This window comes from Ranitomeya variabilis, chromosome 4 (assembly GCF_051348905.1).
Source record: "Ranitomeya variabilis isolate aRanVar5 chromosome 4, aRanVar5.hap1, whole genome shotgun sequence".
Taxonomy (NCBI): Eukaryota; Metazoa; Chordata; class Amphibia; order Anura; family Dendrobatidae; genus Ranitomeya; species Ranitomeya variabilis.
In genome coordinates this window covers 336,879,557-337,023,735 of record NC_135235.1, presented here as the reverse complement: position 1 = coordinate 337,023,735, position 144,179 = coordinate 336,879,557, and the positions used below count along the sequence as shown (strand labels likewise).

Genomic DNA, 144,179 nt, shown 5'->3' with positions numbered 1-144,179 from the left:
CTGTGTGCCGGGGGACTGTGCAGTGCTGGGGCGGTCCTATCCTGTGTGCCGGGGGGGACTGTGCAGTGCTGGGGCGGTCCTATCCTGTGTGCCGGGGGGGACTGTGCAGTGCTGGGGCGGTCCTATCCTGTATGCCGGGGGGGACTGTGCAGTGCTGGGGCGGTCCTATCCTGTGTGCCGGGGGGGACTGTGCAGTGCTGGGGCGGTCCTATCCTGTGTGCCGGGGGGGACTGTGCAGTGCTGGGGCGGTCCTATCCTGTGTGCCGGGGGGGACTGTGCAGTGCTGGGGCGGTCCTATCCTGTGGGAACTGTGCGGTGGTGGGGCGGTCCTGTGTGCCGCGGGGGACTGCGGTGCTGGGGCGGTCCTGTCCTGTGTGCCGGGGGGGACTGTGCGGTGCTGGGGCTGTCCTATCCTGTGTGCCGGGGGACTGTGCAGTACTGGGGCGGTCCTGTCCTGTGTGCCGGGGGGGACTGTGCGGTGCTGGGGCTGTCCTATCCTGTGTGCCGGGGGACTGTGCAGTACTGGGGCGGTCCTATCCTGTGTGCCGGGGGGGACTGTGCGGTGCTGGGGCGGTCCTATCCTGTGTGCCGGGGGGGACTGTGCGGTGCTGGGGCGGTCCTATCCTGTGTGCCGGGGGACTGTGCGTTGCTGGGGCTGTCCTATCCTGTGTGCCGGGGGACTGTGCGGTGCCGGGGCTGTCCTATCCTGTGTGCCGGGGACTGTGCGGTGCTGGGGCTGTCCTATCCTGTGTGCTGGGGGGGGGACTGTGCGGTGCTGGGGCTGTCCTATCCTGTGTGCCGGGGGGACTGCGGTGCTGGGGCGGTCCTATCCTGTGTGCCGGGGGGGACTGTGCGGTGCTGGGGCTGTCCTATCCTGTGTGCTGGGGGGACTGTGCGGTGCTGGGGCGGTCCTATCCTGTGTGCCGGGGGGGACTGTGCGGTGCTGGGGCTGTCCTATCCTGTGTGCTGGGGGGACTGTGCGGTTCTGGGGCTGTCCTATCCTGTGTGCCGGGGGGGACTGTGCGGTTCTGGGGCTGTCCTGTCCTGTGTGCCGGGGGGGACTGTGCGGTGCTGGGGCTGTCCTATCCTGTGTGCCGGGGGACTGTGCAGTACTGGGGCGGTCCTATCCTGTGTGCCGGGGGGGACTGTGCGGTGCTGGGGCGGTCCTATCCTGTGTGCCGGGGGGGACTGTGCGGTGCTGGGGCGGTCCTATCCTGTGTGCCGGGGGACTGTGCGGTGCTGGGGCTGTCCTATCCTGTGTGCCGGGGGACTGTGCGGTGCCGGGGCTGTCCTATCCTGTGTGCCGGGGACTGTGCGGTGCTGGGGCTGTCCTATCCTGTGTGCTGGGGGGGGGACTGTGCGGTGCTGGGGCTGTCCTATCCTGTGTGCCGGGGGGACTGTGCGGTGCTGGGGCGGTCCTATCCTGTGTGCCGGGGGGGGACTGTGCGGTGCTGGGGCTGTCCTATCCTGTGTGCTGGGGGGACTGTGCGGTGCTGGGGCGGTCCTATCCTGTGTGCCGGGGGGGACTGTGCGGTGCTGGGGCTGTCCTATCCTGTGTGCTGGGGGGACTGTGCGGTTCTGGGGCTGTCCTATCCTGTGTGCCGGGGGGGACTGTGCGGTTCTGGGGCTGTCCTATCCTGTGTGCCGGGGGGGACTGTGCGGTTCTGGGGCTGTCCTATCCTGTGTGCTGGGGGGACTGTGCGGTTCTGGGGCTGTCCTATCCTGTGTGCCGGGGGGGACTGTGCGGTTCTGGGGCTGTCCTGTCCTGTGTGCCGGGGGGGACTGTGCGGTGCTGGGGCTGTCCTATCCTGTGTGCCGGGGGACTGTGCGGTGCTGGGCTGTCCTATCCTGTGTGCCGGGGGACTGTGCGGTTCTGGGGCTGTCCTATCCTGTGTGCCGGGGGGGACTGTGCGGTGCTGGGGCGGTCCTATCCTGTGTGCCGGGGGGGACTGTGCGGTGCTGGGGCGGTCCTATCCTGTGTGCCGGGGGGGACTGTGCGGTGCTGGGGCGGTCCTATCCTGTGTGCCGGGGGACTGTGCGGTGCTGGGGCTGTCCTATCCTGTGTGCCGGGGGACTGTGCGGTGCCGGGGCTGTCCTATCCTGTGTGCCGGGGACTGTGCGGTGCTGGGGCTGTCCTATCCTGTGTGCTGGGGGGGGGGACTGTGCGGTGCTGGGGCTGTCCTATCCTGTGTGCCGGGGGGACTGTGCGGTGCTGGGGCGGTCCTATCCTGTGTGCCGGGGGGGACTGTGCGGTGCTGGGGCTGTCCTATCCTGTGTGCTGGGGGGACTGTGCGGTGCTGGGGCGGTCCTATCCTGTGTGCCGGGGGGACTGTGCGGTGCTGGGGCTGTCCTATCCTGTGTGCTGGGGGGACTGTGCGGTTCTGGGGCTGTCCTATCCTGTGTGCCGGGGGGGACTGTGCGGTTCTGGGGCTGTCCTATCCTGTGTGCCGGGGGGGACTGTGCGGTTCTGGGGCTGTCCTATCCTGTGTGCTGGGGGGACTGTGCGGTTCTGGGGCTGTCCTATCCTGTGTGCCGGGGGGGACTGTGCGGTTCTGGGGCTGTCCTGTCCTGTGTGCCGGGGGGGACTGTGCGGTGCTGGGGCTGTCCTATCCTGTGTGCCGGGGGACTGTGCGGTGCTGGGCTGTCCTATCCTGTGTGCCGGGGGACTGTGCGGTGCTGGGGCTGGGGACTGATCACGTATTCTCAGTTCATGGGTAAAAATGTGTTTTCAGTGAAGACAAACTGTCCCATTACTGAGATAGGAGATGGAGGAGCAGGAGGCAGACACAGACATTCTGCTGCAAGTTCTTTATAGAACTTTATGAGCACCAGCTGTAATCTCCTGTCTCTATAGTGGGAAAGTCTTGTATTCACTGAAGACAGATTTACTTGTGAATTGAGAAATTTGAGAACTAAAGAAGTGGATTTCTTTGATCAGAACTTTTCTTTTTCTTGTGTACTATTTACTGATTTAGGGAAAAAAAGGTAAAATGATGTCACTTTCATATATCTTTTTTTTTAGTCTGACTACCATGCTACTGACGGATGTAACAAACTATTGCAGATTGTGATGTTCTTCACTTCTTGTTTCCACAGCCCAGAGTCACAAGGAGTGATCAGCGGAGCTGTGTTCCTGCTCATCCTGTTTTTCTTCATCCCAGTGCCATTTTTGAGTTGTTTCATTGAAGAGAAGTGTAAAGAGTTTCCCCATCATGAGGTGAGATTATTTTACCATTTTATAAGCACATACAGTCATGGCCAAAAGTATTGACACCCCTGCAATTCTGTCAGATAATACTCAGTGTCTTCCTGAAAATGATTGCAAACACAAATTCTTTGGTATTATTATCTTCATTTAATTTGTCTTAAATGAAAAACCACAAAAGAGAATGAAGCAAAAAGCAAAACATTGATCATTTCACACAAAACTCCAAAAATGGGCCAGACAAAAGTATTGGCACCCTCAGCCTAATACTTGGTTGCACAACCTTTAGCCAAAATAACTGCGACCAACCGCTTCCGGTAACCATCATTGAGTTTCTTACAATGCTCTGCTGGAATTTTAGACCATTCTTCTTTGGCAAACTGCTCCAGGTCCCTGATATTTGAAGGGTGCCTTCTCCAAACTGCCATTTTAAGATCTCTCCACAGGTGTTCTATGGGATTCAGGTCTGGACTCATTGCTGGCCACCTTAGAAGTCTCCAGTGCTTTCTCTCAAACCATTTTCTAGTGCTTTTTGAAGTGTGTTTTGGGTCATTGTCCTGCTGGAAGACCCATGATCTCTGAGGGAGACCCAGCTGTAGGGACCGTGTTCTTTTCTTTGAATGCCTCTTTTTTTTCTCCTGTAAACTCTATGTTGATGCCTTTGCCCAAAAAGCTCTACTTTTGTCTCATCTGACCAGAGAACATTCTTCCAAAACGTTTTAGGCTTTTTCAGGTAAGTTTTGGCAAACTCCAGCCTGGCTTTTTTATGTCTCGGGGTAAGAAGTGGGGTCTTCCTAGGTCTCCTACCATACAGTCCCTTTTCATTCAGACGCCGACGGGTAGTACGGGCTGACACTGTTGTACCCTCGAACTGCAGGGCAGCTTGAACTTGTTTGGATGTTAGTCAAGGTTCTTTATCCAACATTCGCACAATCTTGCGTTGAAATCTGTTGTCAATTTTTCTTTTCCGTCCACATCTAGGGAGGTTAGCCACAGTGCCATGAGCTTTAAACTTCTTGACACTGCGCAGGGTAGACACAGGAACATTCAGGTCTTTGGAGATGGACTTGTAGCCTTGAGATTGCTCATGCTTCCTCACAATTTGGTTTCTCAAGTCCTCAGACAGTTCTTTGGTCTTCTTTCTTTTCTCCATGCTCAATGTGGTACACACAAGGACACAGGACAGAGGTTGAGTCAACTTTAACCCCTTCACCCCCAAGGGTGGTTTGCACGTTATGGACCGGGCCAATTTTTACAATTCTGACCACTGTCCCTTTATGAGGTTATAACTCTGGAACGCTTCAACGGATCCTGGTAATTCTGACATTGTTTTCTCGTGACATATTGTACTTCATGATAGTGGTAAAATTTCTTTGATATTACCTGCGTTTATTTGTGAAAAAAATTGAAATTTGGTGAAAAATTTGAAAATTTCGCAATTTTCCAAATTTTAATTTTTATGCAATTAAATCACAGTGATATGTCACACAAAATACTTAATAAGTAACATTTCCCACATGTCTACTTTACATCAGCACCATTTTGGAACCAACATTTTTTTTTGTTAGGGAGTTATAAGGGTTAAAAGTTGACCAGCAATTTCTCATTTTTACAACACCATTTTTTTTTAGGGACCACATCTCATTTGAAGTCATTTTGAGGGGTCTATATGATAGAAAATACCCAAGTGTGACACCATTCTAAAAACTGCACCCCTCAAGGTGCTCAAAACCACATTCAAAAAGTTTATTAACCCTTCAGGTGTTTCACAGGAATTTTTGGAATGTTTAAATAAAAATGAACATTTAACTTTTTTTCACACAAAATTTACTTCAGCTCCAATTTGTTTTATTTTACCAAGGGTAACAGGAGAAAATGGACCCCAAAAGATGTTATACAATTTGTCCTGAGTACGCTGATACCCCATATGTGGGGGTAAACCACTGTTTGGGCGCATGGGAGAGCTCGGAAGGGAAGGAGCGCCGTTTGACTTTTCACTGCAAAATTGACAGGAATTGAGATGGGACGCCATGTTGCGTTTGGAGAGCCACTGATGTGCCTAAACATTGAAACCCCCCCACAAGTGACACCATTTTGGAAAGTAGACCCCCTAAGGAACTTATCTAGAGGTGTGTTGAGCACTTTGACCCACCAAGTGCTTCACAGAAGTTTATAATGCAGAGCCGTAAAAATAAAACAAAAATTTTTTTCCCACAAAAATTATATTTTAGCCCCCAGTTTTGTATTTTCCCGAGGGTAACAGGAGAAATTGGACCCCAAAAGTTGTTGTCCAATTTGTCCTGAGTACGCTGATACCCCATATGTGGGGGGGAACCACCGTTTGGGCGCATGGGAGGGCTCGGAAGGGATGGAGTGCCATTTGGAATGCAGACTTAGATGGAATGGTCTGCAGGCGTCACATTGCGTTTGCAGATCCCCTAATGTACCTAAACAGTAAAAACCCCCCCACAAGTGACACCATTTTGGAAAGTAGACCCCCTAAGGAACTCATCTAGATGTGTTGTGAGAGATTTGAACCCCCAAGTGATTCACTACAGTTTATAACGCAGAGCCGTGCAAATAAAAAATATTTATTTTTCCACAAAAATTATTTTTTAGCCCCCAGTTTTGTATTTTTCCAAGGGTAACAGGAGAAATTAGACCCTATATATTGTTGTCCAATTTGTCCTGAGTACGCTGATACCTGATATCTGGGGGGGAACCACCGTTTGAGCGCATGGCAGAGCTCGGAAGGGAAGGAGCATCATTTGCAATGCAGACTTAGATGGATTGGTCTGCAGGCGTCACATTACGTTTGCAGAGCCCCTAATGTACCTAAACAGTAGAAACCCCCCACAAGTGACCCAATATTGGAAACTAGACCCCCCAAGGAACTTATCTAGTTGTGTTGTGAGAACTTTGAACCCCCAAGTGTTTCACTACAGTTTATAACGCAGAGCCGTGAAAATAAAAAAATAAAAAATTTCCCCCAAAAATTATTTTTTAGCCCCCAGTTTTGTATTTTCCCAATGGTAACAGGAGAAATTGGACCCCAAAAGTTGTTGTCCAATTTGTCTTGAATACGCTGATACCCCATATGTGGGGGGGAACCACCGTTTGGGCGCATGGGAGGGCTCGGAAGGGAAGGGGCGCCATTTGGAATGCAGACTTAGATGGAATGGTCTGCAGGCGTCACATTGCGTTTGCAGAGCCCCTAATGTACCTAAACAGTAGAAACCCCCCCCACAAGTGACACCATTTTGGAAAGTAGACCCCCTAAGGAACTCATCTAGATGTGTTGTGAGAGCTTTGAACCCCCAAGTGTTTCACTACAGTTTATAACGCAGAGCCATGCAAATAAATTTTTTTTTTTTTTTCCACAAAAATTATTTTTTAGCCCCTAGTTTTGTATTTTCCCAAGGGTAACAGGAGAAATTGGACCCCAAAAGTTGTTCTCCAATGTGTTCTGAGTACGCTGATACCCCATATGTTGGGGTAAACCCCTGTTTGGGCGCACGGGAGAGCTTGGAAGGGAAGGAGCACTGTTTTACTTTTTCAACGCAGAATTGGCTGGAATTGAAATCGGACGCCATGTCACGTTTGGAGAGCCCCTGATGTGCCTAAACAGTGGAAACCCCCCAATTATAACTGAAACCCTAATCCACACACACCCCTAACCCTAATCCCAACGGTAACCCTAACCACACCTCTAACCCAGACACACCCCTAACCCTAATCCCAACCCTATTCCCAACCGTAAATGTAATCCAAACCCTAACTTTAGCCCCAACCCTAACCCTAACTTTAGCCCCAACCCTAAATGTAGCCCCAACCCTAGCCCCAACCCTAGCCCCAACCCTAGCCCCAACCCTAGCCCCAACCCTAACCCTAGCCCTAACCCTAATGGGAAAATGGAAATAAATACATTTTTTAAAATTTTTTTTATTTTTCCCTAACTAAGGCTACGTTCACATTAGCGTTCTGCGCCGCAGCGTCGCCATATTTAACATGGGGGCGCATGGACATGCGTTGCACTTGCGTTTTGCGACGCATGCGTCACTGCGGCGCACGCGTCATGGCGCAGAGGACGCAGCAAGTTGCATTTTTTGTGCGTCCAAAATCAAGCAAACAAAGGACGCATGCGTCGCAAAACGCAGCGTTGTGCATGCGTTGTTCCTGCGTTGCGTCGCCGACGCTGCGGCGCACAACGCAAATGTGAACGTAGCCTAAGCGGGTAATGAAGGGGGGTTTGATTTACTTTTATAGCGGGTTATTTAGCGGATTTTTATGATTGGCAGCCGTCACACACTGAAAGACGCTTTTTATTGCAAAAAATATTTTTTGCGTTACCACATTTTGAGAGCTATAATTTTTCCATATTTGAGTCCACAGAGTCATGTGAGGTCTTGTTTTTTGCGGGACGAGTTGACGTTTTTATTGGTAACATGTTCGGGCACGGGAGATTTTTTTGATCGCTTTTTATTCCGATTTTTGTGAGGCAGAATGACCAAAAACCAGCTATTCATTAATTTCTTTTGGGGGAGGCGTTTATACCGTTCCGCGTTTGGTAAAATTGATAAAGCAGTTTTATTCTTCGGGTCAGTACGATTACAGCGATATCTCATTTATATCATTTTTTTATGTTTTGGCGCTTTTATACGATAAAAGCTATTTTATAGAAAAAATAATTATTTTGGCATCGCTTTATTCTGAGGACTATAACTTTTTTTTATTTTTTCGCTGATGATGGTGTATGGCGGCTCGTTTTTTGCGGGACAAGATGACGTTTTCAGCGGTACCATGGTTATTTATATCCGTCTTTTTGATCGCGTGTTATTCCACTTTTTGTTTGGCGGTATGAGAATAAAGCGTTGTTTTTTGCCTCGTTTTTTTTTTTTTTTTTTTTTTTTTACGGTGTTCACTGAAGGGGTTAACTAGTTATGTAGTTTTATAGGTGGGGTCGTTACGGACGCGGCGATACTAAATATGTGTACTTTTATTGTTTGATTATTTTTTTTTTTATTTAGATAAAGAAATGTATTTATGGGAATAATTTTTATTTTATTTATTTTGGAATTTTTTTTAATTTTTTTTTTACACATGTTGACATTTTTTTTTTTACTTTTTTACTTTGTCCCAGGGGGGGGACATTACAGATCGGTGATCTGACAGTGTGCATAGCATTCTGTTAGATCTGCGATCTGCTGTGCAGGGCTGCAGGTAAGCCACCTCCCTCCCTGCAGGACCCGGATGCTGCGGCCATCTTGGATCCGGGACCTGCAGCGAGGAAGGAGGTAGGAGACCCTCGGAGCAACGCGATCACATCGCGTTGCTACGGGGGTCTCAGGGAAGCACGCAGGGAGCCCCCTCCCTGCGCGATGCTTCCCAATACCGCTGGTACACCGCGATCATATTTGATCGCGGTGTGCCGGGGGTTAATGTGCCTGGGGCGGTCCGTGACCGCTCCTGGCACATAGTGCCAGATGTCAGCTGCGATAGTCAGCTGACACCCGGCCGCGCTCCCCCCGTGAGCGCGGCCGATCGTGCTGGACGTACTATTCCGTCCTTGGGAAGTAGGGCCCACCCCACATGGACGGAATAGTACGTCCAATGACAGAAAGGGGTTAATCCATGTCAACTGGCTGCAAGTGTGATTTAGTTATTGCCAACTCCTGTTAGGTGCCACAGGTAAGTTACAGGTGCTGTTAATTACACAAATTAGAGAAGTATCACATGATTTTTCGAACAGTGCCAATACTTTTGTCCACCCCCTTTTTTATGTTTGGTGTGGAATTATATCCAATTTGGCTTTAGGACAATTCTTTTTGTGTTTTTTTCATTTAAGGCAAATTAAATGAAGATAATAATACCAGAGAATTTGTGTTAGCAATCATTTTCAGGAAGAAACTGAGTATTATCTGACAGAATTGCAGGGGTGTGAATACTTTTGGCCATGACTGTATATGAATTCTGACTCCTTGGCATGTCCCCACAGGATGTAAATTATGGATAAAATCGAGAAATGAGCCCCCCAAAAGTCCAGAATCAAAGCAATTGCTATAAATATAGTTTATTCCAAAACTGGGGAAGTAACAAAACATACAAGAAGGAAGGGTGCACGTGCAATGTGTATAAAGAGTATTAAAATATTTTCAACGTTAAATGGAATATAGTAAAAAAGGTTTATCCGAAACGCACGTCGGGGTGGGCGCCAAGCTCCCTTAACTAACTCAGAAAAAAAGATAAATTCAGCTCACCCCTTTAGGTGAATTTCCTTATGAGTCCAGGAAATCTTGAGCAGGGATTTACGTGTCTGCCAGACGTCTAGAGATGCACATGTGGGAAAGTAGGGAATCCAGATCCAAGAGATAAAATCACTTAGCTTTAATAGTATTCATTTAAAATAAAAGTAGGCTATTAGACATACAAAACCGGGTATACCTCATAGATCCTACCAGAACGGAACATGCGCTGCAAGTGTTTCGTTCTGCAGGGAAAGGTGCAGATACTCCCCCAGACTTGTTACAAACTATACATGAAGTGGAGAAACTTTCTCTTAATGACACACGCATCTGGTGGGATCAAACCACATTGGAACATTACCCTGCTCAGAATATGAACCCTCACTAGATGTTATTCATTTATCCTCTAAAATTTTGTCTGATGTTGAAATTAAACTTCTTTCAAAAGGACTCCATATTGTTCCCACTAACTCTTAAACTTGGATGTTTTTTTCTACTCAAGGGATACTAAAAGATATCAATAAGTTTGTAAGAGATCTTACTGTAAAAAAAGAAAGAAAAAATTTTTCTGAAGGACTAAACCAATAAGCTAACATCTTCAGCTGTTATTAATGAATTCAGAGGGAAGAATTTCTTGGAACATAACACTCTTATGTCTCCTAGATCTTGACACTTTGAATAATTCACCAAATGAAACTAATATTGTTTCTGGATTTAAAACTAGGAATCCTACTTTTTATCCAATTCAAACCTGGACTGTGGAAAAATTCCAAGACAATGTGGACCGAGACATACGTAATCTCCTTTGTGACACTACATCAAAATTTTGTAAAAACAATTTGTCCAAAGCTAAATCAATCGCATTTACGGGAATTGTATACCTGAATCACATGCAATGTCATAGATACATAATGCAGTATACATGTGTGTTTCTCTCATTACGTCTGTTATTTCTCGGTCCCCCATGACAGCACTACGGAGAGAGGGGATCCGCCCTTCAGGGACAGGAAACCTACAGATAAAAGGGCGGTACCTCTCCCTCGCATCAGTTGGTTTCCTGTCCCTGACGGGGAACCTCTTTTCGGCAGTACCTGACACGAAGATGCCGTTTCCAAAGGAACGGGACCGGACAGTCGGGTTCCGGCAGCGAGGAGGCTCCTGCCGCGGCTCGTCCGGCACCCGAAGCCGCCACCGCTGGAACCGACGGGTTCTTCAGGGTGTGCGGGGGAGAGGCCGCCGCCAGCCTCCGAGGGAAGAAGGGGCGCTGGTCACCCGGAGCTCCGGTGCCGGCTGCTGCACGCTCCGGGTGAAGAAAGATGGCCGCCGCTCCGGAAATGCGGCGTTAACTTCCGGGTCATCTCCGCGCGCATGCGCAGTAATCTCTCCTCTCCCTGGGATGTGCGCAGGACCGGAAATGAGGCAGAACGCCGGGGATGGCGCCGAATTCAAAAAGGGAGATGGTGCACACATAGTTGTCGCACTATCTCCCTGTAACCATGGAGGACAGCGATCCACAGCAGCTGCAGCCCAGAAGGACGGGTCACCCAGAAGTAAATTGCTGGACTCAATCCCTGCAATTAGGGCAGCAGCAGCATTCCTAGCGGACTCCTCAGCGGACTCAGTATGTTTAACGTCCAAGGCCGCTGCCCTCTCCAACGCAGCCAGAAGGACCCTTTGGCTTAAGAGCTGGCCAGGGGATCTCCAAACAAAGTTAAAATTGTGTTCTATCCCATGTGAGGGAAACTTCTTGTTTGGGGAAACCCTGGATGACATCCTCCAGAAAGCAGGAGACAAAAAGAAGGGGTTTCCAAACCTGGGGCCAGCCCCATTTAAACAGTCCTTTCGGAACCAAAATTTTTTTCGTCGGAGACCTCCCAGAGAACAGAATAAATGGGAAGAAGGGAGAAGACGAGATAGAGGTTACCTCTTTGGCAACACCTCCCGTGATAAAAAACCTTCCAAATGACATTTTCCCCTACGGTGGGGGGAAGGCTCACCTCATTTCTTCCTGCCTGGGAAAAAATATCCAACAACACCTGGATTTTAAGACTAATACAATCTGGTCTAAAAATAGACTTCTTTTCTCTTCCCCCCCCGAAATTATGTAGTGACAAAGACGAGGTCTTCGGCAGCAGAACAAGCGGCATTAGAGAAATAAATTATTTCCCTACTGCAGAAAGCCGTAATTCAGGAGATCCCTCCTCAAGAAATAGAGGAAGGGTTCTTTTCCCCTCTCTTTCTAGTACCGAAACCCGACGGGTCTTTTCGGACGATTATAAACTTGAAAAATCTAAACAACTATGTAAAAAATCACAAGTTCAAAATGGAAACAATAAAATCTACAATAAAAATTCTCTTCCCAAATTGCTACATGGTTGTGATAGACCTAACCGACGCATATTACCATGTGCCCATCCACGAACATTCTCAAAAATTTCTCAGGATGGCGGTGTCCATAAAGGGAAAAATAAGAAACTTCCAGTACAGGGCCCTCCCGTTCGGGATTTCTATTGCTCCGCGAATATTCACAAAAATAATAGCGGAGATGATGGCCCACATAAGGGAACAAAACATTATCATAGTCCCTTACTTGGACGATTTTCTTATTGCCAGCGACTCGGCTCAAAGTTGCAGAGAACAGAGAGACCGAGTTATGACTATTCTAACGGACTTGGGTTGGCTCATAAATATAAAAAAATCAAAATTGGAACCCTCTCAAGTGCAGGAGTTCCTAGGGCTGACGTTAGACTCCCAGGTTCAAGAATGCCGACTCCCGGGCCCCAAAAAAGACAAAATATTAACCATGAGAGCACAAACACTGCAAAACCCCTCCATGACTCTAAGGAGGGCAATGTCACTGCTGGGGTCTCTATCTTCATGCTTGCCGGCGATACCCTTTGCACAATTCCACACAAGGGAGCTTCAGTGGCACATACTAGAATGGCAGTTAATATTAAAAAATAATTTGGAAAGCAGGGTCACTCTAAATTCCTCCATTATTCATTCCCTTCTCTGGTGGGGAAAGAACCAGAATATCTCAAAAGGGATTCCTTGGGTACCAAAAATATCTCGGGTGATAACAACCGATGCAAGTCCCAAGGGGTGGGGGGCCCACATGGCAGACAAAGTGGCTCAGGGCAACTGGTCAATTCAGGAACTGTCGGCATCCTCAAATCAAAAAGAACTCTGGGCGGTACATCATGCGCTTCTATCATTCCTTACCTACATTCGGGGACATCATGTCCGAATTCTCTCGGACAATATAGTGACAGTAGCCTTCATAAATCACCAGGGAGGAACAAGGTCTCGGTCACTGATGAGTTCCTCCGCCAAAATTTTCAGCCTTGCAGAAACAAATCTACTATCCCTTTCTGCACTGCATATTCAAGGTTCAAAAAACGAGAAAGCAGATTATTTGAGTCGAACCCAGTTGAAACAAGGCGAATGGTCCCTGAATCAGTCTGTCTACAACCAGATCACGAGGATGTGGGGAACCCCAACAATAGATTTGTTCGCCAATCACAAAAACAAAAAAGTAAGCAAATTTTGTTCTCTAAGCCCGGAAGGGAATCCTCAGGCTCTGGATGCCTTTCTGATTCCATGGACACACAAACTGACATACGCTTTTCCACCAACCATTCTGATTCCGGCAGTCATTTGGAAAGTCAGAGAGGACAAAACAAAAATGATCCTTATTGCCCCATTCTGGCCCAAAAGGACATGGTTTTCCTGGCTAAGGATGCTATCGGTCTCAGACCCATGGGTTCTACCGAATTTGCCAGACCTACTACAGCAAGGACCGATCTTCCACCCACAGGAGACGAACTTGCATTTGACAGCCTGGTTTTTGAACGGGAACTATTAAAAAAAAGAGGCTTCTCAGACAACTTGGTCACAACATTACTAAAATGTAGAAAACCTATTACTACTAAGATATATGGGAAAACATGGAAAAAATTCTTGTCTGTATCCAAAGCTAATATCCAGGAGGGACCCTCAATTAATAAAATACTTGAGTTCCTACAAAAAGGTCTGGAACAGGGGTTAGCGGTTAGTACTCTTAAAGTACAGATAGCAGCCCTGGGTGCACTCTATAACCAGAATATTGCAGCCAACCCATGGATAATAAGATTCATTAAAGCGGTAACGAGCAAAACCTGTAGTTACCCAAAAAATGGCCCCATGGGACTTAAATCTAGTACTCTCGGCATTATCTGGTCCTCCGTTTGAACCAATAGACATGATTCCCATTAAAATACTATCTCTTAAGACCATTCTTCTAGTAGCCTTAACATCTGCGCGCAGGATAAGCGACATTCAAGCCCTGTCCTCTAACCCCCCCTTTACAAAAATCATGGATGATAGAGTCACTCTAAGACCTGACCCGGCCTATTTGCCGAAAGTGGCGACAAAATTCCATAGGTCACAGGAAATATCCCTGCCGTCCTTCTGCCCGAACCCTAAAAATGAGAGAGAGCAGAACTTCCATAATCTAGACGTCAGAAGATGCCTAGTCCAATACCTAGATTCCACCAGGGAGTATAGGAAGGAAGGCTCTCTGTTTGTCTGTTTTCAGGGTCCCAGAAAAGGATTCCGGGCATCTAAAGGTACCTTGGCAAGGTGGATAAAAGAAGCAATAGCGTTGGCATATTCATCCACGGGGAATGCGATCCCGGACGGTATAAGAGCGCATTCCACAAGAGCAGTAGCTACCTCATGGGCTGAGAGGTCAGAGGTATCAATAGAACAGATCTGTAAGGCGGCCACCTGGTCATCACCGTCAACCTTTTTTAGGCACTATAGATTAAATCTAGCCTCTGTGTCTGACCTGACCTTCGGTCGTAGGGTTCTTGAGGCGGTGGTCCCTCCCTAAGCTTAGTCTCTGCAATTCTCTCCGTAGTGCTGTCATGGGGGACCGAGAAAGTCATAGTTACTCACCGATAACGGTGTTTCTCGGAGCCCATGACAGCACTCGCTTATTCCCTCCCATCATGAGTGCGGTGAGCACCTTTAATTACATATGATTTATATAGTTATATATTATAATTTAGGCACGGGGTTCCTTTTTTTTAAAGAAATGTTATAATATGGTATTTTCTCTGTTGTAAACTAACCTGGAGGTCCTCCGATGCTCTGTAAACCAACTGATGCGAGGGAGAGGTACCGCCCTTTTATCTGTAGGTTTCCTGTCCCTGAAGGGCGGATCCCCTCTCTCCGTAGTGCTGTCATGGGCTCCGAGAAACACCGTTATCGGTGAGTAACTATGACTTTTCCATCTAATTTCTAAGCATTGTACTTATTTGCCATATGTAAACTGCTATATGAATTATATACAATGTCATAGATGTACAGTGCAGTATATATACATGTCTCTGTATCAGGTTCATATGATGTGTGACCCCCTATTTTTTTTAATTGATAATATTTTAATACTCCTTTTACACATTGCACGTGCGCCCCTTCCTTCTTGCACGTTTTCTTACCTCCCTGATTTTGGCATAAACTATATAGCTATTACTTTGATTCTGGACTTTTTGGTCAGTTCATTTCTCTTTTTTTCCAGTGTTCTTACTGCCTGTCTAGATTGCCATTACCATCCTACATAGGTTGTAGCTTGCCACCTTTAGGGTAGTTTGCACAATTGTTCTATGCTGATTACTGCCTTTGTGTCATACCCTTACGTGCTCCCTTCGTCTTCATTTATCAGGAGGCAAATTGTGCAGTAAAATGAAACCGAAAATATGGCCCTGTGGAGACAAGGGGGTCAGTGGGTGCACTCGTCCGCTGGCCTGGCTGTCTTTAGAAAGACTGCATGGACCAGGGCTCATACCACTGAACGTCCGCGCTCTCTCCCTGTGGCAGAACACTACTCGGACAACACAGGGTGAGGGTAAAAGTGTGGCAATAATTTATTGACTCACCAACACACAATTGTATACAGAATACTCCCAGCAAATACCCAAGATGGTGCAAATTACAGAGTCTCACCCTTCCGCTGATTCACTGCGATTAGAGCTACTTCCAGTGTCCCATACCTCCACCAGTGGCTTCCCACCTTTTGGCAGACCCCCACAGTGAGGAGGTAACGACAAGCTTAGGAAGCTAACCGGCAGCAGTGAGGTATGCGCCAAGGTGACCCAGTTGTCCCAACATGGATTCTTTAAAGGGAAGGTGCCGCAATTTTGTTTTTGTATTAAAAATGATTGTTTATATAAACAATTATTTTTAACCCCTTCCCGACCTTTGACGCACCGTATGCGTCATGAAAACCTGTGCCAATCCGACCTGTGACGCAGCATATGCGTCATGGCCGGATCGCGTCCCTGCAGGCCGGGTGAAAGGGTTAACTCCAATTTCACCCAACATGCAGGGACAGGGGGAGTGGTGCTACAGCCCAGGGGGGGTGGCTTCGCCCCCCCCCGTGGCTACGATCGCTCTGATTGGCTGTTTCACTTTCAACAGCCAATCAGAGCAATCTGTAATATTTCACCTATGAAAATTGGTGAAATATTACAATCCAGCCATGGCCGATGCTGCAATAGCATCTGCCATGGCTGGAGACCCCGATCTGGCCCCCCCACCGACTGGCGGCGGCGATCTGCAGGCGCCGTCAGTGTTCCCTACCCCTCCGTCCTGTTCTAAACGCCTTCCTCTCACCTCCGCCCCTCCCCCGTCCTCCCCTCCGTCCCCCCCCGCTGTCCGATCGCACCCCCCCATACTTACCTAGTCCCGGTGTCCTCCGTCTTCTCGCATGGGCGCCGCCATCTTGGAAAATGCCGGCCGGCAGATTCGTTACCTGTACATTTTGATCGCTGTGATAAGTTCTATCACAGCGATCAAAATAAAAAAAATAGCAAATAAACCCCCCCCTTTATCACCCCCATAGGTAAGGACAATAATAAAGTACAGAAAATATATTTATTTTTGTTTTTCCATTAGGGTTAGGGTTAGGGGTAGGGTTAGGGGTAGGGATAGGGTTGCACTTAGGGATAGGGTTGCACTTAGGGATAGGGTTGCACTTAGGGATAGGGTTGTACTTAGGGTTGCACTTAGGGATAGGGTTGCACTTAGGGTTGCACTTAGGGATAGGGCTGCACTTAGGGATAGGGTTGCACTTAGGGATAGGGTTGCACTTAGGGATAGGGTTGCACTTAGGGATAGGGTTGCACTTAGGGATAGGGTTAGAATTAGGGTTAGAATTAGGCTATGTGCACACGGTGCGGATTTGGCTGCGGATCCGCAGCGAATTGGTCGCTGCGGATTCGTAGCAGTTTTCCATCACGTTTACAGTACCACGTAAACCTATGGAAAACCAAATCCGCTGTGCCCATGGTGCGGAAAATACAGCGCGGAAACGCTGCGTTGTATTTTCCGCAGCATGTCAATTCTTTATGCGGATTCCGCAGTGTTTTACACCTGCTCCATAATAGGAATCCGCAGGTGAAATCCGCACAAAAAACACTGGAAATCCGCGGTAAATCCGTAGGTAAAGCGCAGTGCGTTTTACCTGCAGATTTTTCAAAAACGGTGCCGAAAAATCCGCCCACAAATCCGCAACGTGGGCACATAGCCTTAGGGTTAGGGTTGGAATTAGGGTTAGGGGTGTGTTGCGGTTAGGGTTGTGGTTAGGGGTGTGTTGGGGTTAGTGTTTGAGTTAGAATTGAGGGGTTTCCACAGTTTAGGCACATCAGTGGGTCTCCAAACGCGACATGGTGCCACCATTGATTCCAGCCAATCTTGCATTGAAAAAGTCAAATGGTGCTATCTCCCTTCCGAGCCCAGACGTGTGCCCAAACAGTGGTTTAACCCCACATATGGGGTACCAGCGTACTCAGGAGAAACTGGACAACAACTTTTGGGGTCCAATTTCTGCTGTAACTCTTGGGAAAATAAAAAATTGCGGGCTAAAAAATTATTTTTGAAGAAAGAAAAATGATTTTTTATTTTCACGGCTCTGCGTTATAAACTTCTGTGAAGCACTTGGGGGTTCAAAGTGCTCACCACACATCTAGATAAGTTCCTTTGGGGGTCTAGTTTCCAAAATGGGGTCACTTGTGGAGGGTTTCTACTGATTAGGCACATCAGGGGCTCTGCAAACGCAACGTGATGCCCGCAGAGCATTCCATCAAAGTCTGCATTTCAAAACGTCACTACTTCGCTTCCGAACCCCGTCGTGTGCCCAAACAGTGGTTTACCCCCACATATGGGGTATCAGCGTACTCAGGAGAAACTGGACAACAACGTTTGGGGTCAAATTTCTCCTGTTACCCTTGGGAAAATAAAAATTTGCGGGCTAAAAAATCATTTTTGAGAAAAGAAAAATTATTTTTTATTTTCATGGCTCTGCGTTATAAACTTCTGTGAAGCACTTGGGGGTTCAAAGTGCTCACCACACATCTAGATTAGTTCCTTGGGAGGTCTAGTTTCCAAAATGGGGTCACTTGTGGGGTAGCTCCAATCTTTAGGCACACAGGGGCTCTCCAAACGCGACATGGCGTCCGCTAATGATTGGAGCTAATTTTCCATTCAAAAAGCCAAATGGCGTGCCTTCCCTTCCGAGCCCTGCCGTGCACCCAAACAGTGGTTTACCCCAACATATGGGATATCAGCGTACTCAGGACAAACTTGACACCAAGATTTGGGGTCCAATTTCTCCTGTTACCCTTGGGAAAATAAAAAAATTCCGGGCTAAAAAATCATTTTTGAGGAAAGAAGAATTCTTTTTTAGTTTCACGGCTTTGCGTTATAAACTTCTGTGAAGCACCTGGGTGTTTAAAGTGTTCATTATGCATCTAGGTAAGTTCCTTGGGGCGTCTAGTTTCCAAAATGGGGTCCCTTGTGGGGGAGCTCCAATGTTTAGGCACACAGGGGCTCTCCAAACGCGACATGGTGTCCGCTAACGATTGGAGCTAATTTTTCATTCAAAAAGTCAAATGGTGCGCCTTCCCTTCCGAGCCTTACCATGTGCCCAAACAGTGGTTTACCCCCACATGAGAGGTATCGGTGTACTCAGGAGAAATTGCCCAACAAATTTTAGGATCCATTTTATCCTGTTGCCCATGTGAAAATCAAAAAATTGAGGCTAAAAGAATTTTTTTGTGAAAAAAAAAGTACTTTTTCATTTTTACGGATCAATTTGTGAAGCACCTGGGGGTTTAAAGTGCTCACTATGCATCTAGATAAGTTCCTTGGGGCGCCTAGTTTCCAAAATGGGGTCACTTGTGGGGGAGCTCCAATGTTTAGGCACACGGGGGCTCTCCAAATGCGACATGGTGTCCGCTAAAGATTGGAGCCAATTTTTCATTCAAAAAGTCAAATGGCGCTCCTTCCCTTCCGAGCCCTGCCGTGCTCCCAATCAGTGGTTTACCCCCACATATGAGGTATCAGCGTACTCAGGACAAATTGGACAACAACTTTCGTGGTCAAGTTTCTCCTTTTACCCTTGGGAAAATAACAAAATTGTTGCTAAAAGATCATTTTTGTGACTAAAAAGTTAAATGTTCATTTTTTCCTTCCGTGTTGCTTCTGCTGCTGTGAAGCACCTGAAGGGTTAATAAACTTCTTGAATGTGGTTTTGAGCACCTTGAGGGGTGCAGTTTTTAGAATGGTGTCACTTTTGGGCATTTTCAGCCATATAGAACCCTGAAACTGACTTCAAATGTGAGGTGGTCTCTAAAAAAACGGTTTTGTAAATTTTGTTGTAAAAATGAGAAATCACTGGTCAAATTTTAACCCTTATAACTTCCTAGCAAAAAAAAATTTTGTTTCCAAAATTGTGCTGATGTAAAGTAGACATGTGGGAAATGTTATTTATTAACTATTTTGTGTCACATAACTCTCTGGTTTAACAGAATAAAAATTAAAAATGTGAAAATTGCGAAATTTTCAAAATTTTCGCCAAATTTCCGTTTTTTTTTCACAAATAAACGCAGAAATTATCGACCTAAATTTACCACTAACATGAAGCCCAGTATGTCACGAAAAAACAATCTCAGAATCGCTAGGATCCGTTGAAGCGTTGCTGAGTTATTACCTCATAAAGGGACACTGGTCAGAATTGCAAAAAATGGCCAGGTCATTAAGGTCAAAATAGGCTGGGTCATGAAGGGGTTAATACAAAATTATTTTTTTTAACTTTATCTTTTTTATTATTAATTATTTTTGCAGCCACTGGGTGCCGCCATTTTCCTTTGCAGGAGTGTAAGAGTCCCAGCACCACACTTACACTCTGCAAATACGGCAGCCCTGGGCATAGGAGGCGCTATCATTGTGCTGCTCCCTGCTGTGATCTAGCCACGCTCCCTGGGCTGTCTCCACATCACATCACAGCAGAGGCAGGAGGTCGGCACCATCTTTCTTCAGCCCACATTGTATCCGTGAGCTCCACTGTGACTTGAGAGCCGTGCTGTTATAGGAGGGGCAGCTCGATTTGTCTCCCCTTTCACACTGTCAGCAGCGGCCGTTCCCTGTCCTCTGCTATGCTGCCTGGTGCCCTGGCTCTAATCTCTAGAATTGCTAGAGAGGATGAAGTGCTGCGTCTGATGTCCTCTTATCAGGAGCTGCAGAGGGGGATGGGGGAGGCTCTGTGCTGCTCCGACCCTGCCTCTCACTGTAGCTCCTCATCAGGACATCAGACCATGTATCTATTACTATCCTGTGTGATACAGTCTGCTGAGCCATGTATCTAATCCTCTCCTGTGTGATACTGTCTGCTGAGCCGTGTATCTAATCCTCTCCTGTGTGATACTGTCTGCTGAGCCGTGTATTTAATCCTATCCTGTGTGATACCGTCTGCTGAGCTGTGCATCTAATCCTCTCCTGTGTGATACTGTCTGCTGAGCCGTGTATCTAATCCTCTCGTGTGATACTGTCTGCTGAGCCGTGTATCTAATCCTCTCCTGTGTGATACTGACTGCTGAGCCGTGTATCTAATCCTATCCTGTGTGATACTGACTGCTGAGCCGTGTATCTAATCCTATCCTGTGTGATACTGACTGCTGAGCCGTGTATCTAATCCTCTCCTGTGTGATACTGCTGAGCTGTGTATCTAATCCTCTCCTGTGTGATACTGACTGCTGAGCCGTGTATCTAATCCTATCCTGTGTGATACTGACTGCTGAGCCATGTATCTAATCCTATCCTGTGTGATACTGACTGCTGAGCCGTGTATCTAATCCTCTCTTGTGTGATACTGACTGCTGAGCCGTGTATCTAATCCTATCTGTGTGATACTGACTGCTGAGCCGTGTATCTAATCCTATCCTGTGTGATACGTTCTGAGCCATGTATCTAATCCTCTCTTGTGTGATACAGTCTGTTGAGCCGTGTATCTAATCCTATCCTGTGATACGTTCTGAGCCATGTATCTAATCCTCTCTTGTGTGATAGTCTGTTGAGCCGTGTATCTAATCCTCTCCTGTGATACTGCTGAGCCGTGTATCTAATCCTATCCTGTGTGATACGTTCTGAGCCATGTATCTAATCCTCTCCTGTGTGATACTGCTGAGCTGTGTATCTAATCCTCTCCTGTGTGATACTGACTGCTGAGCCGTGTATCTAATCCTATCCTGTGTGATACTGACTGCTGAGCTGTGTATCTAATCCTATCCTGTGTGATACGTTCTGAGCCATGTATCTAATCCTCTCTTGTGTGATAGTCTGTTGAGCCGTGTATCTAATCCTATCCTATTTGATATGTTCTGAGCCATGTATCTAATCCTCTCTTGTGTGATAGTCTGTTGAGCCGTGTATCTAATCCTCTCCTGTGTGATACTGCTGAGCCGTGTATCTAATCCTATCCTGTGTGATTCGTGCTGAGCCGTGTATCTAATCCTCTCCTGTGTGATACTGCTGAGCTGTGTATCTAATCCTCTCCTGTGTGATACTGACTGCTGAGCCGTGTATCTAATCCTCTCCTGTGTGATACTGACTGCTGAGCCGTGTATCTAATCCTATCCTGTGTGATACTGACTGCTGAGCCGTGTATCTAATCCTATCCTGTGATAGACTGCTGAGCCGTGTATCTAATCCTATCCTGTGTGATACTGACTGCTGAGCCGTGTATCTAATCCTATCCTGTGTGATACTGACTGCTGAGCCGTGTATCTAATCCTCTCTTGTGTGATAGTCTGTTGAGCCGTGTATCTAATCCTCTCGTGTGATACTGACTGCTGAGCCGTGTATCTAATCTTATCCTGTGTGATACTGACTGCTGAGCCGTGTATCTAATCCTAGCCTGTGTTACAGTTTGAGCCGTGTATCTAATCCTATCCTGTGTGATACTGACTGCTGAGCCGTGTATCTAATCCTATCCTGTGATAGACTGCTGAGCCGTGTATCTAATCCTATCCTGTGTGATACTGACTGCTGAGCCGTGTATCTAATCCTATCCTGTGTGATACTGACTGCTGAGCCGTGTATCTAATCCTCTCTTGTGTGATAGTCTGTTGAGCCGTGTATCTAATCCTCTCGTGTGATACTGACTGCTGAGCCGTGTATCTAATCCTAGCCTGTGTTACAGTTTGAGCCGTGTATCTAATCCTATCCTGTGTTACTGTTTGAGCCGTGTATTTAATCCTATCCTATGCACTCCTCTCCCCCCTGCATGTCTTTCCCCATTGCACACACAACTCAATACGTGCGATAACAGGAGCTGCAGGGGTCATGCTGTATTATGGCATTATGTGTGATCTATATGACGGTATTATGTGATCTGTATGGTGGTATTATGCTTGATCAGTATTGTGAGAATTATACGGTGGTATTGTGTGTGATCTATATGCCGGTATTATGTGAGATCTATGTGGCGGCATTGTGAGAAGTATGTGGCAGTATTGTGTGATTTATATGGCAGTATTATGTGAGAACACTGGCAGCATTATGTGTGATCTATATGGCGGTATTATGTGAGAACACTGGCGGTATTATGTGTAATCTATATGGTGGTATTATGTGAGAACTGTATGACCGTACTGTGTGATCTATTTGATAGTATTGTGTGTGATCTATATGGCGGTATTATGTGAGAACACTATGGCAGTATTATCTGCAGAAAGGTGACCCATTCTAGGGTGGTCCTGGCTGAGCACCTGCACACAGATCTGGGGTATTAGAGGGGACAGCATGACCTCCAGTTAGGTGCAGTCAGGGGAGGGCCGGTGAGGCAGCTAAAGAGAGGGGTCTCATTTTTATCGTTACTATATGGCTACATTTCCTTCCCAGCGTCACCCCCGACTGTGCCTGTCGCCTCGCTTTCACACATCACCAGGACAGGATGGAGAAGACAGGAGCTGAGGAGGGGAGTGGGGTCTTTGCATGCAAAGTCTGGGTCAGAGCAGGCCATCAGTCAGCAGAAATGTTTCCTGGATTTCTGTGGAGCAGACGGCCCATCCATGTGCATAAAACACAGTTCTCTATGTACAATCCCTGGCTGCTCCGCGCACCAAACAGGGTGCCCCCATAGACCAGCACACTGCTCTCCTGAAATACTCTGCGCTGCTGTCACCCTGCTCCCTCCACAATATATCTCCCAGAATCCTTGATGCATGCCATCCTCTGTGACTGTCTACTTGTCAGTATAACTCTGCAGTCACCAACAAAATGGCTGCTCACTGGGTTCCTGAATATCATCCTCTCTTATCTCTTAGGCTGCTTTCACACTAGCGTCGTGTGACGCACGTCGCAATGCGTCGTTTTGGAGAAAAAACGCATCCTGCAAAATTGCTTGCAGGATGCGTTTTTTCTCCATAGACTAGCATTAGCGACGCTTTGCAACGGATTGCCACACGTCGCAACCGTCGTGAGACAGATGCGTCGGACCGTCGGCACAAAAAACGTTACATGTAACTCCGCCCCCGCCTCCCCGGACATCACAATGGGGCAGCGGATGCATTGTAAAACTGCATCCGCTGCCCCCGTTGTGTTTTTCTTTCACAGTTTACGTCGGTACGTCGCATGACGCTAGTGTGAAAGTAGCCTTAGCAAGCACCCAGAAGGGGAGGAGACGAGTGACATCACACATGTCAGCAGACTCCGCCCATAATTACTGCAGTGCTGTAATGTGAGCTAGTTGTACACTAGGTTTTTGTGAAATTTCAGCAGCTGCTCCCCCCTAGTGTTTAAAATTGGAAATTCCAAAACTTTTCAAATTATTTTTCATATTTTACTAAATTATAAACAAATGATAATATTTTTTAAGAAAATGTTAACATTAATTCTTTACATTTTTTCAATTGCTGTAAAAAAAAAAAAAAAAAAAAAAATTTTCATGGCACCTTCCCTTTAAAATGTCTCTGGGGTTTCAGTGATGGTTAATGAAGCAGATGTGTGTTCTTCCAGCCTGGCTCATAGCCCTCTAAGCTCATGTCTTGTAGAGTCACAGGGACTAGAAGAAAAAGTCTGTTTATACAGTTCACAATTGGCCATCAACCAGCATCCAGAGGTCAGAGAGAGATGTGAATGCGGCCAACCTGCATTGTTTGAATATGTAATTTATTTGCATAGTTTTTCCTCCTCTGTTTCGGAATGCTAACAGACTGTCTAGCATAGACAATGTATGTAATCAACATATCAGCACACATCATTAAGAAGAAATATTTGTCCTACAAGACGTCAATGCTTCAGACAACCGTTTATGATTCTGGGCCTACTCAATTTGCGTCTGGCATAATTAAGAAGAAGAGCTGTGTCGTCACCTTAGGCAGCTGTCAGCCGAACCATTGCTGGCTCTTCCTCTTCTGACTCCCCCATGCACAGAAACACTCAGATCTCGTGTTCTCTAGGATTATCTCTGCATGGAGCAACAACAGTGGCTGTAGAAATTCCACTGACCTCATCTGTTGAGGGAGATTCGAGAGGTCCCATACACATTAGATTGTTGGGTGACACCCCCAATATAGGTGGGCTTGGCTGACTTTAATGCATAGGTGGACAATCCTTTGTATTACAAGGGGTGAAAATCCCCTCTATTACTTCACAAAATGAGCTAAGGTAGAGATCTGGATTCATAAATTGTTCATCGATGGTTCATTGATGGCTTTAAAGTTATAGAGAAAACGGTGGGAGGGGGATGTTTGTACCTACGTACACGTATAGATGTGGCACATGAGACCAATCTATTCTCCTGCGTCTAAGATGTGGTGCAAACTCCTCTGCCTGCCCTACCTTGTGTGCGGGCCTCGCCTGCCCGTCTTACAGCCTCAGGCACCCGTATTCTACTTTTGTTGTGGATTTTCAGTGTAGAAATTTGCTCTTTACTTGTCTTGTTCCCTGACCATGCCAGAACCCCTGTAACTGCACATTAGATCTCCATGTCTTCTGTGAGCTATCGCCTACCTCCTTCATCACTGCCATCTGTACTAAGACTCTTTTATGTCTTTTCCAGTTTGTTGCCCTTATCGGATCACTTCTTGCCATTTGTTGCATGATCTTTCTTGGTTTTGCCGATGACGTCCTAAATCTACGCTGGCGACATAAGCTGTTGTTGCCCACAGCAGCGTCGCTGCCATTACTGATGGTCTACTTCACCACCTTTGGCAACACTACTATTGTAGTGCCCAAACCCTTCAGGCCGATCCTCGGGCTTCATGTGGACTTGAGTAAGTTTACCTGCATAATTGTGTATGTGATAATTAAAAAACCAATGGCGCATCAGAGCAGCTATGGATTTATCAAAAAAATTGTTGCTTTCCTTGCCCATGTTTTTTGTATCCCTGTAAGGGTATGTGCACATGCTGCGGATTTTGCTGCGGAACCGCAGCGTTTCCGCAGCTGCGGGTCCGCAGCGGTTTCCCATGAGTTTACAGTACAATGTAAACCTATGGGAAACAAAATCCGCAGTGCACATGCTGCGGAAAAAAACGCGCGGAAACGCAGCGGTTTATATTCCACAGCATGTCAATTCTTTGTGCGGATTCCGCTGCGGGTTTACACCTGCTCCAATAGAAAACTGCAGGTGTAAACCCGCAGCGGAAACCGCAATAGAAACCGCGATAAATCCGCAGTAAAAACCGCAGCGGGTTTGCACTGCGGATTTATCAAAAATGCTGCGGAAAATTCCGCAGCGGATTCCGCAGTGTGGGCACATACCCTCACAGTGTCCCTTTTGTTTGCTCAGCCGATATGGATTGACCATGCTATGTAAGGCTACGTTCACATTTGCGTTGTGCGCCGCAGCGTCGGCGCCGCAGCGCACAACGCAAACAAAAACGCGGCAAAACGCATGCACAACGCTGCGTTTTGCGCCGCATGCGTCCTTTTTTTCATTGATTTCGGACGCAGCAAAAATGCAACTTGCTGCGTCCTCTGCGCCCCGACGCGGGCGCCGCAGGGACGCATGCGGCGCCAAACGCAAGTGCACCGCATGTCCATGCGCCCCCATGTTAAATATAGGGGCGCATGATGCATGCGGCGCCGCTGCGGCGCCCGACGCTGCGGCGAGGACCGCAAATGTGAACGTAGCCTAAGAGTGCCCAGTGCGCCCACCTTCCCTTAGAGGGAGCTGCAGACTTTTGCATTGGGAAACACTCTCATAATATCCCTCCAATTAAATGAAAATTGGTATGAGTTAATTTAGTCCTGTCGGTGACTGATGGCAACGCCTGATCGGAAACTTATTGATCAGTGTGAGCAGACTGTGACCGCTGTACATTCCTGGGATATCGGCAGTTCAGTTATGCTGTTCATTGCTCTACAGTTTAGATATTTCTTTTTTCTGAGTAGCTTTCTGTTACATATCTTCTCCCTTTTCTTCGTAGGTGTCTTGTATTATGTATACATGGGCATGCTAGCAGTTTTCTGTACCAATGCCATCAATATCCTGGCTGGCATCAACGGTCTGGAGGCCGGTCAGTCTTTGGTCATTGCTGGTTCCATAATCATCTTTAATATTGCAGAACTGAATGGTGAGTACTGGAGGGTGGTCTATTTTTCGTTTGTTTAGAGCTCCCTACTCCAGAAGACAGGAGGTGAATGGGTCACACATACTTGGGGTTATATCCATTGGAGAGTGTCCTGAAACTCCCATAAATTACAATAGGGCAGCACAGTGGCTTAGTGGTTAGCACAGCAGCCTTGCAGCGCGAGAGTCCTGGGTTCAAATTCCACCAAGGCCAACATCTGCAAGTATGTTCTCCCTGTGTTTGCGTGGGTTTCCTCCCACATTCCAAAGACATACTGATAGGGTACTTAGATTGTGAGCCCCATTGGGGACAGTGATGATAATGTGTGCAAACTGTAAAGCGCTGCGGAATATGTTAGCGCTAGATAAAAAAAAATTAAGAATAGAGCGACACATCCTGGAGCTACACCACAAATAAATCAGAAATCTTCCTAAAACTGATGCACACGTTGTGCCTGCTGCACGGTCTGAACAGTCCTCTACAGGACACAGGTTCTCTTTTGTGCTGAGATTCCTTATCACAGTGATCAAAATAAAAAGTAAATAAAACCCTCCTTTATCACCCCCTTAGTTAGGTAAAAATAATAAAATAAAAAAATGTATTTATTTCCATTTGTCCATTAGGGTTATGGTTGGGGTTATAGTTAGGGTTGGAGTTAGATTTGGGGGGTCTCCACTGTTTCGGTACATTGGGGGTCTCCAAACGCGACATGGTGCCACCATTGATTCCCGCCAATTTTGCGCTCAAAAAGTCAAAGGTGCTCCCTCCCTTCTGAGCCCTGCCATGTGCCCAAACAGTGGCTTTCCCACACATACAGGGTATCGGCGTACTCAGGAGAAGTTGCACAACAAATTTTTGGTCCATTTTCTCTCTTGTGAAAATTAAAAAAAAAATTTGGTTACAAAGTAAATTTTTTGTGAAGAGAAAAAAACAAAAACAAAAAAAAAACAAACATTTTTTTCCTTCCACGTTACTTTAGTTCTCGTGAAGCACCTGAGGGTTAATAATCTTCTTGAATGTGGCTTTGCGCACCTTGAGGAGTGCAGTATTTAGAATGGTGTCACTTTTTTGGGTATTTTCTGTTATATTCACCCCCAAACTCACTTCAAATGTGAGGTGGTCCCTAAAAAAAAAAATGGTTTTATAAATTTTGTTGGAAAAATGAGATCTCTGGTCAACTTTTAACCCTTTTAACGTCCTACCAAAAAAAAATTGTTTCCAAAATTGTGCTGATGTAAAGTAGATATGTGGGAAATGTTATTTATTAACTATTTTGTGTGACACCACTCTCTGATTTAAGGGTCCAAAAATGTAATTTTGAAAATTGCAAAATTTTAATTTTTTTTTCCAAATTTCCGTTTTTTTCATAAATAAACACAAGTTACACTACCGTTTCAAAGTTTAGGGTCACTTCGAAATTTCCTTATTTTTGAAAGAAAAGCACAGTTTTTTTCCAATGAAGCTAACATTAAATGATTCAGAAATATACTCTATACATTGTAATGTGGTAAATGACTAATCTAGCTTCAAACGTCTGGTTTATGCAATATCTTCATAGGTGTATAGAGGCCCATTTCCAACAACCATCACTCAAGTGTTCTTATGGTACTTTGTGTTTGCTAACTGTGTAAGAAGGCTGATGGATGGTTAGAATACCCTTGAAAACCCTTGTGCAAGTATGTTAGCACAGCTGAAAACAGTTTGGCTGATTAGAGAACCTATAAACCTCACATTCCTTTGAGCTAGTTGAGAATCTGGAGCATTACATTTGTTGGTTCCACTAAACTGTCAAAATGGCCAGAAAAAAAGAACTCTCATGTGAAACTCGACAGTCTATTCTTGTTCTTAGAAATGAAGGCTATTCCAGTGAGAAATTGCCAATGAACGGAATATTTGCTACAACGGTGTGTACTACCCCCTTCAGAGGAGAGCACAAACAGGCTCTAACCAGAGTAGAAAGAAGTGGGAGGCCCCGCTGCACAACTGAGCAACAAGACAAGTACATTAGAGTCTGTAGTTTGAGAAATCGACGCCTCACAGGTCCTCAACTGGCAGCTTCATTAAATAGTACACACAAAACGCCAGTGTCAATGTCTACAGTGAAGAGGCGACTCCGGGATGCTGGCCTTCAGGACAGATTGGCAAAGAAAAAGCCATATCTGAGACTGGCTAATAAAAGGAAAAGATTAATATGGGCAAAAGAACACAGACATTGGACAGAGGAAGATTGGAAAAAAGTGTTATGGACAGACGAATCCAAGTTTGAGGTGTTTGGGTCACACAGAAGAACATTTGTGAGACGCAGAACAGCTGAAAAAATGCTGGAAGAGTGCCTGACACCATCTGTCAAGCATGGTGGAGGTAATGTGATGGTCTGTGGTTGCTTTGGTGCTGGTAAAGTGGGAGATTTGTACAAGGTAAAAGGGATTTTAAATAAGGAAGGCTATCGCTCCATTTTGCAACGCCATGCCATAACCTATGGACAGCGCTTGATTGGAGCCAATTTCATCCTACAACAGGTCAGTGACCCAAAGCACACCTCCAAATTATGCAAGAACTATTTAGGGAAGACGCAGGCAGCTGGTATTCTATCTGTAATGGAGTGGCCAGCGCAGTCACCAGATCTCAACCCCATTGAGCTGTTGTGGGAGCAGCTTGACCGTATGGTGCAAAAAGTGCCCATCAAGCCAAACCAACATGTGGGAGTGACTTCTGGAAGCATGGGGTGAAATTTCTCCAGATTACCTCAGCAAATTATCTGCTAGAATGCCAAAGGTCTGCAATGCTGGAATTGCTGCAAAGGGAGCATTCTTTGATGAAAGCAAAGTTTGAAGGAGAAAATTATTATTTCAAATAAAAATCTTTTTTTCAAACCTTGTCAATGTCTGGACTAGATTATAAATTCACTAGATTGTGGCCCGATTCTAACGCATCGGGTATTCTAGAATATGCATGTCCCCGTAGTATATGGACAATGATGATTCCAGAATTCGCGGCAGACTGTGCCCGTCACTGATTGGTAGAGGCAACCTTTATGACATCGTCGCCATGGCAACCATTATGACATCTGCGTCGATACTGTGCCCGTCGCTGATTGGTCGAGGCCCAGGCGGCCTCGACCAATCAGAGACGCGGGATTTCCAGGACAGACAGAAAAACCCTTAGACAATTATATATATAGATTTGGCAACCGATTTGATTAACCCCTTTCTGACCTCGGACAGGATAGTAAGTCCAAGGTCAGATACCCCGCTTTGATGCAGGGCTCCGGCGCTGAGCCCGCATCAAAGCCGGGACATGTCAGCTGTTTTGAACAGCTGACATGTGCCCGCAATAGCGGCGGGTGAAATCGCGATTCACCCGCCGCTATTAACTAGTTAAATGCCGCTGTCAAACGCAGATAGCGGCATTTAACCGGCGCTTCCGGCCAGGCGGCCGGAAATGAGCGCATCGCCGACCCCTGTCACATGATCGGGGATCAGCGATGCTTCTGCAGAGTAACCATAGAGGTCCTTGAGACCTCTATGGTTACTGATCGCCGGTAACTGTGAGCGCCACCCTGCGCTCATAGCACACCTGCATTTCTGCTGCATAGCAGCTATCTAATGATCGCTGCTATGTAGCAGAGCCGATCGCGTTGTGCCAGCTTGCCAATGAAGCATGGCAAAAGTAAAAAAAAAAAAAAAAAAAAAAAGTTTAAATCACCCCCCTTTCCCCCAATCAAAATAAAGCAATAAAAAAAAAAATCAAACCTACACATATTTGGTATCGCCGCGTTCAGAATCGCCCGATCTATCAATAAAAAAAACAAAGCATTAACCTGATAGCTAAACAGCGTAGCGAGAAAAATATTTGAAACGCCAAAATTACTTTTTTTGGTCGCCACGACATTGCATTAAAATGCAATACTGTAATGGGCGTTCAAAAGAACGTATCTGCACTGAAATGGTATCATTAAAAACGTCAGCTCAGCACGCAAAAAATAAGCCTTCAACTGACCCCAGATCATGAAAAATGGAGATCCTACAAGTATCGGAAAATAGCGCAATTTTTTTTTTTTTTTTTTTTTTTTTTTTTTTTAGCAAAGTTTGGAATTTTTTTTCACCACTTAGATAAAAAATAACCTAGCCAGGTTAGGTGTCTATGAACTCGTATTGACCTGGAGAATCATAATGGCAGGTCAGTTTTAGCATTTAGTGAACCTAGCAAAAAAGCCAAACAAAAAACAAGTGTGGGACTGCACTTTTTTTTCAATTTCACCGCACTTGGAATTTTTTTCCCATTTCCTAGTACACGACATGGTAAAACCAATGATGTCGTTCAAAAGTACAACTCGTCACGCAAAAAATAAGCCCTCACATGGCCATATTAACGGAAAAATAAAAAAGTTATGGCTCTGGGAAGGAGGGGAGCGAAAAACGAACACGGAAAAATGGAAAATCCCAAGGTCATGAAGGGGTTAATAAAAGTAAGAGTTTTCATGGAAAGCACAAAATTGTCTGGGTGACCCTAATCTTTGGAACCGTAGTGAATATCGAAGAAATTTTGCCACTAACATGAAGTATAATATGTCACGAAAAAATAATCTCAGAATCGGTGGGATACGTTGAAGCGTTCCAGAGCTATAACTTCATAAAGTGACAGTGGTCAGAATTGTAAAAATTGGCCCGGTCATGAAGTACCAAATTGGCTCTGTCACTAAGGGGTTAAATGCCATTGTCAGGCATGATAGCGGCATTTAGACGTGTGCCTGTCCTTCCTGTTGGCCATGAGTCCTTGGCACAATGCCACAGCAGGGTCCGGATTGGTAGCCATGTCGGCCAAGGGATCACTGAAGGCCTCCATACCCCCATGTCTGCCATGTTAGTACACCCATATACAGGTATCCTGGCTCTCTGAAGATAAACATTCACCATTATCATCATGCTTGTATAGATTTATCATTCACTTTTATTGCTGCAAATGGTTGCGCCTCGTGATTGGTGGGTGCCTTTTAGATTTTCTACTTTTAATTATCTAAAGTTAAAACAATAACCTAATGTAGCGTCAATCTTTTGTTACATCTTTTGTAAAACGAAGTTGAAGCTTCATAAGCCTAATATACATGTTACAGAAGAGGGCTCAGACTGGTTACAATATAAAAAGTTTTGGCACAGTGGAAATCACTGGGCAGAGCGGTGTCCTGCCCTATCTAGTGATTGGCAGAGCTGGCATTTCTCATAGATCGACAAACCGGCAGGGCCGGGTAACATTGGACCGGCAGGAGCTATGGCTGATTGGTGAGATTGTTACTACTTTTATTTATTTGTATACCATTCAGACCACTTTACTAATATTTATCCCCTGGATCACAACATATAACGTGCCATTGCATCTGGTCGGGTCCCTGTCTGTGATTCAGGCTCAGGAGATTGACCTCCTACAGCAGCTGAGCTCCTCCCGCTGCTGTTAACCACTTAAATGCTGCTGTCAGTCTCTTAAATCATAGTAGCATTTAAAGCACACTAATCGGAGGCTTTTCAGTTCTTGCGCCAATCACCCCATGACACAACAGTGGGGTGCTGATGTCTGCCACCGCTCCCAGGCAGAAAGAAACATAAAGGAGTGATGGAAGGAGAACAGAGGCATATAGAAATGGTAAATAATCGTAAACTTACTTTGTCTCACTGCCTGTTGTTATTTCTTATTTTTAACATGAGCATAAGCCTTCAAAGGGGGAAACGTTTTCCCAGGTTTCTGAGCTTTTTCGTGTCATGCCATTTTTCTGCTGTCTCCTGTTTTTATATTTCGGTGCTTGTTACTTCCCAGCGTGTTCACTTCACTTTCTGCTTTCCAGGTGACTGCCGTGATGACCATCTCTTCTCCCTCTACCTTATTATCCCTTTCTTTTTCACCACATTGGGATTGCTGTACCATAACTGGTAAGAGCGGTTTTCTCCATAACTTGCACTAAGCATTTTAAGAAAATATGAAGTCTGATTATGATTGATGAATATGATTTATGGGTTTAGGCTGTGTTCCCACAATGAGTTTTTGACTCTGCATATTTTTGTTGCACAAAAAACTCTGACTCTTACAGTTTTAGGAAAGTGATGCACTATATCTATGAATTTTTTTGTATCTTCTGTATCTATTCATGTATTTATTCATGCATTACTAATGGACGTTTTGTAAATTAAATAAAGCATTACTATTTTTAAACCTATATACTCCTCTTTCTCTTTGCATAGTATAATTATGGAGTGGGTTGCTTTTGCCTTTGGCTTCGGGTTTCTTTCCACTACTTAGTGCAAAAATTCCCTTCTCTTTCAAGAATGTATTCTGGTTTTGTTACAATAGTTTTAGGAAAGTGGATGGAATTTATAGACGTCTCCTGCCCACTGTGTTTTTTAGTTTCACAGCATAAACTCACCTGTGTTGCGTATTTCAAATCGGCAAGATTTTAATTTTTCTTGTGGGTACACTGAGTTTTATGTGTGGATTTTCTCTATAGAATTTCATTAGATGCAGAAAATCTCGCAGGAGCAAGGAAGATCCCAGGGACCTTTTCCCTCCATTGCAAGGGGGATCCCAGGGATCTTCCCCCTCCGTTGGTTGCAAGGGGGGATCAAAGGGACCTTCCCCCTCCGTTGGTTGCAAGGGGGATCCCAGTGACCTTTCCCCTCTGGTTGCAAGGGGGGATCAAAGGGACCTTCCCCCTCCGTTGGTTGCAAGGGGAGATCCCAGGGACCTTTCCCCTCCATTGCAAGGGGGATCCCAGGGATCTTCCCCCTCCGTTGGTTGCAAGGGGGGGATCAAAGGGACCTTCCCCCTCCGTTGGTTGCAAGGGGGATCCCAGTGACCTTTCCCCTCTGGTTGCAAGGGGGGATCAAAGGGACCTTCTCCCTCCGTTGGTTGCAAGGGGAGATCCCAGGGACCTTTCCCCTCCATTGCAAGGGGGGGATCCCAAGGATCTTCCCCCTCTGTCGGTTGCAATGGGGGATCCCAGGGACCTTTTCCCTCTGTTGGTTGCAAGGGAGATCCCAGGTACCTTTCCCCTCTGTTGGTTGCAAGGGGGACCCGAGGGACCTTTCCCCTCTGTTGGTTGCAAGGGGGATCCCAGGGACCTTCCCCCTCTGTTGGTTGCAAGGGGGGATCCCAGGAACCTTCCCCCTCTGTTGGTTGCAAGGGGGGATCCCAGGAACCTTCCCCCTCTGTTGGTTGCAAGGGGGGATCCCAGGGACCTTTCCCCTCTGTTGGTTGCAATGGGAATCCCAGGGACCTTCCCCCTCTGTTGGTTGCAAGGGGGGATCCCAGGGACCTTCCCCATCTGTTGGTTGCAAGGGGGATCCCAGGGACCTTTCCCCTCTGTTGGTTGCAAGGGGGGATCCCTGGGACCTTCCCACCCCGTTGATTGCAAGGGGGATCGCTGGGACCTTCCCCCTCTATTATCACATTATCATTTATTAGCTGGAAGGGTGCTAAGGAGAAATAAGTAAATGATTCTACTTTACTTGACCTGGAATTTCACCCCAAGTTTTGTGCAGAATGGCTTTTCCATTAATTCTGTAGCATGCTACGCAGCTCTCACCATAACAAGGTAACCAAAGCCAGACAGAGCATTAGTAGGCTGCGTACATACATGTGTTATGTCCTGTATTAATAGTCACCATTTTGATGCATTTAAAAGAGGCGGAAAGGGGTTAAAAATGATATTCTCCTCTTACCCAGTCCTCACAGTTCTGGTCATCGCTTCCCAGACCTTTGTTCTTCATCTTCACAGTTCCCATCCAGTCGTTGTCTCCTCTGGTGCTGACTAGACCTCGGGATGTCCTGTCCTGCATCACCCTATGATGTTTTATTTGGTGAGGAATAGTCAACACCAGATGTGCCAAAGACTGGACAGGAAGCTGTGAGGGCAGGGGAGAGCTGAATATAAGTAATAATATTTTTAAAACCATGCATTTATTATGCTCTGGGTGTGGAGAGACCTCAGACAAAATACCAAGGAATATTCAATTCTAATGGAATTTCCCGGACGAAATGTAGAATGTTAGAGTTGCAAGGGATCCCCAGGGTGATCATGTTCAACCCCCTGCTCAATGCAGGATTCAGTAAATCCTCTCAGAAAGGATTGGTCATCAATGTCTGATTGGCCAGGTTCTGGCACTCAGCTGTTACCGGCGGTGGCCACCGTCCTGAAGTGCTTACTTGCGGAACTTGGCCGTCTACATGTGGTGGCCACCTCGGGGTACTCACCTTGGTGATGTGAGATCAGTTTGGATCCAGCCACTGCCTTGAAGAGGCTGACATTGCTGTCATCAGTGCCATAGACACATAGTGGAGCAACATGGCGCCTGCACAACCAGCCGCTCCGTTTATCTCACTCTTGACCTAGTTTTAAATCCGGAGGAGGACGGCGTACATGTTGCCCTCAGTGGACCCACCAAGGTTTTCCAAGGCTGAGTCACTCTTAAGAAAGCATAGGCTGTCTTTTTCCTGAAGTGGCATTCACTGGTTGTCCTGCCAAAGTGTTGTGCTGCAACTCCACCATATTCTTAAAACTATAGAGAGCGGGCGACTTCCAAACGAAGCTGCTCGAAAAAGGAATGTTACTACTTTATAACCACTTAAACGGACTCGTCAACACATTCAACCTATTAGTATGGACATAGAGGTTATAGACTGCTGAGGAGAGTGATACCTGTGTGCCTCATATCACTTGCCTTGTTGTTGAGAAATCATCACTTTATATAAATTACTTCTTCCAGGTTCTGGGGAGGACGCTGCTGAGAAGATAACTCTGCCCCCGGTTATTATTGTACATGAAGGGGGAGTTACCAGTGTGAGATAAGTGACTAACACAGAGCAGGAGAAAGTAACCTTGTCTTCTTACAAACACATTTTTTGCAGCTCTCACAGCACTGCTGTATCACAACAATATTATAGCCCTGTCTGCCTGGAAACTGGAGCTGAGAGGAAGCTGCAGATGTATCCGGTATAATCACACACAGCTCTGCTGTACTGCAGCAATATTACCGCCCTGTCTGCCTGGAAGCTGCAGATGTGTCCGGTATAATCACACATAGCTCTGCTGTACTGCAGCAATATTACCGCCCTGCCTGACTGGAAGCTGCAGATGTGTCCGGTATAATCACACACAGCTCTGCTGTACTGCAGCAATATTACTGCCCTGCCTGACTGGAAGCTGGAGATGTGTCCGGTATAATCACACACAGCTCTGCTGTAAGGGTATGTGCACACGATGCAGATTTAGTGCAGAATTGGTGCAGAACTGCAGCAGATTTTTCTGCTGCAGAACTGCACTGTGATTTACAGTACAATTTAAATCAATGTGGAAAAAAAAAAAGCTGTGCACATGGTGCAGAAAACTCTGCGCAGAAACGCTGCTGATTTCAAAGAAGTGCATGTCACTTCTTTTGTGCGTTTCTGCAGCGTTTCTGCACCCCTACATTAACAGAAATCTGCAGTGGTAAAATCTGCACAAAAAACGCATAAAAAACGCACTAAAAACGCACCTGCGGATTCTGCCAGGAGATGCAGATTTAGTGCAGAAAATTCTGCACCACATTTCCTACGTGTGCACATAGCCTATTGCAGCAATATTACCACCCTGCCTGACTGGAAGCTGCAGATGTGTCCGGTATAATCACACACAGCTCTGCTGTACTGCAGCAATATTACCGCCCTGCCTGACTGGAAGCTGGAGATGTGTCTGGTATAATCACACACAGCTCTGCTGTACTGCAGCAATATTACCGCCCTGCCTGACTGGAAGCTGCAGATGTGTCCGGTATAATCACACACAGCTCTGCTGTACTGCAGCAATATTACTGCCCTGCCTGACTGGAAGCTGGAGATGTGTCCGGTATAATCACACACAGCTCTGCTGTAAGGGTATGTGCACACGATGCAGATTTAGTGCAGAATTGGTGCAGAACTGCACTGTGATTTACAGTACAATGTAAATCAATGTGAAAAAAAAAAGCTGTGCACATGGTGCAGAAAAATCTGCGCAGAAACGCTGCTGATTTCAAAGAAGTGCATGTCACTACTTTTGTGCGTTTCTGCAGCGTTTCTGCACCCCTACATTAATAGAAATCTGCAGTGGTAAAATCTGCACAACAACTGCACAAAAAACGCATAAAAAACGCACTAAAAACGCACCTGCGGATTCTGCCAGGAGATGCAGATTTAGTGCAGAAAATTCTGCACCACATTTCCTACGTGTGCACATAGCCTATTGCAGCAATATTACCACCCTGCCTGACTGGAAGCTGCAGATGTGTCCGGTATAATCACACACAGCTCTGCTGTACTGCAGCAATATTACCGCCCTGCCTGACTGGAAGCTGGAGATGTGTCTGGTATAATCACACACAGCTCTGCTGTAATGCAGCAATATTACCGCCCTGCCTGACTGGAAGCTGCAGATGTGTCCGGTATAATCACACAGCTCTGCTGTACTGCAGCAATATTACCGCCCTGCCTGACTGGAAGCTGGAGATGTGTCCGGTATAATCACACACAGCTCTGCTGTACTGCAGCAATATTACCGCCCTGCCTGAGTGGAAGCTGCAGATGTGTCCGGTATAATCACACACAGCTCTGCTGTACTGCAGCAATATTACTGCCCTGCCTGACTGGAAGCTGGAGATGTGTCTGGTATAATCACACACAGCTCTGCTGTAATGCAGCAATATTACCGCCCTGCCTGACTGGAAGCTGCAGATGTGTCCGGTATAATCACACACAGCTCTGCTGTACTGCAGCAATATTACCGCCCTGCCTGAGTGGAAGCTGCAGATGTGTCCGGTATAATCACACACAGCTCTGCTGTACTGCAGCAATATTACCGCCCTGCCTGACTGGAAGCTGCAGATGTGTCCGGTATAATCACACACAGCTCTGCAGTAAGATCAGGAGAGCGGCCATCACACTGGTAACCATTACACATCACACTGGTAACTCCCCCTTCATGTACTATAATCTCTGGAGGCAGAGTTATCTCCCGGGCACCATCTGCCCCGGAGCCTGGAAGAGGTCACTTGTATAAAGTGATAAAAGAGGATTTCTCAGCAACAACACATCTGACATGAGACACAGGGAGGACTGTTCTCCGCAGTCTATAACCTGTATGCCCATAATAATAGGGAATCTGTCACATCTGACTTATAAGGGTATGCTCCCATGGTCAGTAAACGCTGCGGGTTGGACACTACGTACTTGTGTAGCGCCCAGATGTTACAGCATAGTGGATGGGATTTCAGGAAATCCCATGCCCACTATATGTCCACAGACACCCGCGGCTTCCCTGTGGAGACGGACATGCGACACATCTCTCCAGACCACAGCATGTCTATTTATCTTGCAGAGACGCTCAGCCTCTGCAAGATACATATCACCCATACAATGTATTGGACACACTGATTCCGCACGGTTCAATGAACACCGAGGAATTGCCTGCATTCAAAAGCCGCCAGCGCTTTAGACGGAGCGGGCATGTATTGCGTCCAAAGTGCTGCCGATTACTGACCGTGGGGATGTAGCCTTAGTGTTTCCGAAGCCTGATATTTGGTGTACATGTCTCTGGAGTGTTTTGCCTTTATGGATGTTTGTGTCCTCTTTCCCCAGGTATCCTTCCCGAGTCTTTGTTGGTGACACATTTTGTTACTTTGCTGGGATGACTTTTGCTGTGGTTGGAATCATCGGACACTTCAGTAAAACGATGCTGCTGTTCTTCATTCCTCAAGTACTGAACTTCTTGTATTCATTGCCACAGTTACTGCACATCATTCCTTGTCCACGTCATCGCCTGCCGAGGTAACGCTTCATCCCTGGTGCACTCATAGGGCTTGTCTTATTATAGTTAACCCCATATCATTTTGGGAGGCACAGCTGTTTTTCTCCTTTGATGTCCATGTGCACTGACAGGAGTGGTTGTGATGGCATATCGTCTTTGAGGCCGGGTTCACATGAGTGAATTTGATGGTCCAGATGAGGACTGCAATGCCCAAACTGACAGGGGGTCTCTATGTTTGGCTATGAGACTGAGTTTGGGTCCAGGCGTTGCAGTCCAGTTATGGACACTAATACTCTCGTGTGACCCTGGCCTCAGTCTTACTGGTGTCATGATCTCCATTTTTACACCAGTGATGAATGATAAACATATCTATTATGATCCGCTATGAATAGTTAAGATCATATCAGGTTTTTTCTCCATTGACTTATAATGGGCCAGTCGGTATCTGTCAGCTATACTACTCTCACCATAGAGAAGAAGTAATACATGTGTGCAGAGAGCCGAGGTCCTGTACCCATCATATGGACTGTAAGCAAACTGTATACCCAAGCTGTATACCTTGTTACACCCAGCTATGAGATACAAGTGGTGACCCGCACAGAGGAGCATCCCCTTATACAGCATATGCCACCATTGTTCCCTGTATGTTTCTTCAGGTTTGACCACAGCACAGGAAACCTGAATATGAGCTACTCCAAATTCAAGATAAAACATCTGTCAGTAACAGGATCTCTTGTTATAAAGGTAACTACAGCTGTGCATTCATCGGCACCATGCCGTGGCGCTCTGCCAGTAATCTGATTTCTGTCCTCTCTCCCTCCCATCATTATGGTTAGGTTGCAGAGGCTCTTCGTGTTGTGGACACCAGACGACATCAGGGTGATGAAGAATTCATGGAGATCAGTAATTTGACCCTCATTAACTTTGTGCTGAAGATCATTGGGCCAACGAAAGAGAAATATCTGACCATGCTGTTACTTCTGATCCAGGTGAGCAGGGTTCGCGTCTGATTGTGTTACTCCCAATACACTACATGGATGCCCCCTTAGGGTACAGTCAGATGGTCACATCGCCGTCGGCTCTCCTGACCTGAGCGCTGCATAGAAATATATGCTGTCACACTACAGTCAGGAGATCTGCTGGCTAGTCCGAGGATTGCGATGCGATCCCTTGGCGAGTAATACGGCCGTCTGTCTGCGACCTTACATTAATAACACTACCAGCTGTGATTCCTGTGGTCCGCATTCAGGAATTGCACAGAAGCTGACACAGGAGCACCTCTGTTGTATTGTCACATGCAAGCCTGCACAAGGGAATAGTAACTAGTGATGAGTGAGTGGTGGGTGGGTGAAGGGCTTTACACTGATAGTCAGACGTTCACTTCTACATCACTAAAAAATATTTTCAAAGTAGAGTGCTGGTGTGCAATATAAATGTGTTACTATTAGTGATGAGCCAGTATACTCATTACTCGAGATATCCCGAGCACACTCCAGTGGTCTCTGAGTATTTGTGACTGCTCGGAGATTTAGTTTGTCAACAGCAGCTGCATGATTTGTGGCTGCTAGCCAGCCTGAGTACATGTGGGGGTGGCCTGTTTGTTAGGGAATCCCCACTTGTATTCAGGCTGTCTAGCAGCCGCAAATCGTGCAGCTACGTTGACATAAACTAAATCTCCGAGCACGCCGAAATACTCGGAGACCACTTGAGCGTGCTCGGGATACCTTGAGTAACGAGTATACTGGCTCATCACTAATAGTAACACATTTATATTGCACACCCAGCACTCTACTTTGAAAATATTTTTTTTAAGCGATGTAGAAGTGAATGTCTGACTGTCGGTGTAAACCCCTTCACCCACCCCTAGACCTTCCTGGCCAGGGCAACTTTTACAATTCTGACCAGTGTCTCTTTACGAGGTAATAACTCTGGAACACTTCAACGGATCCCGCTGATTCTGAAATTTTGTTTTTTTGTGACACATTGCAGTTTGTTACTGGTAAAGACAATATTTTTTCCGTTTACTTGTGAAAATATTGGAAATTTGGCAAAAATATTGAAAATTTAGCGATTTTCAAACTTCTAATTTTTATGCCCTTAAACCACACAAACTAGTTAATAAATAACATGTCCTACACAATTTTTTAAACATAATTTTCTTTTGTTAGGTAGTTAGAAGTGTTAAAAGTTGATCGTCATTTTCTTTTTTCCAAAAAAATTTACAAAATGTTTTATTTTTTTAAGGACCCAAAAGTGACACCATTACAAAATCTGCTCCCCTCAAAGTACTCAAAACCACATTCAATAAGTGTATTAACCCTTCAGGTGCTTCACGGGAATTAAAGCAATGTGGAAGGAAAGAATGAACATTTTACTTTTTCCCACAAAAATGTTACTTTAGCCCCAGTTTTTGCAGGGTAACAGGAAACAATGCACCATACACTTTGTTGTGCAATTTCTCCTGATTACGCTGTTTGGGCACATGGAAGGGAAGGAGCGCCATTTGACTTTTGGAGTGCAAAATTGGCTGGAATTGATAGCTGACACAATGTCGCTTTTGTTGAGCCCCTACTGTGCCTAAACATTGGAAAACCCCCACAAGTGACCCCATTTTGGAAACTACACCCATCAAGGAATTAGCTTGAGGCATGGTTATAGCATTGATTGTAATTATGTTGGTTTTGTGCAGAGTACATCAGATTATAAAAGTGTGTGTTAACAGGTTAAACCCACATTTTACGAATTTGTGAACATGTGGTGCTCCTTGAAGCAATCCTTAATGCAAAGGCCAGGTTTCTCAGGACAGGTTTCCCAATGGTAAATTGTGTGCCTTTGGATTCCCCTCTTGGAGCATACTCTGCACCTTTTCTGTGATATTCCCTTCCTTGCAGCTTGGGGAACCTCTCGGACTATACGGACACCATCAGTTTCAGGTCAGGTCAACATTTTCCCAAAGCACCGGGACCCTCGCCGGCCTGAGTGCCAAATATTACGGCCATGATGACTACATCCTGAAACTGAAGGATGGTCCCTGTATTGCCTGCAGATCAGAACAGCACAAAAGTATAGTACAGTGCCATCTGTACCATACTATAGTTTTTCACATGGCACTGTATAGTTGGAGGACCTGATCTGAGAGATCCACACCCCCATGTGCCGATTGTAATTCAAGACACAATCTGGCTTTGGGACTTGTGTTGTGGTACCTCCGACAGAGACAAGGGAGCTGTTGTCACGGTGTATGGTGGTCAAGAAGAGGACATCCCTTTTGTCCTTATACTTGACCACCAGCATGTTGTCGCTGCATTGGGCTCTGCTTTCACCTTTTCTCAGCATTTGCCCAATTAGCGGCTTAGGGAGGCCTCTCTGATTTCTTCTCACATTGCCACATGCAACTGTACCTCTGACAGAGAGGGTCTTTGAAGAGTGGGATTCTGGTGTATCTATGTAGAGGTGATAGCCCTTATCCAGCAGTGGGTGCAGCAATTCCCACACAACTTACTAACTCTCCCCCAGGACAGCGGGGCATTCAAGGGAGTTAATCTGGGTGTCCTTCCCTTCGTAGGCCCTAAATCTGTGGGTGTACCCTGAGCTACTCTCGCTCAGTTTGTATTATTCCGTATCTGGCCCTCTTACTGGGCAGGTATTGTTGGGATTTTAGCCTCCTTTTGAAATGAACCAGAGATGCATCTATAGCTATTTCCCTTTGGTGGTTGAAAGCCTCAGCAAATTTTCTGTTGAAATGTTCAATTACTGGCCGAATTTTTTTTATAGACTAAGTTAGGATTGTCCATAGGAAGACACTGCGCAGTATCACTATAATGCAAATAATTTTGCATTTCTTCAAATCGTGTCCTTGTTATGGCCATACGGAATACCGGTGTGCTGGAGAGTACAACCCCTGGCAAAAATTATGGAATCACCTGCCTTGGAGGATGTTCATTCAGTTGTTTAATTTCGTAGAAAAAAAGCAGATCACAGACATGGCACAAAACTAAAGTTATTTCAAATGGCAACTTTCTGGCTTTAAGAAACACTAAAAGAAATCAAGAACAAAAAATATGGTAATCAGTAAGGCTACTTTCACATTAGCGTCGTGCACTGCACGTCTCAATGCGTCGTTCTGTAGAAAAAAACGCATCCGGCAAAAGTGCTTGCAGGATGCGTTTTTTCTCCATTGACTTGCATTAGCGACGCAGTGCGACGCATTGCCACATGTCGCAACCGTCGTGCGACTGTTGCGTCGGACCGTCAGCACAAAAAAACGTTACATGTAACGTTTTTTTGTGCGTTGTGTGCAGCAATTCCGACCGCGCATGCGTGGCCGGAACTCCACCCCCTCCTCCCCGGAGCTCAGAATGGGGCAGCGGATGCGTGGAAAAACAGCATCCGCTGCCCCCGTTGTGCGGCGCTTCCACACTATGCGTCGGTGCACTGCAACGTCGCATAGCGACGTGCAGTGCACGACGCTAATGTGAAAGTAGCCTAATGGTTACTTTTTTAACTAAGCATAGGGGAAAAAATATGGAATAACTCGGTTCTGAGGAAAAAATTATGGAATCATGAAAAACAAAAAAACACTCCAACACATCACTAGTATTTTGTTGCGCCACCTCTGGCTTTTATAACAGCTTGCAGTCTCTGAGGCATGGACTTAATGAGTGTCACACAGTACTCTTCATGAATCTGGCTCCAACTTTCTCTGATTGCTGTTGCCAGATCAGCTTTGCAGGTTGGACCCTTGTCATGGACCATTTTCTTCAACTTCCACCAAAGATTTTCAATTGGATTGAGATCCGGACTATTTGCAGGCCATGACATTGACCTTATGTGTCCTTTTTCAGGGAATGTTTGCACAGTTTTTGCTCTATGGCAGGATGCATTATCATCTTGAAAAATGATTTGATCATCCCCAAACATCCTTTCAATTGTTGGGATAAGAAAAGTGTCCAAAAGATCAACATAAACTTGTGCATTTATTGAAGATGTAATGACAGCCATCTCCCCTGTGCCTTTACCTGACATGCAGTCCCATATCATCAATGACTGTGGAAATTTGCATGTTCTCTTCAGGCAGTCATCTTTATAAATCTCATTGGAACGGCACCAAACAAAAGTTCCAGCATCATCACCTTGCCCAATGCAGATTCGCGATTCATCACTGAATATGACTTTCATCAAGTCATCCACAGTCCTCGATTGCTTTTCCTTAGCCCATTGTAACCTTGTTTTTTTCTGTTTAGGTGTTAATGATGGCTTTCGTTTAGCTTTTCTGTATGTAAATCCCATTTCCTTTAGGTGGTTTCTTACAGTTCGGTCACAGACGTTGACTCCAGTTTCCACCCATTCGTTCCTCATTTGTTTTGTTGTGCAATTTCTGCCCCTGAAGAAGCCAGGGTTTCTGGCGACATGCGTTGGGCATCTTTGGTGCCCTTGCCTCCCCCATTCCTCTCATGTCTTGTTGCACCCATGTTCCATACAGGCATCGTCCTTTGGAGATTCTATCTACAGGCTCAGGTTGTATAGGTTCCTTTTTTGCTTCCTTATGGGAGTTTGTCCTACAAACATGGCATAAAACCCAGGGTAGGTTTATGTGCAAATTTATCCTGATTACATGCTTCAATAGCGGACCATTCTTCCATCTTATACCTTTGTAGGCATTGTTCTATACGGGTTTCATATGTATTAGGTTCACGCCATATGGGCTTTCATTGCCCCTGTATTTGGTAGTTTTCTGTATATTTTGCTGGTAATAACCTATAATGTCTCCCAAATGAAACCTGCCTATACTGCTTAATTGAATAGTGAACCATTTATAATCTTCTTTGCTTGTTCATTTTTCCGGTTCATAGTGCAGTGCCTCCTTCTATTGTCCAGCTGCATTATCTAGATAGTAGGACTTTATCTTATCTTTGCATGTCTTTTGGATTAATATTGGCAACATATATATATTGTTTGATGTGGTTTTTTTGTCATATACCGTAATTGGGGTGTGGCAAGGGCATGACCCTATTGTGGGTCAATGTATAGCTTTGTTTGCGTTATGCAATTTTAGTTGATTTTAACTTTTGCAGTGTTGTATTATCACTCAATAAAGCTTATTTAATTTTTGTGATCCTTTTTTGGTGATCCCTGTTGTGTGCATGCTACCTTTTGTTTGTTAGCTTGTGCATTTCCTGTTTTGGAGACATATTGCTTTGAGTTTTCAGTCTTGACGCTTTGATGTCTTCCTTGGTCTACCCGTATGTTTGCCTTTAACAACCTTCCCATGTTTTGTATTTGGTCCAGATTTTAAACACAGCTGACTGTGAACAAGCAACATCTTTTGCAACATTGCGTGATGATTTACCCTCTTTTAAGACTTTGATAATCTTCTCCTTTGTTTCAATTGATATCTCTCGTGTTGGAGCCATGATTCATGTCAGTCCACTTGGTGCAACAGCTCTCCAAGGTGTGATGACTCCTTTTTAGATGCAGAATAACGAGCAGATCTAATTTGATGCAGGTGTTATTTTTGGGTATGAAAATTTACAGGGTAATTCCATGATTTTTTCCTCAGAATTGAGTGATTCCATAATTTTTTCCCCTATGCTTGGTTAAAAAAAGTAACCATGACTGACTACCAAATTTTTTGTTCTTGATTTCTTATAGTATTTCTTAACCCCTTCCCGACCCATGACGCCACGTAGGCGTCATGAAAACCTGTGCCAATCCGACCCATGACGCCTATGTGGCGTCATGGAATGATCGCGTCCCTGCAGATCGGGTGAAAGGGTTAACTCCAATTTCACCCGATCTGCAGGGACAGGGGGAGTGGTACTTCAGCCCAGGGGGGGTGGCTTCACCCCCCCGTGGCTACGATCGCTCTGATTGGCTGTTGAAAGTGAAACTGCCAATCAGAGCGATTTGTAATATTTCACCTAAAAAACTGGTGAAATATTACAATCCAGCCATGGCCGATGTGCTGCAATATCATCGGCCATGGCTGGAAACACTGATGTGACCCCCGATCGCCCCCCCAAGCCACCGATCTGTGCTCCGCTCTCCTCCATCTTGTGCTCCGCTCCCCCCGTGCTCCGACGCCCCCCCCCCCGTGCACCGATCTCCACCCCCTTATACTTACCAAGGCTCCCGGTGTCCATCCGTCTTCTCCATGGGCGCCGCCATCTTCCAAAATGGCGGGCGCATGCGCAGTGCGCCCGCCGAATCTGCCGGCCGGCAGATTCGTTCCAGGTACATTTTGATCACTGAGATATCACTGAGATATAACCTATCACAGTGATCAAAATAAAAAAAATAGTAAATGACCCCCCCCCCTTTATCACCCCCATAGGTAGGGACAATAATAAAAAAAGGAAAATATATTTTTTTCTTTTTCCACTAGGGTTAGGGTTAGAACTAGGGTTAGGGGTAGGGCTAGGGGTAGGGCTAGGGCATGTGCACACAGTGCGGATTTGGCTGCGGATCCGCAGCGAATTGGCCACGGATTCGCAGCGGATTGGCCGCGGATCCGCAGCGGATTAACCGCGGATCCGCAGCGGATTGGCCGCTGTGAATTCGTAGCAGTTTTCCATCAGGTTTACAGTACCATGTACACCTATGGAAAACCAAATCCGCTGTGCCCATGGTGCGGAAAATTCCGTGCGGAAACGCTGCGTTGTATTTTCCGCAGCATGTCAATTCTTTGTGCGGATTCCGCAGCGTTTTACACCTGTTCCTCAATAGGAATCCGCAGGTGAAATCCGCACAAAAAAACACTGGAAATCCGCTGTAAATCTGCAGGTAAAACGCAGTGCCTTTTACCTGCAGATTTTTTTAAAAATCGTGCGGAAAAATCTCACACGAATCCGCAACGTGGGCACATAGCCTTAGGGTTAGGGTTGGAATTAGGGCTAGGGTTGGAAATAGGGTTAAGATTAGGCTTGTGGTTAGGGTTACGGATAGGGTTAAGAGTGTGTTGGGTTACAGTTGTGGTTAGGGTTGGGATTAGGGTTGGGATTAGGGTTGGGATTAGGGTTAGGATTAGGGTTAGGGTTGTGATTAGGGTTAGGGCTACAGTTGGGATTAGGGTTAGGGGTGTGTTGGGTATAGTGTTTGAGTTAGAATTGAGGGGTTTCCACTGTTTAGGCACATCAGAGGTCTCCAAACGCAACATGGCACCACCATTGATTCCAGCCAATCTTGCGTTCAAAAAGTCAAATGGTGCTCCCTCCCTTCCAAGCCCCAACGTGCGCCCAAACAGTGGTTTACCCCCACATATGGGGTACCAGCGTACTCAGGACAAACTGGGCAACAACTGTTGGGGTCCAATTTCCCCTGTTACCCTTGCTAAAATAAAAAATTACTTGCTAAAACATAATTTTTGAGGAAAGAACAATTATTTTTTATTTTTACGGCTCTGCGTTATAAACTTCTGTGAAGCACTTGGGGGTTCAAAGTGCTCACCATACATCTAGATAAGTTCCTTGGGGGGGTCTAGTTTCCAAAATGGGGTCACTTGTGGGGTGTTTCTACTGTTTAGGCACATCAGGGGCTCTGCAAATGCAACGTGATGCCCGCAGACCATTCCATCAAAGTCTGCATTTCAAATGTCACTACTTCCCTTCTGAGCCCTGACGTGCGCCCAAACAGTGGTTTACCCCCACATATGGGGTATCAGCATACTCACAACAAACTGGGCAACAAATATTTGGGTCCAATTTCTCCTGTTACCCTTGTGAAAATAAAAAATTGCTTGCTAAAACATCTTTTTTGAGGAAAGAAAAATGATTTTTTTATTTTCACGGCTCTGCATTGTAAACTTCTGTGAAGCACTTGGGGGTTGAACGTGCTCACCACACATCTAGATAAGTTCCTTGGGGGGTCTAGTTTCCAAAATGGGATCACTTGTGGGGGGTTTCTACTGTTTAGGCACATCAGGGGCTCTGCAAACGTAACATGATGCCTGCAGACCATTCCATCAAAGTCTGCATTCCAAAACGTCACTACTTCCCTTCCGAGCCCCGGCATCTGCCCAAACAGTGGTTTACCCCCACATATGGGGTATCGGCATACTCAGGAGAAACTGGTCAACAACTTTTGGGGTCAAATTTCTCCTGTTACCCTTTGGAAAATTAAAAAATTTTGGGCTAAAAAACTATTTTTGAGGAAAGGAAACACATTTATTATTTTCACGGCTCTGCGTTATAAACTTCTGTGAAGCACTTGGGGGTTCAAAGTGCTCACCACACATCTAGATAAGTTCCCTTGGGGGTCTAGTTTCCAAAATGGGGTCACTTGTGGGTAGTTCCTACTGTTTAGGCACATCAGGGGCTCTGCAAATGCAACCTGACGCCCGCAGAGCATTCCATCAAAGTCTGCATTTCAAAACGTCACTACTTCCCTTCCGAACCCCGACGTGTGCCAAAACAGTGGTTTACCCCCACATATGGGGTATCTGCGTACTCCGGAGAAACTGGACAACAACTTTTGGGGTCCAATTTCTCCTGTTACCCTTGGGAAAATAAAAAATTGTGGGCTAAAAAATCATTTTTGAGAAAAGGAAAAATTATTTTTTATTTTCATGGCTCTGCGTTATAAACTTCTGTGAAGCACTTGGGAGTTCAAAGTGCTCACCACACATCTAGATTAGTTCCTTGGGAGGTCTAGTTTCCAAAATGGGGTCACTTGTGGGGGAGCTCCACTGTTTAGGCACACAGGGGCTTTCCAAACGCGACATGGTGTCCGCTAATGATTGGAGCTAATTTTCCATTAAAAAAGCCAAATGGCGTGCCTTCCCTTCCGAGCCCTGCCGTGCGCCCAAACAGTGGTTTACCCCCACATATGGGGTATCATCGTACTCAGGACAAACTGGACAACAACATTTGGGGTCCAATTTCTCCTATTACCCTTGGGAAAATAAAAAATTCCGGGCCAAAAATCATTTTTGAGGAAAGAAAAATTATTTTTTATTTTCACGGCTCTGCGTTGTAAACTTCTGTGAAGCACCTGGGGGTTTTAAGTGCTCACTATGCATCTAGATAAGTTCCTTGGGGGGTCTAGTTTCCAAAATGGGGTCACTTGTAGGGGAGCTCCAATGTTTAGGCACACAGGGGCTCTCCAAACGCGACATGGTGTCCGCTAACGATTGGAGCTAATTTTCCATTCAAAAAGTCAAATGGCGCGCTTCCCCTTCCGAGCCTTGCCGTGCACCCAAACAGTGGTTTACCCCCACCTAATGAGGTAACGGAGTACTCACAGGAGAAATTGCCCAACAAATTTTAGGATCCATTTTATCATGTTGCCCATGTGAAAATGAAAAAATTGAGGCTAAAGGAAATTTTGTGTGAAAAAAAAAGTACTTTTTCATTTTTACGGATCAATTTGTGAAGCACCTGAGGGTTTAAAGTGCTCACTATGCTTCTAGATAAGTTCCTTGGGGGGTCTAGTTTCCAAAATGGAGTCACTTGTGGGGGAGCTCCAATGTTTAGGCACACGGGGGCTCTCCAAACGCGACATGATGTCCGCTAAAGATTGGAGCCAATTTTTCATTCAAAAAGTCAAATGGCGCTCCTTCCCTTCCGAGCCCTGCCGTGCGCCCAAACAGTGGTTTACCTCCACACATGAGGTATCAGCGTACTCAGGACAAATTGGACAACAACGTTCGTGGTCCAGTTTCTCCTTTTACCCTTGGGAAAATAAAAAAATTGTTGCTAAAAGATCATTTTTGTGACTAAAAAGTTAAATGTTAATTTTTTACTTCCATGTTGCTTCTGCTGTGAAACACCTGAAGGGTTAATAAACTTCTTGAATGTGGTTTTGAGCACCTTGAGGGGTGCAGTTTTTAGAATGGTGTCACTTTTGGGTATTTTCTGCCATATAGAACCCTCAAAATGACTTCAAATGTGAGGTGGTCCCTAAAAAAAATGGTTTTGTAAATTTTATTGTAAAAATGAGAAATCACTGGTCAAATTTTAACCCTTATAACTTCCTAGCAAAAAAAAAAATTGTTTCCAAAATTGTGCTGATGTAAAGTAGACATGTGGGAAATGTTATTTATTAACTATTTTGTGTCACATAACTCTCTGGTTTAACAGAATAAAAATTCAAAATGTGAAAATTGCAAAATTTTCAAAATTTTTGCCAAATTTCCGTTTTTTTCACAAATAAACTCAGAAATTATCGACCTAAATTTACCTCTAACATGAAGCCCAATATGTCACGAAAAAACAATCTCAGAATCGCTAGGATCCGTTGAAGCGTTCCTGAGTTATTACCTCATAAAGGGACACTGGTCAGAACTGCAAAAAACGGCCAGGTCATTAACGCCAAAATAGGCTGGGTCATGAAGGGGTTAAAGCCAGAAAGTTGCCATTTGAAATGACTGTATTTTTGTGCCATGTCTGTGAGCTGCTTTTTTTCTACAAAATTAAACAACTGAATGAACGTCCTCCAAGGCCGGGTGATTCCATAATTTTTGCCAGGGGTTGTATATCAGTACTCCAGTATTGCCAAAGCTCTGGTTTCGGATTATGCCCATATGCAGCACAATTCCTTAAAATCTGGCGTATGAGGACGTGGGATTTTGAGTGAAAAATTGATGGGAATACAGATTTGTCTGGGTCACCATAACACTTACCGTATTTTCCGGCGTATAAGACGACTGGGCGTATAAGACGACCCCCCAACTTTACCAGTTAAAATATAAAATCTTCTTAAAAGTCGGGGGTCTTCTTATACACCCTATGTCGTCTTATAGGGCCGGTGAATATGTGCCTTTTGGGGGGGGGGGGGGGGGGGGAGTGATCCTGATGCCGAGGGGGCGTCTCACAGGAAAGTGAGTATCCCCCATTACCTTATCGTAGCGGTGCAGCGTGGGGGTCTCAGTGCTGGGAGTGGCGGCGGCGGCTGCTGTGCTCTGGTGCGGCGGCTGCTGTGCTCTGGTGCGGCGGCTCCTCTTCTGTGTGGGGCCTCTGTGCTGTGAGGTGGCGGTGGCGGCGGCATATCTTTATCCAGTTGGGGCTCCTCCGGCATCTCCTTAGCCCTGGAGGCCCCGCCGCAACTCCATCGGTGCAATGCAGCGGCCATTTTCCCGGAGGCAGCTCAATAGGTGCGATGCGGTGGCCTCCGGGAAAATGGCCGCTGCTCAGATTCAGATCTCGTCCCGAAATCTCGGGACACGAGATCTGAATCTGAGCAGCGGCCATTTTCCCGGAGGCCACCACATTGCACCGATGGAGTTGCGGCGGGGCCTCCAGGGCTAAGGAGATGCCGGAGGAGCCCCAACTGGATAAAGATACGCCGCTGCCGCCGCCACCTCACAGCACAGAGGCCCCACACAGAAGAGGAGCCGCCGCACCAGAACACAGCAGCCGCCGCCGCTCCCAGCACTGACACCCCCACGCTGCACCGCTAGGATAAGGTAATGGGGATTACTCACTTTCCTGTGAGACGCCCCCTCGTCATCAGGATCACTCCCCCTCCCCACCCACCATATACACCGGCGTACACGACGATTCCCGGCGTATAAGACGACCCCCGACTTTTAAGAAGATTTTCGGGGGTTAAAAAGTCGTCTTATACGCCGGAAAATACGGTATTTCCTTGCTGAAAAAGAATTTGAAAAAGTACATTTCCATGAGGCTTGTAACATCAGATTGTATTCCTGATCTGCTCATGAAACCTGGAATAGCAGACTGATCATTTTTGGGGGCTGCAGTCCATATGGGATCGATTACTGTAGGGGTTGCCTGGGCTTTAGGGTGCCTTGCTGGGGAGCCTTCCTCACTAGCTGAATCTGTGTCAGAGGCAAGGAAAAGCGTTTTCCTTCTCTGGTGAATAGCATCTTCTTGACGAATGGGCCACGTTTTATTTTATTCTTCATAACACTGGAGATGTGTGTGTACGTGGTGCTTAACACTTGTGTTGTGTGGGGTTTGTGTTTTTCCTCTCTTTTTTATAGGAAATTTAATACTAAAAAGCAAAAAGGATCAATTTAGAAGCACAATAAAATTACCGTAGTAGGCATAAAATATTAGTGATGTTCACTACACTAATGCGCTACGTATTGTTTAACTATGTGTTTCACTTTTTTATTCCGCAAATGATAATCGTCCGTCACAAACACTGATGTTTGTTCCACTAATGTGCGACCCTTTATAGCTAGTATAAAGCTATCCTGCACCATCTTTTTTTTTTTTTTTCTACAAGAAAATTGGACATCACTGCCACGTCCGCTACTCTACTTGTAGCAAAAAAAAACAAAAAAGAAAGTTCCGTGGTGGAGTCTCTGATAGATAACCATACTGATCCGATCACTACAGTAACATGTTAGTCTATAGAAAAGAAAGCGGATAGGCACATACCGTCCTGTGCAACAGAATCCTTTATTGTGGCATCGTCATACCAACAGCAGGCGGATAATACGATGGAGCAAATACAGACAACGATCGTTTCGCACTTACATTGCGCTTCTTCAGGTCCACCTGTTGAAATCATCTGATCGATAATACAGCTGTAAAAATAGATCATGATGCTGATCCAAGAAGCAGTGCATGGAGCTGCTGATCACAGTTGTGGCAATGTGGGGTGAAACTTTTCGCCACCCTCCATACTGGTGAATTCTGACCAGCCAGTCGCAGTGATCACCAACACGAGGGGATTGCGTGACATGCTTTGCCGGTGACTGGAAGTAGCGGCATTGTATATGTAGTGCGGTTTTGCAGGAGCAGTTTCTGCAGCGGCAGCCATGTACTGCAGCTGTCATGCAGGGGATGGTCATGTTCAGTGCTATAGCAGACTTGTCCATCTCCTCATTGCACTGTCATGGGGGTGAAGGGAAAAGCTACTTAAAATCATCTGATTCATAATACAGCTGTAAAAATAATCATGATGCCGATCCAAGAAGCAGTGCATGGAGCTGCTGATCACAGTTGTGGCAATGTGGGGTGAAACTTTTCGCCGCCCTCCATACTATTGTGCTGGTGCCTGTGACTGATTTTCCTGTGGTGTGGGGCAGGATTGCGGGGCACACGAGTCTGGTGCTAGTTAATGATGATGCTCGTTTGATCTTGGCCTTAAAAGTAAAAGGTTTTAGAATTGTAGAGTTCGTACATGCCACGTCTGGCTGTACACACACAATAGGCAGAGTTAACACATCGAGCACTGCTGTGATCACATCCCAGAAAACATCTAATCCCCGGGGGCGATAGATTCACAACTGCTCATTCACTTTTCTTTTGTGGAGAAATTAAAAAATAAATGCTTGTCTAAATATTATAGCTTTATATTACAAAATGGCATCTCTGCATGCTACAGTGGGAACAAAGCCATGTACTAAGAAAAGGAGATTTTTTATGTACTCACCGTAAAATCTTTTTCTCCGAGCCAATCATTGGGGGACACAGGACCATGGGTGTTATGCTGCTGCCACTAGGAGGACACTAAGTTAACACAGAAAGATTAACTCCTCCTCTGCAGTATACACCCCTTCACTGGCCAGGAATCAACCAGTTCGGTAGTAAAGCAGTAGGAGCATTAAACAAAAGACAATAAACTATGTCAAAACCAAAGAAGTAACAACAAGCTAACAGGGTGGGTGCTGTGTCCCCCAATGATTGGCTCGGAGAAAAAGATTTTACGGTGAGTACACAAAAATCTCCTTTTCTCTTACGCCTCATTGGGGGACACAGGACCATGGGACGTCATAAAGCAGTGCCTGGGTGGGGAACAACATAGCTGCTAATACCCCATGTACCACTGGCTTACGGCTAAGGTACCGCCTGCCAAGGGCGGCGTCTGCAGAAGATAGAGAATGAATGTGGTAATGTTTCGTAAAAGTGTGCAAGCTGGACCATGTCGCAGCCTTGCATTCCTGTTGTGCTGACGCCTGGTGCCGAATGGCCCAAGAGGCGCCCACCGACACGATAGGATTCCTGAATAGCCGATCAAATCCATTTGGCTAGAGTAGCTTTGGAAGCGGGAGAGCCCTTCCTTGGTCCCTCTGGAAGTACGAATAGGACATCCGACTTGCGGAAGGGAGCCGTCCGAGAGACGTACCGTCGAAGGGACCTCACCACATCAAGAGTGTGCAGAGCCTTTTCAATGCGATGGACTGGTGCCAGACAGAACGAAGACGGAATAATCTCCTCGTTGAGGTGGAAAGAGGAAACAACCTTGGGCAGAAAACCAGGAGAAGTCCTCAAGACTGCCTTGTCCGAGTGAAAAATTAAAAACGGAGGTCGGCATGAGAGTGCCGCCAACTCCGAAACACGCCTGATGGATGTAATAGCCACTAGGAAAACTGCCTTCCAGGAGAGGAAGGTCAGAGAAACGTCCTGCAGCGGTTTGAAGGGGGTCTTCTGAAGAGCTCCAAGGACTAAATTAAGATCCCACGGATCCAAAGGCATTTTGTAGGGAGGCGACACACGGGAAACTACCAACAATCTATTGGCAATCTTTCGTTGGAACAGGACTGACAATGCCGAAACCTGACCTTTGAGAGAGCTAAGTGCAAGGCCCAAATCTAGTCCAGATTGGAGAAAGTCCAATATGGCAGGAATGGAAAATACCAGAGGAGATCGTCCTTGTGTTTCGCACAATGTGAAGAAGATTCGCCAGGTACGGTGGTAACTGCGCATGGACACGGGTTTCCTAGCCCTGATCATGGTGGAGGACACCTTGGGAGTGAAACCTGCTTGGCCTAGAATCCAGGATTCAACGGCCAGGCCGTCAAAGACAGGGCCCCTGAGTTCTGGTGGTAAATCGGGCCCTGTGAGAGAAGATCCATGCGATCTGGAAGACGCCAGGGAACGTCGGTGACCAGCTGAACCAGTTCCGCGTACCATGCTCGGCACAGCCAGTCCGGCGCCACGAGGATCACTGGTACCCCCTCTGCCCTGATCTTCTTGATGACCCGCGGTAGCAGGGGAAGAGGGGGAAATATGTACGGGAGGCGGAATTGATGCCACGGCAGGACCAGGGCGTCTACTCCGACGGCCTGTGGGTCGAGAGATCGTGCAAAGAACTGTGGAACTTTGTTTAACCTGGAGGCCATGAGGTCCACATCCGGGGTCCCGTAGCGATGACAAATCTGCTGGAAAACCTCCGGATGAAGTGACCACTCGCCCGAGGCGAGACCCTGGTGGCTGAGGAAGTCCGCCGCCCAATTCTCCACACCTGGTATGTGGATCGCCGAGATGGGCGAATGGTTGGACTCGGCCCAACGAAGAATGTGGGATACCTCGAGCATAGCAGTCTTGCTGCGGGTTCCCCCTTGACGGTTGATGTACGCCACAGCTGTGGCGTTGTCGGACTGGATTCTGACGGGGTGACCCGCCAGAATATGGTGAAACCTGAACAACGCTAGCCTGATAGCTCGTATTTCCAGGAGATTGATGGAAAGACGAGACTCTCGAGTGGACCACCGCCCTTGTGCTGTGTGGTGGTTGAAAACCGCTCCCCAGCCCATGAGGCTGGCATCGGTGGTCACCACCAGCCACCGCACTGGGAGAAAGGACCTTCCCTGGTTTAGGGAGGACTTCAGCGTCCACCACCTGAGGGTCCTTCTGACCTGTGGGGACAGAGTGGAACGGCGGTCGAGGGAGGACGGGTTCCCGTTCCACGCCGACAGCAGTGCATGTTGTAGGGGACGGAGGTGAAATTGCGCAAATGGAACCGCTTCCATGGCTGCTACCATCTGCCCGAGAATGCGCATGCTGAAACGAATGGAGTGGGAGATTGGACGGGAAAGACTCTGAGCTCCCTGCTGCAAGGCCTTGTCTTGAGGGAGAATGACCAGACCGTGGGAAGTGTCCAGTGTCATTCCAAGAAAGGAGATCCGTTGAGCCGGGATCAGAGAGGATTTTTCGAAGTTTATCTTCCATCCCAGGCGAGAGAGTATCTACCGTGAGATCGACGGACTCTTCGCAGGCTGGGTAAGATGGACCTTTTATCAGTAGGTCGTCCAGGTACGGAAGTACCACCACTCCCCTGGAATGAAGAATGGCCATGGCAGCCGCCATGACCTTCGTGAAAACTCTGGGAGCGGTGGCGAGGCCGAAAGGTAAGGCCACAAACTGGAAGTGTTCCCTGCGAAATGCGAAGCGAAGGAACTGCTGATGAGGAGGAAAAATTGGGATGTGGAGGTAAGCATCTTTGATGTCTATAGATGCCAGGAACTCTCCTTTTTCCATGGACGCGACGACAGAGCGGAGGGATTCAATTCTGAAGCGCCGAATTTTGACATATTTTTTCAGAAGTTTTAGGTCTAGAATTGGACGCAGCGATCCGTCTTTTTTTGGGACCGCGAATAGGTTCGAGTAGAACCCTTTGAACCTTTGGTCTTGGGGAACCGGAATGATGACTCCGTCCCTTTGTAGTGCCCGTATGGCCTGGAGAAAGGCTGTTGTCTTTGGTTTGGGAGGACACGACTGGAAGAAACGTGTGTGTGTGTGGGGGGGGAATTCTATTTTGTATCCGGAAGACACCAGTTCCCTGACCCACTCGTCAGAGACGACCGAGAGCCAGGCTTGACAGAACGAAAGTAGACTACCTCCTACTTTGTTGGTGCCCTCCGAATGTTGCAGAGAGTCATTGAGTGGAGGATCTAAGGGATCTGGATCCCTTAGACCCAGATGGTCTCGGTCTGGGTTTCCAGTTACGGTTAGGTCTGTAAGAGACCTGGGGACCTCGGTCACCGCGCGAACCTCGTCCTGATGCCGAGGAGAAGGATGTAGATGACCAGTTGGGATTGTTGCGAAAAGACCGGAATCGAGATTGTTGTTGGTATCGAAACGGCCGGGTAGGCTTTTGTTGGGGGAGAAATTTACCTTTTCCCCGGTGGCATCCGAGATTATTTGGTCTAATTTTTCTCCAAATAAACTACCAGCCTGGTAGGGCAGAGATATCAAAGAACGCTTGGAGGCTGCTGCTCGCTAATCCCTGAGCCACAGGGCTCTTCTAATGGAGATTGCATTTGCGGCTGCCTGTGCAGTGCAATTGGCCGTGTCTGTTGAGGCGTTGACTTCAAAGTCCCCAGCCTGGGCTATCTGGTTAGCCAGGTTGATCGCCTCTGGAGGGAGATTGCTGTCTTGGATGGTCGTGGTAAGCACCTCAGCCCAAGCGACCATAGCCTTAGCCACCCAAGAGGCAACGAAGGATGGGAAGAGAGAGGCTCCTGTGGCCTCGAAGACGGAGCGAGCCAGGTAATCAATTTGACGGTCAGAGGGGTTCTTGACTGAGGAACCGTCTGACAGGGATAGGATAGTTTTGGAAGCGAGATGTGATACAGCAGGGTCCACTGAGGGGGACTGTAGTCAGTCCTTGATTAGTTCCTGAGCAAAAGGGCTTTTGTCCCATGAAGCGTTTGTCAGGACGGTCCCTGTGTTTTTGCACAATCTCCTTAAACTCAGGATGAGTGACAAAAACCTTTTGGACACGTTTAGTCTTTTTAAACGACACCTTGTGTTCTGGAGTAGATACGGATTCCTCATCCACCTTCGGGGTCTTGTTGACCGCTTTAATGAGAGAATCGAGTGTCTGTTGGGAAGTGGAGGAATCCTGGACGTAAGAATCGTTGGACTCATTCAGAGTCGTTTAGGTTCTCTGGAGAAGGGGACCGGGATACTAAACTCGCAGCCGCTGAAAAACCAACTCGTCCGTGGTCAGGGGATGGAACATGGTTACGTTTTCTGGAGCCCCGAGTCGTTAGTGGCAGAGTACGCCCCCTGCTGATGGACGGATCCGTACCGTCGCCCGAGTCCTCCTCGGTCTGACTTGAAGGGGAACCCCGGAGGGAGTCAATTGCCTTGGCTAGGGAAGCCATAGATCGTGACAGGGAAGTGGTTTCAGGGGGACTAGGCTCTGCAGGGTCGGGGAGGCGGCTGCACAGAGGCCGGGTCACAATCCGCACATAACGGGGTACTGTGAGCTCGGGGCAGGGCCGTATTGCAAGTGGCACATGAAGTGAAAAACAGTGTGCTTCTTGTTACCCTTTTTGGTCTCCTTAGATTGAGACACAGTGTCTTTAGAGACAGAGCAGGATATGCAGTATGTGCAGGGAAGGGGTTAAGCTTTCTTGAAGCAGCTTACCCACGGTCCTGTGCCTGTGTCCCCGGGGAGGAATGTAGCTGTGGCGGTTCCGGTCAGCGTGAGCCACCTTGCAGGAAGATGTGGCAATATGGCCCCCGAGATCTGCAAGGCGCCTCTCGTCCCAAACGAGAAGCGCCGATATAGGGGGGGGCGTTACGGCCGTGGACGGATCTGCTCACTGCGGCCTAGTCCGGCTGAAAAGCCGGGGACTAAATTTCTGGGTCCTGCCCGGCGATGCGCGGCGGTGGCCACGACGGAGCGCCGCTGACCACCGCAGACCCCCAACCGACGGCGCCTCTCCCCAGGGACCCGGACCGCACCTCTGCCGCAAAGAAGGAACGCAGGGGGGGTATGTACTCACAGTTGGCTTTTGTTGGCTGTGCAACGCCATCAGCTGTGGGCCTTGTCTGTCGAGCCCTGGAGCGGGACATTAGAGCCAGGCTCTATGTGCTCGCCATCTTGCAGGGGGGGGGGGGGGAGATCGGGACCAAGGAGGAAACCGTCGCCCCAGTAAAATTTGGCGTGCTCCAGACCTCGCAGGAGAGGAACGGGGAGGTATACTCGCCGTGCTCGCCTGTTGCTGGTTCAGGGGAGAGCGGACCCTATAAACAAGGAATCCGTCACCCCCTTCACTCAGTTAGATAAAAAATAAAAATGTACAGAAAAATTAAAATTAAATAAGAAAGTTGGGGTCTGAAAAAAACCAGACCCAAGTGCCTCCTACAGACACTAAGCAAGAACTGGTTAAATCCTGGCCAGTGAAGGGGTGTATACTGCAGAGGAGGAGTTAATCTTTCTGTGTTAACTTAGTGTTTTCCTAGCCCTGCGCTTAGTAACCCGATGTTTACCCTGGTTACCAGTGTAAAACATCGCTGGTATCGTTGCTTTTGGTGTCAAACACGACGATACACGCCCGTCTGACGACCAAATAAAGTTCTGAACTTTGTTCAACGACCAGTGATATCACAGCAGGATCCTGATCGCTGCTGCGTGTCAAACTAAACGATATCGCTAGCCAGGATGCTGCAACGTCACGGATCGCTAGCGATATCGTTTAGTGTGAAGGTACCTTTAGCCAAACTTTGCAACTTTTTACAAAATGTGCAGTTGATGATTTGAAAGAAAACATTTACAGTTGCTAAACTCCACCCACAAATATATATACTGTGTGTATGTGTGTATGTATATGTATATATATATATGTGTGTGTATGTATATATGTATATATATATATATATATATATATATATATATATATATATATATATATATATATATATATATATATATTACTGTAAAAGTCAGAAGGACTGTAAAACCTAGGATTTACTGGTCAATCTGGACGTTCACCGAGGCCGTCGGTAAAAGCTCAAAATGAAAAGTAAAATTGGACTTTTACCGGTGAAGTCTTGGTAAATGTTAACATTTCTCAATAGCGTTGGTAAAAGTCAGATGTATTCTATATAAATGTACGATTTTGGACTTTTACCTGGGCGATTTGGTAAATCTTTACATTTACCAGCATGTGTTGGTAAAAGTAACGTTGAGTCACAGAATTACCATATTTTCCCCATTTACTCTTATATATAAAGTTTTTGTAAATATAATAACTATATACGTGTGTGTGTGTGTGTGTGTGTGTGTATATATGTGTATATATATATATATATATATATATACATATATATATACACACACACACACACACACACACACACACACACACACACACACACACACACACACACACACACACACACACACACACACACACACACACACACACACACACACACACACATACTGTGCCTGAGATGTGACCTGTAGCCCTCACCCCATTACAGATACCACTGTACAAGACCTGTCTGCAGTATATAGAGGGCAATGGTCACAGCATGTTTGTTGCCTTGCAGGTTCTGGGCAGCTGCTGTGCCTTCTTAATCCGGTACCAGTTGGTTAGACTCTTCTATGACGTGTGACTTCCACCTCGGACTGTCCATTACTCACCTCACTGCTGCTCTCAGGCCATCCCCAGGATCTGATGTGACCGTCCCCAAGGGATCCATCTTTACATCGATGCACTAGCCGTTTTGGTGTACCTGCACTGGGTACGGCTACGGATGATTTGTTTTGAAGGAACTAAAGCAGGATTTTCTTTTTAAATGTTAAATATTTAACATTATATAAAATTTATATTTTTAATTAACTTGTCTTTTTATTTCACTTCTCTCTTTATGTAAATGTGATATTTTTAGGAGGGAAATTCCTAAGATCTTTTACCCTTCGCCACGACAGCACCCCACATGAGAGAGAGGGATCCGCCCATAGGAACAGGAAACCTACAGAATAAAAGGAGGCGGTCCACTCTCCTCCTCAGTTTAGGTTTCCTGTTCCTATAGGAATCCCTGCTTACCTACAGATGAAGAGGATTCCTGGGCCATACACCCGCCTGCGGCGGTTTCTGTGGGAACGGCAGTGGCTGCGGTTCCAGAAGCAGCGGTGGGGGAGCCCCTGCCTGCAGCCTCCCCCCTCGTCTGTCAGCCATCCATGGTCCGGGACCGGTCACCGCTGGTCCGCCCGGCTCCATGAGGACGCGCGTGCTGCATGGTGAGAGAGAGCGACGCGTCTAACCCGGAAGTGCTCTGGCGACCCGTTAGGTCCGGGGAGGCAGGAGATTCCGCGCCAGATTTAAACAGCGGCGCTGACGTCGGACCGGTGTGTGTGAGTATGGCTTCACCGGCCGACGAAGTGCACCTGCCTACAGCAGAGCAGTGTTCTTCCCGTAAATAGAGAAGCGCTAGGAGCAGCACTAAGAGTGGTGGTCGGCCTCCGGAGAAACGATCTACCACCAAACAGAAGGATCACTTGCCAAAAAATCAGCCTCCAGAACCAGTACCTGTCAGCTTCACTGGGTGAGTTTTTAAAAAGCCTCTTCCTACATGCTGATATATGTTCCTCCTGTATCCCCTTCCTCTAGACTAAGAAAAGGACACACAAGTCCAAGCACAAGGAATGTGCCTTATGTACGCAGCCCCTTCCGGATTCTCAACCAAAAGGTTATGCTCAGAATGTATCATACTAACCTTACGGCAGGAGAATATAATGACTGCAGGGTTTGGCGCATACAAGTAGCACCAGTACCCGCGAACCAAGCATGTCCCGATCTCCAGCAAGCTCAGAATCAGAGGATGTACATAGATCCTCGGACGAATCTGGATCCCAGCCGAGTTCATGCGAGAATGAAGGGGGGCTTTGTCTACCTAACAGCAGTATAGACAACTTAGTAAAATCTGTCAGGAGCGCAATGGGGTGCCCAGACGAGAAAGGGAAAAAATTGGCTCAAGACATCATGTTTGCGGGGTTAGGACAGAAAAAACGTAGATCCTTCCCCGTCATACCCACTATTAAAGACCTAATTAAAAAAGAATGGGATAAGCAAAATACAAGGGGTTTCCTACCATCATCCTCTAAGAGACGCTATCCCTTCAGCGATGAGGAACTAAATTCCTGTTCAAAGGTGCCAAAGGTTGATGCCGCAGTCGCTTCCACGTCTAAACAATCGGTCTTACCGGTTGAGGATTCGGGGGTCCTGACAGACCCGTTAGACCGTAAAGTAGAACCCTTACTAAAAAGATCGTGGGAGGCTAACACAGGGGCATTCAGGCCAGCTATCTCTAGTACCTGCACTGCAAAGTCACTACTAGTGTGGATGGAACAGCTGTGGGAACAAATTAGAGGTAGAACTTCGAGAGAATCAATCTTGCCGAAAATCCCTCTAATTAAAGAAGCGATAGCATTCCTGGCAGATGCCTCTGTGTATTCGCTATGCCTAGCAGCCAGATCAGCCGGCCTAGTGAACACAGCCCGGCGAGCACTCTGGTTAAAAAACTGGAAAGGGGACGCACAGGCAAAAGCAAAACTTTGTGCGATCCCCTGCCAGGGTGAGTTCCTTTTTGGGAAAACGGATGAACTCCTGAATAAAGCGGGAGAGAGAAAGAAAAGGCTTCCCTAATCAATCTCTTCCATCTTACAGGAGAGCCTTCAGAAGACGCCCCTTTACCAGAAACAAACCGTTTGAGCAAAGGGAGCGATGGGAGACGAAAGATCCAAAACAAAAAGGTGCTTTGTTTAGCGGATCCTATAATCCAAAGCGTAACAAATACCGCTGACCATGAAGTGGGTGGCAGATTAAAATTTTTCTTTCCCAAATGGGAACAAATAACATCTAGCCAATGGATTCTGGACATTATACAATACTGTTTAAAATTGGAGTTTGATCGAATCCCTTGGGATTCTTTTGTAGTACCATCACTAAAAGGACGGGAGCAACAAAGGGCTCTGGAATCAGAGATCCTATCTCTTCTATCTAAAAAGAGTCCTAATAGAGGTTCCCCAGGATCAAGAAGGGAGAGGGTTCTATTCCCCTTTATTCTTGATCAATAAACCAGATGGTTCATTCAGAACCATCATGAATCTCAAAAAATTAAATTATTTTTTGCGTAATCATACTTTTAAAATGGAATCCATTAGTTCTACCATCAAACTTTTGTTCCCTAGATGTGTCATGGCTGGGATAGACCTAAAAGATGCCTACTATCATCTTCCCATACATGCCGAACACCAGCAGTACCTAAGGGTAGCAGTCATCCTGGCAGGACAGGTTCGTCACTTTCAATACGTAGCAATGCCCTTTGGGCTTTCTATGGCTCCCCGCAACTTCACAAAAGTGATATTAGAAGTGATGGCTCATCTACGCCTACGGGACCCTTTGATAATACCCTACCTAGATGATTTTCTAGTAGTAGGAAATTCTATACCTCAATGTAAGATTCTATTATCTAATACGATCTCGTCCCTACAGGAGTTAGGTTGGATCGTCAACAAAAAGTCCAGGCTGAATCCAGAAACCGTTCAAACATTCCTAGGAATCCAGCTAGACTCCGTAAGTCAGAAATGCTTCCTCCCACAGTCAAAAAGAGTGACTATACAATCAAAAGTGTCAGAGGCAATGGAAAACCCACACATGACACTAAGGAAAGCTATGTCCTTACTGGGATCATTATCCTCGTGTATCCCAGCTGTGCCGTGGGCTCAATTTCATACCCATCAATTACAGTATGAAGTATTGTCGGCTCAGGGAAAAGAAGGACATCTGGAAAGTAAACTAACTCTTTCCAGAGACGTCATAGAATCCCTATCCTGGTGGCTAGATATGGAGCACCTTTCAAAGGGTGTACCATGGATAATAGACCCTTCTAAGATAATTACCACCGACGCCAGCCCTATGGGGTGGGGTGCACATATGGAGGATAGTCTGGCCCAAGATACTTGGGATCAGGCAGAATTAACATGTTCTTCCAATTGGAAAGAATTAAGAGCGGTAGAATATGCCTTAAATCATTTTCTTCCACAGATTCAAGGGGGACATGTAAGGGTTTTCTCGGACAATTCCACCACAGTGGCATATGTGAACCGTCAGGGTGGTACACTGTCAGGAAGTCTGATGACCATAGCAGCAGACATCTTCCAGCTAGCAGAGACTCCTCTCGCATCTCTAACAGCCCTACACATCAGAGGTGTAGAAAACATCAAAGCAGACTACCTCAGTCGAAACATGTTACGCCAAGGGGAATGGACCTTAAACAGGACCATATTCAGAATGATAACAAGAACATGGGGTATACCTCAAATAGATCTGTTTGCCACAAGAGACAACAGACAAGTAAAAAGGTTCGCTTCCCTGAACTTCATGGATCATCCAGACATGTTGGACTCTCTTCACCACCCTTGGAAGATCAAACTGGCATACGCCTTTCCTCCAATGTCTCTGATTCCACTAGTGATCAGAAAAATCAGGAGGGAATGAGCAAGAGTAATCCTCATTGCACCCTTTTGGCCAAGAAGACCATGGTTCTCTTGTCTCCAGACCATGTGTCTATGCGACCCATGGATTCTTCCATCAGACAAGGAGCTGCTGTTCCAGGGCCCCTTTTTCCACCCGCAAGGGAAAGGTCTTCACTTGACGGCGTGGAATTTGAGAGGCAACTATTAAGTTCAAGGGGGTTTTCAGTGGAACTAGTAAACACCATTTTACTAAGTAGAAAAAGATCTACCACCCTAATATATAGTAGGGTATGGAATAAATGCTTAAACTTTTATACAGTACCGTTCACTAAGCAAGTTCCGGTGACACCTATTCTAGAATTCTTACAAAAAGGCAGAGAATTGGGGTTATCGGTAAACACCTTAAGAGTTCCGGTCTCAGCATTAGGAGCCCTATATGGATACAATATAGCAGCTAATAGGTGGATCTCCAGATTTATAAAGTCTTGTGAAAGTAGTAACCCGGTCCATATTCCCCGTCTACCTCCGTGGGATTTAAATCTAGTACTGGAGGCCTTAACCGGCTCCCCATTTGAGCCACTAGATTCCATACCTCTAAATGTCCTAACATATAAAGTAGCCCTAACCTCAGCTAGAAGGGTTAGCGACATCCAGGCCCTATCAGTAGACCCACCTTTCTTACTAATATTTCAAGATCGAATAGTCCTAAAACCAGACCCCTCATACCTCCCTAAGGTGGCATCCACCTACCACAGATCACAGGAAATTTTTCTCCCTTCCTTTTTTGATTCCCCTGTAACTCCAGAACAACATAAGTTCCACACCTTAGATGTCAGAAGAGCCATCCTGACCTATATAGAAAGGTTTCAGACATGGAGGCAGAGTAGGGCTCTGTTTGTCTCCTTTCAGGGCCACAAGAAAGGACATGGGGTCACAAAAGCTACCATATCTCGGTGGATCAGAGAAGCTATCTGCTTGGCCTATGCATCAAAAGGCGAGATTCCTCCAGTGGGTATAAAAGCACATTCAACACGAGCCATGGCTTCCTCCTGGGAGGAAAAAAGCAGATGTACCAATCCATTTAATATGTAAGGCCGCAACCTGGTCTACACCTTCTACTTTTTACAACCATTATAGACTTGATCTATCTACATCTTCTGACCTGACCTTTGGTAGAGCTGTTCTTAGTACAGTAATCCCACCCAAATAATGACTCTGAAAATCTCTCATGTGGGGTGCTGTCGTGGCGAAGGGTAAAAAGCCGGATTACTTAGGCTACTTTCACACTAGCGTTAACTGCAATACGTCGCAAATGCGTCGTTTTGCCGAAAATACGCATCCAGCAAAAGTTCTTGCTGGATACGTTTTTTCGTCATAGACTAACATTAGCGTCGCATTTGCGACGCATTGCCAAACGTCGCGTCCGTTTTGCGACGCTTGGGCGTGTGGTAGCGGACCGTCGGGAGCAAAAAACGTTACATGTAACGTTTTTTGCTCCCGACGGTCCGCTTTTTCCGACCGCGCATGCGCGGCCGGAACTCCGCCCCCACCTCCCCGCACCTCACAATGGGGCAGCGGATGCGTGGGAAAAATGCATCCGCTGCCCCCGTTGTGCGGCGGAGACCACGCTAGCGTCGGGAATGTTGGCCCGACGCACAGCGACGGGTTGTTCCCGACGCTAGTGTGAAAGTAGCCTTACCGGTAATGCTGTTTTAATGAGTCCAAGACAGCACCCATTTACTACCCTCCCAAATTTTGCACAATTTCCTTCTTTTAAGCTCACAAATAATGGTTGTATAGAGTTTAAGACAATTTTAATTGCTGATTATGAGTTAACTAGATGGTGGCCCGATTCTAACGCTTCGGGTATTCTAGAATATGTATGTCCACATAGTATATTGCCCAGCCACGTAGTATACAGCACAGCCACGTAGTATACAGCACAGAGCCATGTAGTTTATTGCCCAGTGACGTAGTATACAGCAGAGCCACGTAGTTTATTGCCCAGTGACGTAGTATACAGCACAGAGCCACGTAGTTTGATTGCCCAGCCACGTATGTCGCAGGTTAAAAAAAATAAACATATACTCGCCTTCCGCAGGCGCGTTGTAGTTCTGTCGCCTGTGTGGGGTGCAGGCGGCAGCTTCCGGTTCCAGGGGGTGATGACGTCGTGGTCACGTGACCGTGACGTCATGGCAGGTCCTTTTCGCGTAGGACCTGTGAGGACGTCACGGTCACATGACCGTGACGTCACGGCAGGTCCTTCTCGCGCAGGCCTTGTGATGACGTCGCGGTCACATGACCGTAACGTCATGGCAGGTCCTTCTCCCAGACCATCATTGCCACCGGAACGTGCCGCTTGCATGGACCGGCTGCAGCATCGCGAGGAGCGGGAAAGGCGGCGGAAGGTGAGTGTCACGGAGTGACTGACCCGGTATAAAACGACCCAACCGTAGGTCTGTCACGAACAGCACAACACACAAGGGAACACCGGGGACACAATTACAATGGTGGGCCCTGTCGGTAGGGACTGGGCACCTCCTGCACTGGCCTGCAGATGTGCCCTGATCTTGCTACCGTCCCTATACGGGTTCTTTCAACCCATCGCCGACCAGGATACCTAGTCCCTCACTTGCCCTGCACCTATCCCTAAGTAGGGAACTGGCCGGTGAGAGCACTGGTCCCACCGCTGCACTAATACAACACTGGGTACGGAAATACAGACAAGGTAAAGGAAAGCAACACTTAGCATAATGCTGCAAGGCACAGCACAGCAGGAAGAAACACCAGATTCACTGGACACAGCAGTAGAACAACAGTTCCCAGCAAGCGCCTACTCCCAACATCAGCTGACCCAGCAGCAATGCAATAACACCAGCGGGGTGTGTGTGTGTGTGTGTGTGTGTGTGTGTGTGTGTGTGTGTGTGTGTGTGTCTGCATTAACCACCGATGATCAGAAAGGAAAAAAGGTCTTAAACTGAGGCAAACCAGATCTGCCACAAATCCAAAATTGGATCGTGACTAGTGTTGAGCGATACCTTCCGATACTCAAAGGTATCGGTATCGGATGGTATCGGCCGATATCCGAAAAATATCGGATATCGCCGATACCGATACCCGATACCAATGCAAGTCAATGGGACACAAGTATCGGAAGGTATCCCGGATGGTTCCCAGGGTCTGAAGGAGAGGAAACTCTCCTTCAGGCCCTGGGATCCATATTCATGTAAAAAATAAAGAATTAAAATAAAAAATATGGATATACTCACCTCTCCGGCGGCCCCTAGACCTTACCGATGTAATCGGCAGCCTCCGTTCCTAAGAATGAGGAGTTTAGGACCTTCGATGACGTCGCGGCTTGTGATTGGTCGCGTGACCGCTCATGTGACGGCTCACGCGACCAATCACAAGCCGCGACGTCATCGCAGGTCCTAAACTCCTCATTCTTAGGAACGGAGGCTGCCGGTTACATCGGTAAGGTCCAGGGGCCGCCGCAGAGGTGAGTATATCCATATTTTTTTATTCTAATTCTTTATTTTTTACATGAATATGGATCCCAGGGCCTGAAGGAGAGTCTCCTCTCCTCCAGACCCTGGGAACAATACACTGGGAACTTCCGATTTCGATATCACAAAAATATCGGAACTCGGTATTGGAATTCCGATACAGCAAATATCGGCCGATACCCGATACTTGCGGTATCAGAATGCTCAACACTAATCGTGACAGTACCCCCCTTTCAATGAGGGGCCTCTGGACCCTCAACACTGGACCTCACCAGCAAACAACCTACAGTGAGAACGTCTCAATTCAAATCCAAACATTAGATGTTTTTACTATTGACGCTGCATAGGCTGTAACTGAGTGCGTTACCCATGGCATAACGCAGTCCGTTACCGCCGGCATTAACCCTGTGTGAGCGGTGACTGGAGTGGTGTATGCGGGCGCCAGGCACTGAGTGCGGGGAGTAAGGAGCGGCCATTTTCTTTCGGATTGTGCGCGTCGCTGATGAGTCGTGGCAATGGTCGTGGGCGTTTTGCCACGACCAATCAGCGACTTGGAATCCATGACAGACAGAGGCCGCGACCAATGAATATCCGTGACAGACAGAAAGACAGATGGAAGTGACCCTTACAAAATTATATAGTAGATACTAAAACTTTGCGGTTCCCTTTATACTCTGAAAACTAAACTGAGGAGAAGAGGGGACCGCCTCCTTTTATTCTGTAGGTTTTCTGTTCCTATGGGCGGATCCCTCTCTCTCATGTGGGGTGCTGTTGTGGACTCATTAAAAGAGCATTACCGGTAAGTAATCCGGCTTATTGCCTTCTAGGTAAAATATTTTATAAAGGTAATAGCTATTGCCATACGATCAATATGAGGACAGAGACCCCAGTGAACCCGTCTTCCTACAGATTGTTCATCCAGCAAGTTGCCATGGCTTGAGATCTGGTAATACCAAATATGTAAGGCGATTCGGCTCTCCTGGGATATTCATGCGCTCAGAGATGTAAGTGGTGAAAGCATCCAGCGCTGACAGTGATAAATACACTGTTTGTACATGTTGCCTAAATCAGTCTAAGGTCACATTTACATCTGGTTTAGCTTACAGATACTGATTTAAAATACTGAACATGTCCTGAAGGTGCGACGTCTCATCCTACCGACCTTCCTCTTATACAGAGTGAGGAGACAGCACGGAGCAGTGGTACCGAGTTGTCAGTCATTTATTCACGCTGATTTAAAAACCTCAGTAAAGTATACAGGCCCCAAAGCAGTGTGGACTCTGTGTATAACATGTCACTAAACCTTCTGAAAAGGTACCAATTCTAGGAGAGCATCTCCATACTCTGGTGTCCAAGGGAAAGCTTCACAACTATCTACCAACAAAGTCTAAATTCATATGGGACAATAGAGGTACAGTAGTACCTCAGTTCTATGTGGCCTATTACCTCTGTACAGCTAGGAGCTGTAATACAGACGTGTGCAGTATCTTCTCTCATCACAGAATTGGACGGATGATCAAACCACACTCTGAGCCAATTCTCTCAGATGAGGAAAAATGTCTAACTACTCCATTCTGTAGAAATGGGATTGCACTCGGATGTTGTCTGACTGCAGTCTGATGGCTTCCACAGACTTGCATGGCCAACTGTATCACAATCACAGCATGCCTGATTTTTTTTTTTTTCCCCCTTGAACAGTTTTTTTCCAAGGAAAAATAAAATATCTTAATTTACATGGCTCCAGTGTGATCCGATGTTTTGTCGATTACACTCAGACCGAAGATACGATTATGTGCACGAGCCTCAAAGAGAACCAGGTCCAGATAACTGTTCCTTGGACAAGTGTAGTAATGCAGAAGATTGCCGCTCTGGAGTATGGCTGAATATCCAGTACACTGACAGGAAAACAATGAGTACAATACAGTGCCTTGCGAAAGTATTCGGCCCCTTGGAACTTTTCAACCGTTTCCCACATATCATGCTTCAAACATGAAGATACTAAATGTAAATTTTTGGTGAAGAATCAACAACAAAGTTGAACGAAATTTATTGGTTATTTTACATTTTTGTGGAAAATCAAAAACTGGAAAGTGGAGTGTGCAATATTATTTGGCCACTTTACTTTCCGTGCAGCAACTCACTCCAGAAGTTCCTTGTGGATCTCTGAATGATCCAATGTTGTCCTAAATGCTTAATGATGATAAATATAATCCACCTGTGTGTAATCAAATCTCCGTAATAAATGCACCTGCTCTGTGATAGTGTCAGGGTTCTGTTTGAAGCACAGAGCGCATCATGAAGACCAAGGAACACAACAGTCAGGTCCGTGATACTGTTGTGGAGAAGTTTAAAGCCGGATTTGGATACAAAATGATTTCCAAAACTTTAAACATCCCAAGGAGCACTTTGCAAGCGATCATATTGAAACTGAAGGAGTATCATACCACTGGAAATCTACCAAGACCCAGTCGTCCCGCTAAACTTTCCTCTCAAACAAGGAGAAGACTGATCAGAGATGCAGCCAAGAGGCCCATGATCACTCTGGATGAACTGCAGCGATCTACAGCTGAGGTGGGACAGTCTGTCCATAGGACAACAATCAGTCGTACACTGCACAAATCTGGCCTTTATGGAAGAGTTGCAAGAAGAAAGCCATTTCTCAAAGATATCCATAAAAAGTGGTGTTTAAAGTTTGTAACAAGCCACCTGGGAGACCCACCAAACATGTGGAAGAAGGTGCTCTGGTCAAATGAAGCCAAAATCGAACTTTTTGGCAACAATGCCAAACGATATGTTTGGCGTAAAGGCAACACAGCTCATCACCCTAACACACTATCAAACATGGTGGTGGCAGCATCATAGTTTTGGCCTGCTTTTCTTCAGCAGGGACAGGGAAGATGGATGGATGAATCCAATCGAGAATCTGTGGAAAGAGCTGAAAACTGCTGTTCACAAACGATCTCCATCAAACCTCACTGAGCTCCTCGATGTACAGAACTGATAGAGACATACCCCAAGCGACATGCAGCTGTAATCGCAGCAAAAGGTGGCACAACAAAGTTAAGTTAAAGGGGCTGAATAATATTGCACGCCCCACTTCTCAGTTTTTAAATTTCCACAAATTTACAATAAGCAATAAAATTTGTTTAACTTCACAATTGTGTTCCACTAGTTGTTGATTCTTCACCAAAAATGTACATTTGGTACCTTTATGTTTGAATTATGAAATGTGGGAAAAGGTTGAAAAGTTCAAGGGGGCCAAATACTTTCGCAAGGCACTGTAAATGTGGGGCAAATTAATGTGTATTGTCCAAGTGGGAAATCATTGTGTGTCAATAAAACTCTTAACATTCACTGTATCATGGCCAGCGGTGCTGCGTCCTAACACCCTGTGTATGCTGCAGTAGTGAGGCACCACAATGGGCGCAGTTTCTCTACTATTTAGGAACAAGCAGTCGTTTTGTTAATCAGTTCATTAGTTGCAGTGCGAGGCTGGTGCTGTGACTATGGCAGCTGATGAGTTCCTATGTCAGCTTCTCACCCTCCTGCTGCTCATTGATCTTTCATTTCTCTCTATGCATAGTAATAGGGAAAAAAATAGCAGTGAAGCAGCAGCTGGAGAAGCCAACATATCAGGAATATTTCATGGATTCATACTCCAGACTCTGCACTGCAAGGAAAGAACAGTGAGCGGTCCGGCGACTGACAGCTGTCTGTATGCACGCAAAGAAGGCCGGCAGTCACCAGACCGAACATCACAGAATCTGCAGCTTTAATTAATGAATCACAGGTTATACGGAATCTGTAAATCAATCTACTCAGTCCCTGCTCTGTGACAGGGTGTTTATGGTAAGCTGCGGAGACACCATCACGTGTTTCTCAACGCAAGCAATGAATAGCCAGGCCTTTCTCCGGGAAGGAACAACCACGGGAAGGGCAGCATCCAATAAAGGAGAACATCCAATAAAGGAAGACCACCTATGCCAAGCATGGTATCCATCCACAAACAGCTGTTTCGGGGTTTTTGCCCCTCATCAGTGTGGAGTAGGAAACTGGCTATTAGGAGCAGTGCCTGGTGAAAGGCTATGAAGGAACAGATGAATGACCTCAGGGAGACCAAAACATCCAACACTGCGGAGACACCATCACGTGTTTCTCAACGCAGTGATCCAGAACACTGCCCCCATCCCTTATGGGAAATATGCAAGCGCATGTAAAGTAAGCTGCGGAGACACCATCACGTTTCCTACTCCACACTGATGAGGGGCAAAAACCCCGAAACAGCTGTTTGTGGATGGATACCATGCTTGGCATAGGTGGTCTTCCTTTATTGGATATTCTCCTTTATTGGATGCTGCCCTTCCCGTGGTTGTTCCTTCCCGGAGAAAGGCCTGGCTATTCATTGCTTGCGTTGAGAAACACGTGATGGTGTCTCCGCAGCTTACTTTACATGCGTTTGCATATTTCCCATAAGGGATGGGGGCAGTGTTCTGGATCACTGCGTTGAGAAACACGTGATGGTGTCTCCGCAGTGTTGGATGTTTTGGTCTCCCCGAGGTCATTCATCTGTTCCTTCATAGGGTGTTTATGGTGACAGGCACGGCACCCTCTAAAATGGGGGTTTCATCACTTCATGCAGCCCTGAGAGTACAATAAATGGGGGACAGACTTCCTTTTAATAGATTGACAGCCTCCATGTTTAATATTCATCTATTCACATTACCATAGAAATTGGATAAGATCGTTTTATTAGGTGGTTTGAGTAAGGCCAGATGATATACATGTAGCTTCTTCTGCAGTGGTTGCTGAACCCTCCATCATTACGCTCACATAGCACCGTATTTTTGGCTGCAGCATGTTTCTGTGTAAGCTTCTCCAGCCGTGTAACTGGTCGCATCGTCTTCATTGTACAGGCTAATAACTGATTGATCACATCCAGAAAGTGACAGAGTCCCACATCGTAGCTGCACATTATAAAATCCTGGTCATGTTCTTTTCTGTATTCTACCAGTGAATGCTGTCTGACGGCCTGGTTCTTTAATGATCTTGGCTTATCTCTACACCTCTTATTGTGTAGGCTGCACTGTGTGGAGAACATATTACATGATCTGCCAAGGTTCTCCAAACAGTGCTACCTAGAAAATAGAAAGTGTGTTTGAACTCTGTCCCTACAGAACCATTAGTACTGTGGTGTGCATTATCTGGCATCATTCAGCTGTCTGGCCACGGTCAGGATCTCTTTGGCGCCTTTGCTCAGTAGTAAGTCTGCTAGTTCTGTTCCTAGATACTCTGCAGATGCCAAGGCCTTACGTGGCACACCAAGTGCTGTGATTCCTACGTGCTGACTGTCATCATTTGGTCCATCAACATCCTATATGGGAGGGAAAAAAAAAGTATGGTTCAGCATTAGTCAGTACTCAGCAGGAATATAACAAGAAAGTTTCAACCAAAATGCTGCTTAGATATGTCAATTTGTGAAGATAGCAGGCTACAAACGTCAAAGGCCGTGCTCAGAGAATGGGAAGAACCCAGGACCTTCAGTAAGGTCCATGGGCCATACAGGAGGAAGATGTCAGCGGATAGCAGTGGGGGGTGTGTTAGTAGCGCAGCCTGTAACCTGTCTTACCTCATCCGGGAACAGAACAGGTCTCTGCATCGTCTCCTTCAGGCAGTCGGATCCATCCAGGCTGTAAACAGCGCCAGTAAGATACAGCTAAAGAAACCCAGCACAATGTGAACGGATGCAATGAGTGGGACACAAAGAACCGTGAAAACCTGGAGATCCATTACCTGCGAATCCTGGATAACTGTGCACACTGCCACCGGCACGCTGCAGCCACCCTCCTAAAGGGAAACACAATGGTGGCGAATGTCAGTCATCCTATACACATAATCCTAAGGGGAACCAGGCAGGTTGCCCATTTCTCCACACCGCAAGCACATGTACACTCCTAACAAGCCCTGGTCGCCTGTGTCCTCTACACCGCCAGCACGTGTACAAGCCCTGGTCACCTGTGTCCTCTACACCGCCAGCACGTGTACAAGCCCTGGGCACCTGTGTCCTCTACACCGCCAGCACGTGTACACTCCTAACAAGCCCTGGTCACCTGTGTCCTCTACACCGCCAGCACGTGTACAAGCCCTGGGCACCTGTGTCCTCTACACCTCCAGCATGTGTACACTCCTAACAAGCCCTGCTCACCTGTGTCCTCTACACCGCCAGCACGTGTACAAGCCCTGGTCACCTGTGTCCTCTACACTGCCAGCACGTGTACACTCCTAACAAGCCCTGGTCACCTGTGTCCTCTACACCGCCAGCACGTGTACAAGCCCTGGTCACCTGTGTCCTCTACACCGCCAGCACGTGTACACTCCTAACAAGCCCTGGTCACCTGTGTCCTCTACACCGCCAGCACGTGTACAAGCCCTGGGCACCTGTGTCCTCTACACCTCCAGCATGTGTACACTCCTAACAAGCCCTGCTCACCTGTGTCCTCTACACCGCCAGCACGTGTACAAGCCCTGGTCACCTGTGTCCTCTACACTGCCAGCACGTGTACAAGCCCTGGTCACCTGTGTCCTCTACACTGCCAGCATGTGTACACTCCTAACAAGCCCTGGTCACATGTGTCCTCTACACCGCCAGCACGTGTACAAGCCCTGGTCACCTGTGTCCTCTACACTGCCAGCATGTGTACACTCCTAACAAGCCCTGGTCGCCTGTGTCCTCTACACCTCCAGCATGTGTACACTCCTAACAAGCCCTGGTCGCCTGTGTCCTCTACACCGCCAGCACGTGTACACTCCTAACAAGCCCTGGTCACATGTGTCCTCTACACCGCCAGCACGTGTACAAGCCCTGGTCACCTGTGTCCTCTACACCTCCAGCATGTGTACACTCCTAACAAGCCCTGCTCACCTGTGTCCTCTACACCGCCAGCACGTGTACACTCCTAACAAGCCCTGCTCACCTGTGTCCTCTACACCGCCAGCACGTGTACACTCCTAACAAGCCCTGCTCACCTGTCTCCTCTACACCGCCAGCATGTGTACACTCCTAACAAGCCCTGGTCGCCTGTGTCCTCTACACCTCCAGCATGTGTACACTCCTAACAAGCCCTGGTCGCCTGTGTCCTCTACACCGCCAGCACGTGTACACTCCTAACAAGCCCTGGTCACATGTGTCCTCTACACCGCCAGCACGTGTACAAGCCCTGGTCACCTGTGTCCTCTACACCTCCAGCATGTGTACACTCCTAACAAGCCCTGCTCACCTGTGTCCTCTACACCGCCAGCACGTGTACACTCCTAACAAGCCCTGCTCACCTGTCTCCTCTACACCGCCAGCATGTGTACACTCCTAACAAGCCCTGCTCACCTGTGTCCTCTACACCGCCAGCACGTGTACACTCCTAACAAGCCCTGGTCGCCTGTGTCCTCTACACCTCCAGCATGTGTACACTCCTAACAAGCCCTGGTCGCCTGTGTCCTCTACACCGCCAGCACGTGTACACTCCTAACAAGCCCTGGTTGCCCGTGTCCTCCACACCGCCAGCACGTGTACACTCCTAACAAGCCCTGGTTGCCCGTGTCCTCCACACCGCCAGCACGTGTACACTCCTAACAAGCCCTGGTCGCCCATGTCTCCACACCGCCAGCACATGTACACTCCTAACAAGCTCTGCCTACTGTATAGCTCATTAACAGGAGTCCAAAAACTACTGGCAAATTCTGTTCTCAATATGCAGATATGCTTCAGGCAGCCGATGGGGCGTTTCCCAGACTACTCATCCCACTCGCCATGTTATCTCGCCCCTGTGGGAAGGGCTGGTTAGGCAGGGCATTAGTATAGGAGTGTACACATGCTGGTGGCCAGGAGGGCATGGGCGACCTGCCACATTCCCTTCACGAGAACCTGAAAATTGACAAGTGACATGTGGAAGGATGAATACTGTTTCATGGGAAATCCAACACAAACGTGAGAATGTAACATATAACTTTCAATGGCAAGCAGATAAAAATAGTAAAGGTGTGAATAAAAAAACCTTCATTCAAATTGGGTTAGAATAGACCAATATCTGAAACACCTCCCCCATGGAGCAATATAGCGGGCCGCTCACCTTATTTATACCCCAATGGCTCCCGCCCTTACCAGTGCAATCCACAACTAGCCCTCCACTGGTAAGCCCTATTAACACCAAAGTTTCATCCTTTCAGGAAACTTATACATTTGCTGCAGAAAAAACGGATTTTATCAAACTGCAGCAGGCAGCCCAGTAAGTGACATCACTGGAATCAGGGTCTCTGCCCCTATATCATGCAGCTCTCAGCTAAGGCTTCAGAAATCCAGTGACCGATTCCCTCTAAAAGGACTTCTTAAACTTGGCTTGGTGCATATATTTGCATTGCAAAGTTCTCAAAAAGTAGAATAATTATAGCAGATCTTAAATACTGTACAATACATCCTAGTAAAAGTGGCAGATGGGCACAGCTGGTGACACCACTCATTCTGTTCTGGAAATAAGAGAGGGTGATTATTTGGGGTCTGCAATTATTAGTTGCTATGAGCTCCTGATAAGGACACGTTCACACAACCATATTTTCGATCTGAGTGGTAGCCATGAAAAAAAAAAAAAAAAAGCACCAATGTTACTCAGTGGGAAAGTGCACACAAGTGGTTTTTTTTAACTGACCAAATCAAGCACTGGTTTCTTCAGTGAGCTGATTGAGACTCACCCATTCAAATCTAAAAGGTGTAGAAATAAATGTGATGACACACAGAGCCTCAGTATAACATCCGTGTTTTATAGATACATTACAATTCTGTAACGTAGGAAACTAAATTGTCCTGTACATGATAACTAGCTGCTGCTGTGAAAAGACAGATTGCATATGGACGGGAAGTGAGAAAAAATCATCTGAGGTCTTTGGATGAAACACTGACTAATCTGTGATCCACATGTGTGACCCTGCCCTGACCGTCAGCGGGGGCTCTGATCACACGCTGCGGTGCCATCGGCGGTAACTTGCTGTGATCACACCCATTACTTTGATGGTATTCGCGGGGTCTTACCAGTCTTCTCATGAATGCTCTTTCGGCAATGCAGCACAACACAGTCTGAGGGTCCTGTAAGGCACAAACCATCTGCAGTATGTCCTGGTCTCGGGCTCGAACCTCCACAGCTAATGCACCCTATAGAAACAGAAGGTAAAAATGCCGTAACTCCAATCATTACAATTCAAGATCGCAAACCTAAAGATATATTACAATATTTATCCAGTATAATGCAAATAATGTGAAAATCGAATGACTGAAAAGAAGGAAATCCAGCCAATACGTACCTGACCCACCGCATACAGGCACTGCTCCGGTAACAGGATCTGAGAGGAGGAGGAAAAAAAAGGAACAATCATCAACTGAGGAGCTTCCCAATGTCACAGGAAGTATATGACAAGTATAATATCCACTGCACCCTTCACTGATGCAAGGAAACCGTTTGTTGGAGACCGTGCACAGCAATGAGAAGTAATCAGTGCTCCTTGGGTGTGAACATCGAGATGTTTCGATTTATTATCACTTGGGATTCCACTTGCACCCCGCATTCAACAAGTGCGCACTCCGTGTTTTATACTGGAAACTTATTACATGGCCCGAGATACCAGATCTGATGAAGATGCGGTCATAGTCTTATCCGTACTCCCATTGGGGCAGATTAACTGATCCCGTCCCAGTTTAGACAGTGAAATCGCTCCACATGCGTGTGCCTCACACTGGATGGGAAGTTTGGCACATCTGCAGACACTCGGCTAACTTTGCATTTGATGCCGCACCACTTTCCAGCTCCTCCACGTGCTGCTCGGTCACCGGGAGCCGCACACAGTAAGAAACTGGACTGCAAGTTGCGTAAATATATGAAGGATTTTTGGCTAAAGACCAGGTGCACTGAAAAGAAAATCTGCCCCCGCCTCCATGCAAAGTAAAACAATAAACTGTAAATGTATTTTTTACAAGAAAACAAGCCATCTACTTACCTGATCGATGCGGCTCTCCCAGCCCATGCGATGCAGACCTGCCGCAGCCAAAATAATGGCACTAAAATCATTATGGTCATCCAGCTTTTTCAATCGAGTGTTTAAATTACCCCGCTGAGGAGTGAAGTATTAAGGATGAACACAGCAAAAATAACAACTGGAAATACACAACATATGGACACTTTCTGAAGAGAAGTCTAAAGAATAAAAAAGGAGGCGGCGCGGTGTGCCAGGGTGGAAGCGGCTCTGTGGGCCAGGGTGGGGGCGTCGCAGTGTGCCAGGGTGGAAGCAGCTCTGTGGGCCAGGGTGGGGGCGTCGCAGTGTGCCAGGGTGGAAGCGGCTCTGTGGGCCAAGGTGAGGGCGGCTCAGTGTGCCAGGGTGGGAGATGTGCCAGGGTGGGGGTGGTATGGTGTGCCAGGGTCGGGGCGGCTCTGTGGGCCAGGGTGGGGGTGGCGCGTTGTGCCAGGGTGGGGACAGCACGCCTCCCGATTGCCTCAAAGCCTTGGATAACAGCCACAAAGCTTTCCAGTGGGCAGTCTTACAACCCAAAGGCGGTGAGGCCTTTTCAGGAATATATCAGAACAAGTCCAAAGAAGAAACAGGGCATCCAGGATTATGGATGCTGCAAAGGAGGGTATCATCAGGAGACCGAAGTCTACGGTCAGAAGCATCACTGCTCCGGAGTCCGCTTCCTCACACAAACTGGGGACTTACCCACCAAAAAGTGCCCTTCACGGGAGATCGGGAATGTCCGCAGAGACATCCCCCCAGAGGAGTAAAGCTCAGCAGACCTGGGAGAACAGATAGGAGGCAAGCTTTCATCGTTACTAGGAAGCTCCGCCGCCCCCATTCTGATCTCGGGTGCTGGTGAGGACTCAGACACAGCCGCCAGCCCCCCAGGACAAAAGAAGAAGCAGGAGGCATCTCCCCTCAACCAGGTAAGTGGTTCAGCAACTTTCTGTAAACAGCTGTAACCGCAGGGAAAGCCTTCACCTCTCTGCTCCCCCGGAACTAGCAGCACTTTGACAGCAGAGAATGTCCGCTGTGTCCACAGCGCTGCCGGCTACTGCGCGCAGGTGAATCCACATGTGATCGCCGAACCGTTCAATACATTCTATGGGCGACACTTCTCGTGGACACTAGCATCTCCGCAAGATAAATTGACATGTTGCGGTCTGGAAAGACATGCAGCATGCCAGTGTCTGCGGGAGATCTGCAGGCGTCTGCGGACGCATAGTGGGCATGGTATTTTTGCGGGGAAAAGCTGGCGTCATCACTCCCTTAGGCTATATTCACACTGGGCGTTTTTGCAGCTTTTTTTATGCAAATGTTACAGTACCGGCAAAGTCTATGAGATTTAAGAAATCTCATGCACACAGCCATGTACTAAACCTTATCAGCATGCACAAGAAACAAATCTGTCATGCCAAAACCGCAGCAAAAGAAAGGGCACAAGAAAAAACAAGGAAAACATGATTTTTTTCTGCAGCTTCGTTACTGCGAAGAGATCGGGTTTTGCTTCCGTAAAAAAAAAAAAAAAACGCTGAAAAAACGCCTAGTGTGAACTTACCCTTAATGAGCCACACATAGCACTGCGGCTCAGAGAGAACTTAGACACAGGTGACAGCCTCACTGGAAGATGAGGAAGCAATAAGGGCATCGGGAAGGGTCTCCCCCCAATAAGGGCATCGGGAAGGGTCTCCCCCCCCAATAAGGACATCCGGAAGGGTCTCCCCCCCAATAAGGACATCAGGAAGGGTCTCCCCCCCCCCCAATAAGGACATCAGGAAGGGTCTCCCCCCCCCCAATAAGGACATCAGGAAGGGTCTCCCCCCCCCAATAAGGGAATCAGGAAAGGTCTCCCCCCCACTAAGGGCATCAGGAAGGGTCTCCCCCCCCAATAAGGACATCAGGTAGGGTCTCCCCCCCCCCCCCAATAAGGACATCAGGTAGGGTCTCCCCCCCCCCCCCCAATAAGGGCATCGGGAAGGGTCTCCCCCCCCCCAATAAGGGCATCGGGAAGGGTCTTCCCCCAATAAGGACATTGGGAAGGGTCTCCCCCCCCCCCCAATAAGGTCATCCGGAAGGGTCTCCCCCCCCCCAATAAGGGCATCAGGAAGGGTCTCCCCCCCAATAAGGACATCAGGTAGGGTCTCCCCCCCCCCCCAATAAGGGCATCAGGAAGGGTCTCCCCCCCCCAATAAGGGCATCAGGTGGGGTCTCCTCCCAATAAGGACATCAGGAGGGGTCTCCCCCAATAAGGACATCGGGAGGGGTCTCCCCCCAATAAGGACATCGGGAAGGGTCTCCCCCCCCCCCCAATAAGGATATCAGGAAGGGTCCCCCCCCAATAAGGGCATCAGGAAGGGTCTCCCCCCCAATAAGGGCATCAGGAAGGGTCTCCCCCCCAATAAGGGCATCAGGAAGGGTCTCCCCCCCCCCACAATAAGGACATCAGGTGGGGTCTCCCCCAATAAGGGCATCAGGAAGGGTCTCCCCCCAATAAGGACATCAGGAGGGGTCTCCCCCCCCAATAAGGACATCGGGAAGGGTCCCCCCCCCCAATAAGGACATCAGGAAGGGTCTCCCCCCCCAATAAGGACACCGGGAAGGGTCTCCTCCCCCAATAAGGACATCAGGAAGGGTCTCCCCCCCAATAAGGGCATCAGGAAGGGTCTCCCCCCCCCCCCAAGGACATCGGGAAGGGTCTCCCCCCCCAATAAGGGCATCGGGAAGGGTCTCTCCCCCCCCCCCCCAATAAGGGCATCGGGAAGGGTCTCCCCCCCAATAAGGGCATCGGGAAGGGTCTCCCCCCCAATAAGGGCATCAGGAAGGGTCTCCCCCCCCAATAAGGACATCAGGTAGGGTCTCCCCCCCCCCCCAATAAGGGCATCGGGAAGGGTCTCCCCCCCCCCCAATAAGGGCATCGGGAGGGGTCTCCCCCCCAATAAAGGCATCGGGAAGGGTCTTCCCCCAATAAGGACATTGGGAAGGGTCTCCCCCCCCCCCCAATAAGGGCATCAGGAAGGGTCTCCCCCCCCACAATAAGGACATCAGGTGGGGTCTCCCCCAATAAGGGCATCAGGAAGGGTCTCCCCCCAATAAGGACATCGGGAAGGGTCCCCCCCAATAAGGACATCGGGAAGGGTCCCCCCCCCCAATAAGGACATCAGGAAGGGTCTCCCCTCCCAATAAGGACACCGGGAAGGGTCTCCCCCCCCCCAATAAGGGCATCGGGAAGGGTCTCCCCCCCCCAATAAGGACATCGGGAAGGGTCCCCCCCCCAATAAGGACATCAGGAAGGGTCTCCCCTCCCAATAAGGACACCGGGAAGGGTCTCCCCCCCCCCCCAATAAGGGCATCGGGAAGGGTCTCCCCCCCCACAATAAGGACATCAGGTGGGGTCTCCCCCAATAAGGGCATCAGGAAGGGTCTCCCCCCAATAAGGACATCAGGAGGGGTCTCCCCCCCCCAATAAGGACATCGGGAAGGGTCCCCCCCCCAATAAGGACATCAGGAAGGGTCTCCCCTCCCAATAAGGACACCGGGAAGGGTCTCCTCCCCCAATAAGGACATCAGGAAGGGTCTCCCCCCCCCCCAATAAGGGCATCAGGAAGGGTCTCCCCCCCCCCAAGGACATCGGGAAGGGTCTCCCCCCCCAATAAGGGCATCGGGAAGGGTCTCTCCCCCCCCCCCCCAATAAGGGCATCGGGAGGGGCCTCCCCCCAATAAGGGCATCGGGAAGGGTCTCCCCCCCAATAAGGGCATCGGGAAGGGTCTCCCCCCCAATAAGGGCATCGGGAAGGGTCTCCCCCCCCAATAAGGGCATCGGGAAGGGTCTCTCCCCCCCCCCAATAAGGACATCCGGAAGGGTCTCCCCCCCCCCCCAATAAGGGCATCAGGAAGGGTCTCCCCCCAATATGGACATCAGGAAGGGTCTCCCCCCCCCAATAAGGACATCAGGCAGGGTCCCCCCCCCCCCAATAAGGACATCAGGAAGGGTCTCCCCCCCCCCAATAAGGGCATCAGGTGGGGTCTCCTCCCAATAAGGACATCAGGAGGGGTCTCCCCCCAATAAGGACATCGGGAGGGGTCTCCCCCCAATAAGGACATCGGGAAGGGTCTCCCCCCCCCCCCAATAAGGATATCAGGAAGGGTCCCCCCCAATAAGGACATCAGGAGGGGTCTCCCCCTCTCCAATAAGGGCATCAGGAAGGGTCTCCCTCCCCAATAAGGGCATCAGGAAGGGTCTCCCTCCCCAATAAGGGCATCAGGAAGGGTCTCCCCCCCCAATAAGAGCATCAGGAAGGGTCTCCCCCCCCAAAATAAGGACATCAGGTGGGGTCTCCCCCAATAAGGGCATCAGGAAGGGTCTCCCCCCAATAAGGACATCAGGAAGGGTCTCCACCCAATAAGGACATCAGGAAGGGTCTCCCCCCAATAAGGACATCAGGAAGGGTCTCCCCCCAATAAGGACATCAGGAAGGGTCTCCCCCCAATAAGGACATCAGGAAGGGTCTCCCCCCAATAAGAACATCAGGAAGAGTCTCCCCCCAATAAGGACATGCTGAAAGGGACCAACAACCTTATAGAAGGATCCACAGGGGTGCAGAAGGGAAAGCTGTGAAGCAAAATAGATCTGTGCCTGGTAAGGAAGCAGTAATACAGGGTGGGCCATGTATATGGATACACCTAAATAAAATGGGAATGGTTGGGGATATCACCTTCCTGTTTGTGGCACCTTAGTTTCCCCCTCCCATATACTAATGTGCCACAAACAGGAAGTTGATATCACAAACCATTCCCATTTTATTTAGGTGTATCCATATACATGGCCCACCCTGTAGCTCCTTCTGATGACACATGAAGAGACTCAGTTAATGAGCCTGTAAGTCTTGATAGTTACTACTAATGGTATCAATGAGGCACTCCCCATCATCCAGCCACTGCTTAGAACATGCCCTGGATAGATCTAGCTTGGATGAAAATTGCAAGCGATATTTCCCCGTCATCCTCATTAATGACATTTAACAGTTGTGAAGGGATATACATAGAGAATGACGCGTCTGTAGAGGATAATAGAGAATGACACCACCACGTAATAATTCTGTTGGGAATGGTTTGTTTCCCAGAGACTATTTCTGAATTAACATAAAATACTGGAGAAGTTTTTTTGCCTCTGAAAGACTAGCCTCAGAATCGTTTGTGAAACATGTGTGGCACCTTCACGACATCACTACATCTTCCCCTTTTGTTTAATGTTTTTTTTATGCTATAAAAGATCAAAAATCGGGAGGAAATCTGCAGTTACTCCTCTACTAGCTCTTTAAATGAAGAAACCTCTCCTGAAATTGATATGAATGACGCCATTACACCTGTTTCAGAACTATATCAAAAAAGTAAGAAATAATTTGCGACTTTCTATTAAAAAAAAAGCCTCAACCCACAAGCTGCAGAAATGGCGTCTAAACCGGAAGACCCCAATAACTGAATCGAGAGTGCAGAAATGGTCATAACAAAAATCCATCAAAGTAAAGAAGCCCTGACGAATTCTCGAGGATTGCACAAAGAAATATCGGATCTAAAGCCAAAACTAGCAACTAGGAAGGAAGAGCAAGAATAACCAACTTATGAATTAGAGGCGTTCTTGAGCCAGTGACGCCCGTGGATTCAAAGCATTACGTCACGAATGACCACACATCTACCGCCAGACCTCTCGGAGAATAACACGCTATTGCTTATAGAGTACGGAAACCACATTATTTGCCCCAAGACATTCCCAGAGACATAATATTCTCCTTTCTATCCTTTCAACCAAGGAGAAAATTATTGGAGTGAACAAAAAGCACAAAGAAACTTCCCGCTCCCTGTAACTGCATCTATACAAGACAACACTGTCTGCTAGAAAATCTCTGCAAAATATTACAAGCAAACTAATTCATGCAGGAATCAAATACAACCTACAGATCCAACTGGAAAATGAGAGCCGTCCAGTTCCATCCGTGCCCGGTGGAGCCGTCCAGTTCCATCCGTGCCCGGTGGAGCCGTCCAGTTCCATCCCTGCCCGGTGGAGCCGTCCAGTTCCATCCCTGCCCGGTGGAGCCGTCCAGTTCCATCCCTGCCCGGTGGAGCCGTCCAGTTCCATCCCTGCCCGGTGGAGCCGTCCAGTTCCATCCCTGCCCGGTGGAGCCGTCCAGTTCCATCCCTGCCCGGTGGAGCCGTCCAGTTCCATCCCTGCCCGGTGGAGCCGTCATGTCCCATCCCTGCCCGATGGAGCCGTCATGTCCCATCCCTGCCCGATGGAGCCGTCATGTCCCATCCCTGCCCGATGGAGCCGTCATGTCCCATCCATGCCCGATGGAGCCATCCAGTTCCATCCATGCCCGATGGAGCCGTCCAGTTCCATCCATGCCCGATGGAGCCGTCCAGTTGCATCCATGCCCGATGGAGCCGTCCAGTTGCATCCATGCCCGATGGAGCCGTCCAGTTCCATCCATGCCCGATGGAGCCGTCCAGTTCCATCCATGCCCGATGGAGGACCAGATCTCCTACGCAGGTTACACGTTGGACTTTCTGTAAAGAACTAACCCTCTTTTTCAGACTGGATTACAACATCCTCTAGATTACAACTATTCACTACTAAGTCGCTAATGTCTGCTACACTGACTCCTCATCCATTCCTTCTGGGCTACAACAGTCCACCACCAACTCACTAATGTGTATCACAATGATTCCTCACCCATCTCCACTAACTCACTAATGACTATCAAACCGATTCTTCACCTATTCCTATTGGATTACAACATTTCTCGGATTAGAATTCCTCATTACAGATATATCAAGATAATCGTTACCTCGACTTTCTCCCGGGATTACAAACCTGTCTTGGATCCACACTGAAAGTCCACTTTAAGACCATAATCAGAATATCCTAGAAGCGCTCTCTGGCCCCCACAGGGTGGGCATTATCCCACCTGTATTATCCCGCCCCTGACCCGCTCACTTAGGCTGGGTTCACACTGCATTGCTGGCGTCAGTTGGACGGACTACGTTACACAGTGGCATAATGCGGTGTAACGTAGTCTGTTTAACGCCGCCATTGACTCCAATGTCGGACGCAGCACTAGCGCCCGCCCACAATGGGCGTGCGCTAGGGATGTGCCGTCATTGAGTGACGGACCCCAAGACGCGGGCTGCAGCATTTCCGGGTCTGTCACTGCTAGCGCAGATATAGATAGCAGATGCTCTATCTGCTCTAGCATGCTGCCATACCGGCACTTACGTTTACAGCAGCCCGTTACCGTATGTGTTGAGCGGGCTGCTGTAAACGTAATGTGAACCCAGCCTTACAGCAACTGTTAAAAACAAAGTTTATCATATTATACTTACCTTTAGAGTTGTCTCGGTAGATAAGCTACAATATCTTGACACCTTTTACTGTATATTTATAGTATGGGTTAGACATGGGTATTTATGCCTGTCACCATCACCCTTTTAGATATATAGTATGTGTGCGTTTGTCTTTCACTATACCACATTGAGGAAGATCTGGGAGAATACAAGAGGTCCTGGGATAAGGAACCTCATATTTTAGACCAAAAGGAAAAAACTGTTAAAAACCTGTTACACAAAGCATTTTTATAGGCGCAGTAAGCACACAACTCATTGGTTGGCGTGAGCAGTGTAATACCGCACTTGTCCTGGAGAGGCACTGTAGGGAACCTGTGGGGTCCCTGAGCCTCAGTGCACTGCGTAATGTGAATGTAGCCAGGCAGCGCTCAGTGAGGAAATGTCCTCCAGCTTCTCAGGTACATGTGGGAATGCACAGGCAGCATTATAAATTGACAGACACATCGCTGGGAACCTGGATTCATGTTTTAAATTGTACTGCAGGCGGTTTGTGAGGCCACAGGGGCCGGACGGGCTTCTCCACATACCAGCAGATCGCTGGGCTTCACCACGATGAGCCCATTTACTGTCAAAAGGATACAATATCTTTAAACTGTAAATGAGGGTATCGCTTTTTCAGCTGAGCAGCCCTGCGAAGGGAGCTGGTCCCAATTGTGCTGAAAAACAAACAAATATTATAAAAATAAACTTTTCATTTGTGCCTCACTCACGTGTGGCTGCGGCCTACGCTGGGGGTTGGGGGAAAGAGACACATAGTGACTAAGGACGCACCGACCACTTCATCCAACACCAACCACCATAATGACTGTGCTGCACTCACATGTGGCTGCGGCCTACACTGGGGGATGGGGGAGAGTGACAGATAAGGACTAAGGACGCACCGACTGCTTCATCCGACAGCAACCACCATAATAACTGTGCTGCACTCACATGTGGCTGCGGCCTACACTGGGGGATGGGGAAAGAGACACATAAGGACTAAGGACGCACCGACCGCTTCATCCAACACCAACCACCATAATAACTGTGCTGCACTCACATGTGGCTGCGGCCTACACTGGGGGATGGGGGGAAGTGACACATAAGGACTAAGGATGCACCGACCGCTTCATCCAACACCAACCACCATAATAACTGTGCTGCACTCACATGTGGCTGCGGCCTACGCTGGGGGAAGTGACACAAACGGACTAAGGACGTACCGGTACGACCGCTTCATCCAACACCAACCACCATAATAACTGTGCTGCACTCACATGTGGCTGCGGCCTACGCTGGGGGATGGGGGAAGTGACACATAAGGACTAAGGAGGCACCGACCGCTTCATCCAACACCAACCACCATAACTATGCTGCACTCACATGTAGCTGCGGCCTACGCTGGGGGATGGGGGGGGGGGGGGGGGGGAAGTGACACATAAGGACTAAGGACGCACAGACCGCTTCATCCGACAACAACCACCATAATAACTGTGCTGCACTCACATGTGGCTGCGGCCTACACTGGGGGATGGGGGGGAAGTGACAGATAAGGACTAAGGACGCACCGACCACTTCATCCGACAACAACCACCATAATAACTGTGCTGCACTCACATGTGGCTGCGGCCTACACAGGGGGATGGGGGGGAAGTGACACATAAGGACTAAGGACGTACAGACCGCTTCATCCAACACCAACCACCATAATAACTGTGCTGCACACACATGTGGCTGCGGCCTACGCTGGGGGATGGGGGGAAGTGACACATAAGGACTAAGGACCCACTGACCGCTTCATCCAACACCAACCACCATAATAACTGTGCTGCACTCACACGTGGCTGCGGCCTACGCTGGGGGATGGGGGGAAGCGACACATAAGGACTAAGGACGTACCGACCGCTTCATCCAACACCAACCACCATAACTGTGCTGCACTCACATGTGGCTGCGGCCTACGCTGGGGGATGGGGGAAAGAGACATATAGTGACTAAGGACGCACCAACCGCTTCATCCAACACCATAACTGTGGCGGTCGCACTCTCGCACCGTCTAATGCAAGTTTATGCAATGTAAATAGTAAAGTGCCTGTAAATCAGCCCCCGTAATGGAAGCAGAGGGGGATTCACTGGTTTGCTCCAGTTTTCAATCATTTGCTGTAATTTACACCAGATGCTGTCAGATTACTGCACAGATCTCCCACCAAGCCCTCAGTCGCCACTAAATATTATAGGAGAACAAAGGAGACGTTCCTGTCCTGTGTAGGTAGAATGGAAAAGTAACAGTAATGGTGCTAATCTCACCTATTTTGGGGCAAACTTTCCAATGTATTTCCCACACTCTTAGGGTGAAAAACAACTGCATCATACGGACTTTCACGCCTAAGGGGAAAAAAAAATACATGAGAGTCACAACAGCGACAGAAAAGCACAAAATCTATCATCGCTACAGATAAGTCCAAGCCTTTTTCAACATGAAGGTTTTTTACTACTTGCACAACACCTACTTAAAGGGAACCTGTCACCACGTTTTTGGAAGATGGGATAAAAATAGCGTTAAATAGGGGCAGAGGTGGGCATTACATTAGTGTGTTTGTTATGCGTTTATTACCCACCTAAGTTGCCGAAATACGTTTGCAAAGTCTCCGTTTTCGCCTGTCAATCAGGCTGGTCTGGTCAAAAGGGCGTTGTCTTCCCCCAGATTTTGCGTAGTTTTCCGTTGGTGGCGTAGTGGTGTGCGCATGCCCAAGGTCCCGAATCCTCTGCCAGGGGATTTAAAAGAGCGCGCTGTTCGTTTTCATTGGTGATCGGTGGGCGCGGCCATCTTCCTTTGGCCGCGCGTGCGCAGAAGCGGCGCTCTGCTGGCCGCGGCTTCAGGAAAATGGCCGCGGGATGCCGCGCGTGCGCAGATGGATATCGCGGCGGCCATTTTCCTGAAGCCGCGGCCAGCAGAGCGCCGCTTCTGCGCACGCGCGGCCAAAGGAAGATGGCCGCGCCCACCGATCACCAATGAAAACGAACAGCGCGCTCTTTTAAATCCCCTGGCAGAGGATTCGGGACCTTGGGCATGCGCACACCACTACGCCACCAACGGAAAACTACGCAAAATCTGGGGGAAGACAACGCCCTTTTGACCAGACCAGCCTGATTGACAGGCGAAAACGGAGACTTTGCAAACGTATTTCGGCAACTTAGGTGGGTAATAAACGCATAACAAACACACTAATGTAATGCCCACCTCTGCCCCTATTTAACGCTATTTTTATCCCATCTTCCAAAAACGTGGTGACAGGTTCCCTTTAAAAGCGAATCTGCTACCTGGTTTTTCCCACTCAATCTGAGAGCAGCATAATGCAGGGGCAGGAACCCTGACTCCAGTGGTATGTCACTTACTCGGCTGCTTGTTGTAGGTTTGAAAAAAATCAGTGTTTTATCAGCTGCAGATTATTACTAGAGGACTACTGCCATGTAGTCATCCATATTCTTGAGCTCTGCATAACCTCACCACCACCACTGATTGGCAGCTTTCTGTGTACACTGTGCATAGGCAGAAAGCTGCCAATCAGTGGTGTAGGCAGGTTTATATAGGGCTCAGCATTCAGAGATCTGATAGATCTGCAGCAGGGAAAACAGAGAATTTATCCAAACTACAACCTGCAACGTAACAGCACCAGACTCAAGGTCTCTGCCCCTACACCATGATGCCCTCAGATGGGGAAGTAAAATCCTGTCATCAGGTTTTCTTTTAAATACTGTATTCCTAAACCCCACATTGGGTCTCCCAGCGCCTGCATGACATTATCCCTCATTAACACTGCAGCCAAACATCGGCTGCTAACTGGCTGCTGTGATCACATAGGGGTCATTAGAGGGAAGGGTGAATGCTAAAGCCCAATGATGGCCGCGGTGCTGATGTGGACAATGCCATGCAAGAGTTGGAGACACTGGGATAGCGCCGAAGCAGGAGGGGTTGTCCAAGAAGTGGATAACCCCTTCAACACCAGGGGTATTTGTTTTTGGTTTCTGTTTTTTGCTCTCCTTCCCAGAGCCATAACTTTACTTTTCCATCAATATGGCCATGTGAAGGCTTGTTTTTTGTGGGACAAGTTTTAATTTTGAACGACACCATTGGTTTTACCAAATACTGTACTAGAAAACAGGAAAAAAATCAAAGTGCGGTGAAATCGAAAAAAAAGTGCAATTACACAATTGTTTTTTTTTTTTAACATGTTCACCAAATGCTAGCACTGACTGGCCATTATGATTCTCCAGGTCATTACAAGTTCACAGACCCAAAACATGTCTAGGTTTTTTTTTAATTTAATTTGTAAAGTTTGCTCAAAGTTTGCAACAACAAAAAAAAGTCTGAGACCCTTGGCACCTTCATCTTTCTTGGTGAGGGCTTATTTTTTGTGCACCGAGCTGGCGTTTTTATTAATGCCATTTTGGGATAGATGCTTTGATCACTCGTTTTTGCATTTTATTGCAATGTTGCAGCAACCAAACAAAACATAATTCTGGAATTTTGATTTTTTTTTTTTACTCGTTACGCTGTTTACCAATTGGATTTATTCTTTTTATATATTGATAGATGGGGAATTTCTGAACATGGAAATACCAAATATATGTATTTTTATGTTTTGGTTTTTTTTAAAGGGGCAAAAAGGGGGTGATTTGAACTTTAATACTAATATTTTTTAAAGTGCCCCTGTCAGCAGGATTGTGCACAGTAACCTACAGACAGTGTCAGGTTGGCGCCGTTATACTGATTAATGAGACCTGGGGATGAAATCCGTCTTGTGGTTGTTGTGTAATCTTTATTTTCAGTGTTGTGTTAATGATATGCCGGTGCTCCGGGGCGGCCTGTGGGGGGGGGTCTGCTTACATATTCATCAGTATGGCTTCTGACAGGTCACTGACCTGCCCCCTAGTTTACATAATGAATATTATATATATATATATATATATATATATATATATATATATATATATATATATATATATATATATATATATATATATTTATCATGATTGCATGCGTAATGTGCAGTTCATTCTTTTATATCATGCTATAAATAAATTCATCAGAAAAAAAAAATGTGTCTAAAAAAATGGCATCGGCTGCAACCTGCACAATAGCATCCACCGGCGATTTGATAGCTGCAACTGCGCAGGCACCACCGATGCCGTCTTGGAGGACGACATTTTTGGTTTCTCTAGCAAGATGGCACCTCTTGCAGCTGGCGCCATTTTCAGACATTTCTTTTCGATGAACTATAAAAGAATGAACTGCACATTACACATCCAATCATGCTGGAGTGCAGGCGCTGCTGTCTGCATGTGATTGTTTTGTAAATAAATATATATATATATATATATATATATATATATATATATATATATATATTTATTATGGAAACTAGGGGGCAGGTCAGTGAGGGACCAGTGACCTGTCATAAGCCATAAGGCTGAATATGTAATTAGAGCACCACATGAAGACTAGTGATGGGCGAGTGTACTTGTTGCTCGGGTGATCTCCGAGTATTTATGACTGCTCAGAGATTTAGTTTTCATCGCGGCAGCTGAGTGATTTACAGCTATTAGCCTGCTTGATTACATGTGGAGATTCCCTAGCAACCAGGCAACCCCCACATGTACTTATGCTGGCTAACAGATGTAAATCATTCAGCTGTGTCAACAAAAACTAAATCTCCTAACTCAAACAAATACTCGGAGACCACCGGAGCAATGATCATACCTTGCTCATCGTTAATGAAGACCCCCCACAGCTCCACCCCGGAGCACGAGCATATCATTAACTCAAAACTGAAAATAAAGATTACACAACAACCACAAGACGGATTTCATCACCAGGTCTCATTAATCAGTATAATTGCACTGACCTGACACTGTCTGTGAACAATCCTGCTGACAAGTTCCCCTTCAATAATTTTTTTTTTTTTTTAGTTTTCAGTTGCTTCAATAGTCTCCATGGGATCCGATCGCTTGTGCTTCAGCCCTACTGTGTGACAAAAATGCTCATCTGCTATGACCACCAGGTGGCACTCATAGCAGTTCGACAATGACAACCACAGGGGTCTCCTGCAGACCCTGGGTTGTCATGCCAGCCCATCAGTGCCCTGCGATCATGTAACAGGGTTGTAGATGGGCGGAGCTAAGACACACATCCGGTTTGTGCAAGTTAAATGCCGCTGTCAGATTGACAGTGGCATTTAACTAGTTAACATCAGCGAGTGGATCGCGAGTCCACTTGCTGCTGTTAGGGGCACATGTCAGCTGATCAGATCCACTGTCATGTGCTGGAAAAGGTGAGGGCTCAGAGCGTAAGTCCACAAAAAGGGGGAGGCGACCTATGACGGATATACACGTCATAGGTCGTTAAAGGGTTAATGAGATTTGTTCAACCAAATGTGTTTTGTAGATTAAGAAGAGACTAAGTATGGAAATGTTGGGAGGTTTCCCCCGATTGGCATTATGTAGAGTCAATCTTTTTTGATGAAAGAATGTGAATAGGGAGAGGATGTCCTGGGTGAGAGGAGCCTCAGGAGATTAAACCACTCACTTGCATACGGCTCCAATGGTAAAACCAGGAGGTAGAGTTGTAGGCAAATCTTTCAGTGAATGAACCACAAGATCAACCCTAAAAAAAAAAAAAAATGGAGGACACACATTTAATTGAGGCTCACACCAACATCATGTCTTCCATTATTAAAGGATCTATGATGTAAATCCATTTTGTAATGAATCCTTATTTCCCCACTTGACTTCTACTGGCCCCCAACAGATGAACACAGCGGCTGCAGGGATCGGCCATGTAATAGAAGGCTGGCGTGTGATGGCAGATGCCCAACATGGCCACAAGCAAACCTCAGCGACTTACTCATTTCTCTCCAGAGCGTTCTCCAGCTCCTTGGTAAATAGACTCTTTTCACCTATCTGGAGACAAGAAGGTAAAATCTATATAAAGGAGATGCAGTGTTCTTGGCTTTGCAGACATGGCATCTGCTCTTTCGTGGATAAGCTATGGCCAGGTGAGCTGAAAGTGACCGTGTTACTCTAATCCAGTACAATTCCTTCTAGAAAAGGGCACGTGTGTAACCAAAGACGTGTGTCATCAGAAGAGGACAATTATTTGCTGCACTTGTCCCCATGTAGCCCATAGAAAGCCATATGCTTCTGCTATACCGCACCATCCCGGAGACCACGGTGAATTTCTGACGGCTTACTGGTAGTTCTCCGTACACTCACCTTAGATAACGCAGTATCTAAAATCTTGTCTCCTGTTGTAGACATGGCAACTGGAAAAATGGAATTCACAGAAGTGAGAGATCAACTGTACTGTGTGACACAACCATCGTACGCATTCACACCAAACCATTTACTAGCATACTGAAGAAACCGTACACCCAGCAAGAATATGTTCACACATTGCATTTTCCCCACAAAAACGTACTGTCTTACTGTCTCAGCAAACTGAATAAGCTTTCTGAAATCTCCAGAACATTATGCTTCCTTTTCCTTGCAGATTTATAGCAAATCTGCAGAATGGCAATTCTTGCAGCACTTTTCATTCATCAAAGATGCAACAAAGATGAGTGTATATTTTATGCAGAGCTTTTCCTGCCAACACTCCAACATTTGCAGATTTTGTGCACATCCTAAAAGTCATAACCATCCTGAGTGTCACTTCTTGTAATGGTGGACACTAGAAATACCCCAATCATGGTGGATCACAGGAGCTTCCCTGTTCACACTGCTACCCGGGCCCATGTGGGAAAACAATAGTACTGTTCAATTCCTCCGGCCCGAGAACAACGAAGGACAGTCAGGATGACAACCCTCCGAGACCCTTCACATCCAGGATTCTCTATTACTGGTCTAATAGAAGTGCAAATAGAGAAGCAGGACTGAAAACATGGTCACCTTTACCCTGACAAGAAAAAGAACAAAAGTCTCAGAGTGGATTCCATTGTGAGGAGGATGTTTCACAACCACCAAGTAACAGAAGGTTATTGCTTGGCACCATAAATGTCAGGCTATTTGGCAACTAAAGATGAATTGGATCTAAATATATTCTCAAACAGAAGGAGTCCAAGCGCTCCCTCATCTAACTACTCTAAGCAGCCGACCACGGGGAGATAATGAGTGTTCCCCATGGTCGGCCATGAGATTCAGGGATATGCCAAGGACCTCCACACTCAGATGCTCCTCACAGTCACTGTCCACACGGTGCAAGAAAACGAGCGTCCTTATCAAATCAATATCCAATTTACCTACTTACCAATCTCGAATTGAGCCTCTGGAAACTTGCTGGTCAGCATCTCCACAACGCTGTCCGTCTGGATACGTGCCAGCTGTGTGGAGAGAGCACATCACAGGCTGGACTAGGAGCCACATTTACAGACAGTTCTGCCAAATACTAGTTACACGTCCCTGGCCAATATCATCTGTATGGTCACAGCATCTGTCAGCCACCGTATAGTTTCCACATTGTGTTCCCCCAAGATACACAGGCGATAATAGGGATGGAGCGGATTATTGGGGTCTTATCTCACATCTCAAAGGAGGGAAGACACAAGATTTGGTGGTATGACATAAAACGAAGATCTGACACAAGTTATTATAACAGAAGAGAAAACTCATTAAATGGTATTAGAAGTGGAAGGGTCAAACATGGAGAAGATACAAAATGGCGCAGGTACAGTCCGCCTCACCTGACTTTTCCTTGTACCAACTCGTATCACATTTCTTTGTTCCTGCAGCAAAAAAAAAAAAGTAGAATGCACATGAGTCCAACATTCATAGAGACATTCCAGATAGAAGACAGACGTCTCTACTCGATCAGTCAGGAAACATTGCTCGGGCCACGTTCACACTAGCGATTCAAGGTCTGCTTCTCTGATCCTTTATAGCAACAGACAAAAAGAACTTATGAAAAATGGCCCCTTCCCACGGGGGACACAAGTGATGCCAGACGGGCCTCACTGACTAGGATTTGTTATTTAGCAGACTGCAGAAAAGCGTCATAATATAGCAGTAATAGTGTGATACACAGACATCACCTGCACAGTCCTGCTCTCCATACTGCCAGTTCTGCTCTCCATACTGCCAGTTCTGCTCTCCATACTGCCAGTCCTGCTCTCCATACTGCCAGTTCTGCTCTCCATACTGCCAGTTCTGCTCTCCATACTGCCAGTCCTGCTCTCCATACTGCCAGTTCTGCTCTCCATACTGCCAGTTCTGCTCTCCATACTGCCAGTTCTGCTCTCCATACTGCCAGTCCTGCTCTCCATACTGCCAGTCCTGCTCTCCACGTGTCTTCTGTCTCCGGCAGCCCTTATTACAGTGAGGGACAATGTGCTCACCCTGATAAATGTAGGAGGTGGGGGTGGGATAGATAGTACGCCTGCACCCCACCCCGCCGGATAATTCCTCCTGAAAGCCCTAATGTTATCAGCGGGGCTCAGGCCTCAATTTAATTCTTATAACCAAAGTGAGGTGTAAGGCACAGAGCGTCTTATCTGGGCACAGACGGGCGACTCCCCTGCTACTGCTGAGCTGCAGAAACGAGCCCTCGTCTGTCTCACCAAACGACCCCGAGTGACAGCAGCGGTGAGGGCCATAGTCATTCACATACAAGAGTCTGAGAAAAACAAATTTTTTTTGTACCTGCAGCTTTTCCTGGATTCAATAGAGTAATAGTGTGCGCCATACATAGTAAAGTAACAACACTCTACACCTCGTGCTATAGGCTGTGTTCACATGTAGCATTTTCTGCAGCCAAAACTTGCTCTCTTGGCAGTTAAAGTGTGGAGTTAATTTGCCGTGTTTTGGGTGCAGATTACATGTGTGCTTTGTCTACTGTACATTTTTAATAAGGTTCAATTTTATTCAACAAAATCACTGCAAAAATATTTGTGTTTTTTTGCAGTATTTTTTCTTCACTTTCTCATTGTTTTTGATGAGTGAAAAATGCTGAGAAATGACAGGCTTAAGACTTCAAAACTCCCAGTTCTCAAATGAAATGCATGAGATTTCTGAAATCTCACAGATTTTGCTGGTACTGTAAAAAACAGTTTTTAAATTTGAATTAAAAAAAAAACGCTGCATGTGAACATAGCCTACATAACCCTGAATGGCACTCGTGGACATTCACATGGAAGAAGTGGCAGCACCTCACTGTCCACATGATTCATGCTGCCGAGCCCCATATGTGGCCACATGCACACTGATGGGGCTTGTGAAATGCATGTACTTGCAACAGACAAAAAGGAAAATTCAGCTGTAGGCTGCACTACCAGCAATGGAAAAAATCCATGAAGCCCGTGCACAGATCCTCCCGGCCGGTGACCTCCACCTTTGGATTTTGTGGATTTCCTGGGGCGTGTACAATTTCTAGGGGAAAATTCAGTAATATATATGGTATCTCTCTGCTAGTCAGAGATATACGAGTTACCGATGAGTGAGGACCTATTCTCGTCTGACACGGACGGCTCATGTGTGGTTTTCTCCCGCCGTTGGTCCGATTCTCTTTATAATAATAATGCAAGCTTCATAATAAATGTGATTTTAATCCCATTTTTCATCTTCCCCCCTTCCTATGTGGATTACTTACTTGCAGAAAACACAACCCTATTTCACATGAAGGGAGCCGCTATTTATTCGCAGGAAAGACTGCAACACATTTACCTGATGTAATTCCATCTAAGTAATGGTGCAATCATACGTCTACATGAAGGGCTGTGCTGCCCGGGATGTAATCGAACAGCACACAAATCCCCCACGTACGTCCTGATACTCAACACTGGACCAGACCAGGACCTGATCCAAGATTCCCAGATCTCATTATCAGATCCATAATTTTCACAGATCTGAGACACGATATATCCGAGTGTCCGGGATATTTCACGTGGATGCTTGAATGTCCCCTTAGGGTGTGTATGGAGGGGCCCAGGAGCTGAGCCTGCTCCATGCTGAACAGAGGCAGGCTGTGTTGGAAAGCCGGCATCTGCTTGTAATGGCAGCGACAAGAGATGGCTCTGATCATTACTCCTAAAAGGGGTTGTCTGGTCCAAATCGATAAGTCCGCAGTCACTCTGTGCAACTGTAGACTTATGCATCCTCCCAGCACACACTGTGCACTGTGGGGATTCATCAATTTCTGACCAGGGACCAGTCCCAGTTCAGAAACCAGGAAACCTTGGTGCGCACAGTGCCTGCGCTGGGGGATTCATAAGTCTACAGTCGCACAGAGTGACTGCGGACTTATCGATTTGGACCGGACAACACCTTTAATCAAACAAAAGCTGCACTCAACCATTGCCAGTGGCATATGAATAGTGTGGTTATCAGTGTGCTTGTGCACCATCTATCCCTGCCACAGGATTGTGGGGTGCCAATGGCTTAGTATGACTGCAGGCCCCCAGCTATGGGCTGTGTTCACAGACAGACGTCAATTAAACTGTATACTGCAATACTGTGGTAACGCAGTATATAGTATAACCAATCACAGGCTTAAAAGATTTGTGCCTCTTCAGTTGCTGTACTTCCAGAAAAAATGCAATAAAAACATATCAACACATCATATAGGTCCATATATCTCCGGAATCGTACTGACCTGGACTATGTTCCCACAGTCAGGAACCGGCAGCGCTTTGGACGCAGCACATGTCCGTTGCTGGCTTTTGAACAAAGGAGATGCTAAATGTGATCACTGAAGCGTGCAGAATCACCGCACCCTATACATTGGAAGGGTGAAATTTATCTTGCAGAGACGGCGCATCTCCGCAAGATAAATTGACATGCTGCAGTATGGAAAGACACGTCAGATGTCCGTCTCCGCAGGTAAGCCGCGGGTGCCGATGCACGTATAGTGGAGATGGGATTTCTTCAAATCCCATCCACTATGCTGTAACACATCTGGCTGCTGCAGGTTTGACACTACAGATGTACACAGCGTTCAACCAGCAGCGTTTACTGACCGTGGAAACATACCCTTATACTGCCAGGTCATGTTTACCGCACAATGAATGCTAGAAAAAAATCTAAATAAAAACATATCAGAAATGTATATCCCCCCCCCCCCATTTCAACCCATTATCTCCCCCCCCCCCCCCCCATTTCAACCCATTATCTCCCCATTTTCCAGTATAGTATATGGTAAAATGGATTTCATCCAAAATAACAACAAGCCCTCACACAGCTACGTCAGTGAAAAAATAAAAAGCTATGGCTCCAGGAAGAAAGGAGGAAAAAGAAAACAGTGGATTAAAGTGCAACTCATGTATTTCTCAATTTATGGAACCCCATACACCACCTGTAGATCTGCATCCTGATATCCTGTCTATCTGATCTAGTACTGGAGATACCAGGGTGCAGAGGTAAGAAGAGGCTGCTCACACTGCTGTCCACCATATCTATGTGATCTAATACTGGAGATACCAGGGTGCAGAGGTAAGAAGAGGCTGCTCACACTGCTGTCCACCATATCTATGTGATCTAATACTGGAGATACCAGGGTGCTGAGTAAAGAAGAGGCTGGTCACACTGCTGTCCACTATATCTATCTGATCTAATACTGGAGATAACAGAGGTGCTGAGGTAAGAAGAGGCTGCTCACACTGCTGTCCACTAGATCTATCTGATCTAATACTGGAGATAACAGAGGTGCTGAGGTAAGAAGAGGCTGCTCACACTGCTGTCCACTATATCTATCTGATCTAATACTGGAGATAACAGGTGCTGAGGTAAGAAGAGGCCGCTTACACTGCTGTCCACCATATCGATCTGATCTAATACTGGAGATACCAGGGTGCTGAGGTAAGAAGACGCTACTCACACTGCTGTCCACCATATCTATGTGATCTAATAATGGAGATACCAGGGTGCTGAGGTAAGAAGAGGCTGCTCACACTGCTGTCCACCATATCTATGTGATCTAATACTGGATATACCAGGGTGCTGAGGTAAGAAGAGGCTGCTCACACTGCTGTCCACCATATCTATGTGATCTAATACTGGAGATACCAGGGTGCTGCGGTAAGAAGAGGCTGCTCACACTGCTGTCCATCATATTATATGATCTAATTATGTTGATACCAGGGTGCTGGGGTAAGAAGAGGCTACTCACACTGCTGTCCACCATATCTGTCTGATCTAATACTGGAGATACCAGGGTGCTGAGGTAAGAAGAGGCTACTCACACTGCTGTCCATCATATCTTTGTGATCTAATATTGGAAATACCAGGGTGCTGAGGTAAGAAGAGGCTGCTCACACTGCTGTCCACCATACCTATCTGATCTAATACTGGAGATACCAGGGTGCAGAGGTAAGAAAAGGCTGCTCACACTGCTGTCCACCATATCTATGTGATCTAATACTGGAGATACCAGGGTGCTGAGGTAAGAAGAGGCTGCTCACACTGCTGTCCACCATATCTATGTGATCTAATACTGGAGATACCAGGGTGCTGAGGTAAGAAGAGGCTACTCACACTGCTGTCCACCATATCTATGTGATCTAATACTGGAGATACCAGGGTGCTGAGGTAAGAAGAGGCTGCTCACACTGCTGTCCACCATATCTATGTGATCTAATACTGGAGATATCAGGGTGCTGAGGTAAGAAGAGGCTGCTCACACTGCTGTCCACCATATCTATGTGATCTAATACTGGAGATACCAGGGTGCTGAGGTAAGAAGAGGCTGCTCACAATGCTGTCCACCATATCTATCTGATCTAATACTGGAGATACCAGGGTGCTGCGGTAAGAAGAGGCTGCTCACACTGCTGTCCATCATATTATCTGATCTAATTATGTTGATACCAGGGTGCTGGGTTAAGAAGAGGCTACTCACACTGCTGTCCACCATATCTGTCTGATCTAATACTGGAGATACCAGGGTGCTGAGGTAAGAAGAGGCTACTCACACTGCTGTCCATCATATCTTTGTGATCTAATATTGGAAATACCAGGGTGCTGAGGTAAGAAAAGGCTGCTCACACTGCTGTCCATTATATCTATCTAATAATGGAGATACCAAGGTGCAGAGGTAAGAAGAGGCTGCTCACACTGCTGTCCATCATATCTATCTGATCTAATAATGGAGATACCAGGGTGCTGAGGTAAGAAGAGGCTACTCACACTGCTGTCAACCATATCTATGTTATCTAATACTGGCGATACCAGGGTGCTGGGATAAGAAGAGGCCGCTCACACTGCTGTCCACCATATATATCTGATCTAATACTGGAGATACCAGGGTGCTGAGATAATAAGAGGCTGCTCACACTGCTGTCCACCATATATATCTGATCTAATAATGGAGATACCAGGGTGCTGAGGTAAGAAGAGGCTGGTCACACTGCTGTCCACCATATCTATGTGACCTAATACTGGAGATACCAGGGTGCTGAGGTAAGAAGAGACTGCTCACACTGCTGTCCACCATATCTATGTGAATACTAAGTGGCTGCAGTAACCTGGAGATAGCCAGACAGTACCATTGCTTATCTCCAGGTCACAGCAGCTTCCTATTACACCTTTCCGGTTTCCAGCAGTCTAAGAAGATGGTGGGCAGGTTACTGTGCTATAGTGATGGTGGGCAGGTTACTGTGCTATAGTGATGGTGGGCAGGTTACTGTGCTATAGTGATGGTGGGCAGGTTACTGTGCTATAGTGATGGTGGGCAGGTTACTGTGCTATAGTGATGGTGGGCAGGTTACTGTGCTATAGTGATGGTGGGCAGGTTACTGTGCTATAGTGATGGTGGGCAGGTTACTGTGCTATAGTGATGGTGGGCAGGTTACTGTGCTATAGTGATGGTGGGCAGGTTACTGTGCTATAGTGATGGTGGGCAGGTTACTGTGCTATAGTGATGGTGGGCAGGTTACTGTGCTATAGTGATGGTGGGCAGGTTACTGTGCTATAGTGATGGTGGGCAGGTTACTGTGCTATAGTGATGGTGGGCAGGTTACTGTGCTATAGAGATGGTGGGCAGGTTACTGTGCTATAGAGATGGTGGGCAGGTTACTGTGCTATAGTGATGGTGAGCAGGTTACTGTGCTATAGTGATGGTGGGCAGGTTACTGTGCTATAGTGATGGTGGGCAGGTTACTGTGCTATAGAGATGGTGGGCAGGTTACTGTGCTATAGAGATGGTGGGCAGGTTACTGTGCTATAGAGATGGTGGGCAGGGTACTGTGCTATAGTGATGGTGGGCAGGTTACTGTGCTATAGTGATGGTGGGCAGGTTACTGTGCTATAGTGATGGTGGGCAGGGTACTGTGCTATAGTGATGGTGGGCAGGTTACTGTGCTATAGTGATGGTGGGCAGGTTACTGTGCTATAGTGATGGTGGGCAGGTTACTGTGCTATAGTGATGGTGGGCAGGTTACTGTGCTATAGAGATGGTGGGCAGGTTACTGTGCTATAGAGATGGTGGGCAGGTTACTGTGCTATAGAGATGGTGGGCAGGTTACTGTGCTATAGAGATGGTGGGCAGGTTACTGTGCTATAGAGATGGTGGGCAGGTTACTGTGCTATAGTGATGGTGGGCAGGTTACTGTGCTATAGTGATGGTGGGCAGGTTACTGTGCTATAGTGATGGTGGGCAGGTTACTGTGCTATAGAGATGGTGGGCAGGTTACTGTGCTATAGTGATGGTGGGCAGGTTACTGTGCTATAGTGATGGTGGGCAGGTTACTGTGCTATAGTGATGGTGGGCAGGTTACTGTGCTATAGTGATGGTGGGCAGGTTACTGTGCTATAGTGATGGTGGGCAGGTTACTGTGCTATAGTGATGGTGGGCAGGTTACTGTGCTATAGTGATGGTGGGCAGGTTACTGTGCTATAGTGATGGTGGGCAGGTTACTGTGCTATAGAGATGGTGGGCAGGTTACTGTGCTATAGTGATGGTGGGCAGGTTACTGTGCTATAGTGATGGTGGGCAGGTTACTGTGCTATAGTGATGGTGGGCAGGTTACTGTGCTATAGTGATGGTGGGCAGGTTACTGTGCTATAGTGATGGTGGGCAGGTTACTGTGCTATAGTGATGGTGGGCAGGTTACTGTGCTATAGTGATGGTGGGCAGGTTACTGTGCTATAGTGATGGTGGGCAGGTTACTGTGCTATAGTGATGGTGGGCAGGTTACTGTGCTATAGTGATGGTGGGCAGGTTACTGTGCTATAGTGATGGTGGGCAGGTTACTGTGCTATAGTGATGGTGGGCAGGTTACTGTGCTATAGTGATGGTGGGCAGGTTACTGTGCTATAGTGATGGTGGGCAGGTTACTGTGCTATAGTGATGGTGGGCAGGTTACTGTGCTATAGTGATGGTGGGCAGGTTACTGTGCTATAGAGATGGTGGGCAGGTTACTGTGCTATAGAGATGGTGGGCAGGTTACTGTGCTATAGTGATGGTGAGCAGGTTACTGTGCTATAGTGATGGTGGGCAGGTTACTGTGCTATAGTGATGGTGGGCAGGTTACTGTGCTATAGAGATGGTGGGCAGGTTACTGTGCTATAGAGATGGTGGGCAGGTTACTGTGCTATAGAGATGGTGGGCAGGGTACTGTGCTATAGTGATGGTGGGCAGGTTACTGTGCTATAGTGATGGTGGGCAGGTTACTGTGCTATAGTGATGGTGGGCAGGGTACTGTGCTATAGTGATGGTGGGCAGGTTACTGTGCTATAGTGATGGTGGGCAGGTTACTGTGCTATAGTGATGGTGGGCAGGTTACTGTGCTATAGTGATGGTGGGCAGGTTACTGTGCTATAGAGATGGTGGGCAGGTTACTGTGCTATAGAGATGGTGGGCAGGTTACTGTGCTATAGAGATGGTGGGCAGGTTACTGTGCTATAGAGATGGTGGGCAGGTTACTGTGCTATAGAGATGGTGGGCAGGTTACTGTGCTATAGTGATGGTGGGCAGGTTACTGTGCTATAGTGATGGTGGGCAGGTTACTGTGCTATAGTGATGGTGGGCAGGTTACTGTGCTATAGAGATGGTGGGCAGGTTACTGTGCTATAGTGATGGTGGGCAGGTTACTGTGCTATAGTGATGGTGGGCAGGTTACTGTGCTATAGTGATGGTGGGCAGGTTACTGTGCTATAGTGATGGTGGGCAGGTTACTGTGCTATAGTGATGGTGGGCAGGTTACTGTGCTATAGTGATGGTGGGCAGGTTACTGTGCTATAGTGATGGTGGGCAGGTTACTGTGCTATAGTGATGGTGGGCAGGTTACTGTGCTATAGAGATGGTGGGCAGGTTACTGTGCTATAGTGATGGTGGGCAGGTTACTGTGCTATAGTGATGGTGGGCAGGTTACTGTGCTATAGTGATGGTGGGCAGGTTACTGTGCTATAGTGATGGTGGGCAGGTTACTGTGCTATAGTGATGGTGGGCAGGTTACTGTGCTATAGTGATGGTGGGCAGGTTACTGTGCTATAGTGATGGTGGGCAGGTTACTGTGCTATAGTGATGGTGGGCAGGTTACTGTGCTATAGTGATGGTGGGCAGGTTACTGTGCTATAGTGATGGTGGGCAGGTTACTGTGCTATAGTGATGGTGGGCAGGTTACTGTGCTATAGTGATGGTGGGCAGGTTACTGTGCTATAGTGATGGTGGGCAGGTTACTGTGCTATAGTGATGGTGGGCAGGTTACTGTGCTATAGTGATGGTGGGCAGGTTACTGTGCTATAGTGATGGTGGGCAGGTTACTGTGCTATAGAGATGGTGGGCAGGTTACTGTGCTATAGAGATGGTGGGCAGGTTACTGTGCTATAGTGATGGTGAGCAGGTTACTGTGCTATAGTGATGGTGGGCAGGTTACTGTGCTATAGTGATGGTGGGCAGGTTACTGTGCTATAGAGATGGTGGGCAGGTTACTGTGCTATAGAGATGGTGGGCAGGTTACTGTGCTATAGAGATGGTGGGCAGGGTACTGTGCTATAGTGATGGTGGGCAGGTTACTGTGCTATAGTGATGGTGGGCAGGTTACTGTGCTATAGTGATGGTGGGCAGGGTACTGTGCTATAGTGATGGTGGGCAGGTTACTGTGCTATAGTGATGGTGGGCAGGTTACTGTGCTATAGTGATGGTGGGCAGGTTACTGTGCTATAGTGATGGTGGGCAGGTTACTGTGCTATAGAGATGGTGGGCAGGTTACTGTGCTATAGAGATGGTGGGCAGGTTACTGTGCTATAGAGATGGTGGGCAGGTTACTGTGCTATAGAGATGGTGGGCAGGTTACTGTGCTATAGAGATGGTGGGCAGGTTACTGTGCTATAGTGATGGTGGGCAGGTTACTGTGCTATAGTGATGGTGGGCAGGTTACTGTGCTATAGTGATGGTGGGCAGGTTACTGTGCTATAGTGATGGTGGGCAGGTTACTGTGCTATAGTGATGGTGGGCAGGTTACTGTGCTATAGTGATGGTGGGCAGGTTACTGTGCTATAGTGATGGTGGGCAGGTTACTGTGCTATAGTGATGGTGGGCAGGTTACTGTGCTATAGTGATGGTGGGCAGGTTACTGTGCTATAGTGATGGTGAGCAGGTTACTGTGCTATAGTGATGGTGGGCAGGTTACTGTGCTATAGAGATGGTGGGCAGGTTACTGTGCTATAGAGATGGTGGGCAGGTTACTGTGCTATAGAGATGGTGGGCAGGGTACTGTGCTATAGTGATGGTGGGCAGGTTACTGTGCTATAGTGATGGTGGGCAGGTTACTGTGCTATAGTGATGGTGGGCAGGGTACTGTGCTATAGTGATGGTGGGCAGGTTACTGTGCTATAGTGATGGTGGGCAGGTTACTGTGCTATAGTGATGGTGGGCAGGTTACTGTGCTATAGTGATGGTGGGCAGGTTACTGTGCTATAGAGATGGTGGGCAGGTTACTGTGCTATAGAGATGGTGGGCAGGTTACTGTGCTATAGAGATGGTGGGCAGGTTACTGTGCTATAGAGATGGTGGGCAGGTTACTGTGCTATAGAGATGGTGGGCAGGTTACTGTGCTATAGTGATGGTGGGCAGGTTACTGTGCTATAGTGATGGTGGGCAGGTTACTGTGCTATAGTGATGGTGGGCAGGTTACTGTGCTATAGAGATGGTGGGCAGGTTACTGTGCTATAGTGATGGTGGGCAGGTTACTGTGCTATAGTGATGGTGGGCAGGTTACTGTGCTATAGTGATGGTGGGCAGGTTACTGTGCTATAGTGATGGTGGGCAGGTTACTGTGCTATAGTGATGGTGGGCAGGTTACTGTGCTATAGTGATGGTGGGCAGGTTACTGTGCTATAGTGATGGTGGGCAGGTTACTGTGCTATAGTGATGGTGGGCAGGTTACTGTGCTATAGTGATGGTGGGCAGGTTACTGTGCTATAGTGATGGTGGGCAGGTTACTGTGCTATAGAGATGGTGGGCAGGTTACTGTGCTATAGTGATGGTGGGCAGGTTACTGTGCTATAGTGATGGTGGGCAGGTTACTGTGCTATAGTGATGGTGGGCAGGTTACTGTGCTATAGTGATGGTGGGCAGGTTACTGTGCTATAGTGATGGTGGGCAGGTTACTGTGCTATAGTGATGGTGGGCAGGTTACTGTGCTATAGTGATGGTGGGCAGGTTACTGTGCTATAGTGATGGTGGGCAGGTTACTGTGCTATAGTGATGGTGGGCAGGTTACTGTGCTATAGTGATGGTGGGCAGGTTACTGTGCTATAGTGATGGTGGGCAGGTTACTGTGCTATAGTGATGGTGGGCAGGTTACTGTGCTATAGTGATGGTGGGCAGGTTACTGTGCTATAGTGATGGTGGGCAGGTTACTGTGCTATAGTGATGGTGGGCAGGTTACTGTGCTATAGTGATGGTGGGCAGGTTACTGTGCTATAGTGATGGTGGGCAGGTTACTGTGCTATAGTGATGGTGGGCAGGTTACTGTGCTATAGTGATGGTGGGCAGGTTACTGTGCTATAGTGATGGTGGGCAGGTTACTGTGCTATAGTGATGGTGGGCAGGTTACTGTGCTATAGTGATGGTGGGCAGGTTACTGTGCTATAGAGATGGTGGGCAGGTTACTGTGCTATAGAGATGGTGGGCAGGGTACTGTGCTATAGTGATGACCTCCCATGAGAATAGTGTGTGAGTATAATGCTGATGGAGAGGCCTTTATTGATAATGATGCCCTTTATGTATTTCTATTCCTGGAAAACCCTTAGACGAGCCGCCAGTGAGTCCCATCACACCTGGGACGGCATACACAGACACAGGCATAAAAAGGGGCTGTCCTCACAGTCACTATTACCGCACAGCCCTCAGGTGCTTCAGCAGATGAGCTGTGGGCAGGAGGCGGCTGCAGTCCCATACTGTGCCTCTAGGTGGCGCTGTAATATACATGGCTAGCATGACAACCCCCACAATACACAGCAATGGAATGTGCCAAACGATGCTGAAGTTGGTTTCTTATTCGTTCAGTTTCTTATTCGGGCTGAAGTTGGTTTCTTATTCAGCAGTTTCTTATTCGGCTATTTTTTATTTTCTGTTTTTTTCAGGTTTTTCAATAAAAATAAACCATTCTGAGTATATAATATTATGCGGTCATGTGTCCTTTTGTGAATACACTTAAAAACAGATACAAAATTTAGAAGGCTGGCACAAAAATGGGCATCAAAGTGGGCACTGAGGTATGGTATTGAAGGGGTTAAATGCCTTTGTGCCACTGATCTGACACCTGATTTACATACCTACTGATGCCCCACATGAAATCCATGTCACTCCAGCCTGGCACAAATGGGTTCTGGGCATCAAAACTGGCATCAAAGTGGACAAATCACCCATTTTCATAGATTTGAATAAGTAACAGCTATTTTTGAGGGGTTAAATGCCTTTGTGCCACTAATCTAACACCTGATTTACATACCTACTGATGCCCCACATGAAATCCATGTCAATACAGCCTGGCACAAATGGGTTCTCGGCATCAGAACTGGCATCAAAGTGAGCAAATCACCAATTTTCATAGATTTGAATAAGTAACAGCTATTTTTGAGGGGTTAAATGCCTTTGTGCCACTAATCTAACACCTGATTTACATACCTACTGATGCCCCACATGAAATCCATGTCACTCCAGCCTGGCACAAATGGGTTCTGGGCATCAGAACTGGCATCAAAGTGGGCAAATCACCCATTTTCACAGATTTGAATAAGTAACAGCTATTTTTAAGGGGTTAAATGCCTTTGTGCCACTGATATAACACCTGATTTACATACGTACTGATGCCCCACATGAAATCCATGTCACTCCAGCCTGGCACAAATGGGTTCTGGACATCAGAACTGGCATCAAAGTGGGCAAATTGCACATTTTCACAGATTTGAATAAGTAACAGCTATTTTTAAGGGGTTAAATGCCTTTGTGCCACTAATCTAACACCTGATTTACATACCTACTGATGCCCCACATGAAATCCATGTCACTCCAGCCTGGCACAAATGGGTTCTGGGCATCAGAACTGGCATCAAAGTGGGCAAATCACCCATTTTCACAGATTTGAATAAGTAACAGCTATTTTTAAGGGGTTAAATGCCTTTGTGCCACTGATTTAACACCTGATTAACATACCTAATGATGCCCCACATGAAATGCATGTCAATACAGCCTGGCACAAATGGGTTCTGGGCATCAAAACTGGCATCAAAGTGGGCAAATCACCCATTTTCACAGATTTGAATAAGTAACAGCTATTTTTAAGGGGTTAAATGCCTTTGTGCCACTGATATAACACCTGATTAACATACCTACTGATGCCCCACATGAAATCCATGTCACTCCAGCCTGGCACAAATGGGTTCTGGGCATCAGAACTGGCATCAAAGTGGGCAAATCACCCATTTTCACAGATTTGAATAAGTAACAGCTATTTTTAAGGGGTTAAATGCCTTTGTGCCACTAATCTAACACCTGATTTACATACATACTGATGCCCCACATGGAATCCCTGTCACTCCAGCCTGGCACAAATGGGTTCTGGGCATCAAAACTGGCATCAAAGTGGACAAATCACCCATTTTCACAGATTTGAATAAGTAACAGCTATTTTTAAGAGGTTAAATGCCTTTGTGCCACTGATTTAACACCTGATTAACATACCTACTGATGCCCCACATGAAATGCATGTCAATACAGCCTGGCACAAATGGGTTCTGGGCATCAAAACTGGCATCAAAGTACTCAAATCACCAATTTTCATAGATTTGAATAAGTAACAGCTATTTTTGAGGGGTTAAATGCCTTTGTGCCACTGATATAACACCTGATTTACATACCTACTGATGCCCCACATGAAATCCATGTCACTCCAGCCTGGCACAAATGGGTTCTGGGCATCAGAACTGGCATCAAAGTGGGCAAATTGCACATTTTCACAGATTTGAATAAGTAACAGCTATTTTTAAAGGGTTAAATGCCTTTGTGCCACTGATCTAACACCTGATTTACATACCTACTGATGCCCCACATGAAATCCATGTCACTCCAGCCTGGCACAAATGGGTTCTGGGCATCAAAACTGGCATCAAAGTGAGCAAATCACCAATTTTCATAGATTTGAATAAGTAACAGCTATTTTTGAGGGGTTAAATGCCTTTGTGCCACTAATCTAACACCTGATTTACATACCTAGTGATGCCCCACATGAAATCCATGTCACTTCAGCCTGGCACAAATGGGTTCTGGGCATCAGAACTGGCATCAAAGTGGGCAAATTGCACATTTTCACAGATTTGAATAAGTAACAGCTATTTTTAAGGGGTTAAATGCCTTTGTGCCACTAATCTAACACCTGATTTACATACTTACTGATGCCCCACATGAAATCCATGTCACTCCAGCCTGGCACAAATGGGTTCTGGGCATCAGAACTGGCATCAAAGTGGGCAAATCACCCATTTTCACAGATTTGAATAAGTAACAGCTATTTTTAAGGGGTTAAATGCCTTTGTGCCACTGATTTAACACCTGATTTACATACCTACTGGTACCCCACATGAAATCCATGTCAATACAGCCTGGCACAAATGGGTTCTGGGCATCAGAACTGGCATCAAAGTGGGCAAATTGCACATTTTCACAGATTTGAATAAGTAACAGCTATTTTTAAGGGGTTAAATGCCTTTGTGCCACTAATCTAACACCTGATTTACATACCTACTGATGCCCCACATGGAATCCCTGTCACTCCAGCCTGGCACAAATGGGTTCTGGGCATCAAAACTGGCATCAAAGTGGACAAATCACCCATTTTCACAGATTTGAATAAGTAACAGCTATTTTTAAGAGGTTAAATGCCTTTGTGCCACTGATTTAACACCTGATTAACATACCTACTGATGCCCCACATGAAATCCATGTCACTCCAGCCTGGCACAAATGGGTTCTGGGCATCAAAACTGGCATCAAAGTGAGCAAATCACCAATTTTCATAGATTTGAATAAGTAACAGCTATTTTTGAGGGGTTAAATGCCTTTGTGCCACTAATCTAACACCTGATTTACATACCTAGTGATGCCCCACATGAAATCCATGTCACTCCAGCCTGGCACAAATGGGTTCTGGGCATCAGAACTGGCATCAAAGTGGGCAAATCACCCATTTTCACAGATTTGAATAAGTAACAGCTATTTTTAAGGGGTTAAATGCCTTTGTGCCACTGATTTAACACCTGATTAACATACCTACTGATGCCCCACATGAAATGCATGTCACTGCAGCCTGGCACAAATGGGTTCTGGGCATCAAAACTGGCATCAAAGTACTCAAATCACCAATTTTCATAGATTTGAATAAGTAACAGCTATTTTTGAGGGGTTAAATGCCTTTGTGCCACTGATATAACACCTGATTTACATACCTACTGATGCCCCACATGAAATCCATGTCACTCCAGCCTGGCACAAATGGGTTCTGGGCATCAGAACTGGCATCAAAGTGGGCAAATTGCACATTTTCACAGATTTGAATAAGTAACAGCTATTTTTAAAGGGTTAAATGCCTTTGTGCCACTGATCTAACACCTGATTTACATACCTACTGATGCCCCACATGAAATCCATGTCACTCCAGCCTGGCACAAATGGGTTCTGGGCATCAAAACTGGCATCAAAGTGAGCAAATCACCAATTTTCATAGATTTGAATAAGTAACAGCTATTTTTGAGGGGTTAAATGCCTTTGTGCCACTAATCTAACACCTGATTTACATACCTAGTGATGCCCCACATGAAATCCATGTCACTTCAGCCTGGCACAAATGGGTTCTGGGCATCAGAACTGGCATCAAAGTGGGCAAATCACCCATTTTCACAGATTTGAATAAGTAACAGCTATTTTTAAGGGGTTAAATGCCTTTGTGCCACTAATCTAACACCTGATTTACATACCTACTGGTACCCCACATGAAATCCATGTCACTCCAGCCTGGCACAAATGGGTTCTGGGCATCAGAACTGGCATCAAAGTGGGCAAATTGCACATTTTCACAGATTTGAATAAGTAACAGCTATTTTTAAGGGGTTAAATGCCTTTGTGCCACTAATCTAACACCTGATTTACATACCTACTGATGCCCCACATGAAATCCATGTCACTCCAGCCTGGCACAAATGGGTTCTGGGCATCAGAACTGGCATCAAAGTGGGCAAATCACCCATTTTCACAGATTTGAATAAGTAACAGCTATTTTTAAGGGGTTAAATGCCTTTGTGCCACTGATTTAACACCTGATTAACATACCTAATGATGCCCCACATGAAATGCATGTCAATACAGCCTGGCACAAATGGGTTCTGGGCATCAAAACTGGCATCAAAGTGGGCAAATCACCCATTTTCACAGATTTGAATAAGTAACAGCTATTTTTAAGGGGTTAAATGCCTTTGTGCCACTGATATAACACCTGATTAACATACCTACTGATGCCCCACATGAAATCCATGTCACTCCAGCCTGGCACAAATGGGTTCTGGGCATCAGAACTGGCATCAAAGTGGGCAAATCACCCATTTTCACAGATTTGAATAAGTAACAGCTATTTTTAAGGGGTTAAATGCCTTTGTGCCACTAATCTAACACCTGATTTACATACCTACTGATGCCCCACATGAAATCCATGTCACTCCAGCCTGGCACAAATGGGTTCTGGGAATCAGAACTGGCATCAAAGTGGGCAAATTGCACATTTTCACAGATTTGAATAAGTAACAGCTATTTTTAAGGGGTTAAATGCCTTTGTGCCACTAATCTAACACCTGATTTACATACATACTGATGCCCCACATGGAATCCCTGTCACTCCAGCCTGGCACAAATGGGTTCTGGGCATCAAAACTGGCATCAAAGTGGACAAATCACCCATTTTCACAGATTTGAATAAGTAACAGCTATTTTTAAGAGGTTAAATGCCTTTGTGCCACTGATTTAACACCTGATTAACATACCTACTGATGCCCCACATGAAATGCATGTCAATACAGCCTGGCACAAATGGGTTCTGGGCATCAAAACTGGCATCAAAGTACTCAAATCACCAATTTTCATAGATTTGAATAAGTAACAGCTATTTTTGAGGGGTTAAATGCCTTTGTGCCACTGATATAACACCTGATTTACATACCTACTGATGCCCCACATGAAATCCATGTCACTCCAGCCTGGCACAAATGGGTTCTGGGCATCAGAACTGGCATCAAAGTGGGCAAATTGCACATTTTCACAGATTTGAATAAGTAACAGCTATTTTTAAGGGGTTAAATGCCTTTGTGCCACTAATCTAACACCTGATTTACATACCTACTGGTACCCCACATGAAATCCATGTCACTCCAGCCTGGCACAAATGGGTTCTGGGCATCAGAACTGGCATCAAAGTGGGCAAATTGCACATTTTCACAGATTTGAATAAGTAACAGCTATTTTTAAGGGGTTAAATGCCTTTGTGCCACTAATCTAACACCTGATTTACATACCTACTGATGCCCCACATGGAATCCCTGTCACTCCAGCCTGGCACAAATGGGTTCTGGGCATCAAAACTGGCATCAAAGTGAGCAAATCACCAATTTTCATAGATTTGAATAAGTAACAGCTATTTTTGAGGGGTTAAATGCCTTTGTGCCACTAATCTAACACCTGATTTACATACCTAGTGATGCCCCACATGAAATCCATGTCACTTCAGCCTGGCACAAATGGGTTCTGGGCATCAGAACTGGCATCAAAGTGGGCAAATTGCACATTTTCACAGATTTGAATAAGTAACAGCTATTTTTAAGGGGTTAAATGCCTTTGTGCCACTAATCTAACACCTGATTTACATACCTACTGATGCCCCACATGAAATCCATGTCACTCCAGCCTGGCACAAATGGGTTCTGGGCATCAGAACTGGCATCAAAGTGGGCAAATCACCCATTTTCACAGATTTGAATAAGTAACAGCTATTTTTAAGGGGTTAAATGCCTTTGTGCCACTGATTTAACACCTGATTAACATACCTACTGATGCCCCACATGAAATGCATGTCAATACAGCCTGGCACAAATGGGTTCTGGGCATCAAAACTGGCATCAAAGTACTCAAATCACCAATTTTCATAGATTTGAATAAGTAACAGCTATTTTTGAGGGGTTAAATGCCTTTGTGCCACTGATATAACACCTGATTTACATACCTACTGATGCCCCACATGAAATCCATGTCACTCCAGCCTGGCACAAATGGGTTCTGGGCATCAGAACTGGCATCAAAGTGGGCAAATTGCACATTTTCACAGATTTGAATAAGTAACAGCTATTTTTAAAGGGTTAAATGCCTTTGTGCCACTGATCTAACACCTGATTTACATACCTACTGATGCCCCACATGAAATCCATGTCACTCCAGCCTGGCACAAATGGGTTCTGGGCATCAAAACTGGCATCAAAGTGAGCAAATCACCAATTTTCATAGATTTGAATAAGTAACAGCTATTTTTGAGGGGTTAAATGCCTTTGTGCCACTAATCTAACACCTGATTTACATACCTAGTGATGCCCCACATGAAATCCATGTCACTTCAGCCTGGCACAAATGGGTTCTGGGCATCAGAACTGGCATCAAAGTGGGCAAATTGCACATTTTCACAGATTTGAATAAGTAACAGCTATTTTTAAGGGGTTAAATGCCTTTGTGCCACTAATCTAACACCTGATTGACATACTTACTGATGCCCCACATGAAATCCATGTCACTCCAGCCTGGCACAAATGGGTTCTGGGCATCAGAACTGGCATCAAAGTGGGCAAATCACCCATTTTCACAGATTTGAATAAGTAACAGCTATTTTTAAGGGGTTAAATGCCTTTGTGCCACTAATCTAACACCTGATTTACATACCTACTGGTACCCCACATGAAATCCATGTCACTCCAGCCTGGCACAAATGGGTTCTGGGCATCAGAACTGGCATCAAAGTGGACAAATCACCCATTTTCACAGATTTGAATAAGTAACAGCTATTTTTAAGAGGTTAAATGCCTTTGTGCCACTGATTTAACACCTGATTAACATACCTAATGATGCCCCACATGAAATGCATGTCAATACAGCCTGGCACAAATGGGTTCTGGGCATCAAAATTGGCATCAAAGTACTCAAATCACCAATTTTCATAGATTTGAATAAGTAACAGCTATTTTTGAGGGGTTAAATGCCTTTGTGCCACTGATTTAACACCTGATTTACATATTTACTGATGCCCCACATGAAATCCATGTCACTCCAGCCTGGCACAAATGGGTTCTGGGCATCAAAACTGGCATCAAAGTGGGCAAATCGCCCATTTTCACAGATTTGAATAAGTAACTGATGTTTTTAAGGGGTTAATTGCCTTTGGGCCACTGATCTGACACTTAAAATACACAGAAAGTGATGCCCTGCATCAAACCCAGGTCCCTTCAGCCTGGCCCAAATGTTTTCTGGGCATCAGAACTGGCATCAATTTAGGCAAACAGCCCATTTTCGCAGATTTGAATAAGTAACTGATGTTTTTAAGGGGTTAAATGCCTTTGGGCCACTGATACCACAGTGCATACATATAAAACAGGGAGCCCCACATCAAAAACAGGTCTCTTCAGCCTGTCCCAAATGGGTTCTGGGCATCAGAACTGGCATCAAAGTGGGTAAACAGCCCATTTTCACGGATTTGAATAAGTAACTGATGTTTTTAAGGGGTTAAATGCCTTTGGGCCACTGATACAACACTTAAAATACACAGACAGTGATGCCCTGCATCAAACCAAGGTTCCTCCAGCCTGGCCCAAATGCGTTCTGGGCACCAGAATTGGCATCAAAGTGGGCAAACAGCCCATTCTCGCAGATTTGAATAAGTAACTGATGTTTTTAAGGGGTTAAATGCCTTTAGGCCCCTGATCTGACACTTAAGATACACAGAAAGTGATGCCCTGCATCAAACCCAGGTCCCTTCAGCCTGGCCCAAATGGGTTTTGGGCACCAGAATTGGCATCAAAGTCGGCAAACAGCCCATTTTCACAGATTTGAATAAGCAACTGGTGTTTTCAAGGGGTTAAATGACTTTGGGCCACTGATCTGACGATTACAAATCACAGATAGTGATGCCCTGCATCAAACTCAGGTCCCTTTAGCCTGGCCCAAATGGGTAATGGGCATCAGAACTGGCATCAAAGTGGGCAAACAGCCCATTTTCACATATTTGAATAAGTAAGTGATTTTTTAAGAGGTTAAATGACTTTGGGCCACTGATCTGACACCATTATTACATGCATTTTGATGCCCTGCATGAAATTCATGTCACTTTAGCTTTTCCCAAATGGGTTCTGGCCGTGAGAATTGGTATCAAAGTTGGCATTGATTTTAATGATTTGAATAAGTAACTGAATTTTAAGGGGTTAAATGACCTTGGCCACTGATCTCACACCACTATGACATACACAGGCTGGAAACACACTAGCGATTTACACACTAGGAAAGTCTGACGAGTGCAATGCAAGTGTCATGTGAGTGTCAGGCGGTTTTTGTGCGAGTACAATCTGACTTCTCACACCTAACACCCGATCTACATCCGACTGCAGTGCGATTTTAACATGAGATTTTACATACAGAAATGTTATTAATCATTTACACATAGTTTTGAAACGTAATATTCTTCAAAATGTATATATATATATTCTAGATAGATAGATTAAAAGCCGGCAAATGATCAGCCACGTACATTTTAATCAGAGTGACAGGTTAGATTACGATAGAATAGAGATATACACATAGAATAAATGTGTGGTGTGTGTGTGTGTATACATATATACAGTATATATATATACAGTATATATATATATATATATTATAACGCTGATAGCGTCACTCTGTCCAAAGCCTTTATAGACTGCGCAAGCGCGACGCGTCTGCACAGTCTGGATCCCACAGTGTGACACATCCGGGGAGGAGGATTGTGGCCCAGGAGATTGCGGTATGAGTAAGCACTGAACGCATACCGCTATCTCCAACGTAGAAGCAGAGACGCACCAGGAGGGTGAGTATGAAGGGGGAGGGTGAGCCATGCTATATTCACCTGTCCCCGTTCCACCGCCGGGTCTTCCGAATCCTCTGGCTGTGACGTTCAGGTCATAGGGCGCGATGACGTGGTCAGTGCGCGCCCCCTGCCTCAACAGTCACAGCCAGAGGACACGGATGACAGAGTGGCGCGCGGCGGTGGGACAGGGACAGGTGAATATCGCAAGTGCCGGGTGTGACGGGGCATGCGACAGAGCAGGAAGAGACACCACGCCAGTAATCAATCCAATAAAATTTATCGGAACAGGGAACTGGGACAACACAAATCAAAGTAATTCTGCAGCGTCCATAATTAGTCTACAATGAGTCCACACAAAGGGAGCAGATCCGGGGGCGCCACCTGGCAATCCGACGCCAGGGAAAAGAAAAATAATCCTGGGATAGGTTTACTGGATCCAGCAGATGAGGGACACAACACCATTCCACGTGGCAGCTTTTAACCCTCCACACACGGGCACCAGGATCTCGCCTCAGCATACGATCCCAGCCCTTCGCAAGTCACCACACAATTGAATCAGCCAACACATGAGTCTATTGTTCTGTGTCCTGGGATCCATCCCTCCATGAGGGAAAGCTCCCCCTTCTGGTTGTTGACTCAAGCCTGATTACATAGCAGTCCAGGGACACAGGCCGGAGGAGGGACACGCTGTTACACCGGGGGCCTTAGCCAGCGGCGACTCCAGCACCTGACCCCCATAGTGCGCTGGTGTTCCCGCCTGCTTAGGCACTCGGCGCCCAGCGACGAGAGGTGAGTCTGTCATTTTTTTTTTTTAAATCGCAGCATCAGCATACGGGGCATATTATGCTATGGAGCATCTTATGGGGGCCATCAACGATGGGAGCAGCACATGACAGAATGGGGGCGCAGAATGGGTGCAGCACATTACAGAATGGGGCGCAGGTTGGGAGCAGCACATGACAGAATGGGGGCACAGGATGGGAGCAGCACATGACAGAATGGGGGCGCAGAATGGTTGCAGCACATGACAGAATGGGGGCGCAGAATGGTTGCAGCACATGACAGAATGGGGGCGCAGGATGGGAGCAGCACATTACAGAATGGGGGCGCAGAATGGGAGCAGCACATGACAGGATGGGGCGCAGGATGAAAGCAGCACATGACAGGATGGGGGCGCAGGATGGGAGCAGCACATGACAGGATGAGGGCACAGGAAAAGAGTAGCACATGACAAGATGGAGGCGCACAAAACAGGATAAGGGCGCAGGATGGGGCTGCAAATGACAGGAAGGGGGCGCAGGATGGGAGCAGCGTATGACAGGATGGGGGTGCAAGATGGTAGCAGCACATGACAAGATTAGGGGGCAGGATGGAAGAGGCGCATACCAGGATGGAGACCATATACCAATATAAATGCTCACCACCCGGGCGTAGAACAGGTTCAATAGCTAGTGGGTGTGTGTATATATATATATATATATATATATATATATATATATATATAGATAGATAGATATCTAACGCCAAGAAGACCAAAAACGAACGGCACTGTCTGTGAAAAGAGGTTATCCAAAAATTTCGGGTTCAGGTATTAATGAATAATAGTCCTAGCATCAGCCATGCATCAAGATCATAGGTGCTCTTCTGAAAATACACGAAAATCCATGACCATATGCAAGAAGAAAGAGAAGGCACTCACCGATCTAAAATTCCCAACTTTATTTCATCTTCATGTTAAAAAAATACTGACCCGTGGAAGCGCAAGCACAAACGGCCATCGTCTATCCCTGCTCACAAGAACTCCGCTCCTCACTCCCCCGGCCATGGAATTTTTTTAACATTAAGATGAAATAAAGTTGGGAAATTTAGATCGGTGAGTGCCTTCTCTTTCTTCTTGCATATGGTTTTATATATATATATATATATATATATATATATATATATATATATATATATATATATATAAACACTGTATATATATATAGTCTTTATATTGCAGAGAGAGATACATAGAAGAATAGCCGGTAATTCATTTGTCAGCCTCTCTAAAATCACTGCTGGAGCCGACAGGATAGAAGACATGGTTTACATACACTAAGTAGATGCAGAATAGTTAGATATGTACTGTATATGTCAGTGATCAATACAATTAGTATAGTGTGTGTGCAAATTAGAGGACATGTATGTAATTAATAAAAGATTATTTTGGGGGGAAAAAATGTTGCGTGCTCCCGCATAATTTTCCAATCCAGAGAGGGAAAGCCAGCGACTGGAGGCCAATGTTTATAGCCTAAGAAGGGGTTAATACCCATGGATCTCCCCAGGCTATGAATATGAGCCCACAGCTGTATTTTTAGTGTTTACTGGCTATTAAAATAGGGTGGCCCCCCAAAAATGACATGGGGTACCCTTATAATTAAATTCCAGAAAAAGCTATGCAGACAGCTGCGGGCTGATATTCATAGCCTAGGAAGGGGCCATGGATATTGACCCCTCATGGCTACAAACACTAGCTCTCAGCCTCCCCAGAAATGTCGCATTTTTAAGATTCACCAATTTCAGCACTTAGCCTCTCTCTTCCCGCTGCCCTGTATCGGTGGTATATGGGGTAATAGTTTGGGGGTTGATGTGACCTTTATATTGTAAGGTCACATCAAGCCCGGCTTAGTAATGGAGAAGTGTCAAGAAGACACCTATCCATTGCTAATCCTATAGTTGTTACAGGTTCAATAAAGACGCAGCCAGGATAAAGTCTTTTAATGAAATAAAACACTAAACACAGTTTTTCATCCTTATTATGCAGCTAATACATACAACGCCCTTGTTCTCCTGTAATTAAAAAAAACCAAAACCAAAAACCCAACACTATACCATACCTGTCAGTCGTTCTGTCCCACGCAGTAATCAATATCTGGGGAAAATACAGTTTGCAACTAAGAGCGGTGCTGAAATGCAACCGCCATGGCTGCAAACTACTGGGGAATGAGGAGATGCTGCCAGTGCAGCTACAGAGACTAGTGCTGATATCACATAGTCTGCCCTCCCTTCCGGCTTGAACTGCAATGAACTCTGCAGCGTGGGAAAATGAACTGGCATTTTCCCACGCTCCAGAGTTCAGCGCGGGTCAGGCAAGCAGGGAGGGTAGACTCAGTGACTTCACCGCTAGTCACTGAGGCTGCGCTGGCAGCATCTCCTCATTCCCCAGTAGTTTGCAGCTGGGCTGGTAGCATCTTAGCACAGTCCTGGTTGCAAACTGTATTTTCACCAGATATGGATTACTGCGTGGGACAGAACAACGGACAGGTATATTGTTGTTTGTTTTTTTTTTATTCATTACAGGAGATCTATAGGATTAGTAATGGATAGCTGTCTTATTGACACCTCTCCGTTACTAAGCCGGGCTTGATGTGACCTTACAATTCAAAGGTCACATCAACCACCCAACTATTACCCCATTGCCACCGCTACAGGGCAGTGGGAAGAGAGAGGCTAAGTGCCATAATTGCCATAAATCATGCAGCTGCGTCAACAAAAACTAAATCTCTGAGCAGTCACAAATACTCGGAGATTTCCCGAGCAACAAGTATATTCGCTCATCACTATTAACTACCTGCAAAAAACACTTGATGAACTTTCGATAGTAGTTTGCAAACCCCAAGAAGCGTTGCAAATAGTGATGAGCGAGCGAGCTTTCCCGAGCACGCTCGGGTGGTCTCCCGAGTATTTGTGACTGCTCAGAGATTTAGTTTTTGTTGATGCAGCTGCATAATGTATGGCTGCTAGCCAGCCTGAGTACATGTGGGGGTTGCCTGTTTGCCAGGGAATCCCCACATGTAATCAAGCTGTCTAGTAGCTGTAAATCATGCAGCTGCGGCAAGGAAAACTAAATCTCTGATCAGACATAAATACTTGGAGACCACCCGAGTGTGCTCGGGAAAACCCAAGTAACGAGTATACTCACTCATCACTAGTTGCAAACCCTTCGAGTCACGGGGCTGAACCCAATCACTAATAGCCTGCACCTTCTTGGGATCCATGTGAAACCCCTCATTGGAAACAATCAAACCCAAAAATGATAACTCCTGTACAAAAAATTAACATTTCAAATTTTGAAAAAAGTAGTTTTTCCCTGAGTCTATGAAGGACAGTACGCGAATAGTGAAAATGGGTTTCACTGTCAGGGGAGTAAACCAAGATGTCGTCAAGGTAAATAATCGCAAAGTGACCGATCAGATCAGCAAACACAATATTAATAAAATTTTGAAAAATGGCCAGGGGTGTTTGTTAGCCCGAAGGACGTAAAAAGATTCTCAAAAAGAACTTCTCACGTGAGAAACGCCGTCTTCCACTCGTCTCCCTCTCAAACACTTTTCCAATTATAGGCTCCCCACAAATCCAACTTTGAAAATCATTTGGCCCCAGACAACTGGTTACACAAGTCAGGAATGAGAGGAAGTGGGTAAGTGTTTCTCACAGTGATTTTGTTGAGTTCCCGAAAGTCGAGGCAAGGACTCAAACCACCATCTTTTTTCTTTACAAAGAAAAAGCCAGCTGCCATAGGAGAAACATAAGGGCGGATATGCCCCTTACGAAGACTCTCGGCAATATACTCCTTCATGGCCAGCCGCTCAGGACAAGACAGATTAAATTGATGGCACAATTAAAAGATGGATGTGGCGGTAGAACCTCAGCCTCGCTTTCAGAGAACACGTCTTCAAAGACCTTCAGATACTCCGGAATAGCTTCCAGACCGACAGACAACACAGATACACACTTCAAGGACTTAGATAAGGACCATTGAACAATTTCCTCAGTAACCCAGTTAATAACAGGGTTTTGATGCTGTAACCAAGGCATTCCCGACACCAACCCACTATATTTGCCCACTTTGATGCTAATTCTGGTGCCCAGAACCCATTTGGGCTAGGCTGGAGGGACCTGGGTTTGATGCAGGGCATCGCTATTTGTGTATTTTAAGTGTCAGATCAGTGGCCCAAAGCCATTTAACCCCTTAAAAACAGCAGGTCCCTATTAAAATCTGTTAAAATTGGCTGTTTGCCCAGTTTGATGACAGTTCTGATGCCCAGAACTAATTAGGGCCAGGCTGAAAAGACCTGGTTTTATTGTGGGGCTCCCTGTTCTATATGTATGCACTCTGGTATCAGTGGCACAAAGGAATTTAACCCCTTAAAAACACCACTTACTTATTCAAATCTGTGAAAATGGGCTGTTTGCCCATTTTGATGCCAGTTCTGGTGCCCAGAACCCATTTGGGCACGGCGGGAGAGACCTGGGTTTGATGCAGGGCATCACTGTCTGTGTATTTTAAGTGTCAGATCAGTGGCCCAAAGGCATTTAACCCCTTAAAAACATCAGTTACTTATTCAAATCTGCGAAAATGGGCTGTTTGCCCACTTTGATGCCAGTTCTGATGCCCAGAACCCATTTGTGCCAGGCTGCAGTGACATGGATTTCATGTGGGGTACCAGTAGGTATGTAAATCAGGTGTTAGATTAGTGGCACAAAGGCATTTAACCCCTTAAAAATAGCTGTTACTTATTCAAATCTGTGAAAATGTGCAATTTGCCCAATTTGATGCCAGTTCTGATGCCCAGAACCCATTTGAGCCAGGTTGGAGTGACATGGATTTCATGTGCGGCATCAGTAGGTATGTAAATCAGGTGTTAGATTAGTGGCACAAAGGCATTTAACCCCTTAAAAATTGCTGTTACTTATTCAAATCTGTGAAAATGGGCTGTTTGCCCACTTTGATGCCGGTTCTGGTGCCCAGAAGCCATTTGGGCCAGGCTGGAGAGACCTGTGTTTGATGCAGGGCATCACTGTCTGTGTATTTTAAGTGTCGTATTAGTGGCCCAAAGGCATTTAACCCCTTAAAAACATCAGTTACTTATTCAAATCTGTGAAAATGGGCTGTTTGCCCACTTTGATGCCAGTTCTGGTGCCCAGAACCCATTTGGGCCAGGCTGGAGAGACCTGGGTTTGATGCAGGGCATCACTGTCTGTGTATTTTAAGTGTCGTATTAGTGGCCCAAAGGCATTTAACCCCTTAAAAACATCAGTTACTTATTCAAATCTGTGAAAATGGGCTGTTTGCCCAATTTGATGCCAGTTCTGGTGCCCAGAAGCCATTTGGGACAGGCTGGAGAGACCTGGGTTTGATGCATGGCATCACTGTCTGTGTATTTTAAGTGTCGAATTAGTGGCCCAAAGGCATTTAACCCCTTAAAAACATCAGTTACTTATTCAAATCTGTGAAAATGGGCTGTTTGCCCACTTTGATGCCAGTTCTGGTGCCCAGAACCCATTTGGGCCAGGCTGGAGAGACCTGGGTTTGATGCAGGGCATCACTGTCTGTGTATTTTAAGTGTCGTATTAGTGGCCCAAAGGCATTTAACCCCTTAAAAACATCAGTTACTTATTCAAATCTGTGAAAATAGGCTGTTTGCCCACTTTGATGCCAGTTCTGGTGCCCAGAACCCATTTGGGCCAGGCGGGAGAGACCTGGGTTTGATGCAGGGCATCACTGTCTGTGTATTTTAAGTGTCAGATCAGTGGCCCAAAGGCATTTAACCCCTTAAAAACATCAGTTACTTATTCAAATCTGCGAAAATGGGCTGTTTGCCCACTTTGATGCCAGTTCTGGTGCCCAGAACCCATTTGGGCCAGGCTGAAGGGACCTGGGTTTGATGCAGGGCATCACTGTCTGTGTATTTTAAGTGTCAGATCAGTGGCCCAAAGGCATTTAACCCCTTAAAAACATCAGTTACTTATTCAAATCTGTGAAAATGCGCTGTTTGCCCACTTTGATGCCAGTTCTGATGCCCAGAACCCATTTGTGCCAGGCTGCAGTGACATGGATTTCATGTGGGGTACCAGTAGGTATGTAAATCAGGTGTTAGATTAGTGGCACAAAGGCATTTAACCCCTTAAAAATAGCTGTTACTTATTCAAATCTGTGAAAATGGGTGATTTGCCCACTTTGATGCCAGTTTTGATGCCCAGAACCCATTTGTGCCAGGCTGGAGTGACATGGATTTCATGTGGGGCATCAGTAGGTATGTAAATCAGGTGTTAGATCAGTGGCACAAAGGCATCTAACCTCCTCAAAATAGCTGTTACTTATTCAAATCTGTGAAAATGTGCAATTTGCCCCCTTTGATGCCAGTTCTGATGCCCAGAACCCATTTGTGCCAGGCTGGAGTGACATGGATTTCATGCGGGGCATCAGTAGGTATGTAAATCAGGTGTTAGATCAGTGGCACAAAGCTATTTAACCCCTTAAAAATAGCTGTTACTTATTCAAATCTGTGAAAATGGGCGATTTGACCACTTTGATGCCAGTTTTGATGCCCAGAACCCATTTGTGCCAGGCTGGAGTGACATGGATTTCATGTGGGGCGTCAGTAGGTATGTAAATCAGGTGTTATATCAGTGGCACAAAGGCAATTAACCCCTTAAAAATAGCTGTTACTTATTCAAATATGTGAAAATGTACGATTTGCCCACTTTGATGCCAGTTCTGATGCCCAGAACCCATTTGTGCCAGGCTGGAGTGACATGGATTTCCTGTGGGGCATCAGTAGGTATGTAAATCAGGTGTTAGATCAGTGGCACAAAGGCATTTAACCCCTCAAAAATAGCTGTTACTTATTCAAATCTGTGAAAATGGGCGATTTGACCATTTTGATGCCAGTTCTGATGCCCAGAACCCATTTGTGCCAGGCTGGAGTGACATGTATTTCATGTGGGGCATCAGTAGGTATGTAAATCAGGTGTTAGATCAGTGGCACAAAGGCATTTAACCCCTTAAAAATAGCTGTTACTTATTCAAATCTGTGAAAATGGGTGATTTGCCCACTTTGATGCCAGTTTTGATGCCCCGAACCCATTTGTGCCAGGCTGCAGTGACTTGGATTTCATGTGGGGCATCAGTAGTTATGTAAATCAGGTGTTAGATCAGTGGCACAAAGCTATTTAACCCCTTAAAAATAGCTGTTACTTATTCAAATCTGTGAAAATGGGCGATTTGCCCCCTTTGATGCCAGTTTTGATGCCCAGAACCCATTTGTGCCAGGCTGAAGTGATTTGTCTTTGATGTGGGGCATCACTAGGTATGTAAATCAGGTGTTAGATTAGTGGCACAAAGGCATTTAACCCCTTAAAAATTGCTGTTACTTATTCAAATCTGTGAAAATGTGCTATTTGCCCCCTTTGATGCCAGTTCTGATGCCCAGAACCCATTTGTGCCAGGCTGGATTGACTTGGATTTCATGTGGGGCATCAGTAGGTATGTAAATCAGGTGTTTAATAAGTGGCACAAAGGCATTTAACCCCTTAAAAATAGCTGTTACTTATTCGCATGTGTGAAAATTGGTTCTCTGCCCACTTTGATGCCAGTTCTGATGCCCAGAACCCATTTGTGCCAGGCTGGATTGACAGGAACTTGATGTGTGGCATCACAAGGTATGCAAGTCAGGTGTCAGATCAGTGGCACAAAGCCATTTAACACCTTTAATACCATACCTCAGTGCCCACTTTGATGCCCATTTTTGTGCCAGCCTTCTAATATTTTTATCTGTTTTTAAGTGTATTCACAAGAGGGCACATGACCGCATAATATTATATACTTAGAATGATTTATTTTTATTGAAAAACCTGAAAAAATCAGAAAATAAAAAATAGCCGAATAAGAAACTGCTGAATAAGAAACCAACTTCAGCCCGAATAAGAAACTGAACGAATAAGAAACCAACTTCAGCATCGTATGTGCCAAGGATTGTGCTACCAGTCACATGGCGTCACCGGGAGCACCGCAAACGGCACCGCGGGGATGGGCCCGGTGCATCCTGTGCAGTGTGCACACTGGCGGTAGGGGCAGCAGCACTCCGGTCACGCACTGCAGCGCCGCTATGTACATGTGATCAATGCTCTACCTTACGCAAATGAACGTGACGTCCCCTTATCCTGAGAACAACCAATCACAAGACAGCTTCTCTCCTACAGCCCCGCCCCCAGTCAGCAGTCACTGGCACAAGTCCTTGCTATCGTCTCACCATGATGTCTCCTCATGCGGCCTCTACGGTCTGCAGAGTCTCGGGCTACGGCGGAGCAGGACTGACCGACAACCCCGCATATTCCGCACCCGGCGCCTCCTCGTCCACACTCCACCACCAGCTACAGCGTGCGTCCGAACGTCACTTCCGCTTTCCACCTGTCATTCTTTCTTTACAAAACTTTATTGTTTTGTTCATAAAGTTTAGAGTCATCAGTAAGGAGTATTGTGGGCGGGGCGCCGTCTAGCGGCCAGACACAGTATCCTACAGGTCATCACAGAGAGTGCGCAGTCGCCTCCTCGTCCCGTGCCTGCACTGTATGCGAGGTGCCATGGTTGCATTACCCCGCTGTGCTGTCACTATGGCCCTCTGCTGTTCTCCTTACTGACTCCTGCTGATCGCCTCCCTTCACATTTCATCAGAAGTGACCCTGTTCTGTGACCCAGTATATTGTGCCCATCATGGAATGGCTCCTATAATATTCCCTGCGGGATTGTGTCGTCATGCATCGCTACTTCGTCTGCCTGTTTGTGGGTGGGCTGCAGGCGATCCCTGTGGCACTGTCATGTGTGACTCAGCGGGATTGTGCACAGTAACCCACAGACTGTGTCAAGTCGGCGCCGTTATACTGATTAATGAGACCTGGGGATGAAATCCGTCCTGTGGTTGTTGTGTAATCTTTATTTTCAGTTTTCAGTTAATGACATTCCCGTGCTCCAGGGGCGGCCTGTGGGGGTCTCCATGCGGTGCTCGGATTAGCTATTCATCATTATGGTTTATCACAGGTCACTGATCCCTCACTGACCCGCCCCCTAGTTTACATAACTAGAGAGCCAATGTACACTTAAAAAAAAATCCCCTTCTGCAGATGCCAGCATTTCTCCATGATCGCATCTATAATGTGCATTTAATTCTTTTATTTGATGGTATACATAAATTCATTGTTTATTTATTTATTTTTTTAAATTGTCTGCGCTAAGATTGAGAAAGCAGCATCTGTCACGCGAGTTGCGCCCAGGGTTCTGCCATCCGCCACCTTTGCCCTGCCTCAGCTCTCTGCACTTGTGGTAAGCGAGGCCTCCTCTAACCCTGTATTTACTGCCACTTGGCTTCATCTACAGTGGGGGAAATAAGTATTTGATCCCTTGCTGATTTTGTAAGTTTGCCTACTGACAAAGACATGAACTGTCTATATTAAGGGTAGGTTAATTTTAACATTGAGAGAATTAAAAAAATAAAAATCAAGAAATCACCTTGTATAAATTACATAAATGTATTTGCATTTTGCAGTGAGAAATAAGTATTTGATCCCTCTGACAAACAAGACTTAATACTTGGTGGTAAAACCCTTGTTGGCAAGCACAGCAGTCTGATGTTTTTTGTAGTTGATGATGTTTGCGCACATGTCAGGAGGAATTTTGGTCCACTCCTCTTTGCAGATCATCTCTAAATCATTAAGATTTTGAGGCTGTTGCTTGGCAACTTGGAGCTTCAACTCCCTCCATAAGTTTTCTATGGGATTAAGGTCTGGAGACAGGCTAGTCCACTCCATGACCTTAATGTGCTTCATTTGTGCTACTCTGTTGTTGGCTTGGCTGTATGTTTTGGGTCATTGTCTTGCTAGAAGACCCAGCCACGACCCATTTTTAATGTCCTGACAGAGTGAAGGAGGTTGTCACTCAGGATTTTACAGTACATGGCACCATTCATTCTCCCATTGATGCAGTGAAGTAGCTCTGTGCCCTTAGCAGAGAAACACTCCCAAAACAATGTTTCCACCTCCATGCTTGACAGTGGGGATGGTGCTCTTTGGGTCATAGGCAGCATTTCTCTTCCTCCAAACACGGCAAGTTGAGTTAATGCCAAAGACCTCAATTTTTGTCTCTTCTGACTCGCAGAATCATCCAGGTGTTCACTGGCAAACTTCAGATGGGCTGGCACATGTGCCTTCTTGAGCAGGGGGACCTTGCGGGCACTGCAGAATTTTAAACCTTTATGGCGTAATGTGTTACCAATGGTTTTCCTGGTGACTGTGGTCCCAGCTGCCTTGAGATCATTAACAAGTTCTCCCCCGTGTAGTTTTAGGCTATGTGCACACACTTTGGCCGCTGCGAATTTGCAGCAGTTTTCCATCAGGTTTACAGTACCATGTAAACCTGTGGAAAACCAAATCGGCAGTGCCCATGGTGCGGAAAATACAGCGCGGAAACGCTATGTTGTATTTTCCGCAGCATGTCAATTCTTTGTGCGGATTCCGCAGCGTTTTACACTTGCTCCTCAATAGGAATTCACAGGTGGTAAAACGCAGGTGAAATCCGCACAAAAAACGCTGGAAATCCGCGGTAAATCAAAACGCACACAAATCTGCAACATGTGCACATAGCCTTAGGCTGATCTCTCACCTTCCTCATGATCAAGGATACCCCACGAGGTGAGATTTTGCACGGTGCCCCAAACTGATGTCGAATGACAGTCATTTTGTATTTCTTCCATTTTCTTACTATTGCACCAACAGTTGTCTCCTTCTCACCCAGCGTCTTACTTATGGTTTTGTAGCCCATTCCAGCTTGGTGCAGATCTATGATCTTGTCCTTGACATCCTTATAAAGCTCTTTGGTCTTGTACATGTTGTAGAGGTTAGAGTCTGACTGATTAATGGAGTCTGTAGACAGGAGTCTTATATAAAGGTGATTATGTAAGACATAACTGCAAAAAATGATATATAGTGTGTACTTCAAAAACAATGTCTTTAGAGTTGCATATATATCTGTACCTGCGCTAAACTTATAGTGCACCGGTAAAAGAACACAATGGAATTAGTTTACCTTTACGATGTGGAGTTCGTTTAAAATAGATTTGCTTGTGGATATGGATATCAGGTCATGGAATAAACATGAAGAGGGACTAGGGAGGGAAGAGTTGGAAATTAAGAGTATAAATAGATGGAAATAAAGTCACAAATATTTAGCATTTGGTATATAACTTCCTTCCCAAAAAGAGCTACTATAATAGTATAGGAGCTGTGGAGGATATATAGTGATCCGTGAGGCTGGATCGCTAAAGTGCAAGTTAGAGGACTAAAACTAAAAAACTGACACCCTGTGAATGCGTTCCTTGGATTAAAAAAGGGTGCGTGCAATATTACTTGCAGATTTCAATACCTGAGATGCAGGCGTTGGTTAGAAAGAGGGAGAGACAATCTCCATTAAAAACTTGATGGTAGGCTAGAAAACAGTTTGTACTTAGCTGGATCGGAGATTTTCTTTCTATTAATCAGGCGGCTTCTGCAGGCGCCGTCCCGGCCGGTGACGAGGAAGGAAACCGCAGCATTTCCGAAACGCGTTGGTTTTTTGGCTCCCACAGCGCTCCGTACCAATACCAAGGGCACCACGTGATCAGAGATCACGTGACCCGAAGTTCACTGCAGGTCCTGCGAAGCAATACTCCGGACTCACAGAACTCAGGCCGCGCTAGCGCTCGTCACCGGCCGGGACGGCGCCTGCAGAAGCCGCCTGATTAATAGAAAGAAAATCTCCGATCCAGCTAAGTACAAACTGTTTTCTAGCCTACCATCAAGTTTTTAATGGAGATTGTCTCTCCCTCTTTCTAACCAACGCCTGCATCTCAGGTATTGAAATCTGCAAGTAATATTGCACGCACCCTTTTTTAATCCAAGGAACGCATTCACAGGGTGTCAGTTTTTTAGTTTTAGTCCTCTAACTTGCACTTTAGCGATCCAGCCTCACGGATCACTATATATCCTCCACAGCTCCTATACTATTATAGTAGCTCTTTTTGGGAAGGAAGTTATATACCAAATGCTAAATATTTGTGACTTTATTTCCATCTATTTATACTCTTAATTTCCAACTCTTCCCTCCCTAGTCCCTCTTCATGTTTATTCCATGACCTGATATCCATATCCACAAGCAAATCTATTTTAAACGAACTCCACATCGTAAAGGTAAACTAATTCCATTGTGTTCTTTTACCGGTGCACTATAAGTTTAGCGCAGGTACAGATATATATGCAACTCTAAAGACATTGTTTTTGAAGTACACACTATATATCATTTTTTGCAGTTATCCCTCCATCTTTCTCCTTGGTGTGGTAAGGAGCAGTACCCGCAGCCATCTTTTTCCATCTCACGAGCGCCGCTACTGTATTATTATACACTCTGATTATGTAAGACAGTTGTCTTTAAGGCAGGTAACAAGTTGATTAGGATCGTCTAACTGGCCTGTAGGAGCCAGAACGTTTAATGGTTGGTAGGGGATCAAATACTTATTTCTCACTGGAAAATACAATAATTTATACAATGTGATTTTCTGGATCGTTTACTGACCGTGGGATCATACCTTAAGGCTATATGCACACGTTCAGGATTTCTTGCAGAAATTTCCTGAGCAAAACCGGACATTTTCTGCAAGAAATCTGAATGCGTTTGACGCGTTTTTTGCGTGTTTTACGCATTTTTTTCCGGAGCTTCCCAATGCATTAAATAGCGGGAAAAACGCAAAAAATCAGCAAAATTAATTCACATGCCGGGTTTTTTACCGCGATGCGGTTTTTTCGCAGAAAAAAAATGCATCATGTGCACAAAAATTGCGGAATGCATTCTAAATGATGGGATGCATAATGTATGCGTTTATGCGTTTTTATAGCAAAAAAAATGCAACGTGTGCACACAGCCTTAGCGATTGTTGCATTCACCAGGTGCAACTGTTTTGCATCCAGTATGCAACTGTGTTTTTTGCTTTCTATGATGGAGAATAGTGCAGGGAGAGGAGGTCTCAGCTCTACAGGACACGTGATCACCGCATGGCTGCTACCTACTGTGAGATCAGATTGTCCACATCACATAGAGTTGCATGTACATCCCCCTGCTCCTACATCAGTCACAGAGACCCCATAACACCAGTCACCCTGCTCCTACATCACATCAGTCACAGACCCCATAACACCAGTCACCCTGCTCCTACAGTACAGACCAAAAGTTTGGACACACCTTCTCATTTAAAGATTTTTCTGTATTTTCATGACTATGAAAATTGTAAATGCACACTGAAGGCATCAAAACTATGAATTAACACATGTGGAATTATATACTTAACAAAAAAGTGTGAAACAACTGAAAATTTGTCTTATATTCTAGGTTCTTCAAAGTAGCCACCTTTTGCTTTGATCACTGCTTTGCACACTCTTGGCATTCTCTTGATGAGCTTCAAGAGGTAGTCACCGGAAATGGTCTTCCAACAATCTTGAAGGAGTTCCCAGGGATGATTAGCACTTGTTGGCCCTTTTGCCTTCACTCTGCGGTCCAGCTCACCCCAAACCATCTCAATAGGGTTCAGGTCTAGTGACTGTGGAGGCCAGGTTATCAGGCGTAGCCGTAGCACCCCATCCCTCTCCTTCTTGGTCAAATAGCCCTTACACAGCCTGGAGGTGTGTTTGGGGTCATTGTCCTGTTGAAAAATGATGGTCCAACTAAACGCAAACCGGATGGAATAGCATGCCGCTGCAAGATGCTGTGGTAGCCATGCTGGTTCAGTATGCCTTCAATTTTGAATAAATCCCCAACAGTGTCACCAGCAAAGCACCCCCACACCATCACACCTCCTCCTCCATGCTTCACAGTGGGAACCAGGCATGTAGAGTCCATCCGTTCACCTTTTCTGCGTCGCACAAAGACACGGTGGTTGGAACCAAAGATCTCAAATTTGGACTCATCAGACCAAAGCACAGATTTCCACTGGTCTAATGTCCATTCCTTGTGTTCTTTAGCCCAAACAAGTCTCTTCTGCTTGTTGCCTGTCCTTAGCAGTGGTTTCCTAGCAGCTATTTTACCATGAAGGCCTGCTGCACAAAGTCTCCTCTTAAGGGCTCATTTCCACTTGCGAGAATAACGGACGAGTGCAATCCGACAAAAAATCGGATTGCACTCAGACCAATGTTTTTCAATAGGTGACATCTCATTTGCGATTTTTTTTCTCAGCTGAAATCGGACTGAGAAAAAAATCGGAGCATGCTGCGAGTCTCGGATGAGATTCGCCCATGCAAGTCAATGGGTGCGAGAAAAAAAATGAATTGTATGCGGATGTTATACGGATGTAAAATGGATCGTGCGATTAAAAATTGCATTGCACTCGCATGACAATCGCAAGACAATCGTATACTTTGCATCCTATTTTTTCGGTCCAGATTACGGCCCGTTTTTGTTCTCGCAAGTGGAAATGAGCCCTAACAGTTGTTGTAGAGATGTGCCTGCTGCTAGAACTCTGTGTGGCATTGACCTGGTCTCTAATCTGAGCTGCTGTTAACCTGCGATTTCTGAGGCTGGTGACTCGGATAAACTTATCCTCAGAAGCAGAGGTGACTCTGGGTCTTCCTTTCCTGGGGCCGTCCTCATGTGAGCCAGTTTCTTTGTAGCGCTTGATGGTTTTTGCAACTGCACTTGGGGACACTTTCAACGTTTTCCCAATTTTTTGGACTGACTGACCTTCATTTCTTAAAGTAATGATGGCCACTTGTTTTTCTTTACTTAGAATTTGTATTATGGCAAGAAAAAAGCAGCTAACAGTCTATTCAGTAGGACTATGAGCTGTGTATCCACCAGACTTCTGCTCAACACAACTGATGGTCCCAACACCATTTATAAGGCAAGAATCCCACTTATTAAACCTGACAGGGCACACCTGTGAAGTGAAAACCATTCCCGGAGACTACCTCTTGAAGCTCATCAAGAGAATGCCAAGAGTGTGCAAAGCAGTCATCAAAGCAAAAGGTGGCTACTTTGAAGAACCTAGAATATAAGTCATATTTTCAGTTGTTTCACACTTTTTTGTTAAGTATATAATTCCACAAGTGTTAATTCATAGTTTTGATGCCTTCAGTGTGAATGTACAATTTTCATAGTCATGAAAATACAGAAAAATCTTTAAATGAGAAGGATGTCCAAACTTTTGGTCTCTACTGTACATCACATCAGTCACAGACCCCATAACACCGGTCACCCTGCTCCTACATAACATCAGTCACAGACACCATAACGCTGGTCACCCTGCTCCTATATCACATCAGTCACAGACCTCATAACACCAGTCACCCTGCTCCTATATCACATCAGAGAGACCCCATAACACCAGTCACCCTGCTCCTACATCACATCAGTCACAGACCTCATAACACCGGTCACCTGCTCCTATATCACATCAGTCACAGACCCCATAACGCTGGTCACCCTGCTCCTATATCACATCAGAGAGACCCCATAACACCAGTCACCCTGCTCCTATATCACATCAGTCACAGACCCCTTAACACCAGTCACCCTGCTCCTATATCACATCAGTCACAGACCCCATAACACCGGCCATCCTGCTCCTATATCACATCAGTCACAGAGACCCCATAACACCGGTCACCCTGCTCCTATATCACATCAGTCACAGACCCCATAACACTGGTCACCCTGCTCCTATACCACATCAGTCACAGACCCCATAACACCGGCTACAACAGTCATATCATAGTGAAAAGCCTCCCACAAGTGAACCCATTTTGGAAGCTACACCATTTAAGAGATCTATAAATTCAGAAAATGAAAATTCAGATTTTTGACAAAAGTTTTGCTTTAGCCCCAAATTTTTCATTTTTACCAGGGTAATAGACCAAAATGGACTCCACAATTTGTTGTACAATTTTTCCTGAGTACATCAATACCCCATATGTTGTGGAAAACTACTGTTTGGGCGCATAGGAGGGTTCAGAAGGGAAGGAGAGCTATTTGAATTTTTGAGCAATTTGCCTGTAGACGCCGTGTCACAGTTAAAGAGCCCCCAATGTGTCAAAACAGCAGAAAAAAAACCCAAATTCTCTAATTTTGCAACCTACACCCCTCTTGGCATTTAGCATGCGGTGTGTTGAGCATATTTAACCCACAGGTGCTTCACAGAATTTTCAAACATTGGATCATGAAAACTAAAATTAAATTTTCCCCAAAAATGTTGGTTTAGCCCCAATTTTTTCATTTTCATTAGAAAACTACTGTTTGTGCGCACAAAAGAAAGGAATGCAGTTTTGGTAAGCAGACATTTTTGGTATAGTTTGCTGTGGGCATTCTGTATTTGTAGTGTGGCGCCCCAGGGTCCTGGTCGTCACAGTAGCATTGCTTTCCTCCCGGAGAGAGTGATGCTATGTTTGGAGGCAAGAAAGCATAACTGTAACCAGGTACCACAAACATGCAACACATTCACACTCCAGGCCACCAGGGGGAGCTTTTGATCTTATTTACTAGGTGGCTCTCCATATATATATAACTGGCAGTTTCGAGGGAAAGTTAGTTAGTTCCAGACATCCGTCTGAGGAGGACAGAGGGTTTATGGAGCTGTGCATGCCCCCAGAGCTGCAGCTCCTGGAAAGAGACATTTAGAAAGCAGAATTGATTGCACCGAGCGTGCAGGAGAGGAAGCACGGGAGAGGATACCAGAAGGGGACCAGCCCCGAGCAGGCTGCCTCCTTCTGAGGCACAGAAACACCGGTAGCCAGAACACCGAGGTTATGAGGACCTTCACGCCTTACATTAGAGACCGGCAGGACAGCTAATTGCATGTTACCTGTCCGCACCCACACCCAGGAGTTACGGTGACACCCCACAAAGCCAGGTCATCTGAGAGACCCTATAAACAGGCTCAAGTCACCAGTCATACGGGTTTTGTCCTATCCGGGAGACAGAGAGAAAGAGATAACATCTGTGAGGACCTTATGTGAAGCTTAGCAGTAAGGGACTACACCACTACAGCGCAAAGGAAGGCTTCGATTCTCCACCTGGATAAGGAGACTCTGGACTTGCCTCTGAACCGGCCGGACCCTACCTGCCCTTTGGACTGGTGCCCTGGACTGTGGCTGATGAAACCAACAGTAAACAAGGTAAAAAGACTGCAATCCTGTGTCCTCGTTCTTCCCTGCACCTCTCACCATACCACCATCCACATAAATGGGAGCCCTGGGGATATACTTCACCTGTGGGAAGGTATACCATCTAGCTGCCATAACATCACCCCAGCGGACCCCTTAAAGCAGCGTTGGTCACCCTGACCGAATACCACAGGTGGCGTCACGAACATAAACTTTATCCCTTTAAAGACCTTTCCCTTTTCCATGGGCACCCAGGGCCACGGACTGGGTCGCCATCATGACATCCCCCTGTGAATGCAGGTCCCGGTACCGAGTAACCCCTTGCCCGTGGGATGACTCAGTAGAGCAACCTCCCACCCCCACAAATGCCCCCCCCCCACTATTGGGTGTATAGGTTTGGGAGGTATGCGCCCATCAGAGTACACTGTCAGGATGGATCCTGAAGCATCCGTTCACTATATTGCTCCACTGTAAAGAGACATACTGTATATCACATAGTATACATGTCTTTGTAGTGTCCCCCTGTATACAGGGCCGGTTTTAGATAAAGTGTGGCCCAGTGCAAAAGTTTTAAATGGGACCTCAAATGGTTACATATTGCACATCACACAAAAGCATTTTGGTTGCATTTAGATGTGCTAAGTCCAGTCCGCTAAACAAGTGTGATCCACAATATTGAAGTCGTTCGCTTGTTTCCTGGCCTCTTTACACTGGCTGAGTAACAATGATGGAGAGAGAAGAATCACTATTAGATCAATATGTTCTCATACACTCCCTGACAGAAGTTATGTCGCTTATCCATGTTATGTAAATAAAAGCTTATAACCTGACGTTAAATTCATCCATTGGTTGTATACATTATTCTTTTGAAAGCTGAAACCCTCCGAAATGTGGTTTAGGTTAATAAAATAAATTGGCATCAATGCAGAAATATTGATCAGTTAATGGACAAAGAATGGTCAGATTTTGGCAAGACAAAAGTTTTGTCTCCTGGTCATATAATGCACCCAATCCTAGTTTACATCAGTAAATGATCGGGTAAAAAGAAATCCAGCACCCCAGACCTTCACTTGAACTGCAACTTGAGCTCTGACAACATGCCAAAAATACACCCTGCGACCAAAGCCTGGATTATCAAGAGGCTGAAGACCAGATCCACTGCAGAGGTGGCTGGCACCTTTAATGTGTCTCAGCGTCAAGTACAAAGAAATAAAAAAAGATTTGAAGAGACTGGAGATGTGTTTGACAAGCCCAGGTCCAGCAGAAGCCGCAAGACAACTGCTCAGGAGGAATGTTTGTTGGTTAGAAAATCCAAAGCAAGCCCCTCTTCCACTGCAACAGAGCTCCAACAGGCCTGGTCACCTCAAGCCCCTCTGTCAACTAGAACTGTTTGTTTGTTCTGTCTCAAAATGGCCTCCATGGTCGAATCAGTGCCCAGAAGCCAGCACTAAACAAAAGGCAAATAAAAAACTGTGTGGCATTTGCAAAGTCCCAGAGCCTGCTAAACAGATGGGCGCTGGAAAAGGGGCAGAAGGTGGATTTCTCTGATGAATCTTCTGTAGAATTGCACCACATCCGCCGCAAATACTGCAGGAGACCTACTGGAGCCCGTATGGATCCTAAATACACCCAGAAAACAGTTAACCTTGGTGGTGGAAAGATCATGGTCTGGGGTTACATTCAGTATGGGGGTGTGCAAAACATTTGCAGGGTGAAAGGCAATATCAATAGCCTAAAATATCAAGAAGAATTAGCTACATCTTATATTCCAAATCATAAAAGGGAAATCTGCAGCAGGATAGTGCTCCATCTCATACATCCATCTCTACAACAAAGTTCCTCCAGGCAAAAAAGATCAAGGTGCTCAACGACTGGCCAGCCCAGTCACCAGACATAAACATCATTGAGCATGTTTGGGGTAGGATGAAAGAGGAAGCTTGGAAGACAAAACCAAAGAATCTAGATAATAATAATCTTTATTTTTATATAGCGCTAACATATTCCGCAGCGCTTTACAGGTTGCACACAGTATCATCGCTGTCCCCATTGAGGCTCACAATCTAAATTCCCTATCAGTATGTCTTTGGAATGTGGGAGGAAACCGGAGAACACCCACGCAAACACGGAGAGAACATACAAACTCTTTGCAGATGTTGTCCTTGGTGGGGTTTGAACCCAGGACTCCAGCTCTGCAAGGCTGCAGTGCTATCCACTGAGCCACCATGCTGCCCAACTCTGGGAGGCATGTAAGACTGCATGCTTTGCTATTCCTGATGACTTCATTAATAAATTGTATGAATCATTGTTGAACCGCATGGATGCAGTCCTTCAAGCTCATGGAAGTCACAAAAAATATTAAATATGACTCTAATAGCACCACAACTTCATTCACCAATGTTATGCAACATATATTTGTATTTTAAGGTAATTATTTGTTTGAATATCACATTACTTTCTGTGGGCGACAAAACTTTTGTTTTGCCAAAATCTGACCATTCTGTGTCCATTAACTAATCAATATTTCTGCATTGATGCCAATTTATTTTCTTAACCTAAACCACATTTCGGAGGGTTTCAGCTTTCAAAAGAATAATTTATACAACCAATGGATGACTTTAACGTCCGGTTAAAAGCTTTTATTTACATAACATGGATAAGCGACATAACTTCTGTCAGGGAGTGTAATATAATGCACCCCATAGTTGTCCATATAGTATAATACACACTTCATAGTCCTCCATATAGTATAATACACTTTCCATAGTCCTCCATATAGTATAATACACTCCCCATAGTTCTCCATATAGTATAATACACTCCCCATAGTTCTCCATATAGTATAATACACTCCCCATAGTTATCCATATAGTTTAATGCACTCCCTATAGTCCTGCCTGGGTCCTGATGTCCCACCTATGTGTGCCTCGGTGATCCTTTGGCGCCTTGGGGTCCACTGGGTGGTGCCCTTCTGGAGGTGTGGAATTGGGAGCCTGACTTCGTCATGTTTTGTTTATGTACTGTGTGACTTTACTTTAGTAAACTTTACTTTTTCTATACCTGAAGTTGTGTGGTGTAATCAAGTCCTACGTGTCTCTTTCCTTGTCCACATGCTCAGCTGCCACAGAACCCCGGTCTCTGCCCTCCCCTAGTTCGGGTAGGCCCGGGTCCCCCTCTGCGGTTTAAAGGGTCCGTATTTCGTCCCCGGGGGATGCGCGCCTCACGCCTTCTGTGGTTGGTCAGCTTGGGGGCGTCTATGGGCTGGGCCGCATCTGCGGCTGCAGCTGACCGTGTCAGAAGCTCAGGCCCTGCCCATAGGGCAGGGGAACTTTATATAGGAGCTGTCCCTCAGCAATTGGCTGGGGACAGCATTTGAAGTACACACCCTCACCCTGATAAAAGCAGGGGAGGTGTGGCCGCGCACGCCCTAAGCACAAACAGAAACCATTAGCACCATCAGTGCAGGATCTGAGGCTCAGGGCACCTGACTGAAACTGCATGCACTGACCCACGTGGAAAGTCATGCACCAGCTGCAAATGACCTCACTACCCGCGGACAGCTTCACAGCAACCAGGGACCTCACATGTGGATGGTCCTACAGCAGAAAAGACCTAACCACCGTGTACGGCTGCGCAGCAGAGCAGGGAACTGAGAAGGCTCCATCCAGATAACAGCCAACAGTATCCCAGCTCAAATTAGGGGGAAAAGAGTAAAGGGTTAAAGCAAACATATGCATTGTCATGCCGAAAACCAGAAACAACGGCATGACAGTAGCCTCCTCAAAGAGTATAATGCAGCCATAAAAAAAAATCCAGCTCACCACTTACAATTCCACTCTTCTGGAGTAGGGATAGCACCTGAGTAGGGTGTGAGATCCAATAGAGAAGACAGAAAAACCCAGCTCACAGATGAAGTCCAAAAAAGTGCAGTTTTGTAATGCAACTGCAAGGCAGTTGCACGCAACCTCCACCAGGGAGACTCCACTGCAGAGACCCAGAAGACACAGCGGCACGCGGCGGTGGAATGGGGACAGGTGAATATCCCAAGTGCCTGGAGCCTGAGCCAGTGGCGACTCCGGCACCTGGCCACCATTGTGCGCCAGAGTCCCCACCTGCTCAGGACACCGGCACCTGGCCAGGTGAGTATGTCATTTATTTTTTTTATCACAGCAGCAGCATACGGGCATATTATTCTATAGAGCATCTTGTGGGGGCCATCAACCTTTATGGAGCAGCATATGGGGCATATTATTCTATGGAGCATCTTATGGGGCCATTATTAACCTTTGTGCAGCATTATATGGGGCATATTATTCTATGGAGCATCTTATGGGGCCAGTATTAACCTTTGTGCAGCATTATATGGGGCATATTATTCTATGGCGCATCTTATGGAGCCATCAACTTTTATAGAGCATAAAAAGTGGCATATTATTCTATGGAGCATCTTATGGGGCCATCAACCTTTATGGAGCAGCATATGGACCATAATATTCTATGGAGCATCTTATGGGGCCATCAACTTTTATGGAGCATTATATGGGGCATATTATTCTATGGAGCATCTTATGGGGCCATTATTAACCTTTGTGCAGCATTATATGGGGCATATTTTTTGTATGGAGCATCTTATGGGGCCCATCATGAACTTTATGGAGAATTATATGGGGCGTATTTTGTATGAAGCATCTTATGGGGCTCGTGATTCAATATGGATATTCAAAAACATTTAACCTACTGATGTCTCAATTAATTTTACTTTTATTGGTATCTATTTTTATTTTTGAAATTTACCAGTAGCTGCTGCATTTCCCACCCAAGGCTTATACTCAAGTCAATAAGTTTTACCAGTTTTTTGTGGCAAAATTAGGGGTCTTGGCTTATAATTGGGTTGGCTTATACTCGAGTATATACAGTAATTCTCATGTTTTTATTTATGTTAGGAGCATTAAAGGGAATGTCCAGGTTTGTAATGAGTCTGCAGTCATTCTTTGTGATTGCAGACTTCTGAATTCTCACAATGCGCACTGCACGCTGTCAGGATTCTCTCATGCTGCGATTTACATACATGCGTACATGTATTCTATGATGCCGATACAGTTGAATGCGGAGCTAGCACAGGGTGTGCCTCCCCTGACACACGGGCCTCATAGCGGGACATAGGCAGCTGTCTAGTCTGCCAGCACCTAACGCCAGCCTTGCCTGTATACTAAAGTGCAATCTGCTGTGCTTTCCTATACAGTTACATAAGTGTATGAAGGCCAGCCGGAGGCTGAGAGGACACACTTTTAGCCTGCATCTGGTGAATGGCCATGGTGACATTACTGTGAACATCTGGAAACTTCCAGACGTATACTGTAAGCTAGATGCACGGACACAGTGTGTGTGATGCCCCCGTGGTCCAGTCGCCGCAGAGGTACTGCACCTCACCCAGAGATACCACTCTCAGGTAAGGAGGGAGCACTACCCAGGACTCTAACACTCACATCCCACACACACCAGTTCAGTCAGGGCACCTGGGTGTACCCTTAGGGAGGAAGGCCTCATCCCAGGCTGGATAGGAAAGGGTGTTGGGGAGTGGGTGGGGTAGGTAGTGTAGGGAGGAACTAATTAGGAGGGAAAGTTAGTCAGATTGTGAGAGGAAGGAGAGGCAGTGAGATGTGCTGAGAAGGAGCTCCCTGTCAGAGGGAGCTAGAGAGAGATTACAGAGAAGAGATTGAGAGAGAAGTGGAGCGGAGCAGACATGAGGGTCTGCAGCTCCTAAAAGACAGAACAGAGAAGTGTGAGAGAGAAATTGAAAGAAGCTCCCAGGACAGAAGGGTTCCTAGGGGCACGGGTAGTGCAGAAGCCACCCATGGGGCCCGTATCTAGACGTGGAGGGACAAGGTCACAGACGGGACTAGCTCCAACTTAGTGGAATACTTCATGTTCAGCTAAGAAACCGGAGGCTGTGGCTTTTGCAAGAAGCACGGCCACATCCACCCATACTTCGCCAAAAAGGCAGCTGTATAGAATCCAGGGGACTCGGAGAACGTCGCCCGACCAGGTTCGTGGCTGCTGGCTTGGTACACTGTGAGTAAGCCACTGGGCAGAAGAAGAGGAAAGCCAGTGTAGCGAGACAGCCAGAGAAAGGCATACAAAAGGAGTCCTGGAAAGGTGCATCCCAATCTACCTGGGAGTTTGCTGGACCACTATCTTGAAGAACACAGCATCAGGCTTGCGTTTGTGGACTGGAGAACTGTGAGTAAAAGTGGAAACTGCACCTTACTGTGTCTTTGCATTATTTCTACAACACCTGCCCGGCCTACCGCAACCACCGTCATCTCATTTATTCATACAGTTGCCCTGGGGTTAGCTCTACCTGTGGAGAGCTGTAGCAACTCTGCTGCATCACCATCAGCCCCAGCGGACTCTGAAGCAGCATTGGCTAACACCTTTATTGCCGAGTACCACAGGTGGTGTCATGAGCAAATCCTCTTTCCCATAAACTTTATTGCACATTTAATTGGACGCCCAGGGCCACGGACCGGGTTACCGCTGCCGTGACCACTTCCCCTTTAAGAACCACCCGGCCTGAGTACCCTTGGGGGCGCTCCATGTGCACCTAGCCTAAGCGATGTAGGGCTATACACAACAACCCCATGAATTGCTTGGTGGCCACTGTCTGAAGTCTGCAGTACATTCACTTCTATGGGATATAAAGGTCAGTACTTGTGTACTAAGCAATCTGCAGGGCTGCTGTGTTCTGCCTGTACATCGCTTAGCACCGGCTGCTGCAGTTTTCAGCTGATAGGAGGGTGTGCTGGTGTCAGGCCTCCATTGATCTCATATTGAAGAACTATCGAGCTGATAATCAGTCTGTAGACCCCATTTGAGTGTGTTCTCCCCTCTGCAGTAATGCCATACATGTTGCCATAAGTGTAGTTTGGGCACGCTGCTGGGCTCAGAGAAGGAGCCATTTGGCTTCTCAAGCTTCGATTTTATTGGATTGGTTTCTTGGGAGCCATGTCGCTTTTCCAACACCTGTTTTTTGCGGGATGAGATGACGATTTTATTGGTGTCTTATGGAGGTACATAACTTTTATTATTTTATTTGATTTTCATTTCAGTTTTTGAAAAACTGAATGAACAAATAAAAAGCAATTCAGGAACTTGAATTTCTTTTTACGCCATTTTATGTAGTTCATTGTGCGGTAAACGTGATAAGGCAACTTTATTCTTCAGGTCATGTGACACCAGGGTTATTTAGCATTTGCTATTTTTGCACATTAACCCCTTCACCCCCAAGGGTGGTTTGCACGTTAATGACCAGGCCAATTTTTACAATTCTGACCACTGTCCCTTTATGAGGTTATAACTCTGGAACGCTTCAACGGATCTTAACGATTCTGACATTGTTTTCTCGTGACATATTGTACTTCATGATAGTGGTAAAATTTATTTGATATTACCTGCGTTTATTTGCAAAAAAAATGGAAATTTGGCAAAAATTTTGAAAATTTTGCAATTTTCCAACTTTGAATTTTTATGCCCTTAAATCACAGAGATATGTCACACAAAATACTTAATAAGTAACATTTCCTACATGTCTACTTTACATCAGCACAATTTTGGAACCAAAATTTTTTTTGTTAGGGAGTTATAAGGGTTAAAAGTTGACCAGCAATTTCTCATTTTTAGAACACCATTTTTTTTTAGGGACCACATCTCATTTGAAGTCATTTTGAGGGGTCTATATGATAGAAAATACCCAAGTGTGACACCATTCTAAAAACTGCACCCCTCAAGGTGCTCAAAACCACATTCAAGAAGTTTATTAACCCTTCTGGTGCTTCACAGGAATTTTTGGAATGTTTAAATAAAAATGAACATTTAACTTTTTTTCACAAAAAATTTACTTCAGCTCCAATTTGTTTTATTTTACCAAGGGTAACAGGAGAAAATGGACCCCAATAGTTGTTGTACAATTTGTCCTGAGTACGCCGATACCCCATATGTGGGGGTAAACCACTGTTTGGGCGCATGACAGAGCTCGGAAGCGAAGGAGCGCCATTTGACTTTTCAATGCAAAATTGACTGGAATTGAGATGGGACGCCATGTTGCGTTTGGGGAGCCCCTGATGTTCCTAAACATTGAAACCCCCCACAAGTGACACCATTTTGGAAAGTAGACCCCCTAAGGAACTTATCTAGAGGTGTGGTGAGCACTTTGACCCACCAAGTGCTTCACAGAAGTTTATAATGCAGAACCGTAAAAATAAAAAATCATATTTTTTCACAAAAATTATCTTTTCACCCCCAATTTTATTTTTTCCCAAGGGTAAGAGAAGAAATTGGACCCCAAAAGTTGTTGTACAATTTGTCCTGAGTACGCTGATACCCCATATGTGGGGGTAAACCACTGTTTGGGCGCATGGGAGAGCTCGGAAGGGAAGTAGCACCGTTTGACTTTTCAATGCAAAATTGACAGGAATTGAGATGGGACGCCATGTTGCGTTTGGAGAGCCACTGATGTGCCTAAACATTGAAACCCCCCACAAGTGACACCATTTTGGAAAGTAGACCCCCTAAGGAACTTATCTAGATGTGTTTTGAGCGCTTTGACCCACCAATGGCTTCACAGAAGTTAATAATGCAGAGCCGTAAAAATAAAACAAAAATTTTTTCCCACAAAAATTATTTTTCAGCCCCCAGTTTTGTATTTTCCCGAGGGTAACAGGAGAAATTGGACCCCAAAAGTTGTTGTCCAATTTGTCCTGAGTGCGCTGATACCCCATATGTGGGGGGAACCACCGTTTGGATGCATGGGAGGGCTCGGAAGGGAAGGAGCGCCATTTGGAATGCAGACTTAGATGGAATGGTCTGCAGGCGTCACATTGCGTTTGCAGAGCCCCTAATGTACCTAAACAGTAGAAGCCCTGCACAAGTGACCCCATTTTGGAAACTAGACCCCCCAAGGAACTTATCTAGATGTGTTGTAAGAACTTTGAACCCCCAAGTGTTTCACTACAGTTTATAACGCAGAGCCGTGAAAATAAAAAATCCTTTTTTTTCCCACAAAAATTATTTTTTAGCCCCCAGGAGAGCTCGGAAGGGAAGGAGCACTGTTTTACTTTTTCAACGCAGAATTGGCTGGAATTGAGATCGGACGCCATGTCGCGTTTGGAGAGCCCCTGATGTGCTGAAACAGTGGAAACCCCCCAATTATAACTGAAACCCTAATCCAAACACACCCCTAACCCTAATCCCAACAGTAACCCTAACCACACCTCTAACCCTGACACACCCCTAACCCTAATCCCAACCCTATTCCCAACCGTAAATGTAATCTAAACCCTAACCCTAACTTTAGCCCCAACCCTAACTGTAGCCTTAACCCTAGCCCCAACCCTAGCCCTAACCCTAACCCTAATGGGAAAATGGAAATAAATACATTTTTTTTATTTTTCCCTAACTAAGGGGGTGATGAAGGGGGGTTTGATTTACTTTTATAGCGAGTTTTTTAGCGGATTTTTATGATTGGCAGCCGTCACACACTGAAAGACGCTTTTTATTGCAAAAAATATTTTTTGCGTTACCACATTTTGAGAGCTATAAATTTTCCATATTTTGGTCCACAGAGTCATGTGAGGTCTTGTTTTTTGTGGGACGAATTGACGTTTTTATTGGTAACTTTTTGGGCACGTCACATTTTTTGATCGCTTTTTATTCCGATTTTTGTGAGGCAGAATGACCAAAAACCAGCTATTCATGAATTTCTTTTGGGAGAGGCGTTTATACTGTTCCGCGTTTGGTAAAATTGATAAAGCAGTTTTATTCTTCGGGTCAGTACGATTACAGCGATACCTCATTTATTTTATTTTTTTATGTTTTGGCGCTTTTATACGATAAAAACTATTTTATGGAAAAAATAATTATTTTTGCATCGCTTTATTCTCAGGACTATAACTTTTTTATTTTTTTGCTGATCATGCTATGGCGGCTCGTTATTTGCGGGACAAGATGACGCTTTCAGCGGTACCATGGTTATTTATATCTGTCTTTTTGATCGCGTGTTATTCCACTTTTTGTTTGGAATAAAGCGTTGTTCTTTGCCTCGTTTTTTTTTTTTTTTCTTACGGTGTTTACTGAAGGGGTTAACTAGTGGGCCAGTTTTATAGGTCGGGTCGTTACGGACGCGGCGATACTAAATATGTGTACTTTTATTGTTTTTTTTTTTATTTAGATAAAGAAATGTATTTATGGGAATATTTTTTTTTTTTTTTTCATTATTTTGGAATATTTTTTTTTATTTTTTTTTACACATTTGGAAATTTTTTTTTTTACTTTTTTACTTTGTCCCAGGGGGGGACAATACAGATCGGTGATCTGCCAGTTTGCATAGCACTCTGACAGATCACTGATCTGCGAGAAGTGCAGGCTGCTTCACAGTGCCTGCTCTGAGCAGGCTTCTGTGAAGCCACCTCCCTCCCTGCAGGACCCGGATCCGCGGCCATCTTGGATCCGGGTCTGGAGCAGGCAGGGAGGGAGGTAAGACCCTCGCAGCAACGCGATCACATCGCGTTGCTGCGGGGGGCTCAGGGAAGCCCGCAGGGAGCCCCCTCCCTGCGCGATGCTTCCCTGCACCGCCGGCACATCGCGATCATGTTTGATCGCGGTGTGCCGGGGGTTAATGTTCCGGGAGCGGTCCGTGACCGCTCCTGGCACATAGTGCCAGATGTCAGCTGCGATAGGCAGCTGACACCCGGCCGCGATCGGCCGCGCTCCCCCCGTGAGCGCCGCCGATCGCGCTGGACGTACTATCCCGTCGGCGGTCATACGGGCCCACCCCACCTCGACGGGATAGTACGTCGGATGTCAGGAAGGGGTTAAAATACTAATTTACAAAAAAAGTATTTTTTATTGCATCGGCATATTCTGAGAATTTTTTTGACGATGGATCTACAGTATATAAGGACTTGTTTTTTGTTGGACAAGATGATGTTTTTAGTGATGTTATTCTATCTCATGTGTGTCACTGTGACAAACAAGCGATATTTTTGACTCGTTTTTTATAAAAAAAAATTTCAAGGAGTTTACCAAATGGGATACATAATATGACAGTTTTATAGATTGTTTTGTTCCGAATGCAGCAATACCAAATATGTGTATTTTTTTCCTTCAATTTTTCTTGTTGTTTTGCATTTTTTTATTGCAAAATATTTTTCTATTTTTTCGTACTATCAATTTCATTTTTTCAAAATTCTTACGAACTTTATTTCACTTTTTTATTTTACTTTTTCACCTAGATCCAGTATAGGACATCTACTTTCCCTGGTCTGATCGGTGATCTAATACTCAGCGATGCTTTTGCATTGCAGGGCATTGGAGGTGTCAATCACACACAGACAGGAGGCAAGGCAGGACCCTGCAGGCCACCGTACCTGGGTGACCCTGTGGACATCATTTGGCCTGGTGTCACCATTGAGACCATCAGCAAAGCACGATCACAATCACATTGTGCCGATCAGAGGAATAAGGGAGCCCCCTCCCTCTATAAGCAGATTGCTGCTGCTATTGACAGTGGCATCCGAGGGGTAAACGCTTCAAATCGGAGCTAGCATGTCGTGGGCGTTACTGCAGGGTGTCAGCTATGATCTATTACAGACACCTACTGATAATTTTGCCGACTCTGCTAATGTGATCACCGTATCGTACTTGCACGGCGGTTTGCAGGAACGCACTTCCCACAAGACCATACATGTACAGCGCATGTCATCAGGGGTTTAACCTGCATGGTAGTAGCATTCAGTAACGGTGCGGCTGCTGCACTGAACATCCTGCTTTATTCCCCCGGCAGCCTCTGGTTTTCAGTCATGGAGAGGCAGCTTCATTCACCGATCAGTACAAGGTGAGTGGCAGCTGTAACCACGCTTCGGCACTGACTGACAGCCAGCTTTCAGTGTGGCGGTTACATGACTGCTGAATGCGGTTACCCTGCACATTGTCCCCATGTCTGCATGTTAATAGCGTTTTTTGACATGACAGGTTCCCTTTAAATCTAGACGTGCTGCCTTCTGATGAAATGACTTCAGGCAGTAATTCTGTGGAAACATCGCCTGGGGCTGTATCAACAGAGGGGCCAGCACATGTGGAAAATGGTGAGCCAGCTCCTGCTACATTATCACTGCCCCATCTGATGAGACAACCCCAGGCAAGGATTCAGCACCTGGGCAAAATCTTGGCAAGGGAACAATGGAATGACCTGTCCGAGTGAAAGTGCTTGGAGAAGTAAGGAGACAGTCATCGCAGCTGGAAGTGCAATGTCCATTCACTGCACTTACCATCAAGCCTTCAGAGATAGATTGCTCTGCAATCTCCAAATACTATAAGGCCAGTCTCACACGTCCAGATATTTCCAGTACCGGAAGAAACGGTCCCGGAGCTATCCGTGTCCGTGTGTGCACGTAGGCCATCCGTGTGCTGTCCGTGTATTGAAACAATTTGTTTCAATTTTAACCCTATGACTTTAAAAAAAGCGCACGGACGGCATCCGTGTGCAGTACGTGTTTACACGCACCCATTGACTTTAATGGGTCCGTGT

At 46.4% G+C, this 144,179-nt stretch overlaps 2 protein-coding genes across 3 annotated transcripts in view; one reads left to right on the top strand and one right to left on the bottom strand.

Moving 5' to 3' along the window:
• The window catches only part of DPAGT1 (dolichyl-phosphate N-acetylglucosaminephosphotransferase 1), a 62,350-nt gene extending 2,932 nt beyond the window's left edge, over positions 1–59,418 (top strand). Inside the window, exons 2-9 of the mRNA XM_077250597.1 lie at positions 3,097–3,217; positions 24,830–25,043; positions 26,202–26,348; positions 32,182–32,266; positions 37,980–38,168; positions 38,805–38,892; positions 38,985–39,137; positions 59,130–59,418. Coding sequence (XP_077106712.1) covers positions 3,097–3,217; positions 24,830–25,043; positions 26,202–26,348; positions 32,182–32,266; positions 37,980–38,168; positions 38,805–38,892; positions 38,985–39,137; positions 59,130–59,195 — 1,063 coding nt within the window. The 3' untranslated portion in view covers positions 59,196–59,418. The remainder of the gene's footprint in view (positions 1–3,096; positions 3,218–24,829; positions 25,044–26,201; positions 26,349–32,181; positions 32,267–37,979; positions 38,169–38,804; positions 38,893–38,984; positions 39,138–59,129) is intronic.
• Positions 59,419–71,297: 11,879 nt separating this feature from the next.
• Positions 71,298–122,856, bottom strand: HMBS (hydroxymethylbilane synthase). Of its 2 annotated transcripts, none has more exons than XM_077250595.1 (14): positions 122,683–122,856; positions 92,726–92,767; positions 92,293–92,365; positions 91,260–91,309; positions 90,892–90,947; positions 90,574–90,651; positions 86,295–86,372; positions 84,589–84,664; positions 76,599–76,712; positions 75,909–75,947; positions 75,640–75,759; positions 72,357–72,410; positions 72,193–72,279; positions 71,298–71,937 (listed from the first exon to the last, which is right to left on the bottom strand). In XM_077250595.1, the coding sequence occupies exons 1-14, from the start codon at positions 122,683–122,685 to the stop codon at positions 71,764–71,766; spliced, it is 1,044 nt and encodes a 347-aa protein (XP_077106710.1). In that variant the 5' UTR covers positions 122,686–122,856; the 3' UTR covers positions 71,298–71,763. The 2 variants fall into 2 exon arrangements, with proteins under 2 accessions (XP_077106710.1, XP_077106709.1); XM_077250594.1 differs by lacking the exon at positions 122,683–122,856 and adding an exon at positions 93,074–93,353.
• Between the last annotated feature and the right edge of the window lie 21,323 nt (positions 122,857–144,179).

What these genes read in the sequence shown, in the direction of transcription:
- HMBS (XM_077250594.1), bottom strand. Translation starts at nt 93,304, where the DNA reads ATGGAGAGCAGGACTGGCAGTATGGAGAGCAGAACTGGCAGTATGGAG. An exon ending in TAGATACTGCGTTATCTAAG is followed by an intron (nt 90,948 to 91,259) that starts GTGAGTGTACGG and finishes TCTTGTCTCCAG; the next exon opens with ATAGGTGAAAAGAGTCTATT. An exon ending in ATTTACAGTTTAAAGATATT is followed by an intron (nt 76,713 to 84,588) that starts GTATCCTTTTGA and finishes TTCACTCCTCAG; the next exon opens with CGGGGTAATTTAAACACTCG.